This window comes from Rhea pennata, chromosome 5, assembly GCF_028389875.1.
Source record: "Rhea pennata isolate bPtePen1 chromosome 5, bPtePen1.pri, whole genome shotgun sequence".
NCBI classification, from domain to species: Eukaryota; Metazoa; Chordata; class Aves; order Rheiformes; family Rheidae; genus Rhea; species Rhea pennata.
The window spans coordinates 465,179-608,211 of NC_084667.1; the positions used below are offsets into that span (position 1 = coordinate 465,179).

Sequence of the window (143,033 nt, forward strand, 5' to 3'; positions counted from 1 at the left end):
GCTCCCGCAGGACGTGCTCCCGCAGGGCGTGCTCCCGCAGGACGCGCTCCCGCAGGGCGTGCTCCCGCAGGGCACGATACCGCAGGACGCGCTCCCGCAGGGCGTGCTCCCGCAGGGCACGATACCGCAGGACGTGCTCCCGCAGGGTGCGATACCGCAGGACGCGCTCCCGCAGGGCGTGCTCCCGCAGGGCGTGCTCCCGCAGGACGCGCTCCCGCAGGACGCGCTCCCGCAGGGCGTGCTCCCGCAGGGCGCGATACCGCAGGGCGCGCTCCCGCAGGGCGTGCTCCCGCAGGACGTGCTCCCGCAGGGCGTGCTCCCGCAGGGCGCGCTCCCGCAGGGCGTGCTCCCGCAGGGTGCGATACCGCAGGGCGCGCTCCCGCAGGACGTGCTCCCGCAGGACGCGCTCCCGCAGGGCGCGCTCCCGCAGGACGCGCTCCCGCAGGACGTGCTCCCGCAGGGCGTGCTCCCGCAGGACGCGCTCCCGCAGGGCGCGCTCCCGCAGGACGTGCTCCCGCAGGACGTGCTCCCGCAGGGCACGATACCGCAGGACGTGCTCCCGCAGGGCGCGATACCGCAGGACGCGCTCCCGCAGGGCGCGCTCCCGCAGGGCGTGCTCCCGCAGGGCGCGCTCCCGCAGGACGCGCTCCCGCAGGGCGCGCTCCCGCAGGACGCGCTCCCGCAGGACGTGCTCCCGCAGGGTGTGCTCCCGCAGGACGCGCTCCCGCAGGACGTGCTCCCGCAGGGCGTGCTCCCGCAGGACGCGCTCCCGCAGGGCGTGCTCCCGCAGGGCACGATACCGCAGGACGCGCTCCCGCAGGGTGCGATACCGCAGGACGCGCTCCCGCAGGGCGTGCTCCCGCAGGACGCGCTCCCGCAGGGCGTGCTCCCGCAGGGCGCGCTCCCGCAGGACGTGCTCCCGCAGGGTGTGCTCCCGCAGGGCGCGCTCCCGCAGGGCGTGCTCCCGCAGGGTGCGATACCGCAGGGCGCGCTCCCGCAGGACGTGCTCCCGCAGGACGCGCTCCCGCAGGGCGTGCTCCCGCAGGGCGTGCTCCCGCAGGGCGCGCTCCCGCAGGACGCGCTCCCGCAGGGCGTGCTCCCGCAGGGCGTGCTCCCACAGGGCGCGCTCCCGCAGGACGCGCTCCCGCAGGGCGTGCTCCCGCAGGGCGTGCTCCCGCAGGACGTGCTCCCGCAGGACGCGCTCCCGCAGGGCGTGCTCCCGCAGGGCGTGCTCCCGCAGGACGCGCTCCCGCAGGACGTGCTCCCGCAGGGCGCGATACCGCAGGACGCGCTCCCGCAGGACGCGCTCCCGCAGGACGTGCTCCCGCAGGGCGTGCTCCCGCAGGACGCGCTCCCGCAGGGCGTGCTCCCGCAGGGCGTGCTCCCGCAGGACGCGCTCCCGCAGGACGCGCTCCCGCAGGGCGTGCTCCCGCAGGGCGTGCTCCCGCAGGACGCGCTCCCGCAGGGCGCGCTCCCGCAGGACGCGCTCCCGCAGGACGCGCTCCCGCAGGACGCGCTCCCGCAGGACGCGCTCCCGCAGGGCGCGCTCCCGCAGGGCGCGCTCCCGCAGGACGCGCTCCCGCAGGACGCGCTCCCGCAGGACGCGCTCCCGCAGGGCGTGCTCCCGCAGGACGCGCTCCCGCAGGGCGCGCTCCCGCAGGACGCGCTCCCGCAGGACGCGCTCCCGCAGGACGCGCTCCCGCAGGGCGTGCTCCCGCAGGGCGCGCTCCCGCAGGACGCGCTCCCGCAGGGCGTGCTCCCGCAGGGCGTGCTCCCGCAGGGCGTGCTCCCGCAGGGTGTGCTCCCGCAGGACGCGCTCCCGCAGGACGCGCTCCCGCAGGACGTGCTCCCGCAGGACGCGCTCCCGCAGGACGCGCTCCCGCAGGGCGTGCTCCCGCAGGACGCGCTCCCGCAGGGCGCGCTCCCGCAGGGCGCGCTCCCGCAGGACGCGCTCCCGCAGGACGCGCTCCCGCAGGGCGTGCTCCCGCAGGACGCGCTCCCGCAGGGCGTGCTCCCGCAGGGCGCGATACCGCAGGGCGTGCTCCCGCAGGGCGCGCTCCCGCAGGGCGTGCTCCCGCAGGACGCGCTCCCGCAGGGCGTGCTCCCGCAGGACGCGCTCCCGCAGGGCGTGCTCCCGCAGGGCGTGCTCCCGCAGGGCGTGCTCCCGCAGGACGCGCTCCCGCAGGGCGTGCTCCCGCAGGGCGTGCTCCCGCAGGACGCGCTCCCGCAGGACGCGCTCCCGCAGGGCGTGCTCCCGCAGGACGCGCTCCCGCAGGACGCGCTCCCGCAGGGCGCGCTCCCGCAGGACGCGCTCCCGCAGGACGCGCTCCCGCAGGGCGTGCTCCCGCAGGGCGCGCTCCCGCAGGACGCGCTCCCGCAGGACGCGCTCCCGCAGGGCGTGCTCCCGCAGGACGCGCTCCCGCAGGGCGTGCTCCCGCAGGACGCGCTCCCGCAGGGTGTGCTCCCGCAGGACGCGCTCCCGCAGGACGCGCTCCCGCAGGGCGTGCTCCCGCAGGACGCGCTCCCGCAGGACGCGCTCCCGCAGGGCGCGCTCCCGCAGGACGCGCTCCCGCAGGACGCGCTCCCGCAGGGCGTGCTCCCGCAGGGCGCGCTCCCGCAGGACGCGCTCCCGCAGGGCGTGCTCCCGCAGGACGCGCTCCCGCAGGACGCGCTCCCGCAGGGCGCACTCCCGCAGGACGCGCTCCCGCAGGACGCGCTCCCGCAGGACGCGATACCGCAGGGCGCGCTCCCGCAGAGCGTGCTCCCGCAGGACGTGCTCCCGCAGGGCGGCCCTCCGAGGCGGCCCTGCTCTCCGGCCTCCTGCTGCTGCGCAGTGGCGATGGGGCGTCCAGCGGAGACGTCGGCTCTCGTTGCTCGCGGGGAGCGGAACCAGCAGCAGCAGGATTTTTAACGAAACGCCCCTGTGACCCGCTCTGTCTGCAGCGGGAAGTCAGTGCCCAGGGGCTCCTCCCTCTCCCCGGCCTTGGGGCTAGCAGGGGGCTCTTTGTGGGAGCCTTGGGGCCCCCCCGAGTGGATGGCTTTCCAGCATCACGTACGCAGCCGGCCTCCTGCCTTTAGGGGTTGCAAAACGCGCCAGCGGCTGAGTTTGCAGCGATCGCAGGAAGACGGCATACGCGGCCGAGCACAGCAGGGGAAGGGCGGGGAGGGTGCAGAGCACAGAGGAGAATTCCCTTCCTGCTGTGCAAAGTCTGTCCTCCCTCCTCCTCCCTCCCTGTCCTCCCCCCTTCCCTCATATTTTGGTATCTCCACATCTGTGCAGAATTTCAGGCACTTGTGGCTCCCAGGAGATAGCGTCATTTTTGTGTTAAAGATGCTTATTGAATTTGACAAATGATGATTTATGACAGGGCAACCCGCACGGGTGCAGTGAGGAATCTTGGCTCCTTGTCACGAACTGGGAATCTTTTTCATTCCCGTCTCAGCTCCTCGCTTGCCTCTCATTGGAGCTCCGAGCAGATCAGACTCGACAGATGGGGGGGAATGTATTTCTTATCAGAGGGAAAGGAAGAGTCTAAGGCAGAAACGAAGAGAGCAGAGTGAGGAGTTCATCTTCCACTGTTCCTCCCTTTAACCCACAACCACACCTCCAAGACTCAGTAGGACCTTTAGAATAAATAAATTAGCTTTAACTGTCTTGGTAGCCTGACTCTGAGTAGAGCTTCACTGAATTTTCTGCACTGTCATGACAGTGCAAATTCAGTGTTCATGCCCCATTTGCTCTCCTCTGGGCCGAGTAGGGTCTGGATCTTCTGGATGCAGCTTGTCCAGACGTGCAGCAGCCCCTCCCTGCTTCCTTCTCCTCTGGCTAGCCCATTTCCCCGTGCGTCTTGGTCGGTCCGGCAGCATCGCTGTTTTGGTCCTGGAGCCTGCATGCAGCTCTGCCTTTGCGCTTCAGCCCTCGCCACGGATGTGGAGGCGGCTGGGCAAAGGCAGCCCGGGCCTGGCAGGACTCGGAAGCTTAGGCTTTGCGCAGCACCGTGCAGCCTTGGCTATGCCACTTCCAGGGCTGGTTCGGGTCTTTGGATGTCTTTGCCGCTTTGGCGAAGCGCGGAGCCCAGCTTGATAAACCCAGGGGGCACAGGCCAGCCCCACACAGAAACAGCTGAGGGGGTTGTCTCAGCACCACAATCAAGGAACCAGGAGTACAGGGGACTACACAGCAAAGACACCCGAGAGCTTTCACACAAATCGTGCTGGATCCAGCAGGGCTGTATGACGCCTGACTTCGCACCGAGCTGGCCAGGCTCCTTGTGAGCCGGGCAGGTGCTGGGAAGGTCTGTTAGCTCAAATACTGTACAGGAGCGCAGAGGCAGCTCATGTCTGGCATTGAGCCCAACCTAATAAACCCTCCCAAACCCGGCGTGCTGGGAAGCACAATGTGGAGGCACTCGAGTGGTCCTGCTGGGAACCGGCCCGGGTCCAGCAGGGCTGACGCGAAGCCGGAGCCAATAATCCCTGCTGGACTCAGCTGGGCTTGTGCGTAACGGCTGGGTGTCCCGCACCGCATTCCCAGGACATCCCACGGACTCCACAGAAACAGGGCTTTCCACTGGCTGAGACGTATCCCGGCCCCGTTATCCTGGATCATGGAAACATGACAGTAATGTCTTGGGGAGGCTCAGAGAGGAGAGACAGCACACGCACCGAACCCTCTGGTGACAGCAGTGTGTGAGAGGCGGGAGGGTGGGAAGGTCCGGGGGGAGACACCCCTTTGGCAGGGACACGCATGGTGCAGAGGAGGCTGGGCTGCAGATGGCCGCTCCAGATGGAAGCCGTTAGCCGGGAATGTCTGTGATGTGGTCTGGAGCAGTGTAAACAAGAGCCATGAATTATCCAGCACCTTGTAAGCAGGGCTGGAGAGGATCCCCTGCAATCCTTTCTTTCCCTCCCTCTTTTTCTACCTCCCTCCTTCCTTTCACCTCCTCTCTCTTGCTTCCCCCTATTACTGTAGACATTTCCTCATTTCCATGTGTGGTTAAGTAAGGCGATGCTCCCTTCAGTCCTCCTCCCTTTAACTTGTGCTCTTACCCATTGAGGAAGGGGAAGGCTAGAGCTGGATAGGGGCCAAGGGCTCGCATACCATCTCGGAGCTAAATCTGTCCTAGGGTGAGTGAAAACAGCTCACTGGCCTGCTGGGTACATCCAGCTCCCCAGGCACTCCTGCCAGCAGCAAGTCCCTCCCAGTAGCCTTGCCAGCAATGCTGACTGGTCCCTTTGCCTCTGTTACTGTCCCGTGGGCTCCGGTGGGTCCCTAGGAAAGGGAACATCAGCAGCCTGCCAAAGGTCTAAAAGTACTCAGTATTCTGTTATAGTCTAAAACACAGTTTACAACAGTGCTGATCAAGCATCCTGTCTTTTCCTTCTAGCTCTGGAATACTGTTGTACCTCTCAGGCTGTCTGAATATAAAGATCAAGGGAAGGGGTTGAGGAGAGAGTGGTCAGGCAAAAATCTCCTTTATGTGGCAAGTGACCATACTAAATGTTCCTCCCCAATAACTGCTTCTTCTCCAGACAGCAAAATCAAACCATGTGTTTATGTTTATATATCCCAGCAATTCCAATTAGAAGCTCTAGAAACTATAAATACTGGGATCTCTTCACCCACTGTTGAAATGTAGCTATTTCTGGCAAGGAAGAAGGAAGCTATTTAATAGAGCATAGCAACGCTATGCAACATTTGAAGTAGCGGGATGCTTTATCCAGCCATGTATGATATGGAAAACGTAGGAAGGCAAAATGAAATTGGTTGAATTGCTATATGAATTAACACTGATTCTCAAACAGGGCTATGAGTTCTTTCAGAAGCAGGAATGGACTGAATTTCAATTTTTGTACCAGAGGTGGGTCTTCTAGCTACGCCATGTGCCCAACACAGCACTGCCTTGTGGGATTGATCCCTCCTCACCACTTACGGAGCTCTCAACACCCCATCTTGTAACACCTATTAACCTTGAAGTCCCTCCTCTGAGAAAACTATCATCCACTTGACATCTCTGTATCTGAGCTCTGATGAGATCACTGTTCAGGGCTAGATAGCTGAAGAGCAAATGTCATGAGTGTCTGAATTTCTAACTCCGTAGGAGCAAATTATGAGTTGTCCCATTTTAGCCAGCTGAATGCAGCTCTCTAATGCCTCTGAATACTGGGGTTGCAACCACTGCGCCAGTCTTCATTGTAGGGGTGGATGTCATCTCCCCAGGGTGTCAGATGGGGCATCGTGGGCTCCCTGTGGCAACACATGTCCCAGGAAGCTGCATAGCTTGGTGGCAAAATGGCTTTTGACGGAATCTAATATGGATGGCAGTACCTCCGAAAGCAGATGTCAGGAGGAATAAGCCCTGGCCAGCCAGACTGCTGCATGATTTAGACAGCAGCCTAATGGCTCTTCCTTACCACCTCCAGGAGAGTGTCTCTGCTAATAGGGCTTCTTCCTGTCAACAGCCCTTCTCAGTTTCTTGAACAGTAATGAAGCAAAACTGCTTTGGGGAAAAAAATGTAGACAAGAATGGGCAACACTCCAGACCTTTCCCAGGATTCTTGTGAGCACATTTAGAAGGTCGGACATTTATACCAGAAGGCCATGGGGTAATGCAGAACATGATTCTTGCAGAAATTGCAGAGCCTAGTCTTTATTAGTGGGGTTGCTCTGTACCCGTGGTGAATCCCTGTCCTATTGCAGAGTGGAAGAATCAGAAGCAATATTGTTACAATTCTAGTGAATCTTGTGATTTCAATTACCACGCACCATTTTATGCTAGAGATGAGGCTGGCCTATTTGTTGGGTCTGGGCTGTAAAATGATCTTTATGATTTTCTGATCGCTAACAGTATTTGCCTGGAAAGGTAGTAGAAGTCAGATATGAGAAATACAGTATACAGTTAAAACAGATAGAAGTTTCCAGATTTAGGGTCAGTCCACCTGGATTCAGGTAAGAATTTCTTCCCCTGTGTACTGCAGTACACCCTCGGCCAGACAGATTGACTGGTTTTCTCACTGTCCTCCGAAACTTCATAAAGTAGACACTGTTGAGACTGGACTTGATGAACAGATGTTCCTATTTGATCTAGTAACACTGTGTTCATGTTTTCAGAGGTTTTAAGGACAGTGCAGATCATCTACTCTGCTTTTTTACATAATGCAAGCCCTGGTTCTAATTCAGCTGGAGCACACCCTATTCATTTTTACTTTCAAAGATAATAAGCATAAAGTATGTCTTTGCACAGTCCTAGTATTTAGAGCTAGAGAAGCCTTAATTGGTCTCATTTCATCTGTCTCTTGGGGGCTAGCAGAGGATCATTTCCTTTACAAAGAGCACCTATAAGTTTTAAATGATGCAAAAGATGGCATTTCCACTGCTTTCCTAGAAAAGAAATACTCCTTGTGCAAAAAGGTGTTGCTTAGTTTCCCCATTATTCCTAGCGTTATCTCTGTAAATGCAATAATTAAACACTGGAGAAGTGTTTTCATCTCAAAAGAGACTGCCAGCATGCTTTTGTACACCCACTCTTGGGCTTTTACAAAGCTTTTGCGTGCTTCCAGGTGCACCTAGTCTCACTTTGACGTATCTTTTCGGGAATAAAATCCCCAGATGTTTGTTCCGCCACTTCTGGTAGCGCACTGCCTGCCACTGTGGTTCGTCCCTGAGCCTCGGCGCCCGCAGAGCAGCCCGGCGCGCGGCAGCTCGGCGGCCGGGAGGGCGCTGGTGCCGCGGTGCTGCGGTGCGGTGCCGCCTCCGCGGCGACCTCAGCCCTGCCGTGTGCCTGAGGAACAGCGTCCACGGGCACCACAAGCACAGCTGGAGCGCCGGCCAGCCTCACCTCCCGCAGACTGCAGGAGCCAACGAGACCTGGTGCCTTGGTTTTAGCAGGCCGAGGGCTGAACGTGTCAGGAACAGAATGGGAGCAATGAGATACACAAGAGCGAGGTGATGCCTAATGAGGTGTTATATATTAACGGGCAGGTTTGGGTTAATAACCTTACTGCTATCGTAAGAGAGGCTTTACCTATGAAGACCTTAACCGAATCAACCTGCTGTGCATTCTTTACACGCTGCGTGAGTTGCAGCACATTTCAGTAAGATTAATTTTTGTATCCCTCATTTCTAAAGCCAGAGGTTCAAACAGCTGCACAGGCCTTAGAGGTAAGGAATGAACTAACATCTAATTCCTTTTGGTGAGTGTGTTAAAAAGATTTTTAAGATATGCCATTATTTTCATTGTCGAAGTCTAGCGCTGGCAGCAGGTGTGTTGCTGCTTTTGAGCCCTGTGAGATAAAGCCTCTTTGCAGCACTTACAGCTCCCGAGGTGTTGCACAGGAGAGTCGTCACCACCACGGGACTGAACGTAGCCCATTCTGGACTGTACGCTGCTTCTTCAACTTCTTTGCCTCCTTGTGGCATCTTCCTTCAGGTAATGTTTTTGCTGTGTTCTCAGAAGAAGAGTGTATTATACTTCTCCTTCTTTCCATCCCAACTTCTCTTGCATACAACCATTTTAGCAGACAAGTTAAAAAAAAAAAAAAAAAAAGGTGATACTGGTTGGATGTGTCAGTCACAGGAAGAGACAGAGGAATCAGGCTCCCTGCCATCAACCTCCAACTTCAGCAGGCGGGATGTGGGAAAAAGCAAAGCCCAACCTCAGTCAAATAAAGCTGGCTTGCAAAAGACCTTCATTCCTGAGGAATTTTTGAATTAAATACTGGCTAGAGCCAGCCAGATACCACTGAAAATGATTATGTCAACTGGTTTTAAATAACAGTCTTTCAAGTATATGTTTTTATATGTTACTTCCCCTTGTCTGTTGATTTCCCTGTAGACACTGGGAAATTAAATCTTTTGCTCAACACATTTTTGTTCCTTCTTATTTGGCAAACATATATTTTTGAGTCTGACTTGAAATAAGATGGCTGGCTATGCATCACGCATGATCGGCTCCCTAAATGGTCAGCAGGAGGAGATGACATATGGACTTCTTGTGCATCCTGCAACACAGTGCAGTCTTTCTGAATGCTTGCAACTGGTTCCTCTACCAGTTCCTGCTACTCTTCTTGTTTTTCACTATTACTGCTGGAGTCCCAATGTACTTCATATGGAAAAAAATAGTCCCGATTTCATTAGCTGCCTTTGTAAATGGAGATTCATTTCTAAACCTTCTCCTAAAAATGCCATTTCCAGTGTGCAACAGTAGCCACAGTTTGCAGAATTGTTTTTGTAACTTACTTACCTCAACTGTTGAGCCAGGAAATGAGAATTAGTCCCTCCTGGGGACACTGTTCCCTTATTATACTGCGGTAGAAGAGCATAGATTTCTTGGAAAAATGGAGCAGGTAAAGCTACCTGAATCCCTCTGTCTGGAAGAAAGCCTGACAAAGACTTGGAAAAGGCAGCTGCAGTATTCTTTGAAATTACCAAAAGCAAATGGTAATGAAGAGCAGCTGTAAAGAATGAAATCTTCCACATGGCTATATGTGCCGTCCATATTGGCCCAGATCACATGGCTATGGATTGAAAATAAAGACAAATACCTGTAAGCACCTCTATGTTCCATACCATTACTACACTATGGATTTATTTTTAGTGATACGCAGAAGTGCCAGAAGAAAGCTCAGTAAGTAGCACCTTCAAAGATTTGTTTAATAAAGACACAAAAGGCTGCCTCAGAGTGAGATAAATCTGTTGTTGTTGATGTTACTGCAACACTTAGAGTTAGTGGCTCTCCTGCTCCCAGAGTAGATCTTCTTCTCGGGGCCATTAGCACATTATGCTGTTACTCAAGCATTTCTATGCCGTTACAGATCTTGGACATGGTTGGTTGTCTTCCATTTGTGTAAGTGCTTTGATATATATCATTAGCTGAGCATCATCTCTCTCTAACTTTTGACTAGCAAAGATTAAAAAATCTTCCAGAGCCTGGCATGATATGGGAAGATCTATAGGGCAAATCTGAATCCCCACTTCAACTCAGCCAATGTAGCTTCTTTTTAGCAGTCCTGGCCCTGGATCTTCTGAGCCTGGTGAAGGCACCTCAGATCTGCCAGGCTGCCATTTGATCTGCCGATTCATTTCAGCAACTTGGATTTAAGTGAGCAAATAAGAAGGAGGAGTGAGTGATAGCTGACTGCATTACCTCCCGTGCCATAATGTCCTCCTGCCTCTGCCAGAAGCAGGCTTGTCTAATCATAAAATGGTAAGGTTGGACGGGACCTCTGGAGATCATCTAGTCCAACCCTCCATGTAGCCCATACGACGTTTGAACCCGCAACCTTGGCATTAGCAGCACCATGCTCTAACCAACTGAGCTACATGATCTCTCATGTCTGAATTTCTGTTTTTTTGTAAAAACCACTTGGTACCTAAACTGTTCCCTGGGACGTGGGATAAAGTCGTCAGTAGTTACTGTATCACACGTTCAAAGTAAGACATCGAATGTCATTTGTTTAAGTGTTTGTCTCACTTGCTATGCCAAGTGTTTATAAATACATAGGAAGTCAGAAATCCATAGTGGTTTCACTGTCTTTCATTACATTTGGTACCTAATTCATAAAGACATCACTGCAAAAAGTGTTCTGAGAAGCCATTTGAAGGAAAACAGGTTTATGGTATTCTCTCCACAGCATGGAAGAAAGCATGCAGATATTTGCCAGCAGGCCAGACCAGCAGGAAGTCAGAGCTGTCCAGCAGACCGGGCGGCCGGTAAAGCAGAACCCTCCTGACGGGGCGGAGGCTGGCTGGCCCTTCCTCCCGCGGCAGCGGTTTCTGCCAGGAGCCTGCCGGCGCCGGACCCGGCCCTGCGAGGGGACACCGTGGTCCCGGTCCCTGGACTGTCTCCCCTGGCGGTGCAGGGGCGGCGAGCCCCGGGTGGCCGTGCCTGGAGCTCGCGCGCCCTTCCCGCAGCGAAGCACCCAGCAGCAGCTACCGCGCTGCGGGGCGCCCGCGTCGGCCGCACAGCCGGAGGCTCGCTGGGACTGGCGGCGGCCGGGCGCCGGCGGCGAGAGGAGCCCGGCCCAGCGCCGCGAGCCGGCCGTGCGGGCCCGCGGCCGGCTCGCGGCGGGGCAGCGGGCCCTGGGCCGGCTGAAGCGGGGGCCTGCGGCCGGAGGACGCCTGCGTGCGTGCTTTTGAAAGACCGGAGAACCAGCCCGGCGAGAGAGCTGCATTAAAGCAACTGCTTTATTTCCGGTGCTAGGGTGGATTTGGACGTGTCTGGATACGCGGTATGGTGGACACCCCTTGGAGGCTTCAGCTTACATTTCTAGTTGCATACCACCCGAGCGTGCTCAGAAGTGGCTCTGACACAGAAGAAGAAATACTCCCTACGGAGTCGTGCCTTTCATTCCCACAGTGCTGCAGCATCTAACCCGGCGTGGAGGATGCCGGGGACCTTCACAGGTTCATTAGCAACAGCACCCCAACGAATCATTCCTATGGAAATTGCCAGGGATTCAGTGTGTGACCTTTGTGCGGCTTCAAAAAAATGTAGCTCCAACTATATTCAGCCCAGGCCATGCACGTATCTGTGAGTTTTCCACTGTCTTCTGCCCAGGGTGCCATGGGTGTGAAATTGTTCAGAATCCTGTTCTGACTAGAGGAGACTTAGCCAGTTGCAAACTAAGAATAGCCAAAACGTAACTGTCAGCATTAAAAATATATATATATATATAAAATTAAGTGCTAGTATAAGAATGTAAAAAATGGAGCATGTCAGTAAAATATTTTGGCATTTCGTTGGTATAAATACCCAGACTCCCTAAGCACTTTCAAAACATAATCTAGATTTACTGCCTTTTTGAGATGGCTGAAGTGGTAGATTCTTTAAAGCTTGACATGACTGACCATAAGCATGAATTGTACATATCCAGAGTTACAATTTTACAGCCTGCGTGAACACTTTTAACTGTATGCTTTAGAGATTTATTGAGCTTCTCTATGTTTGAAGTGTTTTTGTGAAAAAAATTAGAATGTCAGTTAAAAATGTGAAAATGACCAATAAATTCTCCTCGTTATTTGGAGGTCAAAGGAAAAAAATGTGTTGGTTGGCATCTCAAATGAAATTCCACCTCAAAGGAAAATCAAATCTTTTTTTCCTTATCTTCTCTCCTATTTTTTAAAATTTATTCAACATGATGAAGGATGCCAAGCCAAGAACTTTAGACCAAAGGGTGAAAAACATGTTAGCTTCACACAGCCAGGAAAACACAAGTAGCAGTAGGACAAGCTTCCTATGTGTGCTGTTCCCCAGCCAGCATGTTGTTGCTTTCATTCATGCAGTTCTCAGCTTCAGGGAATACTGTATAAAGTTATCTGGCAATGGGATAGAAATCCCATGCCTCATTTCAAGAAAGCCTGCAACAGCCATCAGCTTTCAGCCACAGTGCATCAAAAAGATCTCATGAACCTAAATAGAAACCACATCTATGTCCCTCCAGTGCAAGGAACCATCTTTGAGACCTGACTCAGCTCATCTCCTCCCACCCTCGTTGTTTCTGATTCCTGCTGAGACTGACTGCAGAATTATGGAAATATCAAGACAAGGCGTATCATGTTTTACTTCTGATATGTAGGAAAAAGCAAAGAATGAGAAATGTCAGAAACAAAGCCAGCCTTAGGAGATAGCCTTTCCCAGACAAAAGAGATTTGGAAGCACAACCGTCTTTATTTTAATGCTTTTCTGAATGAAATCTCTGAATGTCTTGACGCATGGGCCACCACTAACGTGATCAAATCATACCCAGTCTGTCTATGGATTTCTAATGCACCTATCATTGTCATAGCTAGGTGGCAGATTACAAGAATTAGAAGAGACATCACTGCAATTCCATTTCTACTCTATTCTCTGTCCCCCCCAAGGCGTTTTAAGATGGATTCTCTGGTCTCTGCTAAATTTGCTTTGCGCTGCTTATGGAGCACGGAGCAAACTGAGACAGGCAGGAGGTTCCCACAGGAAAATTCTCTCAGTAAAAGGGAGCTCTCTGCTAGCTGCAGAGCTGTCTTACCACTCCAGGCTGCCCCTCATCCCTCTGTGCTGTAGTGCAACAGATCTTTCTCTGGTAGAAGATCCATTATCTTGTTTATGCTACTGGTGTAAACCGGAGTATGTGATTTATTGCTGTAGCTTCCAGTTGCATTAGGCAGCAAAGATTTGGACATTTGCCTTGCCAGCATGTCTGAGTCAAGAGTTGAAGTCTCCCTTATTTTAGCTGTTTTTCAGGAAAACCACAGGGAAAAGACATCCACTGTCTGTTTGGCAAATGACTTCATAGAGAAGGATTTGTGTTTGCAAGGGCATCATGTATTGGCCTCAGCCTGAGCTCAGGCTGAGCAGTTACTTCACTGGAGAACATGACGAGATGGTCTCACAGCTGAAGGCTTCCTGGCTCATGAGATCTTTTTGCCTCTGACGATGACAAAACTGTGGGCTTCGCAGCCTCAACCTTCTCACAGGAAAACCAGTCGTAATTTCTTTTCAGCTTTTCTCTCGGGTGTGTGCTCGCAGAGTGATCTCAGACTCTTTCCTGACTGCTGTTGATAAGCTCCTCCCATTTCCTCCCCCCCCCGCCCGGCAAACTCTCTGACCAGGCTAGCCTGCATAGTTGTTAAAAGGGGTAAATTCCAGGTTTTTCTGAACTGATAATCTGTCTACTGTGCAGTGAAGATGCAGTCTAAATTTCTTAAGTTTTATTAGTCTTCCAGTGCTTTTCCACCTAGCTTGTACTGCACCTTGCCACTGGTTAGCCACAGCTCATTGCTGCAGCCCGGGGAATTACAGGACATTGCTTCCAGGCTTCTTGAGTGCAGCCCCTTGCTCACACAGACAGCCGTATCATCCAGTCACTCGCATGAATGTGTCCAATTGCATCTTAAAATCAGCTTGGTTTTTGGCTTTACTAAACCCACTGGGTGGCCTTCCTAGAGCCTCAGTGCTCAGAGCATTAGAAATCTTCCATTCCCTTGCCTAAATCTGTGCACGGCTAGTTTATACCCATTTGTTCTTTTGCCAGTGTTGCCCTTTGTCTTTAAACAGCTCTTCCCTCCGCTCATGTGTTCACCCTCTGAAGTAATTATTTATAGATAGCAATTATATCCCCCTTTGCTAAGCTAAACAAGCCAAGCTCCTTGGTTAATTAAGCTCTGGTGGATGATGCAAGGCCAAGCATCAAGGATGCACAAAATCTGCCTCAGTCAGGCCTACATTAGCAGATCATCATGAACTAAGAAGACCACACCTGATTTTCACTGGAACTGATTCTAACTGGTCTCTTAGTGGGAAGCTTCTGAGTTCCAGCTGTGATCCAGCCTGGCTAGTGAAGACTAGCCAGCCCTCCAGTTTATCTTTAAGGTAAGGCAGATGTGGGCTGCCTTTGATGTACCCTGTTCCATCCTGCTTGACATAATCAGGTAGCTGGGTATGCCATATTACATTAATCATATCAGTGTTTATTTTTAAAGCAGAATTAACAAGTGAAAAATATAGGAACCTCAATTGCTTGCTTGTTCAAAGCACGTTCAGACAGAAACTGAGGAAATGTGTGAGAGGCAACAGTTCTACATCAGCTCTGGGAGATGGACTGGAGGAGTTAACAGGGCTTTTCCATTTCTGGTCTGTAGGACTGTTTGCAATTCATCATTTCTACAGCACCATAAATTTGCAAAGCCCTTTGCAAACCCAGAGGCTGTGCTTGCTTCCCTGAAGTCTGCAGCAGGACTCCCAGGATGGGTGCCTGCCAGAGGCATGTTCTCCCCCAGAACCGCTGAATGTCATGCCTACAGGACTATGCGGCAACACTGTGCCGTTGTCCTGTCCGGAGTGGAAATAAAAAGACAGGGGAAGGCAGAGGGCTTTTTTCCCAACTCCCCCATTTCACAGCTGGACTTCTCATCTCTCCATGGCCTGTTTTAGTATTGCCCGGATGGAGAATAGGCTTCTTGGTGTTTTGCTTCAGTCTGGCTGTCCTCCAGCAATATTCACAATACTCCCTCCCCTCCCATATGCTCTGCATTAACATCCTCCTGTCTGCTGAATGGGGAAGGAATAATTCTCCTAGCCCCAGCTAGAGCCCCTGAGCCAGGGGAGTTCATCAGTCAGACTGGTTTCTCCTGAACCCAGAACAGGCCTCGTTAATGGGCCAGGAGGGGTTTTGTTTTGCCGTTCAGCTAGTGGCTGCCCTGAGCCAGGAGGAGAGTCAAGTTACTGTGTCCGGGAATCTCAGCTATTCCAAGAGTAGGAGCAAGTGAGCTGCTGACTCAGGAGGTTTCCTGGTATTTTCAAGCAGGGCTCAGTCCTGTCAGTGCAAACTGAACTGTTGATCTTGCTTTCTTCTGGCCCCAGGACTGGCATTAACAAATGTCACAGCCTATTGGAACAGACTTGGAAATGGAACTGGAGCAGGACTCCTTATCACACCGTTTTTTGGCATGGACACAGATCTTTGCAAAGACTCATATGAATCCTTTATCTTTCCTTACTCTTCTCCTCGGAGTACTGTACAATATACTACAGACACCCACAGCTTCATTTGCACCATTTTCTAATAAGGAAGATAAAACCAGAGGGGGAAACAGACGTATGAAACAGAATATTTCCTAGCAAATTAGTATCAAAAGGGAGACTGGTGTTCAAGAAACTGGCTCCTTGCACCCTGGTTTTCATCCAGAGACCTCCCTTCTTCCATTTGGTGCGGGGATACAGGAGGATCCCTCCTGCATAGTTAAATCTGCCTTTGGGCTTCCCAAGGCCTGGAGTTGTGCCTGGGACAAGCAGCTAGAAGTCACACTAAGCTCAGGACTCTTGTCCTTGTTTCAAGTCTTCCGACATACTCTCATCTCTTCAGTAGGAGCTGATTTCTAGAAGGTAGCACAGACTAAAGGCTACTAAAGTAGACCCCACACTCAGCCCACTCGAAGCGGCATGTACTCCCATTTCGTATGATAGGAGAGTGGCTGTTTTCCTGTTTGCTCCCCTCCATCTCTCAGTACCACTGTGACTGCAACCAGTCTGTTACAACATGCTTCCTCTCAGACCCTGCAAAAGTCTGTGAGCGGAGCTCAGCTCTCTCCTTCCACAGCAAGTCAGCTCTTCCCTCCTTGCTGCCTGTGTCCTTGGGCAGTTTCCTCTTGCTCTTCTAGCCCCTTCTTCAGACTTGCTTCAGGCTTGCTGGTATGTAAAGGGCAGTTGGGCACAAGCTGGTATTTATAAATCAGAAGCTTTCTATCTGCCTGCAGGTATTAGCATGTGTCTTTGTCCCAGCCATAGCCCCTGAAACCAGGATCTGATATGGGGGGCAAAGAGCTGCTCTTACTTTCCTATAGCCTTGAGGATATGGAGATCCTCATTTTGAAAAGCTAAGGAGCTCTTTCCCCGTGGCCCAAATGCCACCTCTCTCTGCAATATGGCCAGATGGGTAGGATGCCTCTCTTAGCTCAGCATCTTACAGATATTTCCCTGTGTAAGGAGAATTCCCAGCTATCTTTTGGGAGGACTTAGTATTCCTTTAAAGATGCCCATCATTGGAGAGGTGACAAGCTGCAGACTAAGGTTCTGGCCCATGATTTGTATGTGGGCTCTGGCCCACATACCCATGGCACGTGCCTTGCTTTCTTTCGATCATGAGCTCTGCAGAAGTCCACAGATGGTGCCTAGAGGTTTTGATGAGTACAGGGAAGCAGCAGGGAGGGGAGAGCATGGGCTGGGACGATCTCTTCTGGGAGCTGACAAGTGCTGATTTTTCTCCATCATTTTTTAATGTGGCATTTGGATTAGGATAGATATCCTCTCTGTAGTGCTCGACAATGACCTCAGAAAGTTCAGGTGTCTTCCTCCAAAAATCTTTGAATCAGAGGGGACCAAAGTGTTTTTTTTTTCAGCTAACCAGGGCATGAATTTAAGTACATGGGACTGGAATAGAGTAAAAACTAAGAGCAGAGAGCAGTCTCTGTAGGAACAGATCTCATTTGGCCTTTTTGCCACCTGAGAGAGAGGGGTCCCATAAAAAAGCAGGAGAAACTTGATCTTATAAATATAATGAAGCAAAAAACTTGTTACTTAGTCTGTCATCTGGTTTAGTAAGTCGTATGTGGTCTTTCTAGAAAGTTGGTAATACTCTAGAAGTCATTAACTAAACATAATACTTGTTTAGCGAAGGTCTTGTCTAATATTTAATAGGAACTCAAACTGGGCTTCCATGATGATCTAGAGAAAGGGGCAATTGCCAAAAAGTGCCTGAGAACAGAGTGGTAATAATCCTTTAGCATCCAAGATGCCCAGCCCCAGGAAAAAGTCGTCAGAGCATTTGCATTTGTCCAAGGCTTATATTCCCAAAAGTGATGGAGAGGTGATAAATGAGACATTTGTTTTGACTAAAAAGCAGAAGGCCAGGCTTTGGGCAAAGGGTGGACACAGAGAAACAGTGGGGGTTCCCCAGAGCAGGATGGCTCCCAGCTGAGGACATTATTCAGAAGATGGGATAATACTGTGAGCTCCAATTGTCCAGAGATGAAAATTGTCTAGGGGGTGTCTGGATAAACACAGCTAGACTATTAGCATGCTTTATCTCCTTGGAAGGAGGGAGTCCAAATGCTGCAGTATTGCAAGCAGCCAGAATAACATGTGCTTTGTGTCGTGAAGTGTTTAAGCACACGCAGGCGTTGGGGTGCTTCCTGCCAATCTACAGAGTATGAACACGGTGACTTGTGCTGCCAGGAGCCAGGCTAAGTAGAGGAGTTCCCCAGTGGGCATAACCTAACAGCCTTCCTACAAGGCCCAAGTGGCTGAAAAAACCACTTGGCAATGGGGAAACCCCGAAGTGCCACATTGTCCCTTCCAAAAAGATAAAGTAACCCTCCCATCCATATCTGCCAGAGAGTCCTGCTCCCCTTCCTGTAGCTACACACCCAAGGAAACAGAAATACTCCTCTAGGTCCCCCAGGTGTGCAGAGCAGTGGCTGTGAAAGGGGAGAAGCACAGCAGGTACTGGTCATGTCCTGCCCCAGGCCCTGCCCTTCCCTCTGGATGACTTCTCCCCCATGCACAGAGGTGACTCCTTGTGAGGCACTCGTGCAGCTGCCTCAGGTGGCACACGTGCCCACTTGGCTCTCTCCACATACATGCACATGTAAACAGCATGATGCCACATTAGCAGAAGACCTATGATAATGGCAGTGAAACGTAAAGCTTCTTCCTCCACGCTTGTTTTCGCGGTTTGAAAGAGCCGGGTGTGAGACCTGGAGCGGGCGGCAGCGGGGTACGTGCACGATCTCCTGACCGCCCTGCAGTCCTGCCCCCAGCACAGCAGGGAAAGCACCCGCAAGGCAGCTGCTCTGCTTGGAGGCAGCTCAGGAGCTCCAGAGAACTTCTCACCTGGGACAGCAGCTGGGGTCATGGTACCTCTTACTTCCTGAAAGTGAGCAAAGCAAACAGAAGTCCTGCCACACCAGCCCAGCCTCCTAGGAGGGAAAAGGGAGCGGTGGTGGCCGAGGCAAGAGGGCGCTCCCCGCTGCTCCGGGCTCCTCGGGAATTTTTGTGACTTTCAGGGTCTCTCAGAGTGCACATCGGCCTTTTTTTCTTCTCCTGTCTGTGTACATCCCAACCTAAACTCAGGAACAGTCTCCCTCCTGGTTTTACAGAAGGAGTTAACTGGGAGCACTTATGGTTGTGTGGCTTGAAATGCACGAAAGAGCAACACAGACAGGTGGGGCGGGCGGGCGGGGGGGGCTGCCGATAGCTAGGAAAGCCACGAGACGGGAATTAATTAGCTACTGCGGATGCCCAGAAATTGTCAGGGTACAAAGTCAGTGCCTCAAGCTTGTTGCTGTTGGCGCCTTCCACTCTGAATACCAAAGTTTTCTGAAGTGAAAGGACGTAGATGCCATTTGCAGAGCAGACAGGATTTTTTCACCTTGTTTCAGGCAGAATCCGCTGCGTTCCAAAGCGGTGACTGCAGCAGCCATGACCCTCCGGAGGGCAATCTGAGCCTGCAAGCAGTTGTGCTGAGGAGAGCTGCGTTCTCACATTTCTCTGTTTTGTTTTGGAGCTTCTGATAAGTAGTGATGTTGCTTTTTTTCTTTTTTTTCCTTCTCTCTCTCTCTCTCTCTCTCTTCCCCTCCTGAACGTATTTCCACAGCCTCAAGGAAGGAATTTAAAAAGCTGGTTCTGGAATGGGAACAAGTATGTTTCAAATTACAGAAAGGATGTTAAAGGTTCAGGAATTTGAGATCTGACTCCGCCTGTGTCTGTCTCCACCCGCCCAGAGAGCAGCTTACGCTGCGCCTTTTCCGCTGTGCTGCACAGTGATGTGGCCTGGGGACGAGCGCGCCCGGCGGCCCGCGGCTCCGGGGAGGCAGAGGTGCCCCTCGCGAGGGAACAGCCTCGCAGAGATCAGCGGCAGCCTCCCAGCTTGCGCTGTGTCTTGCTGGCCCCGCTGGGGCCTCACGCACACTTTGGCTCGCAAGCCTGTTGCCTGGCTGGATTTTTAAGGGTTTCAGGAAGCCTTTTCTCAGCGCACAGCTTGTTTTGAGCTTGGTCTTCTTGTTGTGTGTGTGTATGCAGGACTTTTTCCTTCTACCGGGTCGGCTCCGTCCCAGGAACCTGCCGCACCTGAGAGCAGAGCGCCCTCTGCTAGGTGGAAATGCGGGAAAAGCAGGCGCAGATGCGGCTCTAGGATGAAGAGCAAGTTCTTTGCTGCTGCTCAGGCGTAGGTCCCCCTGCACACTTGCACGGTGACAGAAACCAGCGCACAGTGCTACCATCAGTGCCATCGCATTAGTTTCAAGCCTTGAGGACAGGGGAGAGCTAGTAGCTAGGCTGTAAATTACACAGCATTAAGACTCTGATCCTAAGGCCTCTGCCTAGATTCCACAGCACCCCTACACCCGGCGTAACTGGCTTCATACCAGCTGCTCAAAGGTTGGGGAGGAGGAATTCCAAATGCAATGCTTTGGCTGGGCTCTCTGGAGTAAAAGACTGTGAAACAGCTTCAGCATTGTAGATAGATAAGGAATGAATCACCCACACAAGAAGAAAAGAAAAGCTGTAACTTACATTTTCAGGAACTGAGATGTCCATAATGGTCTTGATCTTTTCCGGTGTCTTGTAAAAAGCATTAGTATCAGTCAATTGACCTGAGTCCTCTATCTCATGCTGGGAAAAAAAGAGTTTGTCATTGCAAACTTTCACTCCATCATCTCTTCAGACTATAAATTTGCACTGATATATCCAGATGAGGACTTACTGAGTGAATGAATGGACTAGGGAACTTCAGCATCTCACTGGCACCATCCAGTGCACTGTGCATGCTCCTGGTCCCATGACGCTTGATTTCCCGTATGGCTGCAGACATCCCTTTGCATCAAACCTATATCCATCCATATAATCATCTTGAGCCGTTCTCTTTCACACTTTCCAGTGACTTGAACATTATCTGAATAACACTAAACTCCTTTTGATGTACTCGTTATCTGAATGGGAGGCCAGTGGAACAAAGAACTATTGATGTGAGTTTAAAAGATGAAGACTGGTATCAATGTAAGCACTTCTGCAGTCTCTCAGATTTCTGCTTTGAAATAAAGCAAAAAAACTTTAGGCCAGTTCAGCTAAACAGATCAAAGATCTTCAGTGTGAACAAGCTGAGATAGTTCTGCATATAACTTTAGTCTTTAGAGTTACTTTGAGATTTCCAGAGATTCTGACTAGAGATGTCTTTTTTGTTTTAACACAATGAGATGTTGTTTTAAGTGTTACAGTGACACCTAGAAAATCAATCTGAACTGGGCCTCATTCTGCTGGATGAGATCTATAACAAAGAGATGGTTTCTCCTGCAAGAGATCCAAAGATTCATCTAACCTAACTGACACATTAAAATACTATCTGTCATGCGCATGCTGTGTTTTCAAAACGTTACCTAAAAAGTATTAGTTATTCTCTGTGTCATATTGAAGAGATCTTGTCATATTGAAGAGATCTGAGAATGTCACTCTGTAGTGTCACTCTCACAAGCAATAGAAGATGCAGAGATCACATTTAGCCACCTTCCTACACTGTCCAATTTTGAGCTAGCAGACTGAACTCCAGAGGTGTGGAAAAGTCTCAGAGCTGCCTTGATTTATGTAGGCCAAAATATTTCCTCCTGGAAGATTTCAAGGAGAGAGATCAGCAGAGCAATTCACGTTCCAGTCCCCTGGCTGGTCCTGCTCAGTGCCTACCTCAGTCCATTCGTGCATTTCCAGCATGGGGCAAGAAAATTTACACTAAGCTTAAGAAAACTTGGTATATCTAAGGATGTTCAGAGGGAACTATATAGCAGTACAAACTGCAGCTACATCCCCCCCATCACACTGCTTGCATGTGAATTTGGATAAAAAAAATTCACTAAGTACTTAAACAGTGGTTTTTTTTTTTTTTTTGTTTTTGTTTTTTAGTATTTCAGTTCTGTTCCTGGGCAATTTGATTACATCAAGCCACAGTAAAGGATATAAGGTTACTTCTAGCTCCTCCCCAGAGATTTTCTCTTTTGCTTTTGTGATTAGCAAAATAGATCTATTTTACTTATCAAATTCTTCTGGAGCTAGAAATTTAGACTCAAACTCTTCAGCATATTTGTTTTTTTTTTTTCTAAAGAAAATTGTCTTTTTCCCTGTTGTAAAGGTACAATCTAGGTGCTGCATCATTGTTAAATCTGGAATTTAAGTGGACACTCAAATAAATAAAAGCCACCCCTGCCACAGGCCAGTATCCAAATATATTTGATTATGTTGTTTTCTTACAGAAGGTTTGTTTTCTGATGGCCATAGCTAATCTGTAATCTCAGGGTTGTTAACTGGACAAATCAGTTTAGTTGGGCAGCTAATTCTGTGCAAACCCAAACAGAACATTAAGGCGTGATTAATGGACAACAGCATTTGTGCATGAGGTAAAGATGCATCTACAACATATGCAACACTACAACAAACCACTATGGAAATAAAAGCTGGAGAAATGGAGATATCAACAGTATATACAAGTTGCCCCTCTACTCAAAAGAGCTTCCTTCAGCTGTAGAACAAGCACAGTGCTCTAGGCCTGTGTGGCACAGCTTCTCTCACTGACACCAGGTACCGCAGAAATCTCATTGTATTCTCTTTTCCACACAAGTCTAGCAACAATGTGAAATTTCTTACTCATGATTCAACTTAACTGACTCATAGAGCATCTGTCTGCTAATAAACCAAGAAGCTAATTTTTGAGGAAAATCTGTGATGTTGTAGGTCTTGGTCTCTGTCAGCTAGCAATAGCAAAAGAAGGCTCTGTTATGACAAAAAAGACACTCTTTTTTTGTGCAAATACAAAATCATCGGGTCTCCCCCTTGACAGCAGCTCTCCTGACCTGCACATTTTGATGTTTACCATATATGCCTTTTAAACTGAAAAAGAGACTCCAAGTGGGATTTCTTGCAGTTGAGGGAAAGAGTGACATAGATATTTTATACTGGCATGGCCCATTGAGTTGGCACAGAGAGCAAACTCAATGTGAGTGGGGAATATCTTAGGAGATGACTTGCTGATTTTAAACAACATCCTCCTCCAGAGAAGATTAGTAAGTACACTTAGGTCTGTGGTACATGTGCAGTAACTTCAGTGGGTCCGAAGTTATCTTGCCAAAGAGATACATCTCTATACACTTAGCAGTGTGGGCCAATAGGCCATGTAAGAGTTGCCATGTGGGTGGGTATCAATCATCACATGCATGTGCAAGTAACTCCAGTCCATCATCCATACACATAGTGCCTCAAGCACAATGATGTATATCAGATCTACTGCTCATGACCTAACAAATTCAGGAGTCTTGGCACCCAACTGGCAGGACAGCGATGAAATCACTTAAAAAAAATGATGTTCGTACTGGCAGTAATTTTTAGGAAAAACTCAACAAAAAAGTTTTCAGAAGAGGACCTGAAAATAGACTCTGGGCAAGGCAATTAGTTTCAAGAGGTTTAATCTCTGCAGAAAACCCAGTGTGCCTGGAACCCCAGGGTGCAGTGTGCTGGTGACACAGGAGGAGGATGCAGCCCTCTCTTGTCTCACTGCTGATGCTGATGTGACATCTAGTGGCTAGCACACATCCTTCCAGTTCAGTGATTCCTGCAGAAGCAACCTCAGGCATTAGCAAGGTCCTGCACATCAGGCGTGTCCTTTCCTGTCCCATGAGTAGCATGTTGGTAGCTATTTCTTAGGAATAAGTGATCTTGAAATGCAAAGTGATAGATATGGACCCCCCCCCCATCCACCTCAATTTCAGGGATGGGCTAATTATCCCAAATAAAGGGATGGGCTTCAAGGTAAGCCTTGGTATTACGAATGATATCTTGCAGGTATGGCAGATGGTTCAATGAAAACATAATTCAGTGCTCAAGAAAAGCTAATGAAATGTTAGGAATGATTAGAATAGAACAGAGAACAAAGCAAAACCAGCGTTATGCCATTCCATGTGCAAGCTCCCTACACCTTGAATGCTTTATGCAGTTCGGGTTCTTTATCTTAAAAAGCATGTATGTGGTACAGGAATGATTCAGAGGAGAGAAACAAGGGCTATTAGAGCTTGGAATGGCTATCATTTGAGGAATGATTGAGTAGCTGGGATTCTTCAGTTTGGAAGAGAGACAGATGAAGCAGAATATTATACAGCTCTACAGACTCCTGGGTAGCCAGGAGAGAATGACTTCACTGCCTCTTCCAGCACAAGAACCAAGGCACATCAAATAAAGCCAGTGGGAGTCAGGTTCAGAACAAGCAAAAGAAGGTACGTAGCTAGTATTTGAGTTATGGAACTCTTTGTTATAGGATGATGTGAATGTTAAATGTTTACAAAGGCTAAAAGGGGTAGTGAACAAGTTCAGGGAGTTGTAGTTCAGTGAGATTCACTAAGTATGCAAGAAATACATCTGGCTCAGAAAGTCACTTGAGTTGAAAATAGCTGGAGAACACTGAGGGAGTACTTAAAGGAAGTGTCAGCTTGCCATTTTTAATTCTTCCAGGGCATCTGCTTATAGCCACCAAAATGTAGAACAATCCAGCTCCCTAATGCCTTGGTTCATCCTCTCTCCTGGCTGCCTCCAGGAGTCCCCATGGGCTAATGGCCCTTACTCATAAGCTCATGCTTTTGATCATTTTCCTTTGGAGTCACCATATGGAGATGACAATGTAGCTGGATGCAAAGAAGCCAGAAGAAAGTAAAGACTGCTGAAACACTTAGAATGCTCTATTGTTTCTCTAAAATCCCTCCTACTTGATTGAGGAGAGGAGCAAAGAGATGAACATTTCTTTACGTGGACACCTGCAAATCACTGATAGCTGTACTGCTCTAGAGCATCCCTTCAGCCTAGTTTTAATAACTCAGATTATGGGCTTGTCTCCTTCCTTGACATGAAGTCTATCTCGTAACCTAAGAGGTCTCAATTCTTGAGAATGTTTCCTAGTAAGAACCATATCAGTTCCTAACTTAGTGTACAAATCACACTTTCTTTCTGAAAAGTTTACAAGACCTTTACTAGAGATAACCATTGAAGTTCTTAGAACTGGGAGACATTAAGGAGGTCTAAATCAAAGACATGCGTCATTTAGCTGACCATAGATACGTTTGGCTGAAGGGGGCCACTGACTGCAATCACAAGTAAATTCTGGAAGTGTCACAGACATCAGAAGGCATGGGTCTAGTGAGGTAATGAGTTAAAGACTAGCAGCCAGTCATGCATCGAGGATGACTACTGAGCAGTCATACTGAAGCCATCATTGTCAATAGTCATATAGACTTTCTGTTATGAGGCACTGCAGACACCTGAATTCTAATTAGAAGATTTTTTTCCCAGGTGGGAATTCTGCTAGGAAATAGGTAAAGACTTACCAGATGGTAGCCAGCTTCTTCTTTTCCTTTCCATTGAAGGCTGGTCTTTCTAGACTGGGCAGCATTTCCTAGCCCTGTGGGTTTCATGCTGGTACAGTCAATGTTGGCAGTTCCTCACATGTGGCAAAGTCTATCTCATGTGGATCTGCTCATCTGTATGTGTTTATATTTTCTAAGTCTTATTTATTTATAAATATTAATATTCACAAAGCCTTCATTCCCTCTAATAGTTCCTGAATTTTTTAAAATGTTGATTTTTAAAAAAGCAGTTCAGTATCCGAGCCATTTAAAAACTGTTATGGCTTCCATCCCATTCCTGTCCTAGTATATTTTTCCCTTTGACATGTTTGATAAACTCGTATTACCTGTAACCTTATAAACAACATTAGCTGTGGCTTCTCATGAATTTAATTCTTTGCTTTTTTCCTTGCATCAGACCTGCTGAGATCTGGCAAGGGTTGCCTGCAGAGCACTTGGTTCAGTCTTTGTCTGTGCTGCTCTCCCACGGAAGAGGTAATAACAACATAGAAGTTCTCTTAGTTTCTCCAGTCCAGTTTTGCCTCCCTGTGGAAATACGTTCAGCATTGGCAGCATGCAGCGCAAGACAGACTTGGTAACTAGTTCCAAAAACTAACCCTTCTGCCTAAGCCAAAGGACCACACTGTCCCTGCTGTACATGGGAACATCAACTTTATTTTTATATTCAATGCCTTAGACTATCAGAACTCCCCAGTGCTGGGTCTCCCCAAGCCCAGGGCCACTCTGAGCTTTCTTCCAGTGTTTCTCCTACTGAATTTCACTGGCTGACCTGCCTCCTTGCTTCACCCTTATGGCTCTTCTTTCTCTTCCTCTTCCTTCATTTCCCCTTCCACAGGCTTCTGTGCTAGCTTCTTCTCTTTTAAGTGACTAATTGAAAAGAAAGAGATGATTCAGTATTAATCTAGTAAAAAGTGAACTTTCCCTATCAGATATCTTAAAGCTGCTGAGAGAACCTTGAGGAAACAGTCTGGGGTGGGAACAGTGAGGATGGCAAAGGTGACAACTCTTCTGACTTTTGTCTGCAAGGTGTTTATTACCACTACCACACATGCTACATTGTGAAAGAGGACTAAGAAGCTAGATAAGTAGTAGGTATCTATTTTAATTTTGTTTCTATATGTGAACTCATGAGCATTAATGGGGCCATGTGAAGTCTTTGCTGTCCATTTGGATTCAACAGTTCCTGATATGCTAACTATTTAACCCCAGCTCTGTAATTTGTGCCTGAGGTACCTGAGACTCCAAGTAACCTCCTATTCAAGATTAACCAAGCTTGTGCAGTGTCCGAGCACAGATGCATTTAGTATGGCATTGGTATACACTAAAGAATAAATACCAGATGCAACAAAGGTTCTTACCTTCTATTTAAAAACACTGGGATACTAAGAGGCAGAACATTTAAATTTGCAAAACTGACCTACTGCTTCTAGCCTTAAATCTAGACTACAGCATGTATTTTAAATAGATCAATATGAGTTGAGGGATGGGAATATTTGGGCATGATTAATTGGACTTTCAAATCATGAATCACATGTCAGAACTGATTGCAAAACTAGGGAAAAGTTTGTGGTCCAATGACTAGTGGTTTAGCCTGCAGCAACTGACAGTCTCTGAGGAGTTTGCTGCTGACTGCTCAGACTCTCAGAACTTGGACATGATTGCTACAGGCACTAAGAAAGAGGTGCTTTCAAGAAAATGAAGAGTTCTGTAGTTTGAAGGAGGGTTTCCAGGGAAAACGAGGACTCTTAAGAAGAAGGATCAGAGAGAAAGAAAAAAACGAGAGACCCTGAGGATGGAAGAAAAAGTCTGAAGGCATACTTATGCTATCTTTGAAAATCTCACTCTAGCTTCAGGGTGGGGACAGTGTTGAGATGATTCTTCTCACATAGGCCTATGAGCATGAATGAAAATGCCATTCAGTTCTGAAATCCATGCACTTTCACAGCAAGTTTATAAGAAACAAAAATAATACTGACTTCTAGTTTGACTCGATAGGACTCCTAAGCATGCTTGTCATCTCTTTTTTCACTTGGGTAGGTAATCATAGAATCATAGAATCAGTAAGGTTGGAAGGGACCTCTGGAGATCATCTAATCCAACCCCCCTGCTCAGCAGGGTCACCTACAGCATGGTAGACAGGATTGCATCCAGGTGAGCTTTGAAGATCTCCAGAGAAGGAGACTCCACAACCTCTCTGGGCAACCTGGTCCAGTGCTCTGTCACTCTCACGGGGAAGAAATTCCCCCTTATGGTCAGGCAGAACTTCCTGTGCTTCAGTTTCTGCCCGTTGCCTCTTGTCCTGTCACACGGGGCAACTGAAAAGAGTTTGTCCCCGTCCCCTTGACACCCTCCCTTCAGGTACTTGTACACATTGACAGGCTCCCCCCTCAGTCTTCTCTTCCCCAGGCTGAAGAGGCCCAGCTCTCGCAGCCGTTCCTCATAGGGCAGGTGCTCCAGCCCTCTGATCATCTTCGTAGCCCTACACTGGACTCTCTCCAGTAGCTCTGTGTCTCTCTTGTAGTGGGGAGCCCAGAGCTGGACACAGTACTTGAGATGAGGCCTCCCCAGGGCTGAGTTAGAGGGGCAGGACCACCTCCCTCGACCTGCTGGCAACACTCGTCCCAATGCACCCCAGGAGACCATTGGCTTTCCTGGCCACAAGGGCACTTTGCTGGCTCATGGTCAACTTGCTGTCCACCAGCACTCCCAGGTCCTTCCCTGCAGAGCTGCTCTCCAGAAGATCAGCCCCCAGCCTGTACTGGTGCTTAGGGTTATTTTTCCCTAGGTGCAGGACTCCGCACTTGCCCTTGGTTGAACCTCAGGAGGTTCCTCTCCACCCAACTCTCCAGCCTGTCCAGGTCCTCCCAGCTTGGGATCATCAGCAAACTTGCTGAGGAGGCACTGTGTCCCCTCATCCAGGTCACTGATGAAAAAGTTGAGCAGGATGGGACCCAGTACCGAGCCCTGGGGGACGCCACTAGCCACAGGCCTCCAACTAGACTCCACGCCACTGAGGACAACCCTCTGAGCTCTGCCTTTCAGCCAGTTCTCAATCCACCTCAGTGTCCACTCACCTAACCCACACTTCCTGAGCTTCTCTAGGAGGATGTTCTGGGAGACAGTGTCAAAAGCCTTGCTGAAGTCAAGGTGCACAATGTCCACTGCTCTCCCCTCATCTACCCAGCCAGTCATTCCATTGTAGAAGGCTATCAGATTGGTCAAGCAGGATTTCCCCTTGGTGAATCTATGCTGGCTACTCCTGATCACCTTCTTTTCCTCCACATGCTTGGAGATGAGCTGTTCCATCACCTTTCCAGGGGTGGAGGTGAGGCTGACCGGCCTGTAGTTGCCTGGGTCCTCCTTCTTGCCCTTCTTGAAGACTGGAGTGACACTGGCTTTCTTCCAGTCCCCAGGCACCTCTCAAAGATGATGGAGAGTGGCTTGGCAACAACATCTGCCAGCTCCCTCAGTACCCATGGGTGCATCCCGTCTGGGCCCATGGATTTGTGGATGTCTAGCCTGCCCAGAAGGTCTCTAATCCTTTCCTCCTCAACCAAAGGAAAGTCTTCCCTACTCCAGACTTTCTCCCTCACGTCCACGCTCTGGGATTCCCAAGGGCTGCCCTTAGCAGTGAAGACTGAAGCCAAGAAGGCATTCAGTAATTCTGCCTTCTCTGTATCCCTTGTCACCAGGGCCCCCACCCCATTCAGTAGTGGACCCATTGAGAAGGGCACACTGTTTCCCACCTGCAAGATTCAGTATGAACTTTGCCTTAGGTTGAAATGTATATTCTATATAAACATGTACATAGACAATCATATTTTATGCAGATGTGCTGACCAGTTGAATGCCTAGACTCTCTCCCCCAGACTCCCTGCCCCATTCAGTAGCAGGCCCACATTTTCCGTAGTCCTTCTTTTGCTGCTGATGTATTTGAAGAAGCTCTTCCTGTTGTCCTTGACATCCCTTGCCAGACTCAATTCCAGCTGGGCCTTAGCCTTCCTCGCTGCCTCTCTACACACTCTGACTGCATTCCTGTAATTCTCCCAAGCAGCCTGTCCCCTCTTCCACATTCTGTGTATTTTCTTCTTCTGTCTGAATTTGGCCAGGAGCTCCTTGCTCACACATGCAGGTCTCCTGCCCCTTTTGCTGCCCTTCTTACTCATAGGGATGCAGTGCTCTTGAGCTTGGAGGAAGTGATGCTTAAATACTAGCCAGCTCTGCTGGACCCCGCTTCCTTCTAGGGTGTTAACCCATGAAATTCCACCAATTAGGTCTCTGAAAAGCCCGAAGTTTGCTCTCCTGAGGTCCAGGGTTGCCTTACTTCTTTCATGCAGGATCCTGAACTCTACCATCTCATGGTTACTGCAGCCATGGCTACCCCCCAACCTTCACATCTCTAACCAGTCCCTCTCTGTTGGTAAGGACAAGGTCCAGCAGGACACCCTTCTTCGTAGGCTCTTCCACCATTTGTGACAAGAAGTTATCATCAGTGCATTGCAGGAGCCTCCTGGACTGTCTGTGCCTAGCCATGTTGTCCTTCCAGCAGATATCAAGGTGGTTGAAGTCTCCCATGAGAACCAGGGCCTGTGATCTTGAGACTACCTCCAGCTGTCTGTAGAAGACCTCATCAACTTTCTCTTCCTGGTCAGGTGGTGTGTAGTAGACACCCACAACAGTGTCCCCTGTGCTGGCCTGCCCTTTGATCTTTACCCATAAGCTCTCAACTGCCTCCTCCTCCTCCACCCCTTGGCAGAGCTCGATGCATTCCAGTTGCTCTCTCACACAAAGAGCAACTCCACCACCTCACCTTCCTGCTCTGTCTCTCCTAAAAAGCACGTATCCATCCATGACAGCGTTCCAGTCATGTGAGTTATCCCCCTATGTCTCTGTGATTGCAAGGAGATCATGGCCCTGCAATCGCACACAGATCTCCAGCTCCTCCTGTTTGTTCCCCATGCTGTGTTCATTGGTGTACAGGCATTTCAAAGAGGACTTGCCAAAAACATGTGCGGGACTTGCTAGAAACATGTGTTCCTTCACTTTCTTCCTAGATTGAATAAGGATATGTTCTTATGGGTTGAAATGAAGACAAGAAAAAGAAGACAGGGCAGTAAGTGGAGTCACTCACTCACCTGTAGTCCACCACTCCTGTCCGATTCCGGTCTAGCTTCTGCACTAGTTCTACAATTTGGACTCGATTCAGTGGGATGTTTGATTCCTAAGAGAAAAAGAGATATCTAGCAAATTTGAGGATTTTTTTTTCAGAAAAATGCTCCTTATCAGTCTGGGGCCTCTGTTACCTTTCAGTAGCTGGGCAGATGGCCTGATGCCTGGAAGAAGGGATGAAAAAATTCCAAGGTAGGGGGTAGCAATTTCAATCAATTTTAAGATTCAAGCAGAAATGCAGTCACAGCTTGGATGACCACTGTACGCAAGGATGTAGTGTCATGGATGTCTAACCAGTGCCCACTGATTCCAAGCACCGTGATGGTTCTAACAGGAAGAGAAATATCTACTCTGTGTAGATGCAAGGATAAATGCCTCTTTTTCACTTTCCCCACAGCAGTAGGATATAATTGTCTATGAAGGTATATCCTACACAAGCAGCTGACCTATCTGATTTTACAGAGCTCTTGTGTTACACCGAAGTTTATCCATAGTCACTGATGTCACCTAGAGTATTTATTGGATGGTACAGTAATTCTGTTGGGTCTTATTCAGGACTCAGCTTTTGCCATGGGTGACTTTAGCTTTGTAGTCTGAACTACAGCAAGGCTGACTAGTGGCCATGCTGGAGCAGAGGGGCTCCGCCACTGCAGAGCCCTGCTGGAAGAGGATCCTGGCTGTGCTTTTAGAGGCACACCTGCATTATGGCTCTCCGGACGGCTGCCACAGGGATCTTCATGTTTCCATCCTTGTCAATATTCCTAAAAAAGTCCCAGAGTTGTAGGTTGTGCTCATTCAAATAGTTCTAGGAGAAGCAGAGGTAAAACAAACGCATAATCATGAACTGAAACAGCCGCTGGTGCCTGCCTCCAGCTCTCCCCTGGAGAGACTGTTCTTCCTTTCGTCTCCATGCCTTTACTCAGGCCTTCACTGAGACACCCTCATCCTTAACTCCTTGTACTGCCCCTCTACAGTCTAAACAAAATCCTCTTGTTCAGGCAATCCTGTTCTTCATAATTGTATCCTGCCCTTTGGAAAAGTCTCAGTAATAAGACTGTCTCCAGGCTGTTTCTCCTGATAATTGTGTATGGTTATTCGGTCCTCATCCCATCAGCCGTTGTTCGGCAGTTAGGCTGTCTGACCCTGAGACAGTTCTTCCCCCCCCCCCCCTGATTTCTGATCGCTTTAGTTGCTAATCTCTGAGTTTCCTTCAGTTTGACTGAGAACATATCTGAGTACCGTAACTGCTGTTTAAAACTGCAAAGTGTGTTAGCAAGGTTGTCACTAGCTGTGAATCACAGAGCACTGTTTGATGTGCGCTAACAGCTCTGGCATTTGCATAGTTTCATCTGAAGCCATACCTACAGAAATGTCTCACCTAATTAGCTAAAAATCTGCACAGCAGCTAGAAAACCCAGTGAAGTTAGTAGTGCAAAAGAACATTATCTAACTCAGCAGTGCTGGTGGTGTGTCTCTCAGCAAGGAGGACAGCACCATCTGCTGCTATCGATAGAAATTACATGTCTTGAAAAAGCTAACATTCCTATTTAGGACAATATTTGTTTATAACAAAATACATTATCCTACATATTTTGTGAAGCACATTTCATTTTGAAGCTAAATCACAAATGTCAGGGAAGAGTTCTGTGAAAGTCAGCTATTACGGTGGGCCTCGAGATGTGAACGTATGTTCATTTGGACTGGACCTGAAATCAATCATCTGTTTTACACAGCTAGCAAAGATCCATTCAGATAGAAATGGCAGAAAATACTGTTCAGCGATTACAGCACTTGGAGCTGAGCTATAGAGTCATCTGTGCCATTGCTTTTTGAAAGCTGTCAAATCATGTAATTTTTGTTTCTCAGTTTCCTCAGCTGTAAAAGAAACAATGCAGATGTACTTTTGAAATGAAATTTGTGGATGAATGATAAAGTTGTAGGATTATTATTACTAAATCACTGATCACAACCAGGCAGATCAAACACCACATCTTTTCCCCCCTCAGTGCTCTCATATCCTAAGACATTTGATTCTGAAAATCAGGATTTGCTTAGTTAATCTGCGTGGAGGGAGATACATGAACATGAGACAGTCATTGTGAATGCACTTTTCTGAGGGGATGTGAATGAACTTTCTACCTGGAAGAAAGCTTACCCCCTTCCAACCCCCATCCCTCCAAGCGTCTTGGACACATGCACCTTATGCAGGGGAAATATAGACCAAAATCTTAGTGACTCACCTGAATCACTTTCATGGGATTTGGATACTGATCAGGGTTTTTGGAGATATAGCCTCCAACCTCACCATAGATGACATCTAGTCCAGGATGTTCTTGGCACACCAAATCCAACAGCTTGATGAAAGTTTCATTCACCAGCACGTTCTGGTACATAGGAGAAAGGAAAGTGCGCTCAGTGCGGGCACCCAAAGAACAACAGCAATTTGCTTGTATTAGCAAACCCTTAAATTGACAGTAATCATTCTCTCCTAAGGACTGTGCCTTCTCCCATTTCCACTCTTTACACTTGGGAATCCAACAGGGGCCTCAACCTAAATAAGGGTTCTTCTTCTTCCTCTTTTACCATGACTGAGGCAGTAAAGGATCTCCTAAGCTATGTACAAATTAACTTGATGCAAAGTACATTTTCATCAAGTATCCCCTTAATAATAATAGTCATCTCTTTAAGAAGACACAGTTGTCTGCTTAATTGGAATAGTCAACTTAATGGCATGCACATGAACACACATACATATTTCCAGTGTAGATAACTACACTAGCGAGAGTTAAGCAGTTTCCCTTTGCCATCAGTGAAGAAAATTCACAATTCTAGGGTACGTTTCATTTCATCCAAAGAAGATAGGGTAAAATAGAGAGGATGGCATATGGTCTAGAAATGCTTCTTTTTTTCCCATTGATTCTGAAGAGAATATAAAGTGGTTAATGATGTAAACGGCTACACTGTAGATATCTCATACCTTCAGGTGACTCAGGTTCTTCCCTGAGACAATTCTACATGGGTGTCTCTTTCCATTCAGTTAAGATGCAGACTGTAAGTTGAATAGTTAATGGCCAAAATGTGGCAGAGAGTTTTGTAAAAAATGAAAAAGATTGGTGTCTCTAATAATGTAGCTCTATAGCTCAGAAAAGAAAGATGCAGCTATCTGAGAAGGGTCTGGGTGTCATCAGATGAGAAGAACTTTTGGTGCTTTTTGTAAAACTCTGTTTCATTGTGTAACCCTAGCAGGAAGTTCCAGATCAGCAGTACAAGACCTGACATTTGTTTTTCCTATGGAATTCAAACTGAATAGTGACACCTCAGCATTTCAGAGCTCATGCTGTGCTTTCTATGTCTAAAGACTTCAGAATAAACAGCAGCACCCAGTGTTCTAATTTAGGAGTTTATATTAGAGAGTAAATTATCGATCCAAGTATATCTATTAAGAATGTCACAGCAATTTATTCTTCGAAATTTAAGATCTTAAAACTTTCCTTTACCTTGACTTCTATTTGGAAAACAAGATTATGATTCTCTTCATACTCATGCTGTTAGAGGAATATAATTGTTCATGTACTTATGTTAATTACATATTTGATTGTTGGAAAATTCAAGTCAGTTCAGGGAATTCATAAAGACTTCTGGTATTGGTCATATTGCCAGATGTTCCTAAGGCATCAAGCACCATATTTCTTACCCCAAGGATTTTTACAAAGGCTCTAAATGCCTTCTGATAGCTTCTTTTTTAGCTTAGGATTTCTACAATACAGTCAGCTCTTCATTATTTGCAGTAGGAGATTGTGGAAAGAGGTAAAATCTAGATATAGAGACTGGAGACAGCAAAGCAGTGACATCTGAATGAGCCTGCACAGACCCAGCCTCTGTCTTGCATAGCTGCCAATGAATCAGAGCTATTGGCTTTGCTGGATCTGAATTGTCTTCTGAAGAACCACTTATATCTTAAATCTTAGGCAACCCTGGAAGGAGACAATTCAGGAGAAGCAGAGAATTCATCCTTCAGGGTGAATTCACTCCTTGTTATCCTTCTACAAGTAAATGGAAGGGAGTGAAATATGGTGATACTACAGGCACCTGTCTCCAGAGCGAGACCAAAGTCTTGTAATTTCAACACGGCTCCTAGAAGGGATGTCAAATAGTATCCTCTTTTTACCAGTGGCAGTGCAAAAATGAAATGGCAAGTCTCCAACAGTTCTGGAAGGGGCTGCTGTGGGGTCCAACCAGTTCCTAAAAAGGTCTAGTGTATACACTTTGAGACTCCTAGCACACGGGCTCTTACTGAGATGTTGATCTCTTCCATCATGGATTTAGGGTTCTTTCTGATAGATGTGATTAGTGCAGTGGCGCCTTCCACGGTCAAGGGATTATTGGCCAACTGTGGAAGAAAAGACAGAGACAGACACAGAGAGAATGAGGATTTCATGCCTTGACAGTAAGCAGGCTGTAATGGCAGGGGTGGCCCGCTCTTCCCGTTCTTCAGGGGACTATGGAATCGCTGTGAACCCTTTCTGTGGGTTGGTCTGATACCTCGACATCTCTTGTCTCTGCCTCACAAAACTCTGCAGTGCAGGTTCCCAGTGCAGCTGCCTTCTCAGTCTCCTTTGTCTCCATGTGTGAAATTCCATGTGTCAGGTCCCATATATCTGTCAGGTGGGACTATGTTATGTGGATCCTGTTCAGTCATGTGATGGAGAGAAACTGAGGTGACAGACTGTATTTGAGGGCATGCTTGCTAGGAGGGCCCTCCCCCGACCCTACTAGGATGCTGCTACCACCATCCAGCTGCTGGGTAGCTTTAGGACATTTCCCACAGCCATTGCCAGAACAGCTGAGCAGCAGATCACAGCTCAGGCTGATCAGCTGCATCTGGCCTGCAAGGTCTAGGTGTCTGAGGTTATGAGGTTGACATCAGCTGTGTGTATCTCAGTGTGTGAGCATCACCTCTCTCCCACCGTGCACTTCATGTACATTCCCCACCCCTGGTATGTGAAATAAAACTTTCTTGATTAACCTTGGCCAGCAAAAGCCATTTCCTCTTCTAAGTCCATTATGTTACCAACTCAAAACAGTCTATGCTGCTAAATGGAGGAGCCTTTGCTACCTTTTGCACCACTGACGAGATTTATTAGGATAGTAGGCACTGTGTTCCAGGGGCTGCCTATACGATTACCAGCCCCCTTGCAAGGAATGTCTTGGTGTTAAACAGTGCCCTCCCTCAAGCCAGGTTAACAACAAGGGAAAAAAACATTTACAAAATCTAAAACAGCAATCCAAAAGAGGCAGCATGGTTATAGTGATTTACAAAGACAGGGATGTCCAAAGACAGCCCCACATGAATAGCTTTAAAGTCGCCCCTCACCTAGCATGCTGCCATTTGCAAGCCCTCAGGATGATATTGATGTTAGATCTAGCTGAGAATCCAGCTCATAGCAACCCAGCTTTTCAGAGCTGAATTCCTGGATGATGGTCTCAGATTGAAAAGATGTATTAGCTCTCAATCCTCACTGTGTCTGAAGTCAGTTTGGCTGTTCATTCAGTTCTGCACCTTCCAGAATTACCATAGAATCACAGAATCAATAAGGTTGGAAGAGACCTCTGGAGATCATCTAGTCCAACCTCCCTGCTCAGCAGGGTCACCTACAGCATGGTAGACAGGGTTGCATCCAGGCGAGCTTTGAAGATCTCCAGAGAAGGAGACTCCACAACCTCTCTGGGCAACCTGGTCCAGTGCTCCATCACTCTCACGGGGAAGAAATTCCCCCTCACGGTCAGGCAGAACTTCCTGTGCTTCAGTTTCTGCCCTTTGCCTCTTGTCCTGTCACATGGGACAACTGAAAAGAGTTTGTCCTCATCCTCTTGACACCCTCCCTTCAGGTACTTGTCCACATTGATCAGATCCCCCCTCAGTCTTCTCTTCCCCAGGCTGAAGAGGCCCAGCTCTCGCAGCCGTTCCTCATAGGGCAGGTGCTCCAGCCCTCTGATCATCTTTGTAGCCCTACGCTGGACCCTCTCCAGTAGCTCCATGTCTCTCTTGGACTGGGGAGCCCAGAACTGGACACAGTACTCAAGATGAGGCCTCCCAGGGCTGAGTAGAGGGGCAGGATCACCTCCCTCAACCTGCTGGCAACAGTCTTCGCAATGCACCCCAAGATACCATTGGCTTTCTTGGCCACAAGGGCACTTTGCTGGCTCATGGTCAACTTGCTGTCCACCAGCACTCCCAGGTCCTTCTCTGCAGAGCTGCTCTCCAGCAGGTCAGCCCCCAGCTTGTACTGGTGCCTAGGGTTATTTCTCCCTAGGTGCAGGACTCCGCACTTGCCCTCGTTGAACCTCAGGAGGTTCCTCTCCACCCAACTCTCCAGCCTGTCCAGGTCTCTCTGAAGGGCAGCACAGCCCTCTGGTGTGTCAGCCACTCCTCCCAGCTTGGGATCATCAGCAAACTTGCTGAGGAGGCACTGTGTCCCCTCATCCAGGTCACTGATGAAAAAGTTGAGCAGGATAGGACCCAGTACCGAGCCCTGGGGGATGTCACTAGCCACAGGCCTCCAACTAGACTCCACGCCACTGAGGACAACCCTCTGAGCTCTGCCTTTCAGCCAGTTCTCAATCCACCTCAGTGTCCACTCACCTAACTCACACTTGCTGAGCTTATCCAGGAGGATGTTCTGGGAGACAGTGTCAAAAGCCTTGCTGAAGTCAAGGTGCACTCTGCCCACTGCTCTCCCCTCATCTACCCAGCCAGTCCTTCCATCAGAGAAGGCTATCAGGTTGGTCAAGCAGGATTTCCCCTTGGTGAATCCATCCTGACTACTTCTGATCACCTTCTTTTCCTCTATATGCCTGGAGATGACATGCAGGATGAGCTGTTCCATCACCTTTCCAGGGATGGAGGTGAGGCTGACTGGCCTGTAGTTGCCTGGGTCCTCCTTCTTGCCCTTCTTGAAGACTGGAGTGACACTGGCTTTCTTCCAGTCCCCAGGCACCTCTCCAGTCTCCAGGACCTCTCAAAGATGATGGAGAGTGGCTTGGCAACAACATCTGCCAGCTCCCTCAGTACCCATGGGTGCATCCTGTCTGGGCCCATGGATTTGTGGATGTCTAGCCTGCCCAGAAGGTCTCTAATCCTTTCCTCCTCAACCAAAGGAAAGTCTTCCCTACTCCAGACTTTCTCCCTCACGTCCACGCTCTGGGATTCCCAAGGGCTGCCCTTAGCAGTGAAGACTGAAGCCAAGAAGGCATTCAGTAATTCTGCCTTCTCTGTATCCCTTGTCACCAGGGCCCCCGCCCCATTCAGTAGTGGACCCATTGAGAAGGGCACACTGTTTCCCACCTGCAAGATTCAGTATGAACTTTGCCTTAGGTTGAAATGTATATTCTATATAAACATGTACACAGACAATCATATTTTATGCAGATGTGCTGACCAGTTGAATGCCTAGACTCTCTGCTAGCACTTGCCTGAGACTAGACATGACAGGAATCAACCACTTTGGAGTGATAATGGGTTTGGGGCCCCATGACCAGTCTTTGAGGGATTCCATAACAGTGCAATTTTGCTGCCCTGGAAGAAAGTCACAGCATGGGCTTTCCTTTCACTCTGTTCATCTTCAACACAGAGCAATACTAATTTCCTCTAGTTCCAGCTCAGAGAGCTGACCTCTCTCTTCTGTTCCTCCTGGTTCAGATCTTTCTATTTCCTCTGTTTATTCCCCTAGTCCTGCCTGGGCCGTGACTTTACCTTCAGGATTTTGAGGTTTCCATTGACTTCAAGGCCCTTGCAGAGCTTCTTGGCTCCCTCATTGTCAATTTGGTTGCTGCTGAGGTCCAGTTGAACCAGCACATTGTTGACTTTGAGAGCTTCTCCTAGGGCTTTTGCTCCTTCATTCCCAAAGCCGTTCCAAGAAAGGTCGAGTATCTTCAGTGTACCATTGCCCTTCAGGGAGAGAAAAGGGATCTCAGCGACAGCATGTCCACCTTATATACCACTCTATCCTTCCCTGCTTGACTGAGGCAGGAGCACCCCTCAAGTCACACCCAATCCAGGCCATTGAATCCAACTCCTCAGCAATGGTGCCAAGGTTTCTCCACTCACGAGTCACCAGACCTCCCCAGAACTCACTGCTGTAGTCGTTCTTGTGGCACTGGCTGCTACTGTCTGTAGGATGGGCCTTGCTAAAGCTACTGAATCCAGCTCACATCTCAGGGATGGGAGTTTCTGGTCAGTGTGTTCAGCCAGCTCCTGCCAATAATCACTGCAAAGTATATCACAAAGCAGGAAGGTTCTTACCCTGAGACCTGTGCCCAGCGCTACTGCCCCTTTCATACTGAAGTGATTCCAGCTCAGGTTCAGAAGTTCCAGTGTTTCATTGCTGGCTGGGAGAGAGAAACTGGTATGTCAGCTCATGAGGAGTGTTCTGGACACAAATGCTGCACTAAGTGACTAAGAGAAAGTTCGCTGGTGATTCAGCAACAGCTTTCACTGATTGCAGTGGGAGGAACCTACAGCTACTCAGTCTATGCTGTCCATGCACCCAAAGAACAGAGAATGGACTGCTGATTGCAGGCAGAAAGGGAATACATTTTTTTCTGCTTTATTTGAAAAACTAATTGTGAGTGAATAAGGTAGAGAGAGGGAGCAATTCTTATACCGATAGAAACTGCCTGTGTTTCTCCCTGTGAAAAAATGGCTGGCTTCTCTCTGACGTATCCAACCTCCTCCTGCAAAACAACATTTATTCTGCTTATGTCTGATTAGCAAAGGAGAAGTTCACATGATACCTGTGTCCAGCTGCATATATGCCAGCGCCAGTGCACATGCACAGCACACTGCACAGTGTAAGCTCTACTTAGAGTAGGGTATGTGTGATTTCATTTTTATCTACTGCAAGATTGGGAGGGACAGACCTTCCTGTGAACACTTGCTTCTCATTCTCAGAAGGAATTTCTCATCCAGGTTTTCCATGGATGGGAGTTTGGATGTAGGAAGATGGCAAGTTTAGCTGACTTAAAAAATATTTCTTTAAAAAACAAAACAGAAAAGCAACAGATTCCACAAACATCTCTGTAGTTCCTGCCTCAAGTGGGCTGGAAGGAAAGAGGAGCTGCAAGACCTTTGAGTTTAGAGATGCATTTCTGGGGGTTAGGAAGGCCACTGTTTAGCACTGATCCCTGTGTTCCTGCAGGCTTATCCAAGGCAGTGACACAGTGCTTTGCCACTCAGCGCAGAAGTCAACTGATCCATCTTCTGAAGACAAGGACTGTAATTAAGAGCATGGTTGTATCAGTGGAAATGCTGAACCAGGAAAATGAAAGTGTTAATTAAACGGAAGAGACGGCGTTATTGGAAAGTTCAAGGAACAGTGGATGCTCAAATCACAGGCTTGCGGCCGCTATGGTAGCAGGTACATCGGCTATGCTGAGGGAAAAGCAGCCATCAACTGCTCGTGGAAGTCCTTCCCAGTGCACTAATAGCACTCGAGACTATTAGAACTGTAAGACTGTAATGTTGTTTGCCTTCCCTCCCCAAGGCTATTAGCACACTCTGGATCCCACTTTGATCAGCTAACTCATGCAGCTTCATTTCTTTTTTTTTTTTTTTTTTTCCTAATCTGTTTCCCTTGCTGCTTGCTATGTAATGGCTCAAACCACTAGGATTTGGGCTGCTGAAGTTGCAAGGAAAGATTGAAATCACTCCTGAAATATGTATGCAAAAGCTTAAAACAAACTGTCAGGGAGCAATAAGGACCGGCTGTTCCTTAAGGGGTGGCAGCCAGGAGCCAAGTGCAGTAACCCAGCTGGCAGGGCAGGGGCCTCACCGGCCAGGACTCCGTCCTGCAGTACCTGAGTGAGGTGAGCAGGGCAGAGCCAGTGATTGTGGCCAGGTTCAATCAAGAGTCCAGATCGTCGGGGAGGTTTGTGGTGCTGAGGCAGGTCTGAGATCAAGCTGGGAAGTCAATCCACAGGTGGCCAGGATCAGACCCAGTGATCACTGGGTGGGGACATGGGACCAGGGTTGGGCCAAGGCTGGGCCTGTGGTTTGGGGTCAGCATCAGGCCCATGGCAGGGCTGGAGACTGGCACTGCTATACAGCATTGTGGGGTAGGGACTGACAGCCCTGGACGGGCTGAAAGGGGGGCCTGGGCCTGGACAGGGTGAGGGGAGGCCCTGGGACAGGGGCATGGAGGGCTGGCAGTAGTCTTGGGGTCCTGACATGAACAACAGTGCTGATCCTATTAGGTTATAGTAAAAAGTCATTTTCTGAAAACTCCCTGATTGATTTCTCTTTCAACTCCCTTCTCTCTGGCATAGACTGCTCTGTCACTGGGGTTGCTCATCTTTCATTTGTGTTTGGGTACTGCGGTCACACATAGTGGCTGAAGTCCCTGCGGGGATGAGGGTGACGAGGTGTAGCAGCCAGGAGGCTCTGAATCGAGGTGCTCCATCTTTGAACCACCCACCAGGCCACAGGGCATTCATGCTGAGGACGGAAACGGGTGTCTCACTGCATGGACCCCACCTGGTACCCCAGTGAGTGTGCCTGCACTCCTGGCTCTGGAGGAGTGTAAGTGCAGTTACCCAGCATCTGTCCCAGGAGCTCTCCTCCCTTCTCAGAGAACTCATTGTGGCTGAGGTCCAGCTCCTTCACTTGGTAATTGCCCTGCAAAGAGAAATCATGCAGAGAGAATGAGCTGTTCCAGCCAGCTGCAACCAGCTGCCATGCTAAGGCCCCTATATGAGGATAAAACGGAAGGATTTCAGACATATTGAAATCTTCAGCGCACAGCAGTTCATCAGCATTGAGATGGGGCAGTGTCCCCCAGAACAAAGGTTTGTCAGGCGTATAACATCACCGTGATCCTCGTCCTGAAGCAGTGAAAGAAATGGGGGGTTTGTATTGTGCAAACTTCCCTCCTACAGCTCATATCTGGCCTGCAACACATCCTGTGATTCTACTTCTATTCCCCTCTTTCATTCCCATCAGTACGCCCTGACCAAGAGCCCTTTCTGTTTTAAGTTCAAAGCCTTGTTCCCTGGCAGCTTCTGGCGGAGCAAATGATGCAGAGGTTTTGTGATAGGAAGTAATCACAGGAGTCAAGAGTCTTCTTTTTGCTAAAGAATTTCAAAAAGATATGAATTTGGATTACTTAAGTTTCTTGAAATTTCTGTATCACTCCGATACCCTTCTGTCGTTCCGTTACAGAGTCCCAGGGGTTTGTCTCTTAGCCAGACTCCCACAGCTGTCCTGAGAAAATGTTAACTTAGTGCATCCTTCTCTGTGTCCTCCCAACCTCTCTCATTTCTGAAGTTAGCAAGATGCACTTAGCAGAATTATGCCAGGAAAACATATGAGCATTGCCAGGTGAAATCATGCCAAAGAAAGTAGCAGTTTCAAGATGAGGAGAGTCTTTCACAGAGCCGGAGCTGAAGATGGCCTTGGATTTCAAGTAACTCACCATTAGTGCCTCAGCAAAGTATGGTGCAGTCTCCTCTCCAAAGTTGTTTCCTAGTGAGGACAAATATGTTAGCAGCGCACTGAGCTCTCCCTTGGCATTGTACCAGGGTCTGGAGGAAGCTGTGCTTACAGCTGGAATGTCCCATTAACCATGGCCCATATCAGGTTGTAGGAAGTTAGCTGTTAACCCACTTTGATCCATATAGCAGGGTTGTTCCAGCAGTTATCTAAGTTTCTCATAAGAGGTGGGTTTGGCGGGCCAAACATTTATTTTAATCACATCAGTATAAATCCAGATTACCACACTGTTGCTCTGGGTTCCTATTAAAGACATACCTGAGAGCTTGATTTTGCCCATAGTCTGACTAATGTTCTCAGAATGAGAAACTTAAAAAAAACCCATGTTTTTTCACTTGCACTCTCATCGCTGCTTGAGTGCATGCACCCCACCTGAGAGCTGAAGAGCGTGGAGATAGGACACATTATCCAAAAGCAAACTGGCAATGGCTTCAGCTCCTTTTGTGTCTAGGTGGTTATTGGAGATGTTCTGGGAGGAAGCAATAAAAGATAAGAAAGATGAGCCCAAAGAATGTACAGTTTTATTGACTCTTTAATGCCTAAGGAAATTATTTAAGGAAATAATGCAAGACCAGCAATGTGTGAAATACCAGCCAGCCAGTAATTAATATTTGAGCTATAGATGTGTGTAAGCCCATGTCCTTCCTAATAGTAGCAAAACCCTAGAGTGACCAGTTCCACATAGATATTTGTCTTCAATGAATCAAGACGTACTTGCTCAATAATCTCTTCTTCTGATGCAACAAAGATCCCATGGCTTATCAAAATGCATTTTATGCGCCCTAACTTCAAATAGAAGAGTTGTATCTGAAAGTTTTATATTATTCCCTTAATCGTTTTTATAAAATCCCTGTATCATGTTGAAGAATGCAAGTTCCTAACCAAAATATTTTTTACATTGGCTAAGCATGACCTAGAAAGACCAAGTTATGGTAATTATTGTCACATCTGCTAATGAAGAAAACAGTTCCAGGAACCCAGAGGGCTCACCAGACTGCCATCACATGCAAACTTCTGCTTTTTAGAAGCTTGCACTTTTTAGAACTAGAATATAAAATATCATCATCTTCAAAACGTGTATATTTTTGCATGAGGGCAACTATTATTTGATTAAAACTTGGAATGGAATGAACTGGCTTTCCTTTATGCAATTCCTCAGAAGACTGGACTTGGTGAGCAATAATCTTGGCTGCAAACTATCTCAGATTCGGTACCAGTTCTTGAAGGCAGCAGTTCTCTCGTAACATCTGTGCTAGGCACACAGCTCCTTCTGCCAGAATCCAGTTATCTTCCAGCTCCAGGTGCGTGACAGTTGCATTAGACTGTGATGACACAAAGGTAAACAGGGACACACAAGAAACTACTGAAAAGTTAATGAAATGGGTAGTGTCCTCAGTTCAACAAATAGACACTGGATGTTCCCTCCAAACCCAGACGACACTGCAGGTCCCAAACAGAACAGAGTTCAGAGGACACGGCACAGCCATGGCTGAGGGAATTGGTGTACCAAAGAGAGTCATTCTGTTTTAGGGCTTTTGAATGGTTAGCACTTTCCACTGCTTTTCACCAGCATAGAGACCCAAGTTCAGTTCCAACTTCCAGTTCAGGCATCCTGAGCCTGCTTGCTGGTGAGCGTAACACCTCCCCTTGTGGGACTCAGAGTGGGGGTTTCTAACCCCTCTGTCCACATCTCTGGCTCTGTCAGGGTTAGGAGTGCTGTGGACCTGTGCCCCATAGAGAGTATTGATCTGCTTCAACGGAGCTGAGGTAGCTCCAGCAAAGGCCAGCAGTTGCACACAAGGCCTTCATGTGCAGGGGATTAGAACTCCTATGGGTAAAATATATAGCTTTTCCTCCCACACTGTTTACTCATCAGTGGCCTCCAAGGCTGAGAGAAGTCCTAGATGCCTATTATTTTTGACAGTAGTGGCTCCACTCTTACTGGCTACTCACCACCAGAGCAATAGCAATGGCTTTGGCACCTTTGGGTCCTAGACCATGGTGGTTCAGGTTTATGTAACGCTTGGCCAAGTTCTCAATGAAGTGTGAGGCAGGCACCACCTCCAACAGCCTGCATGCTTCCAGGTACACTTCTATGCCTGTAATGCCCGCAAAAGCCTTCCCAGGATCTGCAGAGACAAAGCATACTGATGAGTGGTGCATTCAGTTCCTCCCTTCTCTTCCTGGGGCTGTTTTTCCCAAGTACTTGATGACTCCTGGCTTCAGAGGGCCACTTGAATGAGGAAGGGCTAGTAAGCATAAGCTGACAGTTCCCTAAAACAATCAAATATGAGTTCTTGGCATTTCTGTACTAAGCTCAGGGTTTGCCCCCAAATCTGTAGCACTTCCTGATGCTGGAAACTGAGATGAAGAGCACAGGAGTTCTTGCCGCAGTATCTGTGACAACGGGAGAGATGGGGACAGCCCGCCAGCTGTCTGCAGAGAATTAAGTGGCCACCTCAACCATGGTCACTCTTGGCCTCGTCTCATTTTGTGTGGTTTTGATTCATGACTCAAACCAGACTATCAACAGGCTATGCCAGATTCATGGGTTCAGGTCCTAGGTTAAATTTCACCCTGTGGCGCTAAACTGAGTAACACTGTGCAATGACAGTAGGGTTTTATTCTTAAAAGATTATTTCCCTTCTGATACTCCCCATCTGTTTATTCCACACCTCCAAGAGTTAATGTATTTTCCGTGCTTCTCAATTTGGCAATGAGTGACATTCTGTAGCTTCTCACCAGTCTGCAATGTGACTAAATCTTTCTTGCTGTAATTGAGAATTTCTGACACCAGGCAAAAAATTTGTCTTTTTTTTTTAATCTTAATTGAAGCATGCAGCTGATATTTCTAGAGGAGCCAAGACAGCTCCGAACATTTTGGCTTCCAACCAGCAGAAAGAATCCCAGCATTTTTATCTTGGCCACTGAGTGTTGTTGACACAGCTGCAGTGAGACACATCAGTGAAGCTGGCAGCTGTATTTCCACAAAAACCTGTCATCTGGAATTCCTTCATCAAACCCCATACTTAGTGGTTATATTTCTTCACATTGTTATATGCATGCAATGGTCTGACCTCAAAACAAATTCCCATCTCGCCAAAGCCATTTTCCAGTTCAATTTGAGGCCTCACAAAACAATCTTTTTTTCTTGCATTCTTCTGCTTTTTGATTTTCCTTCCACTTACAACATATTAAAAAGTCCTCATTCCAAGTTTTAGACAAGTCTACTGTTTACAAAAATGAGAGCAAGATTGCTTAGCCAGAGGACTGACCTCACTAAGCAGGAGAACCACCAGAAAAATCTGGAACAGTCATGGCAAGCCTGTGGCACTCGGACCACATTTGATACGTGGTGTTTCATCAGGAGCAGACAAACAGGGCCTGAGTCTCCTCCTTGGCTTCAGCTTGCTGCTCCTGCTGCCCTGACAGCAGGCTGATCTAGTAACACTGGTTATCAAGGACTAGAGGAGGCTTGAAGGAGCAGGATAGCCATGGTCTCTAGGGGGCAGTTGGGGGAGATGCTGGCACATGACGTGGAAGATGTTTGACAGCAAAGGGAGAGCTCTTATAGGGAAATTCGTTCTTCCACCTTTATCAGCTGTCAGATTAAGTGTGTATATCAGGACACTAGGTGGGGTTGCGTCCTTGGTCTTCATTTCTGATATACAGCTCTTGCTGGGTACAGTACTGATTGTAAGGGGAAAGGCTGGTGAGGATGGATGGTCAGGAAACACTTGCCTTCAACCTCTAGGTCAGTGTCAGAGTCTGGTGTGGCCTTCTCTGCTGAAACATCATCAGATAACAGTAACTCCGGGGACTTGCTGGTCTCTGACATCTCTTCGCTCTGGTCTGCCAGGAAACCGAACAGATTCATTTTGTCAATGCAAACCCAGCTCACACGTGACACCCTCTAGCCGACAGAACATCCCACTGCTCCCACTGAAGTCTGCCCCCCTCTTCACCATGCCCCAAAAGCATTCCTTCCTCAGCCCACTCTGTGTCTGCCGTTTGCTGTGCATTGCACTCATGTGGTACTGGCTCTGGTGCAGGGATGTTCTCACTCCGTGGCTAGAAATCTGCAGTCAGGCTGTGATTTGACAACTTTTGGAATGATCTCTCCCCAGATTCTTCAGCCCACATGGAGGGGAATCACAGTTCTCCCACATTAGGTGGTCAATCCCAAGTGAGCTGCTTTTCTCCCCTTCCTCAATTTCTGAGGCTGCTAGGCAACAGTAAATTTCCCCATCCCCAACCCACTTTCCCACAAACTTATAAGCCAGAACTATGCCAGTTCCCTTTAGCTTGACTGACTCGCACGTTCCCAGGCACTGGCAGGACACTCTGTCAGCTGCCTTTGCTGTCAGACTGGGAATGCTTTGTAGTATTCTTCAAGCAAGGCAGAAGAGTTCAAAGCCATTGAATGTTGTATTGGGGCTGAGTGTAATCAGACCCACTGGAAGTGAACCAACTTCTTTAGCTTATAATTCATAATTTATTTTGTAGTTAAAGGGAACGAGAACTTGAAAAAATTACTCTTTAAGAGGAGTAAATTTACACAAGAATCATCAAGAGTAATGTTGCCAAAACGAATTCTGGCTAATAAATACAATTGCTGTTAATTTTTTTCCTACTCTTAATCTTTCTTTTCATTCTCTATTGCTGCTCTTACTGTCTTTTCCCCTTACTCCTTATTTCCTTTATGAGCTCTAGGCTATTGACTTGTAATTTTGTACCTTTCTCAGGTGTCACTTAGCATCGATACGTGACATGGAGCTTGCAGTTTAGCTGTTCACTCACAGACCTGTGTAAGGGGATGACTGGCCAGCTGGCACCTATAGCAGAGCATTGCAACCTGTCCTGCAGCTGCAGCTCTTTTATTAAGATCTTTGCCTTCTGCCAAAGTTGCTTGTTCAAATGATGGGTTTACTCGCACTGCTTTAGTGCAAGAAAGAGAAGGGTCAAAATAGGTCTAAATTCCATGTAAAGAAATCAAGAGACAAGAACCAAAGACATGGAATACTATGATGGTATATACAGATCGTCTTTGGTTAATGACCCTACAGTGGTGGACATCCTGATAAAAATAAAACTTCCCACGCTGAGGAATAGGCAGTATCTTTGTAACCTGCACAAAGCTCATCCAGACTGCACTACACTTTCATAACGTGGCTGTCATGGCCCTAGCAGGCAGCTGATGCTGCGCTACATGGCCTGAGCACTGGTCCCTGTATCCTTGCGGAGTTGTAGAAGTTAGCAGTAATACACATTTATACTGTTATTCAAGCAGAAATTTAAAAAGCATTGAATCATGAACATCATTATAATCAGAGCAGGGAAAAGTGATGGTTTGGGAGATTCTTTTGTCACATTCTCATCTTCTGAGAGGTTGGGGCTGCAGGTGCAGCTTCCTGGCCAGCCTTCCTCATGCACATTTTTTACCAATAGACTTATGAGGGGTGTGTGCAGATAACTACAAGACTCTTCTCTTGTGCTAGCTTAACAGTGCCCATCCTCTAGGTTCATTCTCTTATCTTGTTCCCTCTTCTGTGTCATACATATATTCAATAAATCACACAAGTAATTTACACTTTGATTGTAAAGCTTTGTGGTGCACAGCAAACATTATCGTACTCTAATACAGTCTTAGTTCATGATGGAGCTTCCTGCCACTAAATTAATGAGGTGGCCTTTCTTAGAAATGCTACTAGTAGTGATGGATTTGAAGGTAAGATGAAGATCTTAATAAATGAGTCTCTTTCTCTACTAGGATAAAAACTAATTGATATACACCAAGGTGGAAAGAAATTATCAGGTGGTCCTCACTTCTCCTTTCATTCTTATTCTTTGTTGAATGTGTGGCGTGAGAAACGCATCAGCGTAATAGGCCAGTTGAGACAACTCCTAAAACGGAACATAACATTCTGCAGGATGCAGACAACATAATACTAATGGTATCAACTATAAGCAATTATTTTCATTCTGTAAGAAATCAGCTAATTCAGTGATGTATCAAACTATATGATTTTACTAACTTGGGAATATCAAGTGTTGAAGTAATCTCTGAGAAAACAGCCACAACATACATGTGATTTTGTAGAGCCTAACAAAGTACTTAGGAATCAGTATTCTGAATGCTGTTACTGCAAATTGAAAAAAATAGTATTTATTTTGGTTTAGAAAAAAATGTGTGTGCCTTAGCTTGGTCATGTAGTCAAGGTTATCAAATCTTTATTTCCTATTTTAGGTCATACCAATGTGGATACCAATAGACTTCTAGATAAATTACAAACCAATATATTAGATACTTAATATAAATTAAATATAATTTCCTTTGTTAATATAAATAATTTGCACCAACAAAGAAGAGAAACAACCAGCTATTAAAGCAAACTTTTGCCTCTGAAATTGGGCAGAATTAATAATTGCACGTTCTCCCAACTGCTAGTGTAAATTAAATTCAATCAGCATAAAACTAGGATTATATATGTAGAGAATAATGGCAACAAACTATTGAATGACCAGATATTTCCTAGCAATAATATTTTTAAAATCAATTCTATCAAAACCCCTTGAGGAATATTAATACTAATATAACAGTTTGGACTTGTTAACAAATACATACATCGAATCTCACTTAAGGAGAGAAAGTTTCAGAAGTTCATAGCCAAGAACAGGACTTTATTACAGAAAAACTGTCTAAAAGGGACTAATCCCAAATGAGCAATCAATTATTATTGGCGGAGCAGAGCTACCTTCATAGAAAAATAAGAAAGGACATTTAGACAAAGGTCATTTTGAAACAGTGGAAAGGATTTAATCTATTTGAGCAATCATTACAGAAAATTATTACAGAACACTTTACAAATTGTATTGTGCAGTGCTTAAACACAAGAAAACAACAACCAGAGAGAATTTTCCCCATATACCTGACTACACTAAAGTAATTGTATTATGAAATTAAACTTTCAAGGTAACTAAAGTTAGCCTACCCATAGTGAATTTTCTGGGTGAGAGTCTAAAGGAGGCTTGAGAAGAGAAGAACTTATTGATGTCATTAATAGCATGATAATTACTAACAGTAGATGTGTTATTTTTACCAAAAAAATGTTTCCCAATGTTAGTGATCAGGAGAAACAAAGTATAGAATACATGAAGTAGCATACTTGCTGAGTAATTTTGCTTTGAAATTTGAACAAAATGAACACTCTAAACAACAATCTAACTAGATGAACAATCTAAAAATAAACCATGATGAAAGACGCTTCTTAATACAATTACTTGATACTTCTATAGAAAGCTTGTATTTACAAATGAAAGGAATACTTAGAATTGTCATAACTAATAACTCTTGGTGCATTAAGACACTCTCACTCGCTTTTCACCTTTTCTTTGCTCAGTTTCAAGGAATTAAAACTTTGTAAACTAAGTAATTAAGGTAAAGAGATAGTCCCCATCCCATTGTGACTAATATCAGCCAAATGTGAAATTTCAGGAGGGAAGGGCATAAGAATTGTTATGCTAAGCTAGGAAATCAGGCCAAAATGTTACGACCGGATCTGGGCCCTGGCTCTGGCACGTAGAAGCACAACTCAAGGGTGGCAGAAAAGTATTCTGAAAAATTCTGACAGAAGCATTCGGAAGAGCATTCTGCCCGCAGGCCCTGCCCCAGTGTCCTCGGGCAGTGGAGCAGGGCAGGAGCAGGGGTAAGCCTGGCAAGCGCTCTGCTTCTGGCTCAGGGTGGTGGTGGAGTCCTGGGCGCCTGTGCGCGGTGGTGGCCCCAGGTCTCCCCGCCGCCTCGCCTGGGGAAGGGACGCCTTCCCGCGTGGGGAATCAGCCTATAGCAGTCCCTCTTGGGAGTTTCGTTTTCCTTTAACTAGTTCTGGCCATTGCTGAAACTAATTTGCTAGTAGCTAATCACCACACCTGTGTCCTTCTCCGACTGATTCTCCATCGCTATGTGTCCTTGTCACCACCAGTGAGCTGCTATTTATTTGCTTTTTCTCTTCTGTAAATGACCCTGTAACTTTCTCACACATACATACAAAAAGCGCAGCTATTCAGCTATAATTAAAAAATCTCCAAGATGAATGATGCCATTGGTAAGATCTATGGTCTTGCTGTTAGCGTTTACGACCAGAAAAATCGTTTCCCATTCACCGGGGCTGGCTGGTGTTAGGAGAACCTTCTGCGGCCGTTCTGTGACCTCACCCGGACATTGTGACTCCGAGGAGAGGAAACTCGTTGCATTGGTGACCAGCGCTGTGTCACCTCGGGCTCGGATTGCACCGGCTCTCACCTGAGAACAGATCAGATTCTGGGCAGAAGACCCTCAAATGTACCAGACAGTAGTGCCAGTCTTCTGGTAAGAGTTTTCCTTTCCTTTGAATTAATGTTCCAGCCTCTACAGTTTCATACAAGAAAGTCAAATTTGAGTATTGATAGTCTTAACACAGATTAGGACAAAACGAGTATACTGACCTTCTATCTTGTACAGATTTGGACTTGTCTACTGCCAAATTCCCTTTACAATGTGTAATAAAATGTGGCCTGTAAACATGTCTGCACTTAATAATGCCTCAAATTGAGTATTCATTCATCCTAGCAACTAATGTTGGTGCCAAAGTTGGTTCACTGCTTATTATTCTTGTATGATTTATACAGAAGACTCAGTGACCTTTTAGGCTCCTTCCCTAGGAGGCTAAAAGCAAATTGTGATAGAAGAGGCTTTTTGATAAAGGTTTGAGCAGAACTAACACTTACATGCACTTTGAAATCTTTTCATTCTGGGAGATTGCTCAGGGAAGATAATCACTTGTAGAGATTCTGAAATTTATTTAACTTACACAGAGCCGTGTGTGGTAGACAGAGAGGAAGAAAAAGAGCATTTCCCCAAGGACAGGGTATTTTTACTGGTTTTATTTCCCTAGATTCTGCAGAATTCTCTCAACTGGTCCAGTCATTAGAGGCCATCATAGGGTTGTATCTGGATATAGAATAAAATGTTGCATAAAACAGTTGCATAAAACACTTGAACCAGATGACTATTGTCAGCTTTGATTTTATTGCTAAAGTTTGTAAATTTTTCTTCTAGTCTAGCTCAAACAATTGCGGCAGCTCAGATATTTGCTTGCTTGTGGTACTGGCTAACATTCCTCTCCAATTTCAATCTGATTATCCTGATGTGGGTTGAATCTGAGACACTTTCTTAGATCTTTCTTTTCAAACAACAGCCATGTTTTAAATTCCCTAGTCACTAGCCCTTACTGTTGCAGCATCTTCCTCTGGAGAACCGCTGCTGCCGTGCTCCATCGTAGTCAGAAACCAAGGATGGTTTCCAGAAGTTTGGATACCACAGCAAGAGATGGGAGACCACAGTGCGGCTCTCTGCTTTGCCGAAGATGTTTGTGGGATTTGATACAGGTCACTGGGTCAGCCTCAATTTCCTCTCGGTAACATGTTTTTATCTCAAAGAAGCAGAAATAAGAAAGTGCTCAGGTGCTACCGCATTGTGATCCGTGTAAAAGTCTTAACACAAATATTGCAAACTCCGCAGGTTTGAAAAACCCACAGTATTGTCTTACTGCTTTGAAACTATCCTACAGAGCAGGGTCTTGCAAATTAGCAAAGTTCTTGTGGTATTTTATAGCTAGAGATTTTAGAATTGTATCGGTGGGATTATTATTTATACACATTATAACACCAGCTCAGGTTGCTAGTCACAGACACCCATGGTGCTTGTGACCATGCAAAAGTAGGGTAAAAAGGCAGGCCCCGCCTCAAAAAACCGTAGGGTCTAAGAGGTGACAGGAGGTGACCAGCGAGGGGGCAGGGTGGCAGCGCTGGCCGGCCCAGCAGGGAGGCCCGTGCGCACTGCTCTCCGCGCGCGCGGAGCCCTTCGCAGGCAGGAGCGGCAACACGGGGACGGCACAAAGCTCTCGTGGGGAAACGTAGGAGGGAATTTCTGACCTGAAGCAGCAGTCGGCCCCTAATGACACGCAAGAGGTGGTACGCAGGATGGGTACAGGATTAAAATGCTCACCAGCAGACGGCAAGCGTGACAGGAGTGATAGAAGTTCATTGCACTTCAGCTGAATTTGTTTTACGGCTTTGTATGTTACAGTAATACGTTAAAAGGGTGCATTTGGCATAAAGAGCCATAGTGGTGCTCAGTTTGACCTGTCCCTTTAGATGTTATTATATACGTTCAGACGTGGAATGGAGCAAAATATTAAAACAGACTGGAAGCGGGTCTTCTCACTGTACAGGAAAATGGTTAGGTTTCAACGTCTGGCAGGTCTCAGCTTTCGAGGGCGGCACCATGCTCGCAGCCAGGTGGGACCGTTGGGTTTCCGGAGCTCCAACGAGCCGCGGGCCACGTGCTGAAGCAGACCGCGCTCCCGCGCTGCTCGTTTCTTTTGCTTTTCATTGCGTTTATCCACACAGACCGTGCGCTCTACAAAATCTTAGCTCACTGTAAACGATGTTTGCAAAACCTGTGGTGCAGCGTGACTACTAACTTCTCATGAGCAAACGGGGCTTAATTTGGTACATGCACTCCCCTGGGCTATTCCCCTCTCTGCTCCCCCTCCGCAGGGGGAGCGCGCGCCCGCGGGCGGCTTTGGCCCAAGGCTCAGGGCAGGGCCGGGTGGCTTTCGGGGGGCACCGGCCAGGCCCTGCTCCGTGGGGCGAGCGGGCGCCTGGGGGCGGGAGCGCTGCCTGCACCACGGCCCCAGGGAGAGCCCGGGCCCGGGCCCACCCGCACCACCGACCCGCTGCGCGGCACCGCCTCCGGCGCCAGCACCCATAACATGGCAGCTGAGGCGCTGCCAGGCGCGGGGCGGTGCCAGGCGCGGGGGGCGGTGCCGGACGCGGGGGCGGTGCCAGGCGCGGGGGGCGGTGCCAGGCGCGGGGGCGGTGCCAGGCGCGGGGGGCGGTGCCAGGCGCGGGGGGCGGTGCCGGACGCGGGGGCGGTGCCAGGCGCGGGGGGCGGTGCCAGGCGCGGGGGCGGTGCCAGGCGCGGGGGCGGTGCCGGGCGCGGGGGGCGGTGCCAGGCGCGGGGGGCGGTGCCAGGCGCGGGGGCGGTGCCAGGCGCGGGGGGCGGTGCCGGGCGCGGGGCGGTGCCGGGCGCGGGGGGCGGTGCCGGGCGCGGGGCGGTGCCGGGCGCGGGGGGCGGTGCCGGACGCGGGGGCGGTGCCAGGCGCGGGGGGCGGTGCCAGGCGCGGGGCGGTACCAGGCGCGGGGGGCGGTGCCAGGCGCGGGGGGCGGTGCCGGACGCGGGGGCGGTGCCAGGCGCGGGGGGCGGTGCCAGGCGCGGGGCGGTACCAGGCGCGGGGGGCGGTGCCAGGCGCGGGGGGCGGTGCCGGTGCGGGGGCGGTGCCGGTGCGGGGGCGGTGCCGGACGCGGGGGCGGTGCCGGCCCGGGGCGGTGCCAGGCGCGGGGGCGGTGCCAGGCGCGGGGGCGGTGCCGGCCCGGGGGGCGGGGCCGGCGCGGGGCGGGGCGGGGCCAGGCGGGGGCGGCATGATCGGCACGGTGCTGTGCTACGTGCTGCTGCCGGCGGCGCGGCTCCTGCGGGCCCTGCGAGGTGAGCGGCGGCGCGGGCCGCCCCGCGGGGCCGCGGCGGCGGCGGGAGAGGGCCGGTGGGGCCGCGCCGTGCGGCGCTGGCGGCCGGCGCCTCGGGCCGGCCCTGGAGAGCCGTCGCGGGCGCGCGCGGCCGCTCTGCGGCGCCCGGGCCGCCCGGGCGCGGGCAGGGCCGCGGGCAGGGGCGCGGGCGCGGGCGCTGCCCCGGCAGGGGGAAGGCGCCGCCGGCGGCGCTGGGTCGCGGCCGTGCGCGAGGGAGCGCGGGGTCTGCCGCGGCTGCGGCCGCCTCCGCCGGGGCTGCGGGCGCTGCCGCTGCGGAGCCCCGGGCGTTCAGCCGCCGGCGCGCTGCGGCCCCGGGCCGCTCTGCAGGCGGCCGGCCGCGACCCCGCCGCGCCCGGGGACCCCCGGGGACCCCCCGGGACGGAGGCGGCCGGCGCTGCGCGGCCCTGCGCGGGCCGGTAAAGCTGCCCTCCCGCCTGAGGCCGTTGTGCGGTGCGCCGGGGCGTAGCGCCGGGCTAGCTGCCTCTCCCGGGATTCAGCTCCTCTCCTGTAACAGCCACCTCTTTAGTGATGGCACGTAAAGACTTTGCGTTGAGGCACTTGTGTTTCCGAGATTTGTGAGCTCAACTGCAGAACTGCGAAGTGGAATATGGCACTTCGTGGTGCATTTCTGCTGTGTACAGACAGCTTTGACACAGGAGACACCGGTGGAAGCGTTCACAGCTGCTGCTGACCTCCGGTGTTGGTGTTCTGGGTGACCGGCTCTTGCAGGCATACAGGGCAGGAAAAACGTGATGTGTAGATAGCAGAAACTGCTGGTCAACAGTAGGAACTATATCTGCGCAGGATCCATAGCAAAATATCAATGCCATGACCTTTCCTGTAGGTACAAGTGGAAAGATTCTCTTTTTCAACTTTACCTCAGCAACACTAGAGTGCTAGGTGAACCACAGATTTTTTTTATTGTCTACCATAGATGTCAGTCATCAGCTGGTCTCTAATTCTTCCTATCAGGACTCCTTCTGTGGTTATATTCTGTCCCAGTGAACTTTTTAACTTTATCCCTCTGCTGCTTTTATTTTTAATTTTTTTAATTAAAGGACAATCTTTATAGTACATATCAGTGATACTACGGCTGCGAGACCTGGGCCTCTTCAGCCTGGGGAAGAGAAGCCTGAGGGGGGATCTGATCAATGTGGACAAGTGCCTGAAGGGAGGGTGTCAAGGGGACGGGGACAAACTCTTTTCAGTTGTCCCGTGTGACAGGACAAGAGGCAAAGGGCAGAAATTGAAGCACAGGAAGTTCTGCCTGACCATGAGGGGGAATTTCTTCCCTGTGAGAGTGACGGAGCCCTGGACCAGGTTGCCCCGAGAGGTTGTGGAGTCTCCTTCTCTGGAGATCTTCAAGGGCAGCCTGGATGCAGCTGTGTCTACCATGCTGTAGGTGACCCTGCTGAGCAGGGAGGTTGGACTAGATGATCTCCAGAGGTCCCTTCCAACCTTACTGATTCTGTGATTCTATGTTTAACAACTGTTTTCCATCCTTTTAGCTTCCCTACTAAATACCTGGGAAGAAACTTGCTTCAAAATTTCTGAGAAGTAGTCACCTGCAAGAGCTTTGCTTCTTAACCCATGCGTCCGCTGAAGCTAATTTCTGCAGGCTGTAGCTTTAGATATGTCGTTGAGGGCTCATACAATTTTCACAATGCTTTTTAGCTTGGCTGACTGGCTGTGGTGCTGTCTGTGCTCGAACTGCATTCGTTAGGGCTGGTAAAGCAGTTTTTTGTTGTCCTGTACAGTTTCAGTGACTTTGACTAACATAGCTGGAGTTGGACTGTGGCTTATCGTTCTGTAAGAGGCGGGTAAGTTACTTGGGCTGTAACTGTTTTTCTTTAGAGAAATCATTTGTTTTGGTTGCTACATTAAATGGTTCTATGGTATTGAGTTGCAGCAATGCTTAAAGAAAAACAGTGGATGAGAAAAATCAACACAGAACTGATTTTTTTTTTTTTTTTTTTTTTAATGTGGGGCAGATGCTTTCTTTATCTGTCGAAAGAATGTGCTTCTGGCGAAGAGCGCGTCCACCCAGGTAGAGGGCCTCTTTGCTGCAACTGAAGGAAGGTCGGTCCCGGAAGAGCAAGAAGCCCTGCTCCAGCAGTGGCTGGAGGAAGGAGCAGGGAATTTACCAGCCAGTGAGAGTGCTCCAGCAGTGGGGAAAGTATTGGCCACACTCGCTAGTGACTGGTTAGAAGGTTCAGAGCTATTGATGACTAGCCTTAGTGACCTGAATTCCGCTCCAGAAGTGACGTGGTGTGCTGGTCAGCAGCTCACAGAGCTGCACACCTTGGCATCTTCAGAACCACAAGATCATGCAGTGGCTGAACTGGGAAAACTACCAGCAGAGGAAACAGTGGCTGTAGTAGGCAGTGCCCCTTGGGCAGCCGTAGTGCCACAGGCGGATCACCAGATAGTTGGCTGTGCTGCTGTAGATGTAGAAGGGCAGAATGAAGACCCAGCTGTGCTGGCATGGAGCTTAGCACATGATGCAGAGATAGTGCCGGTGGTGCCCCCAGCCTGGACCGTTCAGGATGTGGAACAATTTCCACCTCTTCCGACAGAGGTACCCTACCACGGTCAGTAGTAACAACTCTGAATCTAATGTTTGCTTTGGGATTTGCATTTGTAATGAACCTTATCAGGTTTTTGTATGTGTCTGGGCAAGATGAGTAGTTCTGGGCTTGCTGTCAGTGAGACATTAATTGTATCTGTCCATATAGAATTGACAGGAACTGCTAGTGAAAACTATAACGTGAGTTTTTGCTGAGGGAGAGCTGGTCGCAGCTAGGGTTCTCTATGCTGTTAGATTGTTGGTCATTGATGTGCTCATTTCCCAGGAGCTGTGCCTAAGTGCTGACCTCCTATTACAAAAAGTACCCCCAAATGTGATTGAGTTTTTCAGTATGCTTGACTCCAGTCTTCTGTTATCCCATCCTCATTGACAGCTATCCAGAAGAGTCAAAAAAAAAAACCCCACCCAAAACGCAGTCTGAGTGAGAGTTTGCTTGAAGGCCAGAACACCCTAGGTTAGAGAATTAGACTGGCTATTTTCTGGATCCCGGGGACACAAAAGTATCAACAGAGTACCCAGCATGGCTCTAACCTGGCTTCTTGTGTCTTGCATACAGAGATTTTATGGAGAGAATGGGAGGATCTTTCTGTCCAGCCCTATGTGCTAGAGCAGGTCTCAAAAAACATGCCCCTCTTTGAATTTCGGGTGATGTCTTACAACATCCTGGCCCAAGACCTTGTGGAACAGAGTCTTGATCTCTACCTACACTGCCATCCAGACATCCTGAACTGGAACTACCGCCTTCCAAACCTTTTGCAGGAAATTCAGCACTGGGATCCTGATGTGAGTAATGACTAGCTTCTGCCATATTAGCATCACCAGAATTTGAGTTACTTGTTTTATCTAACAGCATGTCTTTTTTTTTTTTTTTTTTTTTTTTTTTTTTAAGAAAAAAAAAAAGAGAGAGAGAGAGAGCCCCAGGAAGGGGCTGCCTGCTTGGCAACTTAGGACTAATGCCTCTGAGACTATCAGAGGCCTTGGGTGTAAGGTGTACTGTGTCCCTTTTGAACCTAGTCATACTTTGACAGCAGGGCTTAACTCCTTGGAGAGTAGAAGTGGATGAAGAGGTAATTGTTTTCAGGGAAAGGGACCAGGCTTACAAGGCAGCACAGAAGGTAAAGAGTACATATAAGAGGACTTAATGACTTTCTGTCTTGCCTGAGACCTCTTTGGGTGATGGACCTTCTGCTTCATCACTGGATAACTGAAAGAGAAATTGATGTGACCCAGAAAGTTGTTTTCTAGCTGGGAAGTGCGGAACAGAGTTGCAGTGATGACTGTTCTAGTTGCAGAGTTAGTATGTGAATACACTCTTTCAGTTTCTTGCTTCCCCCCGAACAGGGTAGTTGGCAAATACTGATGGAGTGAGTGAGGTCTCTGCCTTCCTTCCAGGTTCTGTGTCTCCAGGAAGTACAAGAGAACCATTACTGGGAGCAGCTGGAACCGACGTTCAGGATGATGGGTATGTCCTGCTTCTTAGTGTCTGTAGCTCCATGGCAGCTGGCCACAGTGTTCTTCCTCTGTATGTCTTCACAGCCTTCAGTCTTGAGAGAGCTCTTCTCCCTGTTTCTTTGGGTAGCTGCTGGCCCTACTTCTGAACTCTCTGCCTAGACATTTTACCCTTTAATCTAGTTCTTATTCAGCTTCTTTTGTAACTGATCTTTCTCCCAGTTGACAGACTAGAGTAATGAAACTGAGATGGCTGGTCTGCGAAGAAAGAAAAAAGACTCTTAATGATAAACTATGCTTATTGGGACAGAGCTGGGCATAATGCTGTGAGCCAAAGGAGTAGAGGTTGGACTTGCAGGCACTGGAGGCACCTGTCAGGTGCCCCAATGTTGCTTTGGGCTAGCAAGAACCAAGAGCTGAAGGAGGACTGATAGGGAATGTAAGTGCTACATTACTAAACAACCAGTGCTCTGCAAGTAGGCTTGCTTATTGGCCACTGAGAGCTGAGGACTTCTGTAGTTATAGCTCAGGGGTGTTGTAGAAAATAAGTTGACAATTAGCAAGATGCGAATGCATAGGTGTTGGAGAAAGCTTCTTCATGGCAAGTCTACTGGATTGAAGGTCATGCTCCTAAGATGTGTAGTAGGGACCTCTTCTGCTATATAGGCACTGAACCCTCCAGCTAATGGAAGTGGCCAGATAAACCTTCTAATGGGTGTTGGTTTCTCTTCAGGCTTTGCATGCTTCTATAAACGAAGAACTGGGAGGAAAACAGATGGCTGTGCAGTATGCTATAAGCATAGCAAGTTCCAGCTGATTGGTGTCAGTCCAATAGAATATTTCCGGCCTGGTCTGGACATCCTCAATCGGGATAATGTGGGCTTGGTGCTGCTATTACAGCCCCTGCTCCCAGAAGAATTGGATCTGAAGATGGTCAGTCCCTTGTGTGTGGCCAACACTCATGTGTTGTACAATCCCCGGCGGGGAGACGTCAAACTTGCACAGATGGCCTTGCTCCTAGCAGAGATTGACAAGATTGCAAAAACTACAGAGGGCAGCCACTATCCTGTCATCTTGTGTGGTGACCTGAACTCTGTGCCTGATTCTCCATTGTACAAATTCATCCGGAATGGTCAGCTTTCCTACCATGGGATGCCAGCCTGGAAGGTAGGTGCTGAACAGAACTGGAATTTGATAGCTCTTTGCTGCATGCTGCTGCAGAAATACATAGCTATATTCTCCCTCTCGTGAGGAAATAGTCCCAATATTACAGTTGTCCAGGACTCTTCTGTTGTGCCTCCACACTGCTGAGGAAGGAAACAGACAAGTGTGTGCATGTTGTTTCCACCACTGCTCTTTTGGCTTCTCTTGAGGCAGACCAGTGAAAATACACCACTTAATTTCAGGTACTGATTGTCCCTTGCTATGGGGTTTTGATGACTGGAAGCAGAGCAGAGTACAAATTCACCAAGAGTTACTGGAATTTTATATGGGTATTTGATGTGAAAACTTTTGCACATGAAATGGGCATCTTCCTGTGGACCTTCCTGTGGTTACCTGTTACTGTGTATCCATGCTCAAATAGATTGTTTGCTTTCAAGCTAAATCATTATTTTGCAAATAGATGATACCTTGCAGACTTCTATCAGATGACGTTTAGCTAATTGTGTGTCTGTCTGTCATCCGTATCTGAGGATTTGTTTTATCAGTGTACTACTGTATTCTGAATGGCTTATTTCCATGAAGGCATCCTGCCAGTTTGCTCTTGGCGAGTATATATGTTGCCTGTAGCTCGTAAAAGTTCTGTCCTGTTCTTGCTGACATTTCCTGTCCTGTTCTTGGCTTCCTTGCAGGTATCTGGACAGGAGGACTTTTCCCAACAGTTGCATCCACGGAAGCTACTGGCCCCACTGTGGCCAAGCTTGCTGGGTGTAACGGAGAACTGCCAATATGTCTCTCTGTGCCCATCAAAGAAATCGGGTGAGCTCCAGTGTGTACTGAGGACATGAGCTGGCTAGGGATGCACAGTGTGTGGGCCCTGCTCGCTCTCTCTCTCTAATTACCTGGGGCATGTGTTGCGCTAGGCACTTGGCAAAGATTCTCTCTCTCTCCTATCCCTTTCCTTGATACATAGTTTAAATATAATATTTTTGGAGTTTGTCAGTATACCCCAATTTCTGCCATCTTCTTTCTCTAGTCAGGAAGTGAATGCTAAAACAACTTCGAGCTGCAGGTGTGTGTCAGAATGGATTTTGGGCAATGTTTAGGTGCTACGATTAGGAACCCGTTGCCAAAAGCCCACTTTTGGCATCACTACTGACTATCCTCTCCTCTAGTGAGGATTCAAAAGAAGGAGCCGCCATTAAACAGTTTTTGTTGGAAGCTGTGTGAATGTAGAACTTGATCTCCAGAATATTGTTCCTTTTTTAGGTAGACATTTCCTGGGGTCGCATGCTAACTGATCTTCTTAAATCTCTTTAACTTGTGGTGTTCCAGAGGGGACATTCTTAATTGTGGCATCTAGGTGTTGACAGTGATGGATGTATTAGCAATACGGATTGCAATAACTGGGCTCTGGCCTGAGCTCTGTTCCTCTACATTGAAACATAGAAAAGATGTGACAGTTTTAAGGTGGTTCCCATTCTGATGGTATCAGAGTGCCTGAACACCAAAATTGCTCTGGAACAGAAGTGTGAGGAGGACATAGATATACCCTGTAGATATGACTCTTGTACTGTTACTTTTCTCTTCTGCTTAGCTAGTCTTTTTCTCTGCAGACAGACATAAGTACAGCCGGGACTTCCTGCTCCAGTTCCGTTTTTGTGATGTTGCCTGTGAACGACCACCACAGTTGATCCTCTTGGAAGGTGTAACAGATGCTAAACCAGGTATTAATCTGAAATTTTCCAGATCTTGACTCTCCTAATTAGATTTTGATGCAAGACTCAGGTGGAGGTAGTGGTTGGTGAGGAAAGGGGAACTATCACTCTCTGCCTGTTTGATTATTAATGGATTCTGTGATGACTCAGAGGAGTACAGTCCTACAGTCTTCACATAGCAAGACTTACAATACTGTGTCCTGTGAAATGCCCTGAGATTCAGCCTCTTTTCAGGGCTGTTTTCAGTAGAGCCAAATATATTTCCTGTGCTTCAAGATTTTTGTGAAGGTAGAACAAACCTGAAGTGTGTCAAGCCACACTGGCCACAACATAAAGATCTCTGGATGCTGGTACCCAATATACACAGCCTCACTTCTGGGCTTTGTGGCACGGTTGATTCTGCTCTCTCCATTTCTATTCTGCCTTTCTGGCCAGCTGTCCTAGATGGGTAAGCTGTAGGCTGAGACAGATGAAATTTCTTTGAGAGCAAAGGTTGAGATACCCTGGGCTTTGATAGTATGAAATGCCTTAAGGGCATGTCCTTAACAGGACAGAATTTGATTTCTCAGCTGTTTACAGTGACCTACTCTCAGAGTGTTCCTGAAAGTCTTGAGCTAGGCTTTCCTTCAAATGTTTTTCTTGAAGATGCCTGTGACTGGAAGCTATCTGTTCCTTTTGGGCAAAAAGGCTCGTTTGGTCTTAGGAGAGACTTCTCAGATTTAGGTTAAGCATCCTGCTCTAGGCTTCTGTAGATCTATCCAGAATCTCTCTGCTCCTTTGCAGACCGTCCTGCACACTGGCCCAAGCATGCTGCTGTGGTGAATGACCCTGATCCCCAGCCCTTCTTCCCAAGGTAATCTGGTGCACCTTCCAGGGAGGAAGTCCTGTCTCATTGTCCTGACCAATGGAAGTCTGACTGAAGTAAAGATTGAAATAATTGTGAGGCTGGAAGAGAGTGAGCCTGGAACAGCTGGATCCACACAGATTTGTCCTAGTATCTGGGAGATGTCATGTCAACATGAGATTGATGAAATCAATAATGAAAGGCATAGGCAGGACTGGATATTTGGGAGAAGGAAAGTTCCTAGTTTGCTTTGTCTTTGGTGTAAGTAGAGTGAATAATGCTGAAGGGCTGTCTCTATGTATGTGCTCACAAACATAGAAATAGTCTGAATAGTTGCATCAGCAAGGGAACATCCAGCTTCAGCTGTGACTGCAGCACTGAACATGGCATCATATTTTTTTCCATCTTAGTAAATTCTGGCTGTTCATATGCAGGTCTTCAGGCATTATTCAGCATGATCTCAACCTGACCTCAGTCTACAGCCACTTTCTGCCACAGAGGGGGCGCCCAGAGGTCACGACCATGCCCATGGGGCTTGGAGCCACCGTTGATTATATCTTCTACTCAGCAGAGCCTGTGGAGAATGGGAACACAGGGAGTGAGTATGGCAGCATGGGCTCATCCTCATAGTGTCAGGAGAGGGCTGTGAGATACAGCAGAATGCAACTTTGTAGTGGGCAATGCATTTCATTAAGCTAGGGATGGATCTACAGGGTGTGTCTGTGACTAGAATGATGCACAAAAGAGAAGCAACTTTTGCTCAAGTATCATAACAAGACCCTGTACCTCTTTGTTGGGGAAGAGCTAAAGCCTACTCAGTTTAGGTCCAGATAGCCTTCTGAGGAAAGCAGAATAGAACGTATTCTGCTTCTTGTGGCAAGTATCTACTTGCATTCTTGATCAGAGTCAACTCTGGGGAGAAGGGTGGGAATGAAGAGATCAACTCCTTCTCAAAAGAGAGCATAAAGGCATCTATAGGAGTAAGTGCAGTGAACAGGGGCTTCCCATACAACTTTGAGGTGAATTTATCATATACTGAATTTCCAAGTATCTGAGTCCTTAGAACAGTGGTAGTATACGATGCTCACTGATTTCACATTTGGGTGCATGTAGTGTTTGTGCAGGTTGACTTCCTTCATCAGGAAAAAGTTGGGAGAGCGTTGTCAAGCATTCCTCCATGGGTGTATAGAGTTAATCTGCAGCATCATGAGTATCCGGCTGATGTTTTGTTTCCTTTCTCTCTATCAGGTCGCAGGCTGTACCAGGATGGAGCTCTGAAGCTGCTTGGCCGACTTTCCCTTCTCTCTGAAGATGTCCTGTTGATGGCAAATGGCTTACCCAATCCTTTTTGTTCCTCTGATCATCTCTGCCTGTTGGCTAGCTTTGGCTTGGAGATCTCCAGCCTCAGAGAGGGTTAGTGTTGGTCCTCCTTCCCTAAAGAAAAGCTGTACTGAATACAGCAGTTGAGGTTCTTGATGCATAATCTGCTTGCAAGAAAACTCTTTTCCTTGTCATGTCCTAAAAGTCGTCTTCTCCTCTCATACCCTCACAGAAAATCGGGGGTGGGAGAGTTGGAGTCTTTTGTGCATTGATGTCTCATGGGCTTTGCAAACCTCAGCTGTATTCCCAGCAGGCTTTCAGTTATTTTCAGGCTTTATCATCTCTTTAAGAGATCTTTAGAGTTATCTTTCTTGTTTCTCTGCTTTATTTAGCAGATGTTCTGGCGCTGCAGGGGTCAACTTTACTCCTGTGTTTGTTTGTCCCTGGGTAAGACGTTAAAGGAGCTAGGTAGTGCTCTCTACTTCTAGTTAGTTAATTGCTGCCAAGCAGCTGGGGATGTATACACCAATACTCTTTCATGCCAAAACAATGGTTCTTTTAATTTGTTAGTGATAGTTCATGAAGCATGGTCCTCCCATCCATTGGCTGTGGTGTTGCCTTTGAGAGCAGTGCCCTGCTGAATGCTTGGAAATGGCTTTTACCTAATGATATGTAAGGGCTGTCTTTCTGACCGAAGAGTTTGTAGGCTTGAGCAGCTTCTATAAGAAATTCCTTGATGTGTCTAAAGGACTTGGGAATGGGCTTGCTGGGAACAGAGCCGGGGTTCTACAGAACTGTCCTCAGGAGCTCTAGAAACACAGCGAAGGCCTAGAGGCCTTGGGGAAGGCTCCCTTCCTTTCTGGCAGTCTCAGAACAGTACCTAGTTCCTTTGGCACTTGTAGGGAAAAGATTTAAGATACTCCCAGTGGATTTCAAGTCGAGAAAATTGCCCTGTAAGACATGAGAGCCTCGGGAGGCCATGGCTGTGGAGGTGCCAAGAGGGCAGTGAAAATGAAAGGCGTGTCAGAGGAAGCAGAGCCATGAGGTGGAAGAGCTAATATTTCTCACTTGCCCTTATTCCTTATGCTCTCCTTATTCCAGCTGGCCTGTCAGAGGTCAGATAGCCAACCTGTAGCATCCACCTGGTCCAGGTGGAAGTTCATGCTACTGCTGCCTCCCGGAGCCGATTGTGTTTATGTAGGTTGAACCTGTTGGGTTGACCCGTGTCTCTTGGTAGGGGTTGGAAGGGAGGGGAAAGTTGTGTACTTGAAGCCAGAGCATCAGTCACTTGGTTCCCAATATATCTTTGATGTCCTTCCAGTATTGTTACTAGTCAGCAGTGGCTTGGTCATACAAAACCAGCAGAACTACATGTGTTCCTGGGGCAGATTCTCCAGTTTGGCCTGACTTCTGGTGCTCAGCTTTCTTTGTGAGAGATGAGTGCAATGTTGGCAGAAGCACCTTCAACCTTCTGCTCATAAATGAGGCAGGGAAATCTAGTCCTACCTCAGTCAGATTTCTGTGGAAGGGTACAAGGAGGCTTGAAATACCATTACCTTTTCCTGGGTTATATTGGGGGAATTTCATGTTTTAAATGTTACTTTCTTAATTTTATTCAAAAATAAAAATTTTGTAATTTAAGAAAAAACACATAGTAGCTGCAGCACCTTGTGCTCCTGGTTGTTGAGCACTCCAAGGACTGTAGAGGAATGAAGAGCTTTGTATTTCCATGGCTCTGTTTGTCTGACAGTTGCACTAATTTCTACAAGTACTCTTATTCTGGTTTTGTAATTGGTTTTATTTGCAAGGGGGAGGAAAGGGAAATCTGTGCCACTGTGAGAGCTTTATTTTTCTGCCACACTGTTTCCAGGGTGCCAGAAGGCAAGCCTCCTTGCAGATAACACCTACTAGCTGGCAACACTGGAATAGGAAACCTGAAAGACACTGAAGTTTTTTAAAAAAAACAAACAAACAAAAAAACCGCCCACCAAAACAAAAACCCTATGACGATTCAAAGTGTTGACACTTACAGCTTTGGCTGCCTGCTTCAGTTTTAACTGCTGGCTAGGTCTGATGGTCAGTTAATGCTGGGGGTGTGGGGAGGGAAGCAGCTCCCTGGCCCCATATGCGGAGATCCATAATGTGCAGTCAGTGCACTAAAAAGCTGAGGGGTGAGCGATACCCTCCAGGGCGCCGTTAGAGCGGAGCTGGAGGGCACCCTGGTGAGGTTGGCCTCAGCAGAAGGCATTTGTTTGCCTCCTCCCGGAGCTATCGAGTCGGTTGCCCCTGTTAGGCCATGCACCCTGCCAGTCCTGTGACTTAACTGAGGTGTAGGAGTTGTGCTTGAAAACTAGAAGTGCTTCTTCCATTTTATTTAAACCAAAGCATTGACTTTTATTTTGAGTAACTTGCATGAAGGCCTCTCTCAGGGAGATTTTCTTACATGCCAGTATAAGCTTCCAACTATATTTTGCTGGAAAATCCAGTGTTCCACAGCGTCAAAGTAATGTTTTATCTTCCAGAATATGAATGCTTGGAATGGTCTAGTTGTTCTTACACAGCGAATGTGGAGTTACGTGCTAAGAAACCGCAGGACAGTGCCTACAAGCTGGTTCTTCTTTTGGAAGGCTAGACAGCTCCCAGAGGGTCCTGCAGCTCCTCAAGCCCTGGCTCACACGTGCTTCCTGGGGCATTTATAGGTGACACTATTTCAGAAATACAGAACTGTCACTAGTGGCTCCATACACACACACACGAAGACAGAGGCAGAGCTGCATATGCAGCTTCAGTGTTGATGATAGCTGTAATTTGATTGCTGTTCCCTGTAGATGTGGTGTAGATTCCTATATACTTGACCTGTTTCAGGAAATAAAAATATCCAGGTTTTGGAGTAATTGGGAAATGATATCAAATAGATCTGGAGACCTGTGAATGGCTGGCTGTTGGGCACTACAGGGAAAATTTGAGGAGTGGAGGGGAGTCTTTACCACTAAATGGCAACTTGTGTATGTTGTAGCAAGAAAATAATACACTCTGTGCTGCTTTAAGTATAGCACACCACTGCTTTGAGAATAAGAGACCTAGGAATGAGCAACTTGTGGTGGAAAACAGGATTGAGATCCCAGATGCAGCTCTTAACACTGTTTCCTGACCTAAATTCATAGCTAGTTGTTACGAACATGGCTTTCTGAAGAATTACAGAGGGGCCTTAAATGGTTATGAAAGTGCAATAGGAATATCTGCCACACTCAAGAGGGGGGGTATCACAGAGCTACAACACAACCACATCATCTTCTCAGTGGTGATGCGGCTCTCGGGGAGACTCGCCCTTAGGGAAGGGGATGCCGAAGACCACTGGCAGCATGCATACTTAATGCCTTGTTGCTGATTTGTTACCAGGACCCTGCAGCTGTGGCGGCAAACTCATTCAACAAAGTATCTTTGCTAGCCCACAGTTCAGATTGCAACATAGCTGCCAAGCTGTCCTCAGTTTTGCTGTTTCTATGGCAGTTGGATTTCTTTCACTGTCTCAAACACTTAAGTTGTTCAGCACTTCAGGAGGATGCCCTCTAAAACCGGTTGCCACAATTACAAGGGACAGGAGGAGGAGTAGACAATGTAATTGCTCTTAATTTCTGTTCTTCTCCCAATAAGTAGGTCTTGGCTGCTGCTTGAGAGCCTTTTCCTTATGAAGCCTCTCTCAGCTGTTTTCTCAGGACTGCCATATCCGGTTATCTTTTTAGGTTACTGATGTTTATTTTTTTTCTGCAACTGTATTTCTTTTGTTAGAAGCTGTGGGTGAATTCTTTATGGCTATTTTGCTATGAACCCAACATTTAAATACTGTGAAGCCATAAGATAGTGGGTTCCTCACCCTGAAGAACTCCCACTCAGGCAGGAGGGGCAGGAGCTCTGAAACCAATACTTAGGTCAGAATGAGTCTTTTTACATAAAAACAGAAAAAGTCTAAGATGTCCTGTTGCTGGTCAGCACTAACTCTGTGAAGCACTGGAGAACTAAAGACTATCTGATCCTGAATTGCTTTCTCTGAAGAGTGTCTTAGAGGCTTTGAGAGCAGTTCAATTACCTCAGAGGTGGTGTCTTTCAGAGCAGCTAAAGGTGTGTTTCCTGCTCTGAATGATTTTTGAGACTGATCAGGGTGATGATCTGTGCAAACAATCTGGAAAGCAGAGCTGTGCTACAGTGCTACTTTTCCTCCCACTGCCATCACCTTACTAATGAATGGTAGTTGAATGTAGTATTAGGACTTTGCAAACACAACCAGGATGCAGCCAAATGAAGATCGAGCCTTTTAGTGGCCTCATGCAAAAGAGGAGCATAAACAGCCCTTCCGGGGGGCAGCTCCTCTTAATAGGCTTCCTGTTGTGCAAGTTAATTGAATTGCTGTCTATGACACCCTTCTAACCAGACTGTAGCTGCCTGTGTTTGAGTGCTTTTCATGGCTCTGGTACACTGCAATGCACACGCTGTGTAATTGCTACTATCAAACTTACTGCATCATATTTTGAATTAAGAGATGCTTGAGTTTCTGCAGAGACCTCACCTGCTATGCTGATAACATAGATGACTGACTTTTAACATCTGGCAGGCCTCATGCTCCTTCCTTTTGTCAGCCGCACATGCTTGGCATCTCCTGTCAAGGCGTCATCCGCTAACTGCCACAGAGAATGTAATTCTAGTGAAGCTTGCTTTTTTTTTTTTTTTTCCTCCTTTTAATGGCAGATCTAGGCTGCACATTCTTATGCTCTAAGGGAATAGGAATGCTGTACAGGGAAGCTGGAAAGTTTTTTTAATTTATTTATTTATTTTAGACAAACAGTTTTCAAGGTGCTGAGGTGGCGAGAGAGAGAGAGAGAGAGAGAGAGAGACTAGGCTAGAAGCTGGCTTGTACTACAGCAAGAGCTGTATTTGCTCCTTCCAGTCTTTCCTTTTATACACAAAGGAGATTTGACATTGAGTCCTAGCCGTGTTATCTAGTTTGAAGGCTGACTCAGTTTTAGGCTGCATTGCTTTGCTCCTACTGGATGGAAAGCTGGCTACAGCAGCCCTAGGTTTATTAAGTTACTGGCTACTTCAGCAGCTGTTCTCAAACTAGTAGTAAATGAATGCACTAGCTATTCTACAGGCTTTCTCATTTCTCCTCTCCCCTTCCCCTTCCCCCCCCCCCCCCCCAGGAAAAAAAGGGGTAAGGTAGGAGGTAGGATGGCAGTCACTCCTTAGCAAAATGAAAATGTAAACTAGGAAAGCCAACTCAGCTGCATTAGGAGGCCATTAGAGACTTCGGTTGTCCATAGCAGGTCACGTGCCTTTTCCTTTCACAATCTTGCAGTCTGTGCACTGAGAGAATTCTTGAAGGTTTGGCTCTCCCCCACCACCATTAATATCCTGTATGCTTCTAGGTATGTGAGGGCCTTAACTTTTGCAGTCATTGGCTTCTCAATATAATAGCTGACCATTAGTTGCTTTTAAAAATATTATTTTTATTAATTTAGTGAGGTGTGTGGTTTGTACAACTTCTTTTCAGTCTCCTTTCCACAGCAGAGGCTTTGCATTAAGGTCCAAGTAGTGTCGTCTCCAACTGACTTAAAAACCTAGAACTGCAGAACTGTCAGTAGCAGGATGAAAGTCTGATCTCAGAGGGAACAGAAAACCTTATTTTTAAATGTCAGCTGTGGACAAGTCACTGCTTTACCTTTCTGACTCTGGCAATCAACTTGACCCATACTGTTATAGGGGTTTTACAGGTTACCTGATTTTTAAGAAAATGAGACATGGGGCAGGCAGTATTCTAAAACAAGCATCTCAGTGTTCTTCCACCACAATGAAGTAGAGGCTTATCTAAGTTACAGCATTTTAATGTCTTTGCTAATATTAATAATTTTTAAGTGTTTAATTAGAGGACATGGAACAAAAACTCCCTTTACTGCTGCTTAAGTCAATTGTGAATTTCTGGGCTTGAGCACAGACTTTGCTGGCTTATGATGTGGTCACTTTTCTTTCTTGTCTGTTAACAACATCTGTCAAGTGCTGTGCAGCTACTTCCCCCCCCAAGGCAGGAGTTGTTTGTGTAATTTAACATAGCTAAGAGGGACTGTTGTATGTGTGTCACTTTCTTTGGAGTAACCAGGTAAGGGGTATTTATTCCTTTCCTGTACACTTCCATAAGCTCTAAGCTTGCTTGCCTACATCCTGTCCCTGGTCCCAGCTATTACTCATTTTCCAAAGAGAAGGGTATGGTATGCCCAAAAGATGATAGATTATTCAGTTGGATCCCCCTTGCTGGGGGGATGCATTAAGTTTGCAGCTGTCCTTTATTAACCCAGCATCTGTCTTGAGAAGACCTGGTAAGGTCATGAGCCTGGAAGGCCACTAAACTGCTTTTTTTTACAGAGCTTAAGCAGAATAGCATTTCAGGCCAGGAAAGGAGACTGGATCACATGTCGAAGATGGTGGAAATAAAAGCTTGTGTTAACCCTTGGAATATTGTGTCAAGATCAAAACTCTTATCATTGTGTCCTGCAGCCTGTGTTCCATCCAGCCTGACTGCTGGCAGTTCAGGAGGAAAAGATGAGTTTCAGTCTTTTTCAGACAGCCACGTGCATACGTCTTACTCTGATAGCTACCTCTATATGTACAGCTGTACTCACATGCTCAGATGATTGAAGAAGAAAATTTCTTCCATATCTTCTTTCCATAATGCTGTGAGTGCAGGGCACCTACATGATCTATCTGATACCATCACTCAAGACTATACCTTTGACTTCCCAACTGACTGACAAAGGGAAAGTTAAAATCAGGAAGAAAGACAGTACAGACATCTTGTTTTCTCTGCACAGGCTGAGAGCAGTACAGAGAGAATTTTATTGTCTAACTGTGAAAGGAAGCAGGAAGAAGTATCAAGGACTAGGGGAAGTGCAGTAAGAACTAAATCTAAATACAGGTTCTGCATTGGCTATACAAGAACACAGAACCACGCAGATGCATTACAAAAAGACACACATGATATTTCATAAAGAAAGAAACCCTCAATTTCTTAGTTCTGAGCTGTACCAGTGATAAATATGTAAATGGTTTTGGAGCACCCTATCACTGCTAGAGAAGAATACTGATGTGCATGGAAAGGGACCCTTGCTTCCCACTAGCACCATCTCAACCCTGACCTGGAGGGAGGCTCTGCTCTGCAGAGATTACAGGGGATTTAGTAGCCTTCTTGGCCTAAGTTGAGTTGCTCTTCTGCAGACAGAGCCACGGCACACTCTGAAGGAGAGCGGCTGTAATATACGTAAACACCCACTCAGGAAACAGATGAAAATATTAAATTCCCTAAGGAGTTCAGCTTGGCTGTAGAGAGCTCTGCTCTGGCAGAGCAAAAAAACCAAGCAAGAATAGCACTTGCTTTCTTAGGTTAAGTTATAAACTCTCTTAATGCAGGTCTTACAGGATAACAATGCAAGACCACTGGAATTTATGACGTTACTTCAGCAAAACACACACACAATGTGCATCGGACATGGGGCACATCCTGCTTATATCTAGCTCCTAATCATCAGGACCACGTGAAATACTTTACGCAGAAGACACAAATGGCCAAAGCAACCACCTGAAGGGATTAGCCAGAACCACTGGAACAGAGTCAAGCCCATCTAATCCAGACTCTCCCCTTTTAGCAACAGAGGATTCTTCTGTTATCATTTCTCAACTCTGCAAGTTTAAAGACAGTCATGTTTCAGTGTATGCAACACTACAGGTAAGCCTGCTGTCAGGGGTAGGTACCTGATAAAGGCTCTCACCTGAAATGCTTAAAAAAGTGAAGCAGACTTGACAACAGCAAGCTACTGTATAAACACAAACTACCTCCCAGCTGCAGTTCTGCAGTCATTTATTCTGGCAAGTATCCAAACATACAATGTACTGACCCATACAATGGCACACAGATAAAAGAGTCATCTGAATAAAAGCACTCCACTGCTCAGCAGAAACACTTGCTAACATACCTTAAGTTCCTAAAGCCTCAGCTTATCAGGATTAAAAACAAAAACCCCAAAACACCACAGACTTAGAGACCTGATCCCACTTCTTAGTACATGATGTTTATTTTAGAGTGACACTGTAGGAAAAACTTCTTAGTTTTGCTCACTAATGCAGGCATCCATTTAAAAGAAAGGTCTTGATTGCCCCTGTTTCAAAGGACTTGTCTGCATAAAAGGATAAGGAGAAACTCTTAATTCAAGGTTTGAATTACGTTTAAAATATTTTTTGCTAGCACTAGGCCAGCATTTGCTCAAGTAAAGCCTTTCTAACCTCATCTAGACTTGGTGTACAACACAGGTGGTGTCTATCCAGTCCCCGCGTATGGAGGCAGTTTCCCTTTCACAGGGTTCAGAAGGACTTGCACTCCAGAACAGACATCAGGTGAGACCTACTGGACAGTGAAGTTTACATCCCAGAACTACTTGAACTATAACATCAATATTTAACATTAAATACTTCATTAAAAGGAATCTTCAAGATCCTTCTTTTGTTCTGCAGTTGCTAAGGCATATGAGTTAAACTTTATTTTTACTTCCATTCATTCTCTGTTTCGCTAAAGAACAGAAGAGTGAGCAAGAATCAACTTCAGATTTTTTTCCTTAGGTTTTGAGGCAGACAGACTATAAACTAGAGAGGAAAGTTGAATTGCAAAAGCAAGGTTAATCCTTCACTGTACCCTCAAGTTACTTAGCCATAAAACTAGCCCACACAAATCCTCTGTGTCAAGTTTGGGAGTTGCAGGTGTTCTCTTTGTCATCTCGGCAAGGAACCTACACTTTATACTGAAGTGATTCATCTTATTACAGAGATGCAAATTCTTAGGTCATTTTGTATTTCTTTGCACCATCCATTAAACTGGTGATACAGAAGGAGCAAGAGGCAGGAGGTTTACCACTCCAAGAAACAGCAGAAAGCTTGCAACAGTAACCCTAGTAGATGCCTCAGTGTCTGGTCCTCTGTCCATCTTGAGAAGTCATCAGTGTGAGATGATACATAAAAATTAAAAGACTACTAACATACATAATTATGCAACTAGCTCTTGAAAGAGGATATTCTTGTCTGGCTCCAGCTAGTGAGTGCTCTGAAGGATGAGGATTGAGAGACCTTGAACTCTACCTGTCACTCATCCCTTAAACATCTTCTTCCTTTGATTTTCTGAACCATTGGCCTCAGTTACATCCTTACATCCTGCAGAAAAGTGCTTAATTACTGGGTCAAACCAAGCATTCTGCCCTAGAGGTCTAACACTGCTGAGCATCCTTTTGCCCTGCTCTCAAAAAAGCATCATTAGCATGCAGCTGACCCTTCACTTGCCCTTTTGAAGTCTTCTCCCCCCTCCTTTCCATCTGAAAAGGCTCACACCTATCCAGCTATTGAATGAGCTCAGTGTAAAGCTACTAATTATTCTCAAGAGCTTTCCAATTGTTCCGAGTTAACTAACCAACCCAAAAAAGGTATATGTCCTAGTTTTATATGACTGTGTATTACAGTATTTTTCTGAATTTCATCCACTTTAATAAAACCTAACATTCAGTCTCCCTTGCTGCTTGCATTTACTGTAGCATTCACAGTGACACCTGAACTGTGTGTGCTACACAACAGTATGAGAAGGCAGCTAATGGCTTTCCTGTGAGCCATGTTATTTACAGGTAGCTGTGGTACCTTTACAGCTATCACCATTAGCATCCAGATACTAAGTATGCTAATTTACAGCTGCACAAAATTGGCCAGAGGAAACAGTCAAATGGCTGCTTGCCTTGGTACTGTCTAGTGTCAGTACTCCAGTCAGTAGCTGGAGTGCAAGGGAGAACAAGTGTTGCAATGCACTGTGGATACTAGCATCCTCTTCAGGATTAATCTATCTTGGATCAGCAGCAAGTTTTGACACCTCACTGTGGATTCTCCTCCTGGTTGTGCAGCGTGGCAGAAGAGTACAGACAACTAGGAGAGCTTGGAAGAACAGACTGCAGTTGTATCAATACATACCTAGTTAGTGCCTTGCAAGTTACATCACAGTGAAGGATGTACAATTAGAGACCTGAAGGCTTGAGTTAAAACACTTGTGGGCAGTGCTTCAAGGATTAACACTACTGTAACTCAACTGAAGAGCCATTTTGTTTGGGAGATAAGAGCCCATTCTCTGCCACCAAAATAGCACTGCTTATGTGACAGTGTGACACAACTATACTGTGACACAAAACTGCTAGAGAGCTAAGCTCTATTGTGTTTCTAATGACTCCACTGGAAAGTATAAGCCCAGTTCTAACAAACTTAAATATTTAGTATTTCAGAGAGTTTAACTCCTTGTTAATGTGATAAAACAAGGCTCAGTTTCTTTCCAACCCTCCAACTCCCAAGCTGAGTTTCTGCATCCCCTAGATCCGTGTATCCTGATCACTTCAAGGCTACACTGTATTGACATCTGGCAACCAGTCTGTTTCCAGGCTGTAGGCCTCACAGACCTGACAACACTCCTGATTTCTCACAGGTATTACACTGCATAATCAGTGGTACTACATTCCCCTGAAAAGAAGTTCAGGAAATGTTAAGGCTGTGACTGGTCAGAAAAGCCCAGCCCAACTCTGAGGTTGGGATGTGGGACTACCTTCAGCGCTCCCAGCGGAACTGTCAGGAAAGCAGCTGCAATCTCCTTGAGCAGGGCTTCCCACCAGCGCATGCTCAGGGCTGGCGTTCCAGGCCTGTGATGCTAGTACTGCAGAAATGGAGGAACAAGACTCTTGCAGAAAGGAAAGATGCTTGTAAAACTTGTTCAGATCATCCAGTCCTCCTTCAATTATTAGTCTTAAAACTTGTAGCTTTGTGAGTGGTGTGCCTTCTGCCCACTTTCACTATAACAGTCACTGGCAGCTACTACAGATGAAGAGAGACTTCAAAACTCAGGTGCTGAACCAGCCCCTGCCTTCCCCCTCTGCTGCCAGGACAATTAATATCTCTGTTTTCACATAGCAATGGCACAGGCACATCCTGACCTATCCTGCCACAAAAGGATATACTGCAACAGTCTAACAGCATTGAAACAGGTAAAGATACCATCATCCCACTGTCTGCTCCCTCAGACTCAATGAAATGCATCAGAATAGGCTGGATTAAACCCAAGATGTGTTTTCTCCAGATGAGAGGTTCTTGCATGATTAATGAAACAGAGACTGAGCAAAATCAGCCCCATCTCTCACAAGAGCAGCATTAAAGTGCTCAGAATGACAAAAATAGGAGTTCTTGCACAAGATGCAGGGGCTGTCCCATTCCAATATCACTCAGCTCCATGGGCTTTGCACGGGCTCAAGATTTGTGCAGACAGGGAAGGAGCACTATGGATGCGATGCTTCATCTACTTGCTGTCAATCCAAAAAATCTGATAGCAAGTCTGCTGACTGCACTCATTCCCTATTCTCCCTGAAGCACATTCCTACCAACATGCAGATCTGTTCTAGAAAAGCAAACAATCCCCTCCCCCCAAAACCCCAAACCAACGAAAAACCTCCACATTTGCTTCAGTGAATTGAGATGGACATCTCTCCCAGAAGCAGGCAGATGAATCCTCTGGGACCAGCTCTGGGGCTGGCCCACTGCAATGTACCTGGTAAGACCAGCACTCTGTTCTACTCCCACTCTCCCTTCCCCTATGCCAGAATTGCTGCAGATGGATTCTGGTCCCAGCTGTGGCCAACAAGGAGTCTATGGAGCCAGACACACAAGGCACAGCTCTCTTCACACTCGGATTTGGTACCCATTGAGGTCTTGCATGGCTTTGGAATCAGCAGGCTTCTTCTCACCAGATGGCCTGTGAGCAAAGAATATAAGAACTATTCAGAAACTCTTCTCAGTTAGGAGGACCTGCACACAGAGATGCCAGCACTGGATAAGCAGGCAGAAAAGTTTTAGATTCGCGCCACACAATTGTGAGCAGGATTATTCTCTAACTTTCAATAACTCTCCCAAAGAAGTCCTCAAAAAGATAACATATGTTAGGAAGAGTAGGAACACCACACTGGTACCTCAGACCAGTTTTCAGGAGAACAATCTCACTGACCAGTGATGTAATCTGTGGAATCTCTTTGGGATACTGGCCTGTAAGATGCCACAGCTCAGATCTCTTAGCAAGCTTAAATACCAACTACTGATACCACTGTCTATATAAGCAACCTTCCCCCACTGTAAACAAAACAAAACAAACAAACAAATCCAATCACCCCTCACCCAAGCAGTGATAAACTCAGAAAGGCATAGATTAGGGAGGGATGTTAATGCAAGCAAGAGAAGTCTCCTCTCTTATAAAGAACCCCAGTAAGACACCAAAAGGATGCAAGACAAGATAGCAATGTGCAGTCTGTCAGCAGAAAAAAAGATGCTCTAGATCTTCTACCCTGTGGCCCCACTCACCGTCGGTCCCCACGGCTGTTGCGCCGATGGGGGCTGGCCTGACCTCTTTGTGGGGAGGAAACATCTTTCTTCCTGTCCTTGGTGGGAGATGGTGGCCCTGTTCCTTTGCCAATCTGCCAAAAAATTTAGGAAAAAGTAAGAGTAACATAAGCAGAAAAACAGTACTAGTAGTAACTAGAAAACACAAAGCTCAAGGGCAATTAATGATGTGAGATTAACTTTGCTAGCTTCCACTAGGGGCCCAGCCAGTATTTAGCCACCAATTCACCCTGCACTCCACCACATAGGAGAACTCTTGCCCTTTTACTCCCCTAGCATGCCACAGTCTAGGCAAAACAGCAGATGCAGCTGGGAGATATTTTCCCATCCCAGTTGCTCACCTTCAGCCTCATATCACGGGCATGTCTCTCAAGCTCTTTACGGAAGTCTTCCCGGCTTAGCTTGTCCAAATCCAGGATGGAGTGTTTCCACTCAATCTGTTCCACACTGTGTGGGTCATGGGACACACAGTGGCCTAGCTTCACCTTCTTGAGGGTGTGCCAGCAGCGGCGATATGCCTCTTCAAAGTCAAAGATAAGCTCACTCAGTGTGCGGAAAATGGGTGCCTTGTACATGAGTTCCTCACGCCGGCTGATACCCAGTGCTCCATAGCGGCCTCCAAAATTCACCCCCAGCACAATGTGTCGGAAGTAGTTCCCTGAGAAGTGGGTTTTGAAGCTGATGGGGAAACGGTCCAGCGTGGTCATGTTGTTGGTGAGGTAACTGACAGCAGCCGCTATTCAGGAAACAACTGGTGATACCATTTTATTGACAAGATCCTTCCTTCCTGCTCCAAACCCTCCCAGCCTACTCAGCACACTCACCACCGATTCAAGCATCACACAGACAGGATTTGTTCTCCAGATCCAACTAATTGCAAGCTGTCCTACTTTCATCTGGGTCACAGGGAAACCGAATTATCACTCTGACTTGGTCTTCTCAGCAAGACAGTCAATAAGGGGGGGAGGGTTAACTCCAAGGTAGGTTTGTAAAGCAGAAGTTGCAATACTAAGATGATTAATGTATTTTATTTTATAGTTACTGAAGAACTCTGCAGTATTAGTCTACAGTTTGTTTTGATTTGTTTTACTAGCTGTTATTTCACTCAGAAACCTAGGAACCTTCAGAACAAAGCACTTACCAGACCATTGTTCTGAAACATTCACTTGCCATCCCTGCCCCTCCAGGTGGCTTTGCCAATGTATTTCAAAATCTACAGTCCATGTGACAAGACTAAGCTTGGGGAAGATAGCTGGGGAAGATGTGTTCTTAAAAGTAGATGCAAGTCTAGAATTAATAAAGGGCATTGCCTAAGCTTGTAGGCAGCTTTAAGACTTTCTACTAGGGCAACATACACCATACTTAACAGCTGGCTAGGATCCTTATTTTAGTGTAGAACACATGCAGGTAACATTGCAATAACAGAATGTCTTCATCCACAAAGGACTTCCTGACCTAACTCTAGCTAATATTTTCGCCACCCTTTATATGTTCTTAGATCTTTCCTTTCTCTTTTGGTTGACACTAGAATTGTCCGGAGCAGCACTACCTTTCTTGGAGAAGGAGGAGTGGCTCTGAAGAATTAATTCTGGTATTTCAATGATTTGCTTGGATTTTGTCAGTGGTTTTTGGTAAAACTGGGAGGAAAAAAAGAGAAAGGGATGTAGGGGTTGGTGGCAATATATCATCAGCAGCAAAGCACCATAAGAGAACAGAGCAGAAAAGAGGGATGGGCAGACATGCACATTTCTGAGAGGACAGGATACATTCCCAGGATCACAGCTTCCAGGCATTTGATTGGCAGGGCCTCTTTGGTCATTTCTTTGGCCAGGTCCATCAGCCTGTGGAGTGGAAAAAGTGAAAGAGGAGGAGAGTTAGAGGGCTTCTGCTATGCAAGTCAGGACAGTTTAGCTCTTTTGCAGTAAATATGTAAGTTTTCCAGGAGAGAGGAAAACCCATTAAGGTCAGAGAACAGAAGAAAATACCTTCTTTTTGGAAGATACGAAACCAAATCAAGCTTTCTGGCATTCTGTACCACACAGTGTCACTGCTTACAAGGAGCTCCCTTCAGTGAGTTACAACAAAGCTGTGTGCTAGGCCAACCTCTGCTCTCAAGGAGGCCATAGCACTTGGCTCAGCAAGTTCTTCTGGATGGACTGCAGGCAGAAACCTCAAAGGACCAAGGGCAAGCAATGTTTGCCTCACAAGGCTCAAGGACAGCAAAGCTCTCTTTCCTGGCACCAAGCATCCCTCCTCTCTAATCAACAAATACTGCAGAAGAGGCATCACGCTGATTACAATACAAGACATTTGGGTCATATAAGCCTATGGACTGGGCCAATAGTAAGAGGGCTTGGGAGAGTCTCATTATGCTGGCCAAGAGACATCAGTGAACATCAGGTGCTTATCTCTGAGAAGAGCCTATTAAATTCCCGAAGTCTGCAATCAGGACAGTCCCCCCTCTTTTTACTTCAAAGTGCAAGACACCAAAAGCTTAGTGAACCTAGATTCTGCAAAGGCACTCACAAATACTATGAAGTTAGACCTGCAAACGTATTTGTTTTTTACAAAACTTATTTAGGGCAGAACCTAGTTTCAGAATCCATCAAAAGTTCATACAGTTATATTAAAATTCACACATCTTTGAAAAACATTATTCTACTAGATTTACTAACTTGTGACAGCAAAACCTACCTTTGTCCTCGAGAAAGGCTAGACACAGCTCTGCCCAGGCATACTTGAAGCAATAGACAATAAAGCTACCTAAAGAAGGATGGAGCTGCAGTGTTGAGAGCTCCAAGTGTCACCTGGATGTTGGCCAGGGGAAGGAAGAATAAGCAGCAGGTATAACAAGGCCCCAGCATTTTTAAGCAAGGCTAAAACCTAGGAAAAGCTGCCAGCACTTACCCAGTCAGAGGTCTGCTCTTCTTAATTTCAAAGAATTGTGTCCCAGTGTGATTGTACCTGGAGGTAAGATGTTAAGGGCTCCGCAGCTTGGAGAGTAGAGTTTCAAGGAAATCTGTCTGAAGAACTGTCACAAAGACATCACTTACTATTCTCACAGCAAGCTCAGGATCCCACAAACACAATACCAAAGCAAGAAAGTCTCCACTTCCCCATACTGCATTTATCCCATTTAGAGTCCCTCCTGTATTTTCCTCCTATAGATTCTTCTTTTCCTCCTCATCACATACAGTTTTCCATCCCATTTCCCAAAGCTCCCTTCTGACAGCACATGCTCTGTTCAATTTTCCAGCTGTCAGGGCAGAATAAAGTTTGATATGTCTCTGTCTGCTCCTGCAGAGAATACATGGAATCTAGAAACATTCATGGTACCTTATTTTCAGTCCAACTGGGATGCAGCCAGGAGCACAACCACGTTAGAGGTGCACAAGATGCCAAAAGGACTGCCTTCTTACTGTGTTCCAGGGCTGAAACCAGAGCTGGCTCTGTATCTCATCAGTGAGATTAAACTATGCTTCCCTCCTGTCCTTATGCTATCCAGTGCAGTAGTGATGGAGAAATCTCATTCCCAGGACACAGCCACATAGGCAGCTCTATAATAAAGGGGCAGTGTACCACAGCTGCACAAAAGCAGGGTGGCTGACTTTCCTTTTAAACAGCAGAAGAGAGTGCTCGAAAAAGATGACCTTACAAGCAGTTCTCTCCACCATAGCTCCGCCACACTTACAGTGAGATGAGAAACTTTGTAGCCCATTTGAGACCCAGCAGTCACATTTTAGAAGAACAGCTCTGTAAAGCCGTACTGACCTAGAAGGGTTCTTGTGGGGAAAAAGCCCCTGACAAAGTGCCAATTTGTTACAGGGAGTAAATAAGATCAGAAAGGAAGTCAGATATAAACAAAACTTAGCAGCAAAACAAACCTTAATCACAAGTCCAGTTTCCTGCTTTCAGGGAGCAAGTTTCAGTTCCCTGCCGGCTGGTCTCTCCTGCACAGGGAAAGAAATTCTCCCTGCTCCCTCTCCCAGGATTATCATAGCAGTCTCAAAGATAACAGTAAAGGATACTGAAGCTCCCTGATGTAGCGCTGTACAGCTTCCAGGCGCTCAGGGATGGGGGTGGACGGCTGGAACGTAGGCACGCTTGGTATGGGAATCTGAAATGGGGAGCACTGCATTAATCAACAGTCTTCCAAACCTTTCCAACTCCTTGCTGCTCAGTGGTGCATAACTACAGGGAATGTGTTGCTCTGAAAACAGTCTCTTTTGGCTTTCTGAAGTGGCCACACAGTGAACACTCCTCTGTTCTCATACCTGTTACTGGGAAGCAGTTGAGAAAGAAGCAAAACAAAGAAGCTGCAAGGGACACAGTGCAAATGGGTTCTGCATTTAGACAGCATTAAAAGGGAAGAGAGACAAACAGGCAAAGGCCGAGAATGAATTTCTCCAAAGTCACCAGAGCATAGAGCAATCTTGTAAGCAAAGGACAGAAGCACCTGGCACCTCAGGTGAGTTGGCATTGGCTAGGACACAGCCTTACAGCGTAATGACTGACAATCTTCACTGTTGCATTGAATTACATAGCCAGGGAATGACTTTTGCAAGTCCAGCATTCAGACTGCTGTCCCACTCTGAGGCCTTGGCATTATGGGTGCAGTCAAATTTTCCTCTTTGCTCCATAATAGGCAATTGCAGCCTTGTAAGATGCTGACAAAATGTGTCCAAGCAAGAAGGGCCCTGTCTGCTCAGCTACAGCAGACAGGCAAGCTAGGTTTGCAGACAGCCCTGAGGACACATTCATTCAACAAATTTAACGGAGAAGACACAGATTTGGTGTGACTGACAGACTTGGAGAAGCAGACCAGCATCTTCTCGTAGCTCACACCTTGCACACACCCCTCTGATACCAGAGCTGCAGCTCTTTACAGCAGTTTAGTTTTTACCTACTCAGTTCCTCTTCACACTTCCCCAGGAGGCAGGCTATCCTCAACCTAAGAAAGAATCAGTCAGACTGATCTTCCTCAGGGCCTTCTATTCTGCCGTGTGCTCACTGCCTCTGTTGGCTGTGGTTTCGTAGCCAGCAGCACTGCTTTGCCACCCATTGCCCTCATGTACTTCCGCACCCACTCATTTCCCTACTCTCTCCTCTGCCCTCGGCTGGCTGAAGTGCCCTGTGAACCAGCTCAGGCACCCGAACCAACTGAAAGCTAAGCCAGCAGGCACGGTTATTTTTCAGTCAGATCAGTTCCCTGACCTGGTTTGCCACAAGGTCGCACACAACTTGTGCCAGTGTAGCACAGGGGCCAACGACTGCTCAACTGTGAAAGACGAGCTATCACCAAAAACTGTCTGTACTCTAAGTGTCTTTCTGTCTAGCCCCAAACCCTTGCAGCACTTCAACACTGAGCTAAACTCATCTCTGTTCATTTTCTCTCCAGTATCTGGTCTTTGTTTTTTTTTTTTTTTTTTTTTAAAAAAAAAAACCAAAAAAAAAAAAAGAGACTTTTTTTTAAGTCTAAGAGACTTTTTTTTAAAAAAAAAATAAGAGACTTTTTTTTTTTTTTTTTAAAAAAAAGGTAGCACCATTTGGCCACCAGCACCCCTTTTCCTAGCACCTCCTGGAGGTGCCAATTACTGTCCGCAGTGTCTGATTTCAGTTCCCAGCTCTGAGCAAGCAGAGGCACCTTCTGTCTTCCCAGCAGGAGGCGGCGCAGGAACAGCAGAAGCAGATGTGAAACCTGGTTTGTTCAGCCAGGGCAGGAGCAGGGAAGGCTCCAGAGAACAGCGTGGGGATGGAGCCGTCTCTGGAACTGCGTGAGCTGAGTCAGTCTGGATGCTGGGAGCTGACACACTGAGTCATAGGAAATCATTTCCAGGCAGAAACAATGGAAGAGGTAACAAGCAGGACAGGCTGAATAATTAACTGTGTTTCATTTCTTCAGCCTGGAGACTTTCATGCTTTTTAAGTGGAGATAAACAAGAAAAAGTGCATATGAACAGCTCAGATGAATGGTTATGGTTAGTTACTCCTTTCTTTACTAGTACAAACCCCCAGATCTCCTTTTCCTCAAAGGACTGCAATTCTGAGACAGTGTAATGGCAGCCAGATCAGCAGGGGACTAGTTAGAAAAGCCTCCTGCACCTCAAGTAATTAAACTGAGGAAAGTACAGTGCATGCTCTTTCTCAGATCTGGGCCCGCAGCCCAGGCTACAGTTTCCTTTGCATCAGGTCTCCAGCATTTTACTGGGGCAATAGGAACAGAAAGGGAGGAATAAGGAATTCATCCCTCAATCTCACACTGACAGATGGGAGACCCTGGCCCTTTGTTCTTATCCAGCATCATCTACTGCACATCTCAGAAGGGCTATAAACATTAGCCAGTCTTCACAGTCCTGAAGAAAGCAGAAAGGAATTCATTCGCAACAAAAGAGAGGGAAGATAAGATCCGTTTTGCTTTCCCTTTAGTTACACTGAAAGCTGGAGAAAGAGCTAGGAAGAAAGCCCAAATTTCCCAGAACACGTACCACTCCAGACTTAGTGGGCTGTTTGAACACATCTTTAGTCCCTTATCACTTGCACAGAGGGATGCATCACACTCCTCCTAGATTCATGCACATAAAGTTACTGCATTTATACCCTGCTAGACAGGCAGACTATATGCATGCAGTTGGAACTCTGCTTTTGGAAAAAGGATCCAGAGAGCAACAGAGATCTTCATATACTAGATGGGTCATGCGGTATAAGAGACTAGACCATGGAAGAGAGGCATGGACACAGGTCCCCAGAAGGAAATATTGGAAACCAAGGATTTTTAAGCTATCAACACAACAGTGAAAGTCCCTACAGCTGATCTGTGAATGTATTTATAATGTCTGATCACAGCCTCTAGCAGTCATTGTTTTAAGTTTATGGGAAACTCTTGAAAGAGTATTATTTCCCCCAGTATCCAATATCGACCAATTATTCAAGATAAAAATCTGTGAAAAGGCAAACCACTGTCCAACTCTTAACATCTAAAAAAAAAAGGCCTATTCAGCTTCTAGCACATGAAGGATATCTCGCCTTCCAGAAGAGCCAGCCCTGCAGAGTGCACTCACTGCCCTAATTCTAATCTGTTGCATCAGACTTTCAAAGAAACTTGATTGCACAGAGATGTGTGGTAGTATAAACAGCTCTCAAAAATATAAATACACCCCTAGAGGTGAGAAGAAGCTAGGGAAAGAGAGCCCTATTCATCCTAGGTGCTTCCTGCATCGCAGCATCCTCTCATCCGTATGCCTGGTGAGCTTGGGCATGACATCTCACAGATTGCAGTGTACGGAATAGCGTTTATAGATCTGGTTCCCAGGTGTGCTGACATGCACTAAATGCATAGGTAGCCCAGTTTTGACCTGTTATTGTTAGAGGAGCTTGTACTGCTTGTATCCCCTAGCTAAAACTCTCTGGCACTAGGACTGTATAAGACACCTAAATGAGAACAGCAGAAGTACTTCACAGTAAGATCAACAACAGTGACTGAACAAAGTATTTCCCTCCCCTCATACATCACACTCTGAACTTCTTTCTTCCAGTTCTCTCATCTCTCCTGGCCAAATCAGCCTCTTTTGGTCAGGATGTTCTGACTGATCTGAAACATGCTTTCAGCATTCATCCCAAGCTTAGGGCAAAATCAGAGGAGGGGAAAGAAAACTGAAAAGGAAGAAAAGTCTACTGGTTAGAATAGGGACAGCAATCAGGATTCAGGGTTTCTTCCAGTTGCTGCCACAGATGCGCATAACTTCCCTGCAGGAACTTACATCGCACCCTCCCTCCGAGAGGCTCATGGAAAGTGGGGCAGCTTGTCTGTGCACTCCATAAGAACACCTCGCTCGCTCCCTCACACCCATGCACCTCCCCACAGAGGCTGCAGTTGTTGCCCTGAGTTTCCCCCGCTGGTCCAGCGGATCACCCTAACTGCCAGGAGAGTGCCACACCAGATGTTTGCATGTCTTTTGTTCGGAAGATGCCAGTAAGGGGGGAGATTTTTCTCCAGCAGAAAAGCAACACAGAGCCAGCAACAGCTACAAGAATTCATGTGCAAATGATTCAGTACGGCTTAAGGCTAAATGACATGATCTTCAGTTCCTCTTTTTCTACAGTTCTCAGCAGCAAGGCCAGGAACGCACTTTGAAATCACATCTGAGCCCCGCACCAGCAACAGCCTCTGCTTCTGCTAGCTAACCCCTCTCGAACATCTCCAGCATCAAAATCTTTTGACTTACGCTGTTCTGTGAAAGAATTCCCCTCGGTGGGGGAGACTGTCCCCAAACGCAATCTCCTCCCGGTTCAGACCCTCAGCTGTCACCACCCTGCCTCACGGAGGCGGCTTGCGCTCCATCTCCCCACTCCCACCCAGCCTCCCTCTCCGAGGCGGCCCAGCCCGCCGCCGGGCCGCGCCTCCGCCGCCGCCCGCCGCCACCGCCCGGCCCCGCCGCCCGCCGGCCCCGCCGGCCCCGGCTCTCACCTTGGGCAGGTCGGCGGCGCCGCGAATCCGACGCGCCACCCCGTCGCCCTCGGGGTGGATCCTGCCCACATGCCGCCACATCCTCTCCCAGGTGGGCTCGTCCACGGGCAGCCCGCCGCGGTTCACGAAGAAGGGGACGCCCCCGTCGCGGAGATCCTCCTCGCCCTCCTCGTCCTGCTCCTCGTCCCGCGGCGCCGCCGCGGCCTCGCCGCCCGGGGGGCGCCTGCCGCCGGCCGCGGCCCCGCCGCCCCCCGGCATCGCCGCCGCGCTCAGCGCCCGCCGCCCGCCGCCGCGCCGCCGGGGGCCGCGGCCCGCATGGCCGGCGCCGCCGCAGCGGGGGCTCGCGCGCGGCCCTGGGCGGGCGGCGCGGGATCGTCTCCAGGAAGATCAAAGCACGCGATTTTCGGGGAAAGAGGGAAAAACAACCACCCGCGGCAGGGCCGGGAGCCGCTGCCGGCGGCGGCGGCCGCCCGCTCGCATCAGGCCGCCGCGGCGAGGGAGGTGCCGGTGCCCCGACAGCCCGCGGCGGTGACGGCGGGCGCCGCGGGCCGCGGGCGGGGCGGGCCCGCCGCCAGGGCAGCCCCGGCCGCGCCGCCTCCCGAGCGCTCGCCGCGGCGGGCGGGCGGGCGCAGCCGCCTCCCCGGCGGATGCTGCATGCGGGGTAACAAAGCCCCGCGCGGGGCGGGCCGGGCCGGGCCGGGCCGGGCCGGGGCGGGGCGGCGGGGCGGCGGGGCGGTGCCGCGCTCCGCCCCGCTCCGCCCCGCTCCGCCCTAGGCCGGGCGAGCCAGGAGGCGGCGGCGGCGGCGGCTGCGCGGGGTCTCACGGGCGCCCCCCACGCCGTGCCGGCCCGCCGCGCGCATGCGCCGCCCTCTCAAAGGGGCTGCGGCGGCATGGGGGTAGGCGGGTGCCCCTGCCATGAGGCCGGGGAGGCGCCGGCTGCTGCTGCTCGATGATAAGGGCAGATAGGGCCGCCGCGGCGGCGGCAGCAGCAGCTCTGAGGGCGGGTGGGGGCAGCTGAGGAGCCTCGGGCGTCGTCAGCGGGAGGCGCCGCCCGGCGCGAGGCAGCGGCCGTTTAACGGTCGCCGGCGCGCAGGGTCCACGCGGCCCGGCGCGAGGCAGCGGCCGTTTAACGGTCGCCGCCGGGGCCGGGGCCGGGCAGCCCGTTCGCCAGCGGGGAGAGGCGCTCTGTGGCCGGGAGCAGGGCTGTTGGCGGCCGGTGGGGTCCTGGTGGAGCCGAGCTGAGCCGGGCTTGCTCGGTGCCTGCCGGAGCTGAAATGTGAAACGAGGGTCTGCCGGAGAGATTAGGTGGGTGAGGGCCCGTGGCTGGGCTGCCCCTGGGCAGAGGGGCCTGAAGAGCTTCCATGAGCGGATAACGAAGCCCAGCAGAAGTTGCAGCGGATTGTTGTGTGAGAACGGAACAACTAGGATGAAACTGTGAGGTAGAAAGCAATGAATAGAGGGGAAAATAACTGGGCTGTTGCTTGTTTGGCTTATAATATCAAGAGTAAAATAGCACTGAAAGTGCAAGGGAAGGAAGGGAGGGCCTTCTGCAGGTAGGAGCTGAGCCACTGGTCTCTGGCTGTGTTGTGGCACTTAGGCTGTCCCTGCAGGAGCAGCCCTGTGGAGTTCTGCCTCCCTTCTTGAAGGAGACAAAATGCATCTTTAGATAAGAGTTGCAGATATCCCAAATCTAAAAACAAGTGATTTGCTCAGGCTTCACAGTCTGGTTCTTTTTTTCTGCCATCCTGTAATACAGCAAAGTTAACGCTCATGATGGGAAGTTCTCTGCAGAATGCAGTGGATGTGGAAGCTGTTTCTGGTGCCATGTGTCACTGGTATTGTCCCAAAATTCAGTTCTAACCTAATCCATCGGGGCCAAGCTATGCCTTGGCATGGTCAGGACTGCTGGTTGTATTTTCTCCCCACCACGTAACATTAATCCCATTCTGAAAGCCCTAGCATAAGGGAAGAGTGTTTTATAACTTAAATGTTGAGTACAAGAAATGCATATACAGTTACATGTCAGCTGTTGATAAACCTGCTAAATGTAAGCATTCCATTGTGCCTTTTAGCACCCTAAACAAAGGGCTCTTGTGCGGCTTCAATGCAGAAAATGAATATCCTGGATCTGCTTACTCTGGGGTGTGGATATAACCTCTATAGAGACTGGTAGAAAGTTTCAGAGAGAACTGTTGCTTTTCTTCTAATGTTCTGTGGACATATGTTTATGTGAGATTCTTCTCTGAGGGCAAAATATTTGAATACAGCATCTCTGTTGAGCTCTACAATGTCCAAACTACTGAAAGGAGAATTGCTTTTCAGGAAGGTTAAGCTGAATATATATTGCTTCCGCTTCCTTCCTTTACCTTCGCAAACAAATTACCAGTATGACCTCATGCTACTTACACTGACTTCTATAGTACTTAAAAAAAATACGTAATTCTTTGCTGAATAAGGCTTTTCTCTTGATTGGGAACCTTGAGCAGTGCTGATCTATCGCTTCAGTAATGTTTTTAGTATTGTTTTGGTCATCTTTGTTTTCTCCCTGTGGTGGTCAGTGGAAGCTGAATCCTTATGTCTAAAGGGACAGCAGAGCCTATAGCAGGGATCGCTGCAGCCCACGAGCAGGTACGTTTTGTCAGAAAAATCAGTTTCCCAGGTACATTCCTTGATTCTTCCACAGTGGTCCTTAGTTTCTTTCCAAACAGACAACTGGAAGTGTAACAGTTATGCAATGGCAGTACATAGGCGTATTAGGGAACAGCATCTGCATTTTGGTTGAGTGACAGCTTATGCATTCAGTAAGATGACTGGAGAAAGGATGGGGTGCAGTGTCTTTAAATGCTGTTGTGGCCTCCCCTGGCTGAAACTTTAGCACAACTGTCCATAGAAACAAGGCTGCTGGTTTCTAATTTGAGCTCTGTCACTAATTTACTGTTAGTCATTCATATAACCTTCTATGGCTCAGTTTTTCTGTCTGTAAGAGGGAAATGCAAATAATTTGAACTTGCAGCCAGAGACTTTGTAAAGATTAGTTAACATTTGTGGCACATTAAGAATTATTATTTCTTAAAAATGAAAATAATGTATTAAAATGAAAGTGAAATACAATTCTTTTATTTTTAATGCCTGAAAAGATGAGAACATATTCTTAAATCTCAGTTGCAGAAAATGTAGCTACAATCAGCAAGCCTCAGAATAAGGCTTGCCTGGGGCCTTTTGCCTCAGTTCATATTACTGGGAGGCAGTGTCTCTGCCTTCTGGTCACAATTAAATCATTTTGCAGCAGCAAGGGCTCAATTTCTTTTAAGGTGGTAATCTGGCAGCAGATTGTTATGACTAGGGCAGGGATTGGAAGGCCATTGAGTTTTGTTTAGTAAAAAGTAAATATTTCTTTTACCTACTCTCCATCCCTTCAGTGACTAGAAGTTGTTTGGTCGAGGGCAAGAGTGACATCATGCTGTGGGGCTGACCCAAATCTGTGAGCCATTTACTTCCTCTGATGCAAGGCTGTGCTAGAGCCTGTGCAGGCATACTGTGTGAATCACACCTGAGAGGGGGATAAAAGCTTAAGTTTTGTCAAGAGAGGTGCTTAAGACTTGCCAACGTGTTAGTGAAAGAATAAATAATACTGATAGAAAAGTTCAAAATCAACAAGCTAAAACTTACTTAAATTATTTCATAAGGTGAAAAATTTTTGCAGAGTGTTTAAAAGAAATGCTTATGCTGTTATGGGTTCATTGGAAATTCTGTCTCTGGTACAGGGGACCCTAAATTTGTTTCTGTAAACACAGATAATAGTGAGTGATGATGAAGACTTTCTATTTCATAATGCCCTTTGTATGTTGTTGAAATATTTCATCTTTTGATTTATGCCAGTCATTTGTCATTAAGATTTTTAAATATAAAAAAGTTCAAAAGCACCATATTCTTCTTTAAGCATTATTGTTTTGAATTTGCATAATAGCAGTTGAAACACCTACCATAGACTTCTAGTTCTTGATGGCAGTTTTATATCAGTGTTTACTTGGTTTAGTTAACATATGTTTTTGTAGCGTGAATGGAACCCTTTTCATAATGCTAAATGCTTCTTACAAGACAAGCAGAGGTTCTGTGGTCTTTACCTATGTTGGGCTACATTTTGCCATTTAAGATCCTCTATGCTACTGTATTCCTTTTTTCATAGCTGTGATTCTGTGACAGGTGTTTTGTAGTGGATTCCCTTTTCTGCATTCCTGCAACAGTTCAGTGGCAAGCCTGTAGTGCCAGATCAGCATCTTTCTTAATCTGTTTCTCAAATTTTATTTAGCTCCAAAGCTATTATCCAAAGCCCTGTGTGGAAGAAATTGTTGAATTCCCTTCGACATTTGTTGTGTGTTCATTCTGCTTGCTTCTGTATTTGTTTGGGGTGCTTGTTCTACAGGCACCTACATGTTGTCCAAATGGATTTTCAGAACTTTAAAATTGTTTTCCACTTGCTTGTGTCACCTGGAGCATCTGTATCAGACCCCGTGGCTTGCAAAATTCTTTGTGAAAAGTTTTTCTCCAGAGAGCTGCATTTGGATGTATCACAGATTCTTTTGTACCAGATCCCTCTAGGAGACTTCCTGTAGACCCTTAAATTTTCTTCCAGGCTTGATATTACTGGTGGCAGTTACAAGGGGAAGTGAGGAGCTGAAGGGCAGGAAGTGAAGTCTGCAGCTGCTGGACTCTGCTAGGACCCTGCAGAGTTCTGGTTAAGTCATGCTGCAGAGTAGAATGGCTGGGAGGAATTTCGTGGTGGAGCCCAGGTGGCCTTGGCCTGACAGTTTTACAAAGCTGCTGTTGTCTGTGAAGGGAAGGGGAGGAAACCTACATAGCTTTTCTATGCAAAGTAATTATGTGAGGTACACATTAATTTATTCTATGAACATATTCATATGAATATGGCTTTTGTGTGGAATAAATGGGGGAGCTGGAATTAAGTCTAGGTGAAGAAAAGTCTGAAAGGGTACAGTCTTCAGACATACAAAAAGCCACTGAAAGGAGTTACATCTTACACTTACAGGGTACTTAAGTTTTTTTTTTTTTCTTGCATTATTTCTTTCCATAAGAATGGTGAAAGACTGGAGAAAATGGCCTTAGCAAGAGATGGAGTCTCTTATCATTGAAGAAATTCAAGCACTGCTTGTCTGTCAGAGTGGTTTAACAAGAGTTGATCCTGTTTTGGGGAGGAGGGGAAAGAATCTATATGACCTGGTAAAATCCCTTACTGCCCTGTTTTTTTCTGGCTGAAAATCAGTGGTCTAATGTATTAACATTGAAGCTGTGGAGAGTTTTCACACATTTGAAAGTCTGTCCGCATGGTGCGGTAAGGGCTCCCATGAGTAACCCTTGCTCTTACATGTGAGAAGTAGTGTATGTCAGAATGGAACGTCAGAACAGAGTAGCTTAGGGGAAGTTTTCTCTGGAATACCTTTTTTACACTTTGAGAGCTACCTTTTTAGGTGTTGTATTTTGATTTTTTTTTTAAGCTACTTTCAGTTGGATGGTTTTTCAAATCACATTTTAAGTGTTGGATTTGGTTTGCAGATTTTCTTGTTTCTGTGGTGTTTCCTTCATCTGTGTTTAGTTTTCTCCAGCTCACAACTGTACAGCCTTCATCCTGATCTCACAAATGTCTTTACGTGAGATGAAGTTCTCTACTTTGCAGAAAACCCAGATAAAATCAGTGTACTGCTGAGCAGTATGTATATGTTATACTAGAGCTTTGCCCAGGGCAGGAATTCTACCTTTGCCCCTAATTCTCCTCTTGCCTCAATTCTAATCAGGAATATCTCTAAAGATACCAACAAAGCTTTTTATTTGACTGTAAAGCCAATATAACCTTTAGTCTATCTGAGAGATTGGTGTAACAGTGCTAGAACAGACCCATTCTGTGAGCAGCTAAGAATGACTTCATCAAAGAATAGTGACTCTATGTATTTTCCTATTCAGGAGTAGTTGCATTAATTACTTTCCCTGTGTAGGTCAGATCTAAGAGAGAGAAGACTTGGATCCTGTCAGGTTTTCAAATGTCAATAAATATTTTTGAACTTTTTGTACCTAGGAACTCTGTCCTGCTTTATTATTGGCTATTGAGTTACCACAGACTAACTGACCTGGCCTTGTCCCATAACCCAGCACACATGGCATCCCCCACTCCATCTCTCAGTCAATCAGTACACCAGCTACCCATCATCCAGCACATGAAGTTTTGAGATGCTGGGACTCAGAAAGGCTGAAAGGTTTGGGCTTACTGGAGTGAGGAGAGGACCATAGAGAGTGATCAGAACTTCACAGTTGGACTGTTTATTTTGAATTTCTCATTTGTTCTTAATTATAAACCTGCCTGTTGAAGGGACAGGGTGTGGAGTTTCAGGATTGGGAAGGGAAGCAAGCCACCCTTCAGTTTATATGCTCTGTGCCACCCCAGCTTAGAGGCAGGGTGTCAGACCAAAAGCTACAGTTCTGTGTGTAGTCTGGCAGCCGTGGTTTAATTCATCTGGACAGGGAATATGAAGAGCAACATGATATCTGGGTGACCAGTGAAAGATTTGCAAGAGTAAATACTTTGTATAAAGTTCTGCTATTCCCTTCTGAGAAAGACCATAGACTGCGCTGGTTTCACATCAAACTTCAGTGAAGGGAATTTGAATAGCTAACAAGTTTGTCAAAGTATTTTACTTAGCCATAAAGGAAAAGGACTGTATTTCTTGGCAAACTTTCCAATTTTAGGAATCACAAAAAAATCAATAGAACTTCCTTCTACATGAGTGTTAAACAGGCATGGCTTAGTTAAAAATGACAGTTACTCCTGAAAAAAAAAAATGGGGCACATGAGAGATGAAAGCTACCGTTCCTGGTTTAAAAGGTAGTTGTTTTCTCCAGTATGCTTCTGAATAAAGCCAGGAGGTTTTTTTTTATCATAAAAATCTTAATTTCCTTTCTGTCTGTCTGATATTTTCTCTAGAGATGGAGAGGAAAGCCTCCCATCCTATAACACTCCCCCCCCCCCATTCTACATTGCTACAAAACAGACATAGCTTAAAAGATTTATCTGGAACTGAAATAGCAAAAACACCAGCATTCAGGGTATTTATTTGGGTCGTTGCAGAACTGCATTCAAATCCCACCTATGCTTCATGTGCAATAGACATTTACATATGGATTTCTTGCATCCAAGTAAGTGTATGACCCTGGGCTATAATGTAGGTCTTTCTTACATGGGTCAGAGTGCGTATTCAGTTATTTACACAAAAGAGACTAATTCCAAACTAGCCAGCAGTTTGTTGGGTCAGGCACTTATTGGGGATACGGAGTCTCCGGTTTAATTCCCTGTGCTGTGATATTCTGGTGGTGCCTTGGCCTATACCAGTATAGCAGTGCTTTGCCAAGTGTGCTTCCTGGCTTGGGAAACTACAGTCTTGGAGAGCTCTGCACTGTTCTCCTAAGAAACAAGCCAACTTTCTTTTCTTTAGTTCTTAAGCTACATAAAGTGTAGGTAAATGAAAAGCCTGTGCCTTCAAAAGAGACTTCTCTTCAATATCTTTTGGAAAGTGGCTTCATTCTTATAGCAAGATGAATCCAGGGGAGTAGAGAGAGTCAGCTGGAATGTGATCAGTTAGGTTAAGGAAAAGCTCGGTTTCTTTTTTGCTATTGGAAAATACAATATTAATTTTTCAGATTTCTATCTTGCTTTTCTTTATTAGATTTAGAGAAGGGGTGCATTGATCTGCCCTAGCATGACATAGACTGGAGAAGAATCATTTTATGCTAAGGAATTTATTAGAAGAAGATCGTAAAGTGTTTCATTCAAATACTGGGTTTATCTCTATTTAAGAAAGGGCACTTTTTTGGTCAGTGTTAATCTATTTTTTTTTAATGCTATTACTAATTTATTCATAGGTCTACTATGCCAAACTTGTTAACCAGCAAGGATACAAAGATGGCATTGTTTTTTTTCATGCTGTATGCAGTGTGGAAGCATTTTCTCATTTTTGTGATGTGTTAGATATTCACTGCATAGTATGCAAGCAACAATTTATAAGCAACAATTTATCTAATTTTTGAAAGCGTTGAAAGTGTGAGAATGGAGTATGTTAGTGAATGCAACTGCAGTGTGTTCCTGGTACCAAAATCCTGACCTTTTGTCTCAGCAGTGAAATTGATATTAAATGTAGAGAATGGTTGAAAATTTTCAAATAAAAATTTTTCAATTGAGTTTTTTTTAAATTTTTCATGAGAGAAGAACAATTCTCTGACTGAAAAAATCTTCTGGAGAAAACAAACATTGTGAACAGCTTTGTAGTAGTTAGCAGCATTTACTTCTCCAAACTGAATCTCTGGAAACCCTTTAAGGCATAAGAAAAGGACCAAAGAGGAAGCATAATTGTTCTAGTTTGCACTAGATGTTAGTTAAAAAAAATAGTACAGTTAAAAAATGATGAATTTTGAAGACTGAAAATTAATCAGGTTGATGCAGGGCAGCAGAATTACTGTTCAAACTGGAGATGCTGAGAAGAGTTGATTTATAAGTGGAACCTTAGTTGCTGGCCTCCTTTTTCATTTTATGCCCCCCAAATATACCATCTGCACCTTTTAAGAAAGGAAAATGCACTTTCCAATATGAAAGCAACCTAGAATATAGCTCTCCTTTTCTTTTATCAGTACCGTGACCTACCTATCTTCCTTCCTTCCTTTCAGTATATGTGTTGCTTAAAGGAAAGCTGGAGGTGGACCAGAAGAGTCCCACTCAAATTAAGACAAATCCAGCCTTGTTCTTAAGGAAGGAGTTTTACAGTGCAGTTCTTTGATATTACCGGTTCGCTGGAACAGCTACTTTCCTGGCAATTATACTTTCGTGTTCACTAATATGTTACGTTTTCTTTTGTAGATATCATATCAAATGTGCTTAATGCCACACAACACCATCCATATTCACGCATGAGCACAGAATAAGGTAGTGCAGATTACGGAGGTAGGATTGGATTTACATGTGAGTTAAGGTGTGGCACAAAGAGAAACACTAGTTCCTCATGAATGTCATCAATATGGGGAGCATGAAAGAGGGAAGCCATTTTCTGGTTGGGGGCTAAAAAGACAGAAGTTTATCAAGTGGATATCCTATAAGGAATAGAAGAGTGCAGGCTAAGGGCTTTGCCTGGTACCTTAACTGAGAAATCTTATTTATAAAACTATAAAGTGAACTTTTTTGGATGCAAGCTTTGCAAAGAAGTACAAACTATAACAGGGACAAACACAAGGTTAAGGGTCACACTCCAAGGTTATAGTGGACTCGGCAGAGTGCAGAGAGGTGTTGCCTTGCAGCTAAGTTGTTCACTTTTGTGAGTGTTTGAAAATTGGAAATTAATTTGACAGTTCATAAATCTGTACTCATATCTACCGAGATTTTATTTTTCACCCTTTCTAGATGGAGATGGCGCTGAATCTAAACCTCAGCTCCAAAGTACTTTGAACTGTGAGTATTTGAGAGGCAGATTTTTCAATTCAGATTATAGAACCTGTGTTCAGGGAAGCTTTGTGACTTATTTGATAATTTGTTTATTGTGCTGTAGAGTGATTACAGAAGAGCAGACTTTTCAGGTAAAAGATTACATAAAATTAATCAATCATGTTCTACAATATACATCGTAGGCATGAGAACGAAATGGGAAGAGTGACACCTAGTGTCCTCTTCAGGACAGTGAAAGATAAAGCATTTTTTAAAAATTGGTTTGGGAATCACTTAGAATATATGCAGCTTGAAAATTCAAGATCAGAACAACTTTTTTGTGTGCTATCAGCTTTTACTAAGCAGCAACTTTCTTGTTTGATGACTGATGCCAAAGATGGCCTGATTACTTTTATACATCGTATATTTTTTGTTCCTATTTCCAATTTTATATTTTCTGTTTCCTTGGGGGAATTTTTTACGGGATTGTCCCTTTCACACAATGTGAACAAATTTTGTATCAGATGGTTTTATGGTTTCTTTGGGAGTTGGGGAAGATTAACCTTATGAACAGCTCAGCTGTGAGAAAATTTGAAAAGAAACTAATCTCAGCAAATATCAGCTGTTTTCATATGCCAATTTTCTCATTTGTGGCTCTCAGTGTTAGAAGGTGACAGTGTTTTAGGATCTTCTACTAGGAAGGATTCTAATGAGTTGGACTTAGCATCATCAAGCCCAATCCTCTGCTGTCTAAAACAACTTTGTCTAATAATCCAGAATGAGTGAAGCCTGTGTGATGCCAGGGGGGAGGAAATGGATGGTTTTTAATAGGTTATTCTCTGTTGTAACTCCAGGGACTCAATTTCTAGGCTATAATAGGCCAACTGCTACCAACTACTTAAGGTGGACTTAAGCTGGTGCTAAAGGTGCTAAGGGTGGTTTTTAATAGGTTCTTCTCTTACCAGCTGTCCAGTTCCTGTTGAAGCAAGAGGTAGGTAAAATCTCTGTTGTCCCAGAGCAGTGCTTGGCTTCAAGTATTATACAATCCTATGATTTCAGGTTAAATTTGGAAGCCTATTGAGCTAATTAACATATGGACACATCTTTTAGATTTCAGTAAAGAAAAAAGTTGTTTCTTCTCACTGGCTGGCTTCACAAAGAATGGAAACAGACATTTCCTCAGACTTGAGAAAGGAGTAGGATCCAGTATGATTGTTAAGAGTCTTCCTTTTCTATATGGCTATCTAGGGAGCCCCAAGCATATTCAGAAATCCCCCTGCTTATCCATTAATATGAAGTTGGGTAAGTTTGTTTTGTTTTCTTCTATGTATGGATTAGTAGCCACTGTAATTGTCCAGTAATTAAAGTAATATAGCAAATTTTGTGTTGTAGAAGGCTTTTGGGATGTGTAGCATATAAATGCATGCATCAGCTCTTTTTCAGAATTTTCCATAGCTATATTTAATATCTAAGAGGGGCAGGAACTGTTTCAACTCTCAGAGCTCCAGAGCCTTTGGTTGGGCCTTGGATGTATCCAGGTAGCTACTGCCCAGCTTTGTTTAGTTTTCAGTTAATTCATCAGGTATGCAGAAAAGATGAAAGGTAGATGAAGGGATGTGTGGCACATGTGTTGTGTTCTAGTAAATCTGTCACAGCTGCAAGATCTGAAAGGAGAAGGAAGGAAACACGTGAAATCTGTTGTGCTCAGAGGAAGTCAGCATGTGCTTAAATTTCATCACATTGTGGATACTTCCTTCAAACCTTTGTACTCTCATTCTATGAGAAAGGAAAAAAACTTTTTCATTGTTGACTCAATTAGATACTTTCTTTATGAAGCTATAAAGTGAGCTTATTTGGATGCATGGTTTGGCAGAGAAGTTCATTGTGCAGCAGGGACAAACCCCAGTATCTTCATTGGGTTCCTATAGAGCAAGGAGTTCTATAGACAGCAACTGCACTTAAGGAAGAACAGCAAATGAGATTTTCTAAACCTTCAGGAGTTACTAGTTACTAATATAACAGTAAACCATCCTGAATTCAGCTTCTGTGTTCTAACAGGCAGCAGAACTTCTTCAAAACTTATACCTAGTACTTTTTAATGTCTACATGTATTTTCAAGTGTAGCCTGACAGAAGTACAGGCACACCATCTGCATTTTCCTGCAGTGAAGCAGGCTTGTTAGGCCTATAATGTAAATGACCTTTCCTCAGTTATGGCTTCATTCATAAAAACATAGGAAGTGCCCTACTGTGTCACAGTCACGGAATGGTTGAGGTTGGAAGGGTCGTCTGGCAATCATTCAGTCCAATCCTCTGCTCAAGCAGGGTCACCTAGTGCACATTGCCCAGGATTGCATCCAGGCGGGTTTTGAATATCTCCAGAGACGGAGACTCCACAACCAGTGCTCTGTCACCCTCACAGTAAAGATGATTTTCTCATATACAGATGGAACTTCTTGTGTTTCAGTTTGTACCCATTGCCTCTTTGTCCTATTGCTGAGCACCTCTGAAAAGAGTCCAGCCCCATCCTCTTGACACCACTCCTTTAAGGTATTTTTAGACATTGATAAGATCCCCTCTCAGATCTTTGTTCTTCTCTGCCCATTTCTCCAGCCCGTCAAGGTCCTTCTGAATGGCAGCAAAACAATTTGGTGTGCCAACCACTCCTTCCAAATTTTCTATAATCTGTGAACTTGTTGAGGGTGCACTCTGTCTGTCCACTTGTCCATTAATGAAGATGTTAAACAGTATTGGCCCCAGTATTGACCCTTGGAGTATACCACTAGTGACTGGCATCCAGCTGGACTTTGTGTCCAGCTCTCTGAGTGTGGCAGTTCAACCACTTTTCAGTCCACCTCACTGTCCATTTATCGAGTACATACTTGATTAGATTCTGAGGGATTTCAGACAGTAAATAAATACAGAGTATAAGTAGGAAAGTGAACCCTCATTCTTGTAAGAAGATCTGTGGTAAATCTATTGGCTGGATTGCAACAAAGTCTTTCTACTGAATTAATTTGCTTTTTAATTTAGAGGGAAATCTGAAATTCCTGCTTTGCTAGTTCAGTTTGGATGAGGGCAGCATAAAGTTTGCTTTGTTGTAAAGAGAGGAACTGAACAATATTCACTGCATAGCTGATTCAGTGAATGAGACTTCTACTGTCCTATAAATTATTTGATTATCTGTACTTCACCTGGCTGAAACAGCTCTAGAAAGCTGTGTAAACAATAAAATCAATTATGTGAGGATTTTTGTTGGCTTTTTTAATACATTATTTCTGAACAATTTAATTGCATTTTTTTACCCACTCATGATGAGTGAATTCATATGATATTTCTCAATATCCCTAAGGACAGAAAATTTTGCATGAGATCTGCGTGAGATAAGCAGCACAAACTGAATTAGTGCAAAATCCTGAATCTGATTGAAAGCCTTTGTTTGATATTCTAGTCTTCTGTCTTGAGGAACTTAAACAGCTGTTTCTATGACCCTTGTGACTGAGCAGCAGCTGGATCTCAAAGAATCTACTCCTCCAAAGTGTGTAAGGCCCCTACCCCACACTTTGGTGCTTTCCAAGTGAATTTTTCAGTGCCTCCTCTGGCTAAGTTGACAGGATTGGTCAGGCTGTCTTCTGAAGCATGTCACTGCTGTTTGTTGAAAGATTCTGAGGGTTAAGTGCAGTGACCCAAGCTTTCCCTCGCTTTCCTGGGACTGAGCATGCTGAGCCTCTCGGCTTGAGGCATCAGCACCTCAGATGCACTGAATCCTTCTACATATTTGTCTTCCTTTGGTGAGTGATGCCCAGAAAAACAAATAATAGAACTTGCCTTAATGAATATTTCTTTGTCTCCAAGCCCTCCTTGTTTCTCTTTACAAACCAATCATATCTTGAGCATCTGACACCTGTCCCTAAGATGCCAACTCCTGTTGGCTGTGGAAAACTTCAGCACAATTATCTTTGCTTTAATTAACCAATTAACCCATCTTTACCCTTCTAAAGAATGAAGAATGTACTCAGTCTCTGTTGTTCATTTCTCTCTCTCTCTCCTTTTTTTTTTTTTTTTTTTTTTGTGTGTGGGTAGCAGTCAGTGCTAGTACTTGCAGTAGTGGAAGCATGTTCTAGGCTAGGCTTAGGCTGGCTTGACCAGGCTTCATGTGCATTCTGAGTCAGCAGTTCACTGTACTCAGGGACCATCACATGTTGCAAAAGAAGCAGAACTCAGTCTTGCACACCCCCCCCCCCCCCCGACCTTTATCAGCTCACCAAGCACCAGCACCTGTGGACCCCATTACATCTCCAGCTGATCTCTAACGGTTACCCCAGTACCAAACCACCTGACTTGAGCAGCTCTCATTACCCTCCAGTAAGCACTGACCCACAAACCTCCAGTATGCCCTGGTCAAAGCACATCTAACCAGCTTTCTTTCTACTTCATGTCTTAGCTTGTTTATAGATATGCAGGGCCTTCTTACAAATACAACCCTTGCTACTCGAGGATAAGAGAATGTAAGAGCTGCTGGAAGTGCTTAAAAGAATGCTGATTAATTCCTATAAATGCCTCACCAGTTATACCAAAAGCTTGAGGCAGGGGATATTTACCACATGTTGAAATTTATAGATTATTTGAAAGACTAGAATGTTTTTTCTTAACATGTTACATGAAACTAGTCATAACTAGGTAATTATGGAGAAATGGCTGCTAGTTCCTTTTATGCAGAAGGGATGCCAGTCCCAAACAGCAGTTCTGATGAGATGTCATGCACAGTTTTTATGGCACACAGTCATTTGCATTCCTCTTAGTTGCACTAGTAGTCATCTCTTCTGCTGTGATTAGGAAGCCAGGAGTTAAATCTTGACTTATTGGTCAACAGTGACATAGAGCGGTATAGGAGGAGACCTCTTGAGTTTCTCAGGAGGGATGCAGGCAAAGAGCTGGTGGGAACTTTGCAAGATTGGTTCAGGTAGAAAAACATGGAAGAAAATGTCCGTTGAAACAAGACTTTTACTGCTGAATGGCTTAATCCACTTTCCCACATCTGAACTGAGCAGGACAGAAAACATTTGAATTTGAAAACAATTTTGAATTTAAGGGTAAGATAATCTTCCTGGGCTCGGCTCAGCTCGGCTGTGAGGGCAGAGCACTGTGCAAAGCTTGGGGGGAGAGATTAACAGGATGTTAGATGATAAAAAATCTGGAGAAGGCTTGAGTTCAGTGGCTGATCTTGGCTTGCTTAAAGTTGTAAAGTTACTTCCTATTTTTTGATTCCACTAAAATAAAATAATGGTGGTCAGGTGGCAGAATATCAAGCTCATCTATTGAAATGCAAAGTTCTTAGAACACATAGAATAGAGTTGTTTAGGGTGCAGGAGTTCTGAGGTCTCTGCCTGTTTGTACAAACTCTGTCTTTCTGCTGAATGTTGCATAGAAACTGCTGTTTTAAGCACAAAATGCCTTCCCATGTCATATGTTGTCAGTTTGTCTAGAGCAGCATTAAGTGGCCAGAGGGAAAGTAGGGAGCCTCAGCACAGGAGGTTGTGCCTCTGTCCAAAGAACTGGCACAATGCTAGGACATGGGAATCCTCCCAAGCTGTGAGATATAGCAGAAAATACATTTTCTCCTCTGGGAAGCAGAGCTGCTGGCAAAGAAATCATGTGGTTGCTTCTATTAAAGGTAGTCTCACTGTGTGGTTAGTGAAGTGGATGTCTGCACTCACTTTTCTATAGTCTTATTTTGTCATCACAATTCACTGATCACTGTTGAGGCTGAGAGAGCTTCACCTCTCTCCCCTGTTTCCAAAAACAGTGCTCAATCTTTGTTAAGTTGTGCATGTAAAACCTATCTATAGACACTTAACCTGTCCTTGGCCCACTTTCCTTATGTTTGTTGTGAAAGGCCCATCCATGATGTAATGGGAAGAAGGCAGGGATAGAACGCTTGTGCCTAGATACTCCTTCTTCTGCGTAGTCCTGCATGGAACCTTCTGAATGGTCCCTTGCTTTTTTCCTGCTGAGGTAAAATCAAAGCTCAAGTCTGTCTGCCAGCTAGTGGCATCTCACTGCCCACATTGCCCAGCTTCGATGTTCGACTAGGCTTAGCAGTGTTGTATCTTTTTTTGTGGTGGTGTTTTTTTCCTGGAAATCATAAAGGATCCAACTGATATTGTTTCATAAAGCTAGACAAATACTGAGCATAACTCAGGATTATTCAGACAAAACCTGAAATGAACTTGTTTCTCTAGTGCCATTTTTGGGGCTTTGAATTGAGATTGTTGTGGACAAGTTGATTGAAGGCTCTCATTGCAAATAGTTTTATGTAGAATGGTCCCACAAAGTGAACATGGAGCTTCTTGGCAAGGAAGCTATTCCTAAGTTACATTATTTTTGTCTGGAGAGTGGAAGTAAGATCATCTTGTGTACATGTAAGGAACTACATGTACATAGGCTCTAGATCAAGAACTATTCACACAAGTTGTTCGGGGGATGATTTATTAGAAAAAAGGTCGATGATGAGAGAAAGGGGTGAGCTGTTAGATGTTTAGAGACAATTCACTAAGGTGAAATTTATCTTCATGTTTGCTTAGCTTTGCTTAGATTTTCCTCTATGAGAAAATTTCAGGGTAGCCCTTTGAATAGAGACCATAGGAATTCTATTAATTAACTTCCTTAAATTTTTATTCTCTTCTAAATTTTGTTATAAAAACACTTTGCTTTCAAAATTATTTGTATTACAGCTGTGTCTATCTTCATTGTGGAAATCTGTGGTTTCAGTTGGATGTGAAGCTTTTCTTCGTCTCCTCTTGTGTCGTATTAGTGGGCTTAGTCCACCAGATCTGTCCTAAGCTAAAGGCACACAGAAGTGTCTGTCTCCCAAGCACCCTAGATGAGATTTGATAGCAGGAGGAGAAAGGGAATCTCATATGTACCTGTCTCTAGTGTGCCGATGGATAATTGTCATCGTGCACACGTGAAGAGCAGTTTGAAATGTGGACTGTCAGAGTCAAAACTTGGACATCTGGCAAATCCACTTTCCACAGTCAAGCCATTGCTGGGTTTCACAGTTCAGTGATGTTTGAAGTAAGGTTGCTAATTTTGCCATGTAAACGTAACTACATACCAGTCTGAATAAATGATAAAACCAGAAGTAATTCTCACTTTTAGGTATGTCCCCTATCCTTCCCCTTGTCTGATTAAAGTATGACACAGAACAGTTGATCCTATTTCATTTTTGCCATGTCTGCTGTCAAGGTTTCTATACCTAATTGCTCATTTTTGCTTCTCTTTTCTCCAGGTTTCTGCCCTTTTAATTTTGATTGGTATCAAATCAACTGTTTGTATAGATGCAGTCTAGGGAAGTGGAAACCTCCATTCAAGCAGCAGAAATCTCTTAAAACCACATTAAAAAGGTAAACTAATGATTGTTTCTGAAAATGATGATAAGTTGATTATTTAATTGTCTGAGACTGAAGCATTTATGAAGCACTTTGAGCTTGTCATAAATTATGATGTTTTATAGAAGACTATTATGTAAACTTTGATTGTAAAAGGATAGATTCTGTAGAGGAAATCAGTGCTCAAGATATAGGCTGATTCGAGGGAAACCCCAAGACTTCTGTTAGCTGGAAAGGCAGCTCATTCAAAGAGGTGCTCAACCTGCTGGGAATACCCCCGTCAGCCTAGGCATGCTTTTATTGTGTGCTTCTCATATGGCATAATTTTAGCAGTCCCCTGAAAATTTTTAGAACTGCACAAAATATGAAATAAGGAACAATCTTGCAATGGTAGTAAAATGGCGCTCAGGAGATCATAAAACAGCTTTTAATATTGAAGTACTGTGACCCTGTGTATCCATCAAAAAGAATCTGTGGCAAAATCATTACCCCTAAATTCTGATGGAAAGAATAAAAATAGTTGGTTCTCCTGATGTCTACAGCAAGATTTCAATTGACTTTGAGGCAAAGGTTTTGTTCAGTAATAAAACTAGTAATTGATTCAGTCCCTGCAGTTATTGTTTGTATTTTGCCAAAAGGTGATCTTACAAAATGGAGCATGTTTATAAGCAGTTATCAATATGATGCTTATAAAGAGCTATTTATGGGTTACAATTAAATTTTGGAGAAAAGGTAATGCTATTTTGTTAACTAAAGGTTTAGTTTTCCTCCTACTATTACCAGTATAAATATAACTACCTTACAGTTAATGGAGGTTTTCTTGGTTTGCAAAACTATTTGAGAGAGGGGAAAATCTAATTTTCTTATGAGCTGTTTCTCTCTTACCCACTTCTCCCTCATGTGAACTAATCTAACAGTAGATACCAAAGCATCAAATCTGATATTAACTGCTAGAGGATATTACTTTCGGTGTATTGCACACCTATTGTAATCTTCAGGGAAAGGAAAAGGTAGAATCTGGTCCTCAAGAAAAGCCTTTCACTGACAGAATGTTGGCATTATTTCAGGATCTCTTACTCTGATTGATTAGGCCACTGTAAGAGATTTAGCAGGGATAAAACTTGCAGTGCTATGGGCTCCACAGTGAGAAAATGCTTCCTGAGGGATCGATTCCAATGTTCATTAGCTCAAAGACATCAATGTGTGGCAGAACTGTGAGGAGAGAGGCAATGATGTTGAAGAAAACCAGATCAACTCCGTAAAAGGAGCCCTAGGACAACAGCAGACTGCTCTAGATTTTCTTCTTTGATGGCTACTCTTGATCTTTCTCTTGGCCCTTTTTTTATATGCTTTCTCCATGAATAAAAATTGTGACGTGCACACACATATAGGATGAAGGACTACACATTTGTGCTATTACTTTTTACCTAGTATGCAATCAGACTTTTAAAAGATCCACAGAACCTATTTGAGACATAAAGAATTAAAGTATTGTACCTATTAGAAGTAGAAAAGTCTTGTTTTCCAAGATTTTTAACTGAATATAAGTTCCCCGTATCCCAGGCTTGCAGTTTTACTGTGCTATTCCAAGTAATAGAAGAAGATGGGCACAGGGGAGGAAGGAGAGAACAGCTGAAACCAAAACCACAGATTTGTTCGCTCCCTTTCATTCCAACTCAAGTGTTGTATCTAAAGAAAAAATTTCTCTTTCATCTTCCTTTGCAAATCAGTTTCATACACAAAGCATTCTTTGCCAATGCACTTGGTCCAACCAGCTTCCCTTCTTAAAATTTGTTTCCCCAAGGTATATTGGGATATTGGTGCTGTGCATGCCCCTGAGAATCAAAAGACCTTAAGCTATTTGGTATTTAACCTGCTTGTACCTAGGAGAGGCATCTGTTGCAATTGTATCTCAGGTTTCTCACATATTTTTCCTTCACAATTGTGCTTTCAGATGGGAGACAATGCTATGACAACCTATGGAGAGTGGTAATTTAGTGACTGATGTCTTTGAATTTCTTCTGCTGTTGTACCAGTCTCTAAAGAAAGAAAATCTCAGCAGAGCATGCTGGTCAGTAGCAAGCTGAAGTTTGGCTAGGGTGACAGGGCCCCTCCAAGTCCTGTGGCACCTGTCTGTCTGAGTAAAATGGCACCTAACCTTGGTCAGGCCTGGAAGGACACTTTTTGTTCAAAAAAAGAAAAAAATGTACATAGTGATAAGACCATTTCCTTTCTTATAGCGTCTCCTTTAATGTCAGTCCTGAAATATGAAGTCATTAGGGGATATTAAAACAGTGCTGACAAACTAATTAACAAAAGACATTACGCTGGATGGGCTCAATTTATCCTTTTTAATGGTTCTTATAAATGGGTGCCGCCAATTAAAATTAATAAAGATTTACCAGCGATTGCCCAGCATACACTGTTAAGGAGCTCCAATGAAGGTCGCCTTAAAGTCAGCTTTGTCAAAGCTGCAAGTTCAGCTCCCAGTACCAAGCCCTATGGAGTTACTCTCAGTTACATTTTCCAAGGCAGTTTCTCTTTCTTTGTATTTGGTTGAAGTTTGCACATTTCTGTCTCTCCCCTTGTAAAAAGCCATCCACCTGCCCGCTGACTCAATCTATTAACAAATATCCCACCCCCATGCACTTTTAGATATGTCACAATTTTGCTGAGCAGAATCTCAGCAGTCATTCTTATGAGAACTTGTTTCTTTCCAAATCTCTCTGTTGTCAAGAAAATCTTAACGTTCTTCCTGTTTAAACCACTCTTTATTTTCTTACTCTCAGATTAGTGTACAAAAATGTCCCTGTCTAGGGATGCGGTACAATCAAGAATGCCTTGTGTAGTTTAGGTTTACTCAGCCTAAGCCAGAGTGAACACTGCCAGGCCACGTTCATATGGCTGCCTGTGTTTCACCATGTTTGTTGCTCGTGTTAGGCCATCAGGTAATTTTGGGACTTACCTCATAATTCAATGACAATTATAACACTCGTGTTGAAAGAGCTTCCGAAATGAAAGTGCTAGATGGTGTAGGTAATTAGGCAGACATTAAAAATATGAATTAGGAATGGGCCAAGGGAGAAGTCTGCGCATACCCCAGTAACTGAATATTTGCAACAAAATTTCACAGCCGTCCACCAATAAGAAATCAGCTAGACAGTTTAGCTACGCAGCCAGTATCTTGACCAGCTCATCTCTGATGTTCTGCTACCAATTTCTATTCTCTAAGTCAACTGGGCAGGTAAACTGACTTAATGCCCTTTTTTTCTCCTTTACTTTCTTCAAAAAAAAATGCTGTCAGGAGGACTCTATTTTAAGTGGCTAGATAGAGGCGCAAATGAAGCTTGTCCTGGGCTGTTTTGGCAGGCCCCTGCTGATCTCTGTGTCACCAGAATGTCCTAGAATTGGCTGTATTGGGTTGTAGACAGTCTGTGGGAAAAGGTGGAAATGTCTGCCTAAAGAATTGACTGATTTGGCACTATCTTTTTGGTATTGCTGCTATTAAGAATGCCCTTAGAGGCAGGACTGAGAGACCTGCTCTTGTTTTCTCATGCACATTTTGAAAGACCCCAAGGCAAAATGGCAAGAACATGCTAATACATTTGGAGAGTAACAAACAGTTGCAGATTCATTACTCTGTGAGGCATGGTAAATGACTGTAGTATGCTGCAAAGAGGAGATCATAAATGCTATCTGTGTTCTGTTCTATCGTTTCTTTGAAAAAATAACGATGATTAGGAAGCACAGTAAATTGCCAGCTGAAAAAAAAGAGTAAAAACTGATGTGAGCAGTGGAAAAGGCAGAGCTACATGAGCTAGAGAAACAGCTCATTGGATTTGTGGAAAACAAGACCAGATAGCCACAGACAGGGCAAAGTGGTCTTCCTGGGTCAGCTGATGGATCTCTGGGGAAATAGGAATTACATCCATGAGAAATTTAGGAAGTTGTATAGCTGTAACTAGCTCATTGGAGCCAGTTTCTTTCTTAGTTTACTTTTGCCGTCCTAGTCCCTCACTTTTGCATATGCTAAGCACATGCAGGAGATCTATACAGTATATCCTGGAAGCTCCTTGTGAAGCTTAATGGACAGGATGATAGAGGACAGCTTTTCAGCTTTTCTGGAGGGAGAAGGCTGGAGGGGATAGGAACGGCAGGAAAGAGAAAGGAAAGAAATAAGAAATGAGAAGGAAGTGGAGAGAAAAGAAAATTAAACACAGACATTGTTGCAAACAGTCTTTCAAATTGTTCTCAAACCTTGTGAAAAGTTTTAATTCCTGTAGATGAATGTGGATTAAATCTTTCTCACTCACAGCTAACATTCTTTAGCAGCAAGGTATGTTACTTTTCCCTATTTAGAAGTACAATATATTGTCTGTGACTAGGATTTTGGAAGCAAGTTCTCTGCTCCCTTGAAACTAGCCAACCACAGGATTATAGAGTTAGAAATAGAAGTTCATCCAGGCTTTTTCTAGAATGACTTGTGGATTCACCCTGTTTCTGCTTCCTTGTCTTTGTTACTTGCTCTGTGAAAAGATATCAGATACAGCTGTAGAGCACAGACAAGATACAGAGGTGTAGCAGCTGATGGGATCTGTGAAGCCATATATTCTCAATGGAGAAAAGTTAAATTTGCTACCAGAACTTCTGTAGAGTTAATCTGTAATCTGTGCTCATTCTGATCATTTGAGAACACATCTCATTACAGAGCCCTCAGAATTTCTGTTGAACCGTCTGAATATCTAAAAAACCTGGTAACAGCAACATCTCTGTGAGACCAGTTGCCCAGAGCAGGTTCCCTGTTGGCTTGCCTTATAAGTTGATATCTACAGAGAAGAAGATAATTGGGCATCACTTCAGTTCTAGTAGTATACTCTTTCTATCCCACTTAGCTGAAGTCTCATTTTTCCTAGTGTTGAAAATGTACTTAGAGTAAGGCTTTTGATGAGTCCAGCTCCTAGTCTGAGTCCTATTACACTTAGTGTCACAGAACTATAAAGTGTTTGCTGTCCAATAGTAATATTTTGGTACAGATTCTTGTGACAGAGGTCTTTATCTTTGCAAATCTCCTGAAATGTCTTCTCCTGTGCCAGCCTATCCAATGACAGTAAAACTTCATTTATCATGTAAATGGCTTTGTACTGCTTAAGGTTGTTGCTCCTTTCCTGACTTCTTGTTCATTTTGTTAAAATAGCAGCAGGCATTTATGCATGTGTTGCATAATGGTGCTTAGAACAAAGATTGTTTCTGTTCAGGTTCATTAATTTCGCCTCTTTGTTTTCTCTCTACTCTCTCTACTTCTGATGCAAATGGGAGAGTAAGTGCTTTGTAGGGTCCATTCAAGTTGTTCTATATTTGGTATTCAGTTTACATGCATGTCTGGAGGAAGGAAACTGGCGAAAGAATAATGCATCTTCTAACTTCAGAAATATCCAGGTAATGCCAAGGCAGGAAATAAGTGTTTTGCAAACTGAGACTTCTTTTACCTGCTCCTCTAATTGCCCTCCCTAGAGGAAGGATCTACTCCTTGGACTTTTTGCCCCTTTTCTAGCTTTGTACTATTCTGTCTTCTTCGATTCTCATTTGCTTTGCGGGTTTGTTTTTCCCAGATCTCTGCTAAAATAATGATGTGAATGGGGAGGTAAAACAGCAGATGTGAAAAGCAGTGGAACATCGCAATTTCAAAAGGTCCAAATAGTCAGAAAGGAAATATTCAGTGTCAGGGGTTTCACTTTCTTATCCAGTTGAGTTTATAAAACAGTATCATTTGGACAGATTATTCTGGAGCTTTCTTGGCTTCACCTCCAACAGTGTGCAGAGGTGAAGGGACATAGTAAGGAAGAGATCTCCTCATGGCACTGAGCTTAAAAACAAACAAACAAAACACCCTGCAGGAATGGTCATGTATTACCTGCCACTAAAATGCAGTCGTTTCTGGCTAGAATGTAGCAGCTGTTCTGTAGCCCACAGGAACACCATAAGATATTTAGAATTATTTATGTTTTTGAAGAAGCAGGATGTTTTTGAAGAACCAGCATAGGCATGCACAATAAAAACATGATGATTTTGGTGTTACAGTGCCTTGTTTATTTTTAGAAAGAGACCGCATATCCCAAGTTTGGACTCATACCTTCCCCGGTAAATAGCACCATGCCCAAACAAGCGGGTTCTGCTGCTAAGCTGGGACATACCATCAGTATCTCTAGTAATCTAGTGCATCCTCTTTAGCATGTCTGTAGATTTTTTTTATTTTCCAAATCCTGCTGCCTAATGCTGACCAAGCATTAATGGAACATATTGGTAAACTGTTAGGTATACCATTGAGATTTCTTTCTGTATGCCTAGTGCAAGCTCTGATCCTCCCATATGCAATGACTGCCATTCAGACTTATTCAAGATGCCTCAAAAGGGAATATTGGGGTTTATGTACTTCAGCCTACTTCTAGGCTTCTAAGCTTTTCTGTTTCCTCAAACAGCCCTGCAGTGAGGGATCATCAGCTTTTGCCTGGTCTCTGGATGTATAGTACATTAATCGTGCCCTCCCTAATTCCTGCTTCAAGATAAATCTCTTGCACTCCCATTATTTGGCTAATTGCTGTGGATTATATGGCAGTCGGGTGCTCTTTGGCAGGGAAAGATTAATGGAGGACACTTCCTTTGTTTTGATTTCATTTGCTAATTGCTATGTGGAGAGGTGGTTATGTTAATTCATCCTCTCTCCCTGTTAGATAGTAGGGTTTTGTTTAGCATGTGCTGGGAAAGCAGTAGGTTGCCAGGAATCCTAAAAGGTTCTTTGCCTTTGGATTTGGGAGCGGGGAGGTCTTCAGGCAGTAGGTCTGTTTTATCATTGGGTAGATGGAATGCACATATGTTTATGTTCTTTCATATGTTTCCATGTACTGTGAGTATTAGCTATAGGTGCACAATATTGTGGGGAAAAAAAGGTTCTTCATTTTTGCTAGAGGCCAAGTTGTCTGGTTGTTGGGTTATTTGGTCTCTTTGTACCCATGTGAGACTCTCCCAGTGGAAAGCCAGTGTTTTAACAGAACATGTGCGTCATCATCCTGGCTATTGGATGGGGTCTGAGTCTGTGAGCAACTAAGCATCCTTGCTCCCACTGAACTTGATGGGAATTGAGTGTTGTTATTAGCTCTGCCTTTTATTAGTAACTTTTAAAACAACTATCACCAAATGTGCAGTTCTCTCGGCTTTAAATAGATGCAGAAGTCTGAGGGAACTGGCCAGATAATTGAGCTATTCACACTTGTTAGCCAGAAAGGAGTCCAAGACAGCCCCTGAAAATTGGTACCATCTGTTGACTGTTCTTTGGCTTTTACAAAGAGACTTGGATGTCAGTCTTTCCTGTTGAGACAGGTGTTCCAATTGCACATCTACAATCATGGATTGATGCTAATTCCATTGGCAGGTTCATCCATAGCCATGAAAAAGCCCAGTTTTATCACAGCAGAGAGGCCTCAGAGCAAGGTTTTTATTGGTGTAATGTCTGAAAGTCATAGCTGGAAGGAACCTGCCCAGCGCCTTCTATAATGTAGTAGTTCTGTCAATAAATGGGAAACCTCAGTCTCCAGAATTATCAGTTGGACAGTTTTTACCAGAACAAAATTCTTTTGATTCTGTGGCTGCAGCTATTAATTTAGGGATCAGATATAAAGTCTTTATCACGGAAAACTGTTAGTCCTTCTACCAAGAAAGCTGTCAGTCAGTCCTCTTAAAAAGTTGGGTGAAGATGAATGGATCTGGGCATCTTTAGGTCTGATGGATTCAAAGAACTTGCCATGAATGCTGCATGTTACGTACGCACAATTTCTCTGGAGCTGCTGTTCCTTGCTAATCCTAAGCCAAATGGCCAGTTGGGAAGGACAGAACTTAGTGAAATTCAGCTCTGTGCAAGTATGCTTCACAGATTACTGATTGAGGCAGCTCTTAATCACCCACATAGCCTTTGAACATGGGAATTGCTCTGAATTAGGCCAGAAATCCCTCTAATCCATTGTCATAACTGACAAAATCTATGAGATAACCTAGAAAGAGAGGTACTCTCAGCTCCTGCTTTCTCTAGTACTTCAAACCGTGTTTCAGATCTCCCAGAAGATTTCAATAGGCTTCCAGAAGATTTTAAGATGTTTTCCTAATTTAGGTCTCCCAAAAGATGACTAGGCAGTCTCAGCTCTGCTTTATTTTAAGTGGCTCCATTTATAGTGCTTGTAACTTCTGCCCCAAGTCAGATTGGCAAGCTTTGGTCCCATGCATTGCTCTTGAGGTAAGGTAGTCACTGTGTGGAATATGAAAAGTGGTTTTCAGAAGTCTCTTCTTTACTACTGAGAGCCTTAGGAGTTATTGCTCATGTCTAGCAAGAAAAACTTTTTTTCTTTTCCATATATGTTACTTCTAGAAAGGTTTCTATAATTGTGACTGAAAGTGATGAAAACACGAAACATTACAGCATGTTTCGTGTTGAAAACTGTCCTGGAATACTTTGTGACCAATAGTATTTTACAGTAAGTGTTTGAGAGAAGTGAACTAAATCATATGGAATTCATTCCAAAACACTTAATGTATTTTGCAATTCATAGTACCCCATGGCTCTCGGAGCACTTTCAAGAAAGGTTCATGAGAAGTCTTTAATGCAAATGCCAGTGGTTTTCCCACAATAAGCTCACAGAATTATAGAATAAGGTGGTTGAATTGGGGAAGGGGGGCTTGGAAATCTAGAGAGCAAAAATTTGGGAGGAAGAGGAGGCAGCTCAGATGATTAAACAGCCTCTAAATACAAGGAGAACACATCTCTTTCAATAAAGTGTCAAAGCTTTGCCTCAGGAGTCTGAGCTTTCAATCTTTGTCTTAAATCCCGGCTACTGCTCCCTGATGTTATATCATCAATGAAACAATTTCAAGACCAGATAGGGGAGGCACTGTACAGTATAAGTGAGGAATAGTATCTACAGAAGAAAGCTCCAAATGTTTAAATAATTGGAGGGCCAAGACATCTCATTTATGATAGCAGGTACAGACAATTGTGCCACCATATTATTGAAATTATCCAATCTAAACATGAAGTAACTGGTGCTGTCTTGAAAAAGCTGGGAAAGAATGTGTCGTGGGGTAACAAGTACCTGCCAAGCAGTGGCCCAACACTTTATTCTAAGTGGCCTTTATCATATATGTGTATGTGCCTCTGAAAACTGAACTGAGATTGTAGTTTTTAATGGGAGATGAAGTTTGCTGCTGGAAACATGAGCTTGCATATACCAATCATTTGGAGAGTGGCACTCAGTAAAACATCATTAGCAGCAAATTCACCAGAAGAAGTGGACATAAATTTCATAGGTCATAGAACCAAAAAGGAACATGCTAAGGACTGGGTCCAGGCCCTTGCAGTTTCTGGTGAACTTGAAGTTTGTGTAAAGGAAAGGGAGTTAGGACATTTAGTCGTGTGTCTCTGCCACTTTGCCAGTTGTTGTTACTGCTGGTAATAACTGACTCTTCAGGGTGACTTTCCTGATCTGCTAATCTTTTAATTAGCAGGAACAGATAACAAGGAGGTGACCTCCATTGATAGGGCAATGGAAATAGTACTGAATCACAGAGAGGAGGCTCTTGCACTATTACTATTCAACAAATTTTCCATACTCCAGCATGGTTCAGGGTGTGGCATTCTCCCTTTTAAAATACAAGTGGAAGATACTAGAGTGTGAAATTCAGGTGCAGGTGTGAAATTCACCTAATGTATTATTAATAGACTTGATTCACAAAAGAGAAAGGTGCCCTCTGCACAATCACGCTGCACAGCCGTTATATTTCTGCCCTGAGCAGGAGAGATCCCATCTGTAGTGATGGAGGAGGGATGCAGTTAGCAGGATCTATCAGGCTCTTGGCAAAGTCTGCTAAGCATATTGGATGTTTAGACTTCCTCTTGCCTCCCTTCCTGATTTGCAGTAAAATCTGCCTGTTCATTTCATGTGTGATAACTCACAGTAGTTGTTGAGAAGTCACTGGCACTTAACTCATGACTTTAACCAGGCTGGAATCAGTCACCTAAAATTGGAAATTGTCTTGTCCATAATGCTCTGTACCATTTGATCTTCCAAGATCACAGGGAAAGAACTTGTCCTATAGAAATGGAAGACTCATCCTCCTATTGCTTGACTCATATGATTTCCAGATAGTCAGAAGATGTCTACAGAATTTGTGTGAGTGTTTGTCTTCTTCCAAGTTCACAGCATTCACTGTGATAAGCCTACATTAAACTATTTACTGTGCTGTTGCGCAGAGGAGACAGTCTGTACAAGACTGGATATTTCCTCCATTCTGTGTGTGATATATTAATCCATGTTATTTCTCCAGTGTTACACATCCAGCCCTATTGACAGTAGATAGGCACTGAGCTCTTTCATTGGAAGTGAACCTGGTATCCCCCTTCCTGAACCAAAGAAGTCAGAGTTTGGTACCTGCTGTCTGATGTGAGGGACACATCTTTTCCAGATCCTTGCAAACTGGCAACCTTTTAAAGCAGGCACCAGCTTGCCTTCCTCAATAATGAGGGAAGCCTATGGATTTCTTACTAGTAGGAAATGCTGCTGTTTAGCTATTAGTGCCTGCTGGTTTAGCTGTAGAGAATGAAAGAGATGTGTTTTTCATTCTTCCCTCTTTCAAAAAGAAAAGAAAAACCTAGGCAAGGAAATGCAGAAATTATCGTCAGAAACTGTTTCTAACTCTTAAGTATCTGATGGAGAACTCAGGCAATTTTCTCATTGAGGAAGAGACCCGAGGGCAGATATGGGGTCGTGTGAAATCACTCAACCTCCTTAGTAGTGCTCCTCTAGCTATAGCTTGAGAAAGAAACAGAATTATTTAATAGTTTAAAGGAATAATATTGGCTGAGGATATCAGCACATCCAGTCAGTTTTTAAACTCATTTGTTGCATCAAAGAGAAAAAAACTTAAAAAAAACACTGCTGGTGTGAGATTAGTCTTCAGAAGGGAACAGGAGAGAACTCTGAGCAATCACATTTTCAATGCAATTTTTACTAAAGTAGCATTCAGGCTTTTGTTAAGCATCATATTGTGATTGTACCTGGATAAAATGAACAAGAAGGTACCTAGATGATGAATTTCTGTGATGGAGCTAAATGGGGGATACTAAATATATGTTTTTATAAAGAGTGATGGAGTCCAGTCTTCATGCCAATGATTCATGTGTTATATGCCAGTCAGAGTTGCAGTTTGCAAACTTAGTCTGTCTGAAGTATCCTGTTCTAGAGAGTATGCCTCTGAGAACGAGGGTGACGGTTTTTAGCCTAGGCCCTTGGAGTGAGGTCTTGAATCTGTTCAGGCTCTGAAGAAATTGCCTGAAGTGCAAGTAGCTGGTGTAGAAGTAACTGATTTGCACCTGTCATTCTCACTGGTTTCAGCTGGGATGAATTCGAGGGTGGGCCGTTATCTGCTGTAGATAGTGTAATGCCTGGCACAAACCTGTGCAACTAAATGCTTCATTGTCATGAACTCATACAAAAATGACGTAAAATCCAGTGTGCACAAAGAGTGGCTGTCGTATCATGTTGTTATATTGATGCAATTGTCTTAACAGAAATCTCTCTTTGAGATAGTTTTATTTCTGTTATTATGGTTTAGTGCTGACAAGGGGCATGGCATTGCAGAAGTTTTGTGCACTTTATCTTAAAGAGGATATATAGGCTAAAGGCCCAGAAGAAGGTAATGATTGCTGTCTTAAAACAATTCAAAATACAGCTTTTTATCTAAACGAAGACAGCACAGATACAGCACACTAGGGAACAAGATGAGTAGTAAAAGATTTATGTCTTGAGACAAAATCAGACTTTCAGTGCTTAAATACCCACTATTTGAACTTGAATTTGAAGGATAATTAAATTCTTGTGCCTTTCTTACAGCTGATGTTTGTTAGGAAATCTTTTTGCCATTGTTGAAATCTATAGAGGAATGAAAATGACTTCTGTTGACAGGTAACAGTTTGGATATAACAATGATTCTTTGAAAGTAGTATTTCCATCTAGTTGGGAATGAGGGATTAAAGCTTTAAATAGAGCAGTATCTTAGATTTAAAATAGTAAATTCTGAACTGAGCTAAAATAGCAGCACTCAACTTGGTAACCAGTAAAGATTTAACAATTTATGGTTCAGAATCAAGTATAAGAAATTTTTGAGAGTTAGTTCTCCTCCTTACCCTGTGCTAGTCTTTGAAGTGTATAATTTTCAGTATGATTTTAAAAATGCAGTACTTCATTTTTTATTTTATTTGATCAAAATCTTTTATTTTTGAGTTGCATGATGATATTTTTCATGTTTAACAATAGCCTCATTTTTTTAAAATGCTAGCTATCTGAAAATTGCCTTTAAGTGATTTCAAGGAATCCTTTCTATCTGTAGCAGTCTGGGAGATCAGCCAGCCAGGTAGCAGAGGCCTTTTTTTCCAACGTGTTTATAGGCATAGAACTAAGTCCAACAAATATTTCCTTGTCTCTCTGCTGTGCCAAAGATCAGGAAGAATGTTGATATTTCATATGATTTCTCAGTTTTCTGGAGTGAGGAGACAAGAAGGGCTCAATACTTGGCTTTTTTCTGTTGTAAACTTCTGTCTTCCCTGAGCAGGAATTTTAGTCAAAGAAAAGTCTGCAAGCAAGTGAAGATTTTTCTCAGTGTTGGGCACTGTGTAACTCTAGGAATATTAATATAATCCAAGGGATTCATTCTCTTGTCTTTTGGATTAAAAATTTAGCTAAAATCCAGTTTCTTTGTCCAATTTTGGTTCCATTCCAGGAATTTACAGGGTGCATGGTTTCAGATATAAGACTTAAACTGTGAAACTGAAAATATGATTTTTAATCTATTTTAAACTTGTTATGCAATTTTACATTTTAAATTGCCAAAGAAATACTAATTTTAATTTGGTGATCACCATTAACCTCCTTTTTAGCAAATATGTACAGCTTGTTACACTAATTACAATGCTACTCATTGTAACCAAAAGAATATACCAACATATCTATATTGAGTTAAGCAGAGATGTAGTTTAATGTGCACACATTTAGTTTCCTAATTTTTACATTTTATTATAATAGAAAATCATCAATTCATTTTTATCAAAAGATTAATTAGTGTCAAGATCTAATAGAATGGAAATTAGAATTCAATTACGATGCACAAACAGCTTTAAAATTTTTATTAGTTATCTATCCAGATTGTTGAAGGTAATTTTATTTAAAGCTTAAGAGAATACTTTTAATTTAAATCTGAGTTAGAAGAAAAACCATCTATAGCTAGGAAATTGAGCAGGTTGTTTATGTTCATGTTCATGGCTTTCAGTATTTTGTAACTACCTTATTTTACACTCTCATGTCTCTTTTTTCTTAATATTTTGGAAAAGGAAAAGGAAAATTGCTGCCTTTTCAGCTTCCAGTTGGTTTCTCAGCTTATAGTGAACAAGTCTTTAAACTGAACTAGTTGAATAAGTTTCCCTGCACTAAGAAAAAAGGCTTCTGTTGTCAAAAAAAAAAAAAGAGGTTTCTTGTTTTAATAAGCCCTGAATCTAGATGTTTAGTGAGTTGTAACAGTGAGTTCAGTGGTTCAACTGAAAGTGTTAACAGAGAACCAGTACTTCTTGCGCTTTGTCAAGCTTAATTTTAAACAGATTAATTTTGAAAAGAAAAAAAAGCATATAAATAAAAATAATATTTCTATTTAAGTATTATTTTTATATTGCTTGTTTATTGCTTCTCCTTTCCCTCTGAAAGCCCTTCTATTAGTATGCCTGGATTATCCCACAAAGTGCAAAGTGTCTGGTAAAAACTTCCCCTGTCCTGGGTCTGACAGTCTGAAATTGTCTTTAGGAAAAGTTGGTTATTAAGGAAGCTTCAAGTGGGTAAAAGAGTCAAGTGTTGGTCTATTCTGCATGGCCTACGTTAGCTGTTGAGCAGGAGATGTACCATTGGATTGTGATAGGATTGTGGTATCAGATGTGAATGAATAGGGGTGCTGTTCAGACAAATGCATTGAGAGAGTCCAAGATGGAAGAGATTTCTTTTACATCTCCTTCCTTCAGTGCCATACTAGAGACAAAACAGGGCTTGAAGACTGGTCTGCTCTACTCACTTGCGAACAGGGAGCTGTAATCAATGACAGTCTGTCTCACTTGCTCATTTTTTTTATTTGCATATGGACAAAGCTAATCCTGATTCCTTTTGCTAACTGGCAATTCTAGTAAGCCGTGTGGAACTGCTTTCTCAGCTGTGCTGCAAGCTCTGAGATACCTTGTAATATTGAATTACCCTTCTGCACAAGCCTCAGAAGGGGTGGTGGCATTACTTTACTAGCTACTACTATTCTTTATGAAAATAAATAAACTTAATAAAACAGATAAACTGTTCCTCTCTGGTAACTGGGTAGTTTGGATAAATTGATGGTGAAGGTTTTGCCCCCAGCAGCCTTGTGGAAGGCTGGCCTGGGACCTGCTTTCAGGGTAGCTGTGAGTGATCTAACTTAACTTTGCACTGTCTCTGGAGGTAGAGAAAAAAAAATTACATCTGTATATGAGTGTGCTTTTAACTGAGTGGGGTTCTAGTCTTAAGTCCAGCTCAAAGGAGAAGGGCTTGGTGTATAATATTTCCTTTCCTTTCCAACAGATGGAAACTAGCCTGCCCTTGCCATTTTGTAGCCCTTTCCTGAGTGTGGCTATTTAGATTGCATATAACTGTTTCATAAACTGGAGTCTTTGTGAGTGCTGACTGGTAGTTTGCAAACAGCCAACTGTTTTCTATGATGCTGGCTCCTTGCTTCCATATACATTTTCTGTAAGAAGTTGAGGTGCATTTCAAATATTGCCCCTCTCTCTTAGAAGCTACTGAACTTCCCACAGGGATGGTAAGTGAGTACAAAGGATGGAGCTTTGGCTCATGTTTGTAAACAGCCAGCTGCATTTCGTGGAGATATCCTCCCTTGCCTGCCAGACTTCTCTGCTCATGGAATGGAGCATCAGGATAGAATACATACTTCAACTGCTATAGTTTGCAGTCAGACTTAAGTTTAAACTGCTGATATTGGTGACTTTGCGCACATGGTATTGTATTCTGCATGCCTCGCAACAGGGTCAGTGACTGTTGGTGGAAGAAAGGAGCACATACCTGACTACCTTAAACTGTTGCAGCAAGTTTACTAGAATTGCTTGTCAGAGTTTTCGCAGGGGATGTGTGTGTAGCCACTCTGCAAGATGAGCTGATCCCACCCTGTGGACTGAAAGGGCTACCAAAGATCCAAGTACAATGTTAAATAGTTTACAGGTTCCAAACAGGATACATATTAAACTGAAAACAGCAAAAATGTAAACTCCATCCTACTGTTGCTGAAAGGTAGGAGTTCATAATTTCATCTTTTTTTGTTTGTTTAGTTTTTTTTGTTGTTGTTGTTTTGAAACAAGCATATCTTTGCTAATCTAATCCTGCTTTTGTTCCCTGCAGAGAAAGAGAGTTAGACTTAGGAAGCCCATTCTACATTAAAAGTCTTGGTTTGGCCAAGAATTTAGAGTGTATGGATTCAGGTGATAAATAGTACAAATGCTACAAAACCCCAGCTTGTAAAGTCACTCCAGGACTGTTTTCTCCATTATCTCCTTATCTTCACCATTCATACCAAATGACTCATACCAAAGACGACCACTCCACAGACTACCTGTTCAGGTGTTCTTAATATGTAGCCTGCATTCTCTTTGCTTTGTTTCACCATCTGTTGTCCCCACCAAGTTGTCCCCTTCTGTTGTCATAGTCCAACTAGCTGAATTTACCTTTATTTTCTCTATCAGCATAAATCTGTGTTGCGAAACTGTTGCCATTCTTCAACTGAGGGCGGGGCTCAGCTGTGAATATGTACAAAGCCATCCCAGCAGAGAGGGAGGGACTGTGAGCCCCTTCTTTTTCTGCTATCTGTTTTTGTCCAGACAATGTCTTACTGCCTTCCAGGCTTATGTTCCTCCAGTAAATAGATATTGCTATTTTCTTCTTTTTCTTCTTTTATTTTTCTTTTTTATTTCTTCCCCATGGTTTAATTCTTTCTCTTTTGATTGTCTGAGCTAATAATTGGAGCTCTTTTCAGTCAGCAATATTCCACAGAATCACAGAATCAGTAAGGTTGGAAGGGACCTCTGGAGATCATCTAGTCCAACCTCCCTGCTCAAGCAGGGCCACCTACAGCATGGTAGACAGGGTTGCATCCAGGCGGGCCTTGAAGATCTCCAGAGAAGGAGACTGCACAACCTCTCTGGGCAACCTGGTCCAGTGCTCCGTCACTCTCACAGGGAAGAAATTCCCCCTCACGGTCAGGCGGAACTTCCTGTGCTTCAATTTCTGTCCATTGCCTCTGGTGCTTTCACAAGGGACAACTGAAAAGAGTTTGTCCTCATCCCCTTGACACCCTCCCTTCAGGTACTTGTCCACATTGATCAGATCCCTCCTCAGTCTTCTCTTCCCCAGGCTGAAGAGGCCCAGCTCTCGCAGCCGTTCCTCAGAGGGCAGGTGCTCCAGCCCTCTGATCATCTTTGTAGCCCTACACTGGACCCTCTCTGGTAGCTCCATGTCTCTCTTGTACTGGGGAGCCCAGAACTGGACACAGTGCTCAAGATGAGGCCTCACCAGGGCTGAGTAGAGGGGCAGGATCGCTTCCCTTGACTTCCTGGCAACAGCCTTCCTAACGCACCCCAGGAGACCATTGGCCTTCTTGGCCACAAGGGCACATTGCTGGCTCATGGTCAACTTGTTGTTCACCAGCACTCCCAGGTCCTTCCCTGCCGAGCTACTCTCCAGAAGGTCAGCCCCCAGCTTGTACAGGTACGTGGAGTTAGTCCTCCCTAGGTGCAGGACTCTGCACTTGCCCTTGTTGAACCTCATGAGGTTCCTCTCTGCCCAACTCTCCAGGCTGTCCGGGTCTCTCTGAATGGCAGCACAGCCCTCTGGTGTGTCAGTCACTCCTCCCAGCTTGGGATCATCAGCAATCTTGCTGAGGAGGCACTCTGTCTCCTCATCCAGGTCACTGATGAAAAGCTTGAACAGGATGGGACCCAGTACTGAGCCCTGGGGGATGCCACTAGCCACAGGCCTCCAACTAGACTACACGCCACTGAGGACAACCCTCTGAGCTCTGCCTTTCAGCCCGTTTTCAGTCCACCTCACTGTCCACTCACCTAACCCACACTTGCCGAGCTTCTCTAGGAGGATGTTCTGGGAGACAGTGTCAAAAGCCTTGCTGAAGTCAAGGTACGCCACGTCCACTGCTCTCCCCTCATCTACCCAGCCAGTCATTCCATCATAGAAGGCTATCAGATTGGTTAAGCAGGATTTCCCCTTGGTGAATCCATGCTGGCTACTCCTGATCACCTTCTTTTCCTCCACATGCTTGGAGATGACATGCAGGATGAGCTGTTCCATCACCTTTCCAAGGAGACGGAGGTGAGGCTGACTGGCCTGTAGTTGCCTGGGTCCTCCTTCTTGCCCTTTTTGAAGACTGGAGTGACACTGGCTTTCTTCCAGTTCTCAAGCACCTCTCCAGTTCTCCAGGACCTATCAAAGATGATGGAGAGTGGCCTGGCAACAACATCTGCCAGCTCTCTTAGTACCCGTGGGTGCATCCTGTCCAGGCCCATGGATCTGTGGGTATCTAGCCTGCCCAGAAGGTCTCTAATCCTATCCTCCGCAAGCAAAGGAAGGTCTTCCCTACTCCAGAATTTCTCCCTTGCCTCCAGGCTCTGGGGGTCCTGAGGGCTAGCCTTGGCAGTGAAGACTGAAGCAAAGAAGGCATTCAGTAACTCTGTCTTCTCTGTATCTTTCATCACCAGGGCCCCTGCCCCATTCAGTAGCAGGCCCACATTTTCCGTAGTCCTCCTCTTGCTGCTGATGTATTTGAAGATTCCCTTCTTGTTGTCCTTGACATCCCCTGCCAGACTCAATTCCAAATGGGCCTTGAAGCATCTCTACATACTCTGACAGCATTCTTATAATCCTTCCAAGTAGCCTGTCCCTTCTCCCACATTCTATATACTTTCTTCTTCTGTTGGAGTTTTGCCAGGAGCTCCTTGCTCATCCATGCAGGTCTCCTGCCCCCTTTGCTGGACTTTTTTCTCCTTGGGATGCACTGCTCTTGAGCTTGGAGGAAGTGATGTTTGAATATTAGCCAGCCCTCCTGGACCCCCCTTCCTTCTAGGGCCTTAACCTGTGAGATTCCCCCAATTAGGTCTTTGAAGAGCCCAAAGTTTGCTGTCCTGAGGTCCAGGGTTGCAGTCCTGCTTGTTGCCTTACTTCTTTCATGCAGGATCCTGAACTCTACCATCTCATGGTTACTGCAGCCAAGGCTGCCCCCAACCTTCACATCTCTAACCAGTCCCTCTCTGTTGGTTAGGACAAGGTTCAGCAGGACACCTTTCCTCGTAAGTTCCTCCACCATTTGTGACAAAACGTTATCATCAATACATTGCAGGAGCCTCCTGGACTGTCTATGCCTAGCCATGTTGTCCTTCCAGCAGATATCAAGGTGGTTGAAGTCTCCCATGAGAACAAGGGCCTGTGGTCTTGAGACTACTTCCAGCTGTCTATAGAAGGCCTCATCGACTTCCTCTTCCTCGTTGGGTGGCGTGTAGCAGACACCCACAACAGTGTCCCCCATGTTAGCCTGCCCTTTGATCTTCATCCATAAGCTCTCGAATGCTTCCTCCTCCACTCCTAGGCAGAGCTTGATGTATTCCAGTTCCTCTCTCACATAAAGAGCAACTCCACCACCTCGCCTTCCTGACCTGCCTTTCCTAAAAAGCACATAGCCAACCATGACAGTGTTCCAGTCATGTGAGCTATTCCACCACGTCTCTGTGATTGCAAGATCATGGCCCTGTGATCACACACAGATCTGCAGTTCTTCCTGTTTATTCCTCATGCTGTGTTCATTGGTGTACAGGCATTTTAGAGAGGTAATTGAGCATGCATGTTTCCCAGGAAGGGTGTAAGGGGGTCCCCCATAGCCATGTCCCACATGCTCATCCCCAGCTGCATGCACCTGTTGGAGGCTCCCCAACCTGAGATGTGTTTTATTGACTACCCTCTTTCTATGACACCCACCCTCCCCCCTCCTACCTAGTTTAAAGCCCTCTTTACCAGGCTAGCCAACGTGTTGGCAAAGACACGTGTGCTGATCTTCAAACAATGTCCCATGATCATAGAAATCAAAACTCTGTTGCCAACACCAATTTGCAAGTAGATAATCTTTTCCCTTAAGCTTCTTCCCCACATGTTTTAAAAGGGATTTGAACAAAATAAGGCTAATGGATCTTGCTCTTTCTATGATGAATGAATGTCTCCTATTCCTGTAAAAATAATCTCTCCCTCCCTCCTTCCTTCTTTCCCCCCTCCCCGACAAGATCAAGTGAAAAGCATGCTGCCTTTGCTGTGCCCACTGTGAAGGACTCTTTGGATTATTCAAGCAGAGGCTAGGAGCTTTCATTACCCTTAAGAAAGGAGGAGTTGTGGAAGCCTTTTTTTCTTCCTAAATAACTAATAATCCTTATTGCCATTTTTTACTCTCACTTATATTAGGAACACAGAGCAGATTTACAGCTCTGTACTTCTGCTCAAGATGAGAACAAGTGAGGTCTCCCTTTCTGTAAAGCTCCTCTGAGCGGGTCCAAAACAATCAGTTCCAAGTTCCAGTCAGTTATTTCCAAGTTTTGAGGCCATGTGTCTGGCATGGGAGGATGGCGCCTGCTGTTCAAGCCTGTGGCCACAGAGGGGCACGCAAACCTCACGGTTCCGGCCGGCGCCGGGCAGGGGAGCGGGCTGGTGCCCCTCGCCCGTCCGCCTGGCTTGCTTCCCCGCGGGGCCGCCTGCCCGGAGCTCGCCTAGGAGAGCTGCGGGAAAGGGGGCCTCTTCCCTCGCTGATGGGAGCCAGGAACTTAAGTTACCTCGTGAGAGATGCCCCTGAAGGCAGCAACTGGCTGCTGCTGAAGTGAACGCCAGGATCTATTGTTGGCACTGGGAGTTTGTCTCCCCCTCGCCTCCCCTCCTAGTGGCTGCTTCAGCATGTGCTCACGCTGCCATGCTCATGCAGCTGCCTGTCATTGCTGCCGAGCCCGGGATACGGGTCTGCTGGAAACTCACGTTGCAGCCTTTCAGTTCTTTGTGAGGGCAGGTGCCTGCATTTGGTTACTTACCTGGGGGGTAGGGAGAAAAGAAGCAGAAATGAGATAGCATTTTTTTTCCTGGGAGGTTCCCTGTGTCACCCCACACGAGAGTTGGGTGCCACCCTCTGTTACCAGCATCCCTCATAGTACCTCAGTCACTTGCCAATCCCCTTTGCGCCTATCTTGTTTTAATACCACATTTAAAAAGTCATCAGAAATCTGGAGAGCCCTTTCAAAGTCACCTCTTTACGCAATGTGCCTTTGCCTCTGAGAATGGCAGAGACTCAGTGAAGAGCAGTCCATGCTCTCAAGGGAGTGAAATAACTACACAAGTATTCCATGCAGATTGTTTGTATAGACTCATAGAAATGTATGTGCCGGATGCTAATATGAATCCAGTGCAGCTACCATGTCACTCCACTGACTTCAGTAGCACAAATGAGCGTAGAAAATATTCTTTTGTTATGTTAAATTCAGACATAGTGCAAAATCAGTTTCTTCCTATTGTTTTCCTGTAGAGCTACTCAGGGGAGCAGCACACACTGAAAGGTATAGTGGAGATGTTGTTTGAAAATCACTGCCTTGTGATTTGTCTCCATTAAAGGCCACCATTTCTCTAAGTAGAGGTCTAAGGGAGCCTTATTCTGCCTGCTGCCATGAACTTAACCTAGAGCAGCTCCATGGTCAAGCAGGATGATATATTGATGGATGATCATTTTAGGCAAGGTGGCAAGGGAATCTGGAATTTTCCCCCTTTTTTATGTAAAACAATTAAACCTCTTAAAGGCAGGCTTCTCTGTTTGTGGAAGGACATATAATCTATACCATAGTGGGAAAACGGGAAGAGACTTCCAAAACTGTACATACTAGACAAAAAATCCTGCAGTGTGTAGATGTACCATACTTAGACTTTCATAAAGCATTTGACTTAGTACTGCATGATAGTCTGACTACAAATTTGATATTACAAAATATCAATAAAGTACTTGTTAAATGGATTAAGAACTAGTTAGTTTATAGAGCTCAAAGGCATTGTATGTTGGAAGTATTACTGAATGAAAGAGTGTCCATGGGAATTGGAAAGAAATGAGGTTGAGTTCAATGTCCTTCAGCAAATTCATCCATGACTTGAAGTAACTGTAAACCACAGATGATTTTTAAATTTTACAGTGTCACAAGACTGATAGGGAAGGAAATAACGGGAAATACTTTATAAAGTGATTAGCATCATATGCAGAGGAAGGTCTGGTTCTAACAAAGTATGTATTAGCAGTTGTATACAAAGTAATATGCATTCTGTTGCTACATATTGGAAAAGACTATTACATTTCTTAGAGCTGGCCACAGGAGCAGAGCATATAGCTGTAGTATCAGCATTTTTACAAGACTATAGAAAAACTGAAGAGAGCACAGTAGAGGCACCAAGCTGACTTGCAGTGCGCAATTACAGCTCAGTTTATTTAGGTTCTTGAAAACACTGAGAGGTGATTTATAAATGTGGAAGTACCTTCATGCACAGAAAATATCAGATACACTTCTTTTCCCCCTGATTAGAGGGCCCTGTCATAAAAATAGGAACCAACATTTGGAAGCTGCAATCAGAGCAGTTCATGTTAAAAATAAGATGCGTTTCTTTCAATAATAAGAATGGTTGAATGGTTTGTAAGACTAGCAAGAATCTTTTTTATTCTGTATATCATCAGCTTCCATGCAGTCCTTATTGTAAGAGTCACTTAGCTCATGACCATTATGTTCAAAGTGTAATTCTATGGCCTGAAATATAAATGAGGGAACCTAGATGGTCTCTTTTGCCCTTAAGTATGAGTCCATGAACAACATGCTGAAGTTGTAAGCATCATCTTTATCCTCAAGTCATAAGAAGGTTACATCTGACGCTGTAGTGTCTCTCTGTGCCAGTGTTCAAAAAGGACAAACAGGATGACCAGATGCTGTATTGTCCTGTGTCTTTCCACCTTGTGCTCCCTGGGCATGAGTGTGTTTCTGGTCATGAGAAAGCAGCTTCTGTTAACAGCATGGCTTGTATCTCCAACCTACTACCTTCAGTTAGCTTGCCCACGTAAGTTATTCTGCTGCATCTCCATCTCATTTTGTGGCTCCTCAATCTACATCCAGAGCTCTTGACTTCTCTTAAGGGCTTGCTTACTCCATACATCTCTCTCCTTCAACCTAGAATGCAGGTAGGCTATTTCTGCCCTTCTCTGGTGACTACTTGGTGGGAGTGAATATGGAAAAGTCAAGAAAATGAAGGAGGTCCTAAGAAAGTTGCAGTAGGTGTAAGCAGAAAATGGGTCTGCTGTGTCCCACTTCTCTGCTCCTGTGGGTTTGCAGATCCAAGGGAGGAGAAAGAGTTGAAGTGCTTAGAGACTTTGCATGAAAATTAATGAGCAAAGATGGGTGACAGAAAAACAAATATAAGAAGATATGAAATGCACAGGGGAGAAAGACCAGTACGAGGAGACTGAGGGAGGTCTATGTGGTAAGAGTTGCTTTTAGTACGTTGAAGGAGACTAAGCAAAATCCTTTGCACCAAAGCTGTTGTTTTGAACAGCCAGAAGCTTGTGTGTAGCCATCATTAAAGAACTGCAGCATCATCCTGTTGCTTTCTCATCATAGGTGTGGGCTTATGTCTCCTCCTCCTTTTTTGTACTTCCAGTGGATTTGGTTTAGCATAGAGCTGAGGCCACAGCTGATCCTGTTGTGAATACCAGTACTACTTTCCTGGCAGTAATGCTGCATTCCCACAGTAGTTGTGACTGAGGTCAGTGACCCTTGCATCTACTCTATGCCCTTTACCCTCGCCTTTTTTTCTGATTAATGGCACCTACCACTGATTTAATAGTATTAATATTTTAAACCTTTCTCATATCATCTACTCCCATTGGCCCTATTCTTTCATCTTAATTCATGTGGAAGAAGCAGCAGCTCTTTCTTGCAGTTTCCTGATGAACCTGGAGCAAGCAGGAAGAATGCCTTATAAAATTGTCTATAAGCTCAGTTCAGACCTGTACCTGACTAGAGCAGCTTTACAGTTGGCAAGGAAAACAGTGTGTCTATGGTGGAGGGCAAAGTCTGCCAGCGTGTCAAAGGACTAAAGCTTTTTCTCAAATATATATCATTTTTTCAAGTCCAGTAAATTGTTCTATGATTGTGATTCATATTTTTTCTGGTTCCATCGTGGATTAAACCAGGATTATGTTAAGTTTTGTCAAAGGGAAGGAAGAGTCCCTGGCTTGTAGGATAGCCAATATCCAGGTCGAGATACTTACATGAGATACTTCAGATATTTATGGGAGCAGAGTTTTGGTCTGGGATCTTTCACAGGCCTTTGCCAAAGAAGCATTTATTAACTCATACAGAATGAGAGTTCCAACCAGAAGAAGAAATTACACCAATTAAGGAATTTATCTGTGCTGAACAAGAGCCAAGCTCAAGTCACTGGTCCAAAAATGTAGATCATGAACTTCAGCTCAAATTTCCCATATCCTGTGTACATCTTCTACCTTCAGGCTTGGGTGTTGCTCACTGCAAGTTGGGAAGTCTTTCCTAGCAAGGGTTTCCTCAGAGCAGTAAGCTTCTGTAGAACATGTAAGTTTCAACAAATTGAGTATTTCCGAGCAAAACTGGTTATGACAAAGAGAGAAGGGGGAAAAAAAAGAAGGCCATGAGTGGTTTTATGGATAAGGTGCTGAAAATGTAAAGAGGGAAAGGTTTGGGAGATAATTAAATAGTTGCCTGAGCATGGTCAGACTTGTGGCAGCTGTTTAAGCCATGTCTCTGTTTTGAGTTCTTGCAAGTACCTTCCTTACTTGGGCTGCAGTATGTGGAAATGAAGGAATTTTACTTGAAATCAAAGGGAGGATGGGTGAGTTTGCATCATTCTCACCTGAATGAAGTGTATGCCTGCAAAAGGTCGCACATCTTTTCCTTCACCTGTTTGCTTTCTGTGTGAATGATGAATGGAGCTGTCAATTGATGTGTGGTGCTTTCATGTGCAGATGTGAACCTTGGGCCTTTTTCCTATAAGAAAGCAAGTCCTCCCATTACGTTTGCTCTACTTTCTTGTTTTCAGTGCCATTGTCTTGAAGAAGCTCCTAGAGAACATTTTTGAGATACATGGCCTGTTTCCCTCTCTGCCTACTTGGGCCAGGGCTGCTAATCAGTGCTACTGAAAGAGATCTGACTAGATCTCTGATTCACCACCTTCCATTTCCTAGAATTAATGCTGTGCTTCTTTAAATAACTGGAAGGATTTGTTCCTTCCAGACATTGGTACTGATTCATGTAAATGCAAGACCACTTATCTCTACAGCACTGGTTTTCATCCAGCTCAGCTACTACTTGGAAAGTGTTCTCAAATGGCTTTTTGATCTTTGAAGTGAATTTGTCTCAATCTATAGAAGATGGGCATCTGGATTAGAACCGTGGTTGGCACTGATTGGTCCTCTTGACAGCAGTCCAGTCAAAGAAGCCAGAGCTTGAATGGACCGTTAGATAACTCTAAGCTGCAGGAGTGATTTACAATAAAAGGGCCTAAGGAAGTGGAGGCAGAGTCCTCTTGTGCTCCTAGAAGTATTACCTTCAAAGCAGTAAAATTTACTCTGAAAATTTTTCATTTTCCCTGAGAGACACCTTGAAGTGCATCATGAGAATTTGCTGAGTTTCTTGACTGACTGCTTTGTACTCCCAGGGAGCTTGCAGGGCCAGCAGGCCCATAGAAGAGAGGCCCGTGTCTTTCTAAGGCTTGTTCACCATCTGCATAATGATTGAATGTTTCCACTGCAGGTCCTTCTATTGTTGGCTGAGGGAAACAGAGGGAATATAGCTGGACTTGCAGAGTCTGGACAAGATGGCAGGGCTGACAGGTAGATAAAGCTTCTTTTTCTTCAGATTGTTCTTCATGCCTCTGGCGTAACAGGTCAATGTCAGAGGGGCTTGGAGCAGCTTTTGCAGAGCAACTCCACGAACTTTTGCAAAATATTTGGGCGTACCGGGAAGGGGAAGGTAATACTACCTCCTAACTCCAGATTTAGATCCTAAAACTCTAAATTTTAAGCTGAAAATTAAGATCTCCTCTCTCTGTTCTCCAAGTTGAGCACACAAGAGTGGAATGATTTTTGAGTCTGAAAATCTGACATACTGAAGTTGTTCTTACTCAAAGGAAAAAAGGAGGAGTGGGAATTGATCACAAAATCTGTATTCAGCCTTTTCAAATTTGCCAATTTCTCTTTGTGAACAACCTGTTCCATTCCCTTGTTTTTCTATTACTCTCCTGTGAAAATGAGCAAGATTCGTGGCTGTGCCTGTAGGCTATAGTTACAGCATTTTCCAAAAAAAACAGCATAAAGTGAAACTGGATTTTTCTTCATTTCCTCTTAGGAAATAGATCCTTCCTAAGTAGAATGATTGTCCTTTGCTTGCTGCTCATCTGATAAACTGTGATGAAAAATAAAGTCACTAATTACAAACAGCCTTAGTCTAATTAGCCCTGTATGAGACTTTGCAATATTTTAAGCCTTCCTGCTGGAAATCAGAGTGCTTCTGCCTTTACTCTTAGCACTACTTAGCAGTCCAGAGTCAGTTTAAAGAAACAAACCAGTTTATTTGTGTTTCAGTAGCATGCAGAAGCCCTAGTCCAGAGTGAGACTTTACCAAAAGGCCCAAAATTTAGTAGTAATCAAAGGACATGACACTTGTGTAAATTATGAATTGTTAAATGAATGAAAATATTAAGAGTAAGAGCCTTCTTGCATCAGGCTGTGCAATAGGCACTTGCTAGTAATGATTCAGATGAAGGTATCTGGTGACTGCCTGCTCTAAGGAGATCTTGTTCAAACAGCAGGTGTTGTCAGGGTTCAAGAGGGCAGGGGACTAGGAGGGCCATGGAAGTCACTCAGTTTGATAATACAGTGGCTGTCTGAGGACATCTTTCTTGTCCCAAGTGCTTCATTCAGGTGATAAGGGAGGACAGGCATTTCTCTAATTTGAACTCAGGCTGTGGGATTTGAACCCTTGCTGGCAGGTGTATGCAGAGATGGAATTAAATCCCTCTTGTACCCAAACTATACTTTAGGAGTTTTATCTTCCCTCCACCAAAGAGAAACAGTAACACACTGCTACATTTTCTTTCCAGAGACACTTCAATTACTTTTATGCTTTTGTTTTGAAAATAATTCTCATTCTCTTCCACATGTTACATCCCTCACTAGGTCTTGTCCCAGCCCTTGGCTGGGCCATCAGATGCCATCTGCAGTGTTCAAATCTTGCTCTCTAGCAGGTTGACTTTGTTAGAGGGCTATATTGTAACATACTTATATTTGATGCAAGAGGAATTTAGTTGAAAGTGTAAGAGGTAGTGCTGGCCCAAGTATCCCTGGGACACTATTGTTCAGAAAAGCAAGATATGGCAATGAAAAAAACATTTTTTTTTTCATTATAAATTAATGTGTCCACAATTTTTGGCTATGTATGTATAAAACCAGACATTGACTATAGAAATGGAGTAGCACCTTGTCACTATGGTTATGCTGTCTTTCAAGGAGATTAAGAGGAAGATGGTAATTACTTGATGACACACAAGCATCAGATAATTCTGTGGGAAATGGGTGTTTCAAAACATTACTTATTTGTTCATTTCAACAATTGAAAAACACTTTGTGTTTGGCTGACACTAGTTATGCTATATACTCTAGTAGCTCCTGTTCATTTGTCCAGGCACAGGCAAACGGATTGTACAAATGTGCTGCTGAAAGCCTTGTATCTCTGGTAATCTCTTTATTTTTGTGTCCTCATCCCTCTGTCCTTTCCACACAACTTCATCCTCTTATTCCCTTTTAGCCTCTACACAGCCTTCAAATACTTGTGCCTTTTCACATGGTGTGCTGGAAATGCTACTTCCAAACTTTACCAAGCTCCTTTGCTTCTTCAGAGTCACTCTTGACACTCAGAAGTCTTCCTATGAAGCCGTTAATGTAGAAGGTTGAAGTTCTACAAAGAAATGGCAACAATGTCTAGAGTGCAGTCACTTACTACTGTCCCAGTCTTCTCCTCTGTTCCTCTCTGTTCCCTTATTTCCTTCCCATTATTTCATATATATTCATTAACTAATTGGGTATTGCTGACTTGAGCAATTGTGCTTCCTCCTGGAAAAAGATTGTGCCTTTGCCTGTTTCATTTACAAAGTTGGAAACTTGGATATAGTAAATAAAACAAAATGTGTAATACGAGAATATAATTAATATTGAAGTTCCTTCTCATCTGCTTCAGATTCTTTTCCTCAAGTTCCCACAGCATGTTCTCAAATACCAAACTTCTGACTGACCCCTTTTAAAACTCATTCTAAAGCCAGGGGAATGGATATTTTGGGGCTCTAACACAAGCTTTCTGCACCTCCTTCTGCTGCTGCTCTAATTTTCCCTTGCTACCTGAAGGGAGGGTGTCAAGGGGACGAGGACAAACTCTTTTCAGTTGTCCCGTGTGACAGGACAAGAGGCAATGGGCAGAAATTGAAGCACAGGAAGTTCCGCCTGATCGTGAGGGGGAATTTCTTCCCTGTGAGAGTGACGGAGCCCTGGAACAGGTTGCCCAGAGAGGTTGTGGAGTCTCCTTCTCTGGAGATCTTCAAGGCCTGCCTGGGTGCAACCCTGTCTACCATGCTCTAGGTGACCCTGCTGAGCAGGGAGGTTGGACCAGATGATCTCCAGGGGTCCCTTCCAACCTTACTGATTCTATGATTCTATCTCTGAGCTTATTTCCCTCTTGCTGACTTCCCTCTGGGTCTTTCTTCCTCTCCTGTTTATCCCACACTGTGCTTTTGCTGCCATTACAGTGCAGTGCCAGGTTTCTTTTGCTATTTGGAGCACTTCCTGGCCAGTTGCAGCATTTTTAAGGCAGTTGAAATGGTCTTTAAACCATATATTGCAAGGAGTCTTCATCAATTGTATATTTTACTAGGTCCACAATCATTAGTGTGGTGCCAGCTTTATAGAGAGAACATAAATGACATAATAATGATTTGAGAAAGGGTTGGGTTCGGTTTTGAAATGTTCTATCCACATGGTTGCTTTTTCCCGTCTTCTTGTTAGCTGTAAGAGTTCCTTGTGCCTGAAAAATACTCATTAACACCATCTTCTCCTCCAGTTTGATGTCTAACTGTTTTGGAAGCAGTCTGTAGTGTAGTTTGCTATCTGCATTAGTCCTGCTACATTTATTTCTTTTGCTGGCAGTTTTGATTGAAATAGAATATGTGAATGGATTTCTCCAAAGGGAAGACTTCAAACTCCACATAATCATCTCCCAGAATGAATGAATATCACTTTTGTTGTTACAATGTTCAAACTTTAACTTGTGTAGAAACATTTGCTTTACTTTAATTAGTGGTCTGTAAAAAAATAAGTAAACAAGATTTCAAAGCTTTAGTTAAAACAGGTGTTTGAGCAATGGAAATCCAGTGAGAAACTCTGACCTTTGGTGAGCTCTTGTGAAAAAGTGACTGTTGGCATAACTTCCCTTCAGCACTCAGAGGACCACAGTGACAGATCTTGCCAGATTTCAAGGTTCTAGTTTAGAGAAAAAATGGAACTACATTTAGGTGTAGTATACCTGAATCAACCAAGCAAGGAGTTCATGAGGCTTGCCTGAGATCACAAAAAAACTCAGTATCAGAGATACAGGAGTACTGTGACTGCAGGCTTTTGCTCAAGTTATGTGCCTCTAGTGTAAAAATTTGTAATCTGTTTTATCTTGTCTCCGTAGGACAGTGTTAGTGTGGATAGTAAGTGCCTCAGAGTTCCCAACTTCTGCTGGAGACCTTTAACTGTATGTCATCTAACTGAAGCTGACTGAAAACTGAAAGATTTGGTAATAGTGTTATCCATGTTATATGCCATCAGAAAGGGATTAAAATATTACCCTAACACATCTGATTCTCAGAAATACTTCCATACATTTAAACAACATAATTCTTTGTGCATACAGAATATTTTTCACACACGGATCTTGCTGATTTGCCCTCATGCTTGATTGCTGATTGTCACATACCATTTCAAGAGCTAACCCCATCCCTGACTGTAGCAATTCGTTATCAGCCCCTTTGCCTTTACCACTTCCATTTGTAATTTAAACACCCTAATTTAATAGGTTAGTCTCATTATTTTGATTAATCATATTAACTCATATTAATTAAGAGATGGATTTAGGTAATGACAGAGGTTAATGGGGTCAGTTTTCACTCTCCCCTGCTTTTTCAGGAGAGGGGGAACACAGGGGTAGGAGGGAAAAATAAAAAAGAGACTGGAATGAGTGAAAAAGAGAAACTGTTGGGGGGAAATCTCAGTTAGCAATCAGAAATTCCCTGCTAATTGAATGTCTGATTTTATTAATGATGAAATTTATAAAGGTCCTTAAGAAAAGAAAAGAATTTAGCCAGTTCAGCAGTTAAGTGTGAAAATTAACTAACTCTGAGATAAAAGTTAAAATATCCATTTTCTTTTCTTTTTCCTATTTCTTTAAATAAAAAGCTCTCTTTGACATTTCATCCCATTAGAGCTTTAGCTTCCTTTGCCCATCCATTGCTAAATGGCTGGAGACTGTGCAGAGAATGTAATGCCCTGGATGGTTTAAGAAATGCTGACCTTGGAGTGCAGGAAGTTAATACAGGGATCATCATAGTGCTTATTTTCCTTGATGCTTGCTCTCTGATGATGCTTTGATAAGTGGAGGAAGGATTCCAGCTCTGCCCTACGCTTTGTCTCTGCTCTATCACACTTGTTCTCTTGAGGCTTAAGAAAAACAAACTGCAAACAGAGTGTCAGACTCGGACTGAACTTTGTGTTGGTGCTGTGGGCTGCATTTCCATCTTAACAAAGGCATGGTGAACCCTTTGCTCGTTGAAGTTCCTCCATGGCAGGGTCTCATGGTTATCACTCCTGGGGATGTCCAGCAGCAGACGATTCTTATCTGTCTGTTTTTCCTCACTTGTACCAGTGCTACATAAGCGTAAAATCCCATTTGAGGAAAGGAAGTCTTTATAAGCCATCTGCCCACGTGCAAATGACAGTATGAGGGCAAGTCAGTGGAAAGCTCTTTTATCCTGTGTTCCATGACACTTCAGCTGACCTGCTTGACTGGATGAACATTTGAATAAAAAGCCATTTTAGAGCTAAAGCTGGCTGAAAGTGAATTGTGTAATAAATGCGCAAGACTCCAGAGTGAGCAGTTAACTTTTCGTCTTAACAGAAAAGCTTTCTGTGCAAGTGGTAACATTTCTGCAGTATACAAAGTGAAACTAAAGGGAGGCAACCATACAGGAGGAAAAGCAACTATTCAAAGCCTACATTAACAGATGTGAGCAAAGAGATCATATAAACTGTCATGAGTCTAAATCACAAAAGATTTAGAAGAAAGTTGTTTTGTGAGAAAACTGTTACAGAAAAATATTTAATTATGAAGGAACTTAATGTCTTTGTATATACCCTTCCAGAAAGTACTGCTGATGAAATGTAGTATCCACAGGTGACTTATGAAAGTAGCTAGTGAGACTGTAAGATCATGTTCTAGTTTGCAGTGTACTGCACTATCAGCCCTGTTATTTAGCAACAAGTTACAGACAAAAGCACCAAAGACCATGGTGAAGATTTCCTATGAGATATTTTGGGAAATACTTCTTAAGTGTGACCACTGTAGTCATTACATTGATGTTAACTTGGTAGAGTAAGTTATCTATGGAAGGACACATACTCCCTCTTGACTAGCCAGATTTCTTAACTGCAGCACACTCTCATATGCTTTCAACTACTTTAAGCTAAAGTTTGGTACAAAGACAGTCTCATGTGAGTTTTTAATTTTCCCCAACTAGAGTCCTCAAACCTAACTTGTCTGCCACTCAGAAGAAATTTTAATATAAATTCCAGAAGTTGATTACTTTTCAGTGATCTATGATTAAAATAGTGGAAGTCTAAAGTGGAATTTTTCTGTAATCAGTATTTCAGAGTGAATGAATGAAACAAATTTCAGTTCAAAAGACACTAGAGCAGTTGAAATCTGATAAAACTGACTGACCTCTGTGACTTTGATAAGAACATCAAAAATAATTTTGCTTTTGAATTGATGTTTCATAACGTATAAAAATATACCACATTTCCAGATTGGTAGCAACTTTAAAATGTTGACAGTCTTTCTATGGTGTTAGAAGACACTGTAAAGTTAACATTTTTTAAAAAAATGTGTTTACCTTTGGCTAATGTAAGCATAAGTCAGCTGGAAGCAGTTTCTATGGAGAAAAATAGCTGACCTGAACAATATGGAACCATGAGCTTGAAAGATCCAGTTGGTGTTCTCAGTCAAGTATCTTTTGGCTTGCATATGGAAGGAAAAGCATGTAGGACTTGCATTTGAAAAGCATAAGGTTTATAAAGAGAGAATATTTGGACTGTAACATTAAGGGATTTCAGAAATAGATGACTGGAAGTGTCTAAATACAACCTGAACGTGAGATAACCATGGGAAGTGTCACTGAATTGGGAATTAGAACAATACAACTGGCAGCATGTTTTTGTTAGAGAGTGAAGGTCTTGTTCATGCAGAAAAAGCCTCACAGGCAGATTTTGTCCCTCTGGGGTTTCCTTGCATGGTCACCAACCAATCACAACTGTCTCTCTCTACCCAGTAGTCTTCCTGAAGCTTCAGAGCCTCAGTAATCATGCTTTTCTTTGAAGTATCCTCAACTTGTTTTATTAAAAGCATGCAAACTTTCTGTCTCTAAAGAAAAGCTTGAAACAGTAAAATGCAAAATTTCAGAAAATCTAAAAGCCCAAGGAGAAAATCCATTTTTTACTCACACACACAAACACACACAAAGACAACAAAAACTTATGATCTTTCAAGACAATGTGGGGATTATTTTGGAGTCTGATTTAAGTTTGATACTTTGCATTTTGCAAAACTCCCAAAGATTTCAGTGAGGGTTCAGGTGGGCAGAGAATACCAGATACAACATTGTCAATGCAGGATTAGGATGTCTAGGCTGCTCCATTTTTGAGACTGATTAGTGGATAATGTTTGAAATTGTGTGTGTTGAAAGGGAAAGTTTGCTTAAGTAAAAGCATTTAACTGGAATGTTTGGATATTTTTTTTTCCATACTACTCCAGTTAACTCAAGTTTGAAGTACAGATTTTTTTAACAGTGAACATACATACAACCAGAGATCTGCATACTGTTAGGAAATACTAAACAGGCAAAAGCAGAATGTAGTGCTAGCCTCTGGCTAAAAATAAAGTTAAAAAAGCTAATAACATAGAAAATTACAAAGACATCATCTTTTTCTCAAAAAAAATACTGTAGTTTAATTCTGATTTTACCTGTATTGAATTTACACTGGACAAAAGCCGATGAAGTTGCTTTGCAGTGTACAGTAGCGTGAGGTTAAAATTGAATCCTGTATCTTAAAATATTAAGTGTGTGTGTATGCACATTTCTTTGTGGGTGCACTGTATCTGTTTGTCTATGCATATGCAAGTATATATTTCATAGTTGCTGTCTGCATCATTCACTTCCAAAACCAGCATGCATTCATTTTCATAACTTTTTGTTCTATTGCAATATTAATGGGACTATCAATGGGAAAGGACAAGAGAAGCATTTTTAATGTTTATCTGACAGTTGCAAATTTCACTTGAGGTTGTTTACTGGGATCTGATTGTTGGCAAAGAGGAGGAGGAGAGACAGCAAGATGAATGGGTTCACAGGAAGAAGAAATCTATTTATGGGTCTTCTTAGCATCATCTAAGAGTAATAAAAAGTCTTGTCTTACCCTTCCTCTACCAAGTCTGAAGTTTTAAACAGCGAAAAATGAGGGATTGTTTTAATTAACATCTATCTAATCCAGGTGGCCTGTTCAAAGTGAAACATGCTGCATTTAGGCCTGTGAAAATTAGATGAAGGTCTTGGTGTACATGCTCATTATTGTCCAACATAATTTCGCTGGTGGAACTTTCTGACTGAATAGAAGAGACAGTTTGTGGGCTTGTGTATAAACCTGCAGTGTGATGTCATACTGTTCACCAAACTGGTGTTGGAGCTAACATTTTTGATCTTTAGTTCTAGGACAATAATGAGAGGGTCTTATTATGAGGTGAGTTAAAACCTGTGCCCCATTTTGCTTTGCAGTTTTGCAGACCACAAGTTTTACAGATCAAGAGGTTGTTCCTCTAGATTTTCAGTGCTGTAAATATCATCTTCAAATGATATTTACTGTGGAGGAATCCTTCCTCCACTTATCAAAGCATCATCAGAGAGCAAGCATCAAGGAAAATAAGCACTATGATGATCCCTGTATTAACTTCCTGCACTCCAAGGTCAGCATTTCTTAAACCATCCAGGGCATTACATTCTCTGCACAGTCTCCAGCCATTTAGCAATGGATGGGCAAAGGAAGCTAAAGCTCTAATGGGATGAAATGTCAAAGAGAGCTTTTTATTTAAAGAAACAGAAAAAAGAAAAGAAAATGGGTCATTTAACCCCCTCCCATCTTGGAGCTCTGTTTGTTTGTCCTTTTAGTTGATGTTTTAAAATTATTACCTTTAGGTATCAGTTTTTCAACTAGAAATGCCAAAAACCTAAGTTTTCTTTTTAATGATGATGAAAATTTGTATGTAACTATACAACTCTATCAGGCAGTCTTTAAGAAGGGAACCAAATATTGATAGAATTATATAAAAATTAAAGAAGTTGGCAGCCTTAGTGTATTATGTTTGGCTCTGGCCAACTTTATCACAGATTATTTCAGAAGTGGAAGCATTTCAGAGCTAGGTAATGAGCCAAGTTGTTTGGGTAAACATGCTGTTTCATCTGAGGGGAAATCATTGGAGAATATGGAAGGGTGAGGGAAAGATAAAATTTTCCTTGGAAAATGATATCTAAAATAACTGGCTTTGTAAGTCTGAATTATTAAATGCTGCTTCCTCAGAATTACAGCTTATATGCTTCTCTTCCTATTCTCATGAAGCTGGGCTATTTTGGTAATTACGTCTCCTTTGATGCACCTTGCTTAGTGTGGCTGAGAAGCCTAGGTGAGGACTTAGACCACAACTACAGAGCACTATAACGGCTCTTTCTTAAAAAAAAAAAAAAAAGAAAAAGAAAAAAAAAAGAAAAGAAAGAAAAAGAAAAAAAAATGAATTTTACATAGGAAACAGATACTTTGCCCAAGATTTTAATTATGTAAAGATAACTAATTTGGGAAAACAGTTACAAGAACTTTCAATTTTCAGTATATAAAATAACAATTGTCACAGGACAAGAATTCTTATTCTCTGTGTGGCAAAATACCAGAGTGAGAAAACTATAAATTAGAAAAGTGACAGATACAAAACCCTTAGAAAGGATGTCAAACAGCTGTGGAAAATGGGGTCCTCAGCTGTAATGGATGGCTGCAAAACAATTCTCAGTCAAAGCTAGACTGCCTTGTCTTGTGCTGAAATACAGTTTTGGAAATACACATTTCATACATAGTGCACAGGGAAGATGGCTAGGATAGGCAAGCAGGGAGTTTGACAGTGAACCAGTCAAACAAACTAGTGACCTCTCCTAGTCTCCTTGTAAGTCAGCCTTTCTGTGTGCATTTGAGGGGAATGCTCCTGATAGGAGCTTTCGCCTCTGGAACACATTTCTGCCTTTTCTGGATCCTTTCTTCCCCTTTCTGTGGGGCGGGCAGAGCTGTGCAGGCAGGCAGCGGATAGCTGTGCTCGCAGCGCAGCTGCTTTGAAAGACTGTCTTGTGGGAGGGAGGCAGGGAGGGAGGAAGTGAGACACTGCTTCCTTACTGCTCACATAGGGGACCCCAGAGAGACGCAGGGACATTGAAGGAGTCCACTCATCAGGAGCTGATAACTCCACTCACTGTTTGCCAGTTACCAGGACTAATTTCTGTTCAGTGTCAAGTTTGGGTTAATTACAGTCAGGCTCCTTTCAATAGTTAGGTTATTTACAGTTGGATGTTCACTGTGGTCACTGCCCCCAAAGGAGGGGTCTTTTACTGGCTTGTTTCTTGCCTGTGAAGTCCAAATTCAAGCTGAGACTGAGGCAGACTGAACCAGTGCTTTATTAAAAAGCCAGTGGAGCAGCTGCCATGTTGCCCATGATTTCATTGCCTAAAGCTTTCCTAGCACTGTTAGCCAAAGGAATCTATGTCTAGAGTGTCTGTGCCCAGAGAAGCTGCTGTGTGCTTTATGCAACAGGCAGTACAGGCTTGGCTGTTCATGTAGCTCTATGTGCCACATGCTTCTCTCCTGCTACAGAGCCACTGCCGGCTCCCTTTGAAGTTGGGGCTCTTGAGATGAGGGACTCTGTAGGAAGAGAGGCCCATCCTTTCATTTAATGCTAAAACTGTTGTTGCAAGAATCAGATCATCTATACACTGGCTACTGAAGTGAAAAATGGTGTGATTTCTCCCAGTTTTGCTGAAAAATGACCTTTGGGCTCCCCCTGTTTACAGTGGGACAGCCCTCAGCCAGTCACCACCATAAAAGTAACTTCAGCAAGGCCTTTCTCTCTGGCATGCAGCTCTCTGCACCCTCAGTCCCAAATCGTTGCTTCTTTCCAGGCTAGCTTCTCTGGCAAGATACTGGTGTATCCTTTGATCACTAAACAGCCATGTATACCTCATACAGCTAAGCATTAGACTGAAGGCACAGGACCTGTGTTCCTTTTAGTGTAATCGAGTAATTTAACCTCCCTGCTCCAGTTTCTGCCTCCTGGAGAAGAGGATTCCACACCCTTTACAGAAATGTTTTAGCAAGTTATCTTTGTGGTTGAAGTTAGTAGATAAGGTAAATGTGAAACTGTTACTTTCTGAATCCTACTGTACTAGAACTGGGCATAGCCTGTCGAGGATACAGGAGGTTGGGTTAAAGCACATAAAGGAAAGAATTTCTTTGTGCAGCTGGTAGTGAGCTCCTGCAGGAGGCTGTGGAGCCTAGCAGTTAGTGCTGTGGGCACTAGTACATTCAAAAAGGAACAAAGAAAACTTAGGGGCAACAGGCTCATTAAATGGCTGCTAAAGAGACCAGGAGGATCTGTAGCTGTTTTTTCTTAGAGCTCTGGAGGAAGAGAAGTGCTGACAGAGGAGGGCTTGGGAGAGATGGTAAGTGATTCTGCTTATCTAACTGTAGAGCCTTGCATGTGACAGAAACTTGGTAGAGGCAGAAATAAATATGAGGTGTCTTTAGGACTGAATTACCAGGACAATTTGTAATCTCAGTGTCCTGCAGTTTTTTAATGAATGAAAATTCTTCTGCTAGCTATGAGGGGCTTATAGCAGCACCCAATGACCTTTTCCTCAGGGTAATGCTGACTGACTTCTTGTTATATTTATGCTGAAATTCTAAGCATACCCCAAGTGGACTGATGGATGGAACTGGACAGATACCAATGAACCATGACAGCAAGACATACCTCTGTGGCAGAGTATCTTCTGTGTTGAGTATCTTCCAGGCCTAGAGCTTGTTCTGTGATGTAAGACGTTGAGGCCAAACTGTATGTTTTCTGCCTCTACTGATTTAAAAATAATCTGTTTAGTGATGAATATTGATGTACAGTAGGCTCTGCTCAGCTCGCTGGCAGTGGTGATTCCCTATTAGGTGAGGTAATCACAGATGGCACCTACTCATGCAACATGCTTGTCCTGGAAGCTTGTTTCACATGATCATTCCGAGATGCTGAGGACAGCTGTGTTGTTTCAGGCAGGAGAGCTATTACAGGGCCTTTCATAGGCATCTATGATGCTGAAAGTCAAATGCCATCTGCCTGTGCTGAAACCATACTCAGAGCTGACTTGATTCCATCTCCTGATCATGGGCTGAAGTGGTAAAGGTACTCAATGTATTTCTTCTCTCTTTCCATTCTAATGTCATTCAATTGAACCTATCTTTTATCAGAATGAACTTTAGTGGGACATAGCATGGGAATTTGGTGTGATGCATTTAATATATTTATGAATATATGTCTTTTCCATCTGTCTGGAGATGACATCTCCAGACAGATGGAAAAAAAGAAGGTGATCAGGAGTAGCCAGCATGGATTCACCAAGGGGAAATCCTGCTCAACCAATCTGATAGCCTTCTATGATGGAATGACTGGCTGGGTAGATGAGGGGAGAGCAGTGGACGTGGCGTACCTTGACTTCAGCAAGGCTTTTGACACTGTCTCCCAGAACATCCTCCTAGAGAAGCTCAGGAAGTGTGGGTTAGATGAGTGGACAGTGAGGTGGATTGAGAACTGGCTGAAAGGCAGAGCTCAGAGGGTTGTCCTCAGTGGCGTGCAGTCTAGTTGGAGGCCTGTGGCTAGTGGCGTCCCCCAGGGCTCAATACTGGGTCCCATCCTGTTCAACTTTTTCATCAATGACCTGGATGAGGGGACAGAGTGCCTCCTCAGCAAGTTTGCTGAAGATCCCAAGCTAGGAGGAGTGGCTGATTCACCAGAGGGCTGTGCTGCCATTCAGAGAGACCTGGGCAGACTGGAGAGCTGGGCCTAGAGGAACCTCCTGAGGTTCAACAAGGGCAAGTAGAGGGTCCTGCACCTAGGGAGGAATAACTCTATGTACCAGTACAAGCTGGGGGCTGACCTACTGGAGAGCAGCTCTGCAGAGAGGGACCTGGGAGTGCTGGTGGATGACAAGATGACCATGAGCCAGCAATGTGCCCTTGTGGCCAAGAAGGCCAATGGTCTCCTGGGGTGCGTTAGGAAGGCTGTTGCCAGGAAGTCAAGGGAAGCGATCCTGCCCCTCTACTCAGCCCTGGTGAGGCCTCATCTCGAGTACTGCATCCGGTTCTGGGCTCCCCAGTACATGAGAGACACGGAGCGACTGGAGAGAGTCCAGTGTAGGGCTACAAAGATGATCAGAGGGCTGGAGCACCTGCCCTCTGAGGAACGGCTGCAAGACCTGGGCCTCTTCAGCCTGGGGAAGAGAAGACTGAGGAGGGATCTTATCAATGTGTACAAGTACCTGAAGGGAGGGTGTCAAGGGGACGGGGACAAACTCTTTTCAGTTGTCCTGTGTGACAGGACCAGAGGCAATGGGCAGAAACTGAAGCACAGGAAGTTCTGCCTGACTGTGAGGGGGAATTTCTTCCCTGTGAGAGTGACAGAGCACTGGACCAGGTTGCCCCAAGAGGTTGTGGAGTCTCCTTCTCTGGAGATCTTCAAGGCCCGCCTGGATGCAACCCTGTCTACCATGCTGTAGATGGCCCTGCTTGAGCAGGGAGGTTGGACTAGATGATCTCCAGAGGTCCCTTCCAACCTTACTGATTCTGTGATTCTATGATTCTATGACTACTTTTATTCATGTTCACAAAATGCTTTTTAGGTATTTATAGCATAACTTTAGAACATGCTTCTAAAGTAAGAAGTATTGTATCTAGCTTGAAGTTAGAGAAGTAAAGCTAAAAGGAAGCAAAGGGATTTGCCCAAATTTGCGGACAGAAATACTGGAGTGTGATATCTCTTCAGTCTAGTGCCTGCCTTGGTGCCCTAAAAATATGACTACAGTGCTGATATTTCTGGAGGATCATTGAATAATAGCTTTGCTATGCTATGTAGTAATAGTAGAACTCATTTATATTTGTAGGGGGGACAGGTGTGGAGAAAGGTATGTGCACAGTGGAAAATGGTTGGTCAATAGATGCTTATAAAATTCTAGGAACTAGTGAATAAATTTATACGTTGCATCAAGTGCTACCTGAAAACCAGAAGAACACTCATGTTGAGTTTAGTGGTAAATTTTAATCTCACTAGATGTTGTGGTGGACCAGAAATATAAATGGGGTAAGTCATTCAATTCCATTGATGATTGATGGTTTGAATACAGCCTTTGGACTATGGATTCCTGAAAGGACTAGGTGCTAGAAATGTGTAACAGGAGAAGGTAGGGTCTTTGCCAAGCTTCTGTTGCTGGTGAGACAGAATATTGGGTGTGATGAACCTTTGGTCAGCCTGTATTTGCTTCTTATGTATTTGCTACGCTATGTGCTATATGTGTGTATGCTATCTTATGTATTTGCTAATACATGCTTTACTATGGCAATAAATTTGAACTTTAATCTTGAGGATGCTTAGTAATGCCAAGAACTATGATGATATCCAACACAAACTCTTCCATTCCAGTCTTCATAGCTCTGTGCTTACAGCCTTCTATGCAAAAGTCCAATTTCCTACATTCTAACAAGTATCAGGAACTTACATGGGGAACCCATGTATTGCCGGTAATGACATGCTAAACTCCTGTTTATGCAAGTCTGTTTTGAACATCCTACTCTGATTTCTGTCCTGTGCTAGTGAGATTGCAGTCTTCCAGGAGCAGTTTAAGGCTGAGATCCTGTTATGTGGATACATGTTAACTTTGTTCTAGAATTTGACAAATGTGTTAATTATGCTCCATGTTCTGTAAGTGCTGTTACAGCAATTTTGTTCATTTTCTGTTCTGACTATTGCTGCCTAAATTACGAAGTGACCTGCCATATTTCTGTTTTAGAAGTGACAGTGTTATAGGTATCATTTCGCCTCCTCTTAGGTATGAATTTTAAGGGTTTTTTTGAAATGAAAACACAGGTGCCTAGTAATAGATGATAGGCCTTCTTTCAACTCCATGTAAGCAACAGAGCTGTGCTGCTATGTCAGGCATTTGTATACATTAGTGAAGTCAGAAACAGTATCTATAAAAAGCAAGTATCATGTATCAAAGCTATAAGCTGTGAAGTTAAACAAGGATGGGGATGACTCCCTCTGCCCGCCAATTTTCAAAAATCCTATCTAAGTTAAAGTTTGAAACCTAGTGTTCATTGATGGACTAGGCTGGTAGTGTTTAGACTTGCTCCTGTGACTTACATGAGAAGGAAAGGAGGAAATTTTGAGGCATAGCAAAGTCTTGCCAGAAATTACAAGCTTCTTTTGCCTGTCTTTTGGGGCAGAATGTAAATACAAGAGTGTTTCCTGTGATTGTCCACACAATAGCCTCTTTGGCATTCCACAGAATGGCCATCTGTCTGTGTGTAATAAATGATGGCTATAAAAGGAAGTGATCGCAGCCCTGATATGGCCTGAGGCATTTGTTTATATTCTTATAATATGTATCAGATTGAATAGAAATTATCACTTACAATTGACAAATGGAGAGTTGAGATAGTTCATGGGTATGAGGAAGCTCAGCCTGAGCTGAGCCAGCTGCAAACTTTTCGTGAAGACTGTCTGCAAAGTCCAGGTGTTGAACCAGCTAGTGATTAACAGTGGGGCTGGAGGCTCACTTAATGATCCACATATCTTTGGATAACTGTACAGTGTCAGGAAAATTTCCTGTTGCTTCTCAGAAAGGGTCCTGTTGGGCGTGTCACAGCTGGGCAGAGGCTGACATTTTAGAGATGGAGTGTGTAAGTGAGTAAATGGGGGCTAAAGCAGAAGAGTATTCCTGGGAACTTTATTGATTCTTTATTGTTATGAAGAAATTCAATGGGTTTTCATCTTACACAGTTCTAGTCCTTGCATTCCCAGACAGTCTTTAAATTTCTGTTTCTTCCTCTACTCTGGTCCTTAAATTAGGCAAAAATGAATATAGATAATGCGTCTTTGACTTCTAGCTTTTAGTGGCAAGGTGAGAGTGGTGACAGCTTCTTGTTTTGTTTGTGAGGAGAGCCAGAAAAGAAGCTATCATAGCAATTGTTCAGGGATGTCTTACCTTGCACTGATTGGGGAAGATCTGGTCCATGGAGGAGCTGGCAGTCAATAGACCAAGAACTGAATCTAGGTCTCTTGCAAGATAAGTGAGTGCCTTACTTGCCAGTAGGCCTTTCTGTGTGGATGTCTGTTTTATGATGACCATGACAAATCTCTGAAGATCCCATTTCTCAGTCCAGTGAAGAAGGAGAGCATTTTTGGAAATGGTGTCTTTGTGAAGTGATAGCCTCATTTTCCTGGCCAAACATAGTGCTGTCTCCTGCCACCACTTCATAGTATGGCAGTTGGATTGAAATTACTTTCATGGATTGGTATTACTTTCATGGAAGCAGTTTTAGCCTCACTGTAAACCTGAAAGTGTGTATTGCCCTCTGTAATACAGAGATTTTTAACTATTGAAGATGAACCACTTTGCGAAAACACTGTTGCAAAGCAAACACATTAAGCTAAAATAAAATTTATTTTGTAAGCGCTAAAGAGATGTAATACCACATAAAACAGTGAAGGTTTACAACACATAGAAAGGACAAACTCTTTGCTATGAATCACTTACAGATGAGACTATATATAGGATAGCAAGAATAGAGAAGGTGTTCAGATACTGATGTAATTAAAGGCTGGTTAGTAACTATGTATGGCTGTGACTGCCTTTCCTTCTCATCTATAAGCAGACACAAAATTTCCTCATCTGGACCAAGAAGCTGAGTATGTCCAAGTGAAAAAGCATCAGAACTGATTGGGGGCTGGAGAGACAGCCAAATAAGTTAAGTTGCAAACAAGGTACATGTTTTAAGCACTCACTAACATTTGACCCTTTTTGTCAATTCTTGGGAGGCATCCTGGGACGAAAAAAAAGATTTTTCTGAGACAAGTGATACCATCTCTATTGCTTAGTACACATTTTAAAACTAGACTGGACAAATCCCTAGAAAATGTGCAGCTGGTAGCAGTGGTGAACTATGTGACCTCTATGAACTATTTTTCAGGAGAGATTTTTTTTGATTCTACATGTGAAGACTTATTTCTGTGGATATCTGTAGTCATCTGTCATGTGCTTAGTTGTTGTCTGAAGCTACTTGAAGGTAGGGATGTTGAGAGAAATTCACTAGCAATTGCTAAGGAAGCAAAGTGCAGGCAAGAATGATGGTGTGCAGGATAGTTCCATCTGCTGTGTATGTCTCCCATTTTGGTACGAAAGAATAAGGGAAGCATCACAACATACAGATATTTTGTAGAATGTAATTATGGGGTATGGAACAAGCTCTAGCACAGAGTTTAATATTCTCTGACCCATCTGTTCCCCTCTATAAATGTTTCTTACAGGCTCAGCGACTAAGTATGTTTACCTGTCAGTGTATGGGACACAGCTGACTTGAGTGAAAGCTCCATGTGAGAGAGGCTTTGCCAGGAGTGGGAGCAGACTCTACTGTAAGCTGCCGTTGTGCTCTTCTTACTGTTTACTGAAGTGCTGCCTAGTGCCTGGAAGGGAAGGCTACCCTCTAATTCTTGGAGCTTTGCCTGAAATATGTCCTTTCAGCCTGGTATAAAACATATGTCCTAGCTCTCTGAGAACCCGTAACTCCCGCTGAATGATAAGCTCAGGGAGTGCTGCCAGCCAACCCTGTGCAAGGACTTGCAGCTTGGAAAAGAGTAGGTATACCTTTTAATTTTCTACTTGAAAACTGACTACTACTAGGGAAAGGGTTAAGCACAAGTTGAGTAATACCAAGTAACCTTACAAAAAGGTAAAACATTTAAAGGGACTCTCAGTTTCCTCCGACTATGTTAGCTCTACTGATGGCTCTTTAGTTTTCCCCACCAGCAGAGGAAGCTATTGGATACAAATGAACTCTCGTTTTTCTCTCACTACTGATAACTAAAAGGCAAATATGCTTTGGCTTGCTTGGGACAGCAAACTGTTCTGACTGCAGACGTACTG

General features: G+C 45.0%; 3 protein-coding genes across 3 annotated transcripts; 1 reads left to right on the top strand and 2 right to left on the bottom strand.

Moving 5' to 3' along the window:
- Window positions 1-25,598: 25,598 nt before the first annotated feature.
- On the bottom strand, window positions 25,599-49,590 carry LRRC74A (leucine rich repeat containing 74A). Its single transcript, XM_062577549.1, has 14 exons — window positions 49,563-49,590; window positions 45,378-45,488; window positions 43,590-43,765; window positions 42,851-42,958; window positions 42,009-42,105; window positions 41,560-41,609; window positions 40,682-40,763; window positions 38,394-38,479; window positions 37,845-38,039; window positions 34,386-34,481; window positions 32,332-32,475; window positions 30,789-30,896; window positions 30,058-30,143; window positions 25,599-25,789 (listed from the first exon to the last, which is right to left on the bottom strand). Exons 1-14 carry the CDS (start codon window positions 49,588-49,590, stop codon window positions 25,711-25,713), a joined length of 1,446 nt encoding a protein of 481 aa, XP_062433533.1. The 3' UTR covers window positions 25,599-25,710.
- Window positions 49,591-53,156: 3,566 nt separating this feature from the next.
- Window positions 53,157-62,516, top strand: ANGEL1 (angel homolog 1). Its single transcript, XM_062577180.1, has 10 exons — window positions 53,157-53,220; window positions 55,250-55,849; window positions 56,402-56,628; window positions 57,238-57,307; window positions 58,028-58,461; window positions 59,148-59,274; window positions 60,072-60,182; window positions 60,957-61,026; window positions 61,452-61,615; window positions 62,266-62,516. The coding sequence occupies exons 1-10, from the start codon at window positions 53,157-53,159 to the stop codon at window positions 62,433-62,435; spliced, it is 2,037 nt and encodes a 678-aa protein (XP_062433164.1). The 3' UTR covers window positions 62,436-62,516.
- Window positions 62,517-69,177: 6,661 nt separating this feature from the next.
- Window positions 69,178-83,551, bottom strand: VASH1 (vasohibin 1). Its single transcript, XM_062577115.1, has 7 exons — window positions 83,294-83,551; window positions 78,858-78,946; window positions 77,737-77,793; window positions 76,596-76,670; window positions 75,171-75,552; window positions 74,791-74,903; window positions 69,178-74,191 (listed from the first exon to the last, which is right to left on the bottom strand). Exons 1-7 carry the CDS (start codon window positions 83,549-83,551, stop codon window positions 74,119-74,121), a joined length of 1,047 nt encoding a protein of 348 aa, XP_062433099.1. The 3' UTR covers window positions 69,178-74,118.
- Between the last annotated feature and the right edge of the window lie 59,482 nt (window positions 83,552-143,033).

Bases quoted from the DNA above. Each gene is read 5' to 3' on its own strand.
- LRRC74A (XM_062577549.1), bottom strand. From the start codon at position 49,590: ATGGAGAATCAGTCGGAGAAGGACACAG. The intron at 42,959-43,589 runs GTGAGTAGCCAG...GTGTCATCACAG, and splicing joins CCATTGCTATTGCTCTGGTG to TCTAATGCAACTGTCACGCA. The intron at 30,144-30,788 runs GTGTGCCTCTAA...TTTTTCTCTTAG, and splicing joins TCCGGAGAGCCATAATGCAG to GAATCAAACATCCCACTGAA.
- ANGEL1 (XM_062577180.1), top strand. From the start codon at position 53,157: ATGATCGGCACGGTGCTGTGCTACGTGCTGCTGCCGGCGGCGCGGCTC. The intron at 57,308-58,027 runs GTATGTCCTGCT...GTTTCTCTTCAG, and splicing joins ACCGACGTTCAGGATGATGG to GCTTTGCATGCTTCTATAAA. The intron at 61,616-62,265 runs GTGAGTATGGCA...TCTCTCTATCAG, and splicing joins GGAGAATGGGAACACAGGGA to GTCGCAGGCTGTACCAGGAT.
- VASH1 (XM_062577115.1), bottom strand. From the start codon at position 83,551: ATGCCGGGGGGCGGCGGGGCCGCGGCCGGCGGCAGGCGCCCCCCGGGC. The intron at 76,671-77,736 runs GTAAGTGCTGGC...TCCACTCCACAG, and splicing joins AAGAGCAGACCTCTGACTGG to GCTGATGGACCTGGCCAAAG. The intron at 74,904-75,170 runs GTGAGCAACTGG...ATTTTTTGGCAG, and splicing joins CCCGTGATATGAGGCTGAAG to ATTGGCAAAGGAACAGGGCC.